Source organism: Pelodiscus sinensis, chromosome 15 (genome assembly GCF_052426305.1).
Source record: "Pelodiscus sinensis isolate ZL-2025 chromosome 15, ASM5242630v1, whole genome shotgun sequence".
NCBI classification, from domain to species: domain Eukaryota; kingdom Metazoa; phylum Chordata; order Testudines; family Trionychidae; genus Pelodiscus; species Pelodiscus sinensis.
The window spans coordinates 20,892,135-21,036,313 of record NC_143066.1 but is presented as its reverse complement, the minus strand read 5'-3'; positions in this window follow the sequence as shown (position 1 = coordinate 21,036,313).

The window sequence follows — 144,179 nt, the reverse complement described above, 5'->3', positions numbered from 1 at the left end:
TTAGCCATGGGACTCTATCTGTGGGTAGCTGGCAGCTGCCAAATTCTAGTATGGTCTGCTTCTGTGCTTACAGGGCCACGTTCTACAAAGCTGTGCTTGCCTGCTAACTTCTTTCCAGACAACCCATCTCAGGATCCTTCTCCCTAGACCATTCCCTGGCTCTTACACAGTCTCTCTTCAGCTCATTTCCCCAGATCACCGTAAGTCTGGTCTCTCCTTGAAACGAGCAAGTAATTCTTGTACAGTAGAGCCCCCTTTCCTAGTAAACCTTGTTGTAGGCTGTCATCCCATTCTGGAAAATGACAAGACTCAGATGGTCTCTGGTAAAAGGTCAGAATTTAGAGCAAGATTGGCTGAATCCAGACCTGACTTTAAAGGGAGAGCTCATCTTATTAAGATGCCTGTGCACTCCTCATTTTCTTCAAATTATGCCTTTTGATACGTTTAGGTAACCTAATTGCCAATGAGTTAATAAATGTACTTTGTGGCAAGTGAACATAAAAAGAGGAAAGAACAAAGCTGTAGCAAAATTCATTAAAAAGTTTGACTATGAAGAGTTTTCTGAAAGCTTTTCACAGCATTTGCCTAGCTCCCATATTGAAAGAGGATTGCAAATCATAAAGCGATGAAAGGAAAAAAAATACGGTTTTGCAGGATTTATTGAAATCAAACCCTTTTAATATATGTAAGAACTTGAGGCCTCCCCTTGAAGCAAAAGGCATTTTTAGGAAGTCACTGAAAGTTGTATATTCATTGGGAGTACAAGCTGTGGCTTATAAACAGTTACAGGCATGGAAGAAACTTAGTGAACTGAGATAGAAAGAGAAGGTCAAATATAGCAAAGGAAACTGTTTGTGATGATATGATCAAGCTGAGATAAGAGATCATGAATGGTCTGTGCACAGAAGAGGACAATTCCAGTTACTCTAAATGACAACAACTCAGGAAAGGTGCTTGGACGTATAAGAGAGCTATTTACTTGTAAAATGTCTGAGGGGAAAAAATTGGAGCTGTACAGGAAAAGAGGCAGTTATGCTAGAACATGTAAGTACAAAGTGACCTTAGGGAATAAAGATTAGATATTTAGTGGGAGGAGGAAACTGTGTCTATATCAAGGAATGACATACCTAGTTTAACAACCACAGCATAGACCTAGTGACAGGAAATAAGCCAGGTATGATAAATAAGATAGATGGGAAACATCCAAGGTTTAGTGATCAAGATAACATCAGCTGCAATATTTTCCTGAGGGTGTTATTTCAAAGCAAGCAATTTAAACAGGATTTTTTAACCAGGGTTTAAAGGAGTGTGAATTGAAGAAAACTGATTGGACTCAATTATTGTCTACAACACTTGGGAGTGTAAAAGTGGAAAGCATTTAAGTCATGGTTAAAGAGAATGTGCACTACCCTCAGCCCAGTAACATCAGCTGAGTAATTCCAAATAGGCCAAATCATGCAGCCATTCAGGCACAACTCAGGCTGAAATTGCTGGATTTGGGTTTCGGGTCCAGAGGAGTATGTACTAAGCATCACAAACCAGCATAGGCAGCAGTGATGAAATGAGCATTCCTGTGAAAAGATTAACTAAATTCATGCAGCGGAAGACATTGACTACTAGGCCAAGGTGAGATAAAATAGCAACCTCCTGAAGAAATGAGACATGAATATTAAATAGAGCATCCTGACTTTGGGCTAAATTTGAGTTTGTTTGTCTAAACTTATACCCTTTTCCTTGGGTAGAGACTGATTTACATTGACACCATCTGGCAGCATTAAAGAGCATTACATTCATGCCTATGTTAAGGCCCCTTTCACTGCCAGAACAATGCTCAGGTTGGTGGGATCCTGGCAAAATAATGATTCAGTCACTCCGTGACATCATCTACAATTTGCAAGATAACCCTGAGAAACTGAGCCTAATATCATCATTTGATTCAATTCCACAATATTATCAATGTGAAAACAGGGCAAGGCAAGGCCAGTCCTGAACCTTCATCCTTTTTTTAAATTTCAGTTTCCTTTCATACACTCTGGGGCTATGTCAGCTAAACACAAGTGTGAATGTATTTCTTTGTGCTGATGAGAAAGAATGCATTCTAAGTGGACATATAAGGGATCAGATCACCAGCTGGTATAAATCAATGTAGGTTTATTGACTTAATAGAAATGCTTCAATATGTTCCAAATATGATCCAAAGTTGCGTGTGTCATCAGGAAGGGTCTCATGGGTATTACGGGAAACATTATGTTAAACCAATGGGTTACTTCTTTAATCCGATACATTGCCATAATTTGGCTACAAAACGGGACGATCCTGGTGGAGCTGAAGTAGAATTAATGAAGCTTTCTGGCACAACTGCCAATATTTGAGTTTTTCTCAGGGAACCATAGAAACAAAGATGATGTGGATCGCAAGGAAGTTATGTACACATTATGGTAAATGTTCTGAAACTTTAAATTATAACGATCTTATTAGAGACTCAGAAACGACAGTATTTTCAGGCTGTTCTTAATGCTTTGCCCTCTTATCAGCCCAGAGGCCTGCTCAATACTTCCTTTGCCCCTTAGATAGCATCGTCACATGATGCTTCGTGACAATATGGAAATTCTAGAAAGACCAAGCAAACCCCATAACAAAGTGTGTATGTGGGGAAGGGAGAATACTGGAATTTTGGAGTTCAGAGATGCATCCTACAATCTATAGGTTTGTCCATTTCTACATCAGTTCTTGACAGGCCCAGGGAGCCACTCTTCTTAACACAATCTGTCTTCCACTACTTCTTATTTCTTAGAAGGAAATGTTGTAGCCCCCTACTGTGGCAAAGGGCAGCCCATAGGCCTACTAACTTCTCTGTGCCCATTAGGGATGTCTTATCTGTCTCCTGTGGGTTTTTTCTTAAAACATACTTATCCCATACCTGCTTGCTCTGTTCACCTAAGGAATACATGTAGCTCTGCTGACATGGCTCACTGGCTTGTAGGCAGCAGTAAGAGAGGATGAATGGCCCCTCTGACTCCAGCTTCAAGTGACCAAGGTTTTTTCAGTGATATGACAGGGTCGGGAGAAAAATCACATGAGGATTACCTGTTGTGTTCACTCCCTCTGGGGCATCTGGCATTGGCCACTTCCAGGAGACAGGATACTGGGCTTAATGGACTTTTGGTCTGACCCAGTATAGCTGTTCTTGTGATATGTTCTTATGTTCTTTTTAGAATTTGAGCCATGAGGCTCAATACCAATATCATACATTGTGGCTGCGTCTAGACTAGCCGCAAGTATTTGCGCAAGAACACTGACTTTGTACTGTACAAAATCAGTGGTTCTTGTACAAATACTCTGATGCTCACGCTCAGGGATAGGCCCTCTTGCGCAAGTATTATTGCACAAGAGGGCCAGTGTAGACAGACAAGTAAATTTCTTGTGCAAGAAAGCCCGATGGCTAAAATGGCCATTGGAGCTTTCTTGCGCAAGAGAGCATCTACACTGGGCACTGATGCTTTTACGTAAAAGCAAATCTTTTGCGCAAAGGCACATGCCAGTATAGATGCTCTCTTGAGCAAATACTTTTAACAGAAAAACTTTTCCATTAAAAGTATTTGCGCAAAATTATGCCAGTCTAGATGCAGCCTGTGTCTGCAAAACAAGATTAAAAGAAACAGAATATGTATGGAAAGTTGTATGTCTACCCTGGCAATTTGATAACAGTCTCCTTTGTAACCCTATTCCATCACTTGTACTTGGGCCACTCACTTTTTTTTTCTGGTAAGGTGGTCAAAAATAAATAAGAGAAACAAAAGCAGAATCTGGTTTCTAAGTACCATTCTATTTCTTTACCCAATACACAGAGAGTGAACAGATGTTGCTTTGCTTGAGGCACTAAAATGGTGTAGTCGGCAAGAGTAAGTCTCAGGTCCGACACTGGGTTCCCAAAGGACAAAGGATGCCACACAGGGATCTGTCAAGCACAAACAGTTTATTTCTTGACAGCTAACAGCTGTGCCCAATAGATGGAAGAACAATATAACAAAGAAGCAGCATGTCTTACGTCCCTTCCTGCAACCCTGGGACCCTGGGTAGGCTACGGACGAAGTAGGAGGTTGTCTCAGTTTCCGAGGTGCTGGTATCCAAAGCCCATCGGCGAAGTCCGATTTGCTAGGCTCTGAGGCAGCCTTAAATACAGTTTACCTGCCCTGTTTGGCAGTTTGGAAATTTCCAGGGCTTACTCATTAGTGCTGATGTAGAGCTTAGCTTTTAGTTATCGATCTGGTTCTGATCTGGTTCTTCTTGTCCTTTGGCCCTGTTTACGTGATCAGTACTTTAGGGTAAACAGAGTTGTCTATGCGTTCTTGTCCTTTAACCTTATCTTATACTTGTTCTTGCTATGCTGGCAACAATGCTTATCTTAAAGGGCGTATATTCCCAAAGACTTGCTTCTGGCTCATCAGATATAGGGGAAAGGGAAAGGGGGGAAGGAATGCAGGCCTCACTACCCCTAAACTATCACGTACAAAGTTCTTCTGCAATTGACCACTACAAATGGGATGCAGGAGATCTGTGTACAGTTCCCAGAATTTGACACAAATTTCGTCTCTGACCTTAGTTCTCCAGATTAAAATAATGATAATACTTAATTTCTCCTAACTGTTGTCCTTCTTACCTACCTAAAGCTTGTGAGGGCAGGGGCTGTCTCTTACTATGTTTTTGTACAGGAGTGGTTGATTTTTTTCTCAGGGTCCAAATTTCTTGGTCAAGGCATACAGCTGCTCCCCGAGTTACGAACAAGTTACAGACCAACACTTGGTCCATAACTCGAAGTGTTCATAACTCAGATCCCATAGAGTTACATGGCGACCATGCTGTTCATAAGCGTGGATCGCCGTTCGTGACTCGGATCTGCATTTACGACCACTTTGGTCATAAGTGCAGATGGTCGTAAGTGGAGGTGGTCGTAACTCAGGGCGTGGCTGTAGTCACAATCTAGACTCCAGAATAACAATGAAAACAACAGCAGTGACAATTATATTATGTAAACAAAAAGATTTTGTGGCCCAAGGAAGAACATCTGGCAATATGGATTTGGCCCCGGGCCTAGGACAATGGGGTCTTGAACATTTTTTGAGACTCTGGGGAACCAGTGTAATACAAGCATGGGCACATGACGTAATTCTGAACTGGGCACTATTAAAACACGAGTATACTTTACATCTTCCTGTATATCCAGTGGTCGATACTGCCATAGCACAATCACTGCATAGTGCCAATGGTTGGGTTTGTAATGGAACCTACTATACTATTAAAAAAGAATTGGGAGGTGAAGGATGAAAGTATAAATAGAAAAATCTCTGTAAAATTAAAATGGAATATAGGTGGAGTCAGCATCAGCAATAGAACTGAGTTTCAGAGTTAAGGCCACTTTTCTATAATCCTTCGGATGTGTTTCTTTTTGATAGCACACATGATAATGTAGGATGGACAGTAAGTTAACATTTTTTTTACAAATACCAATTCCAATCATATCCTGAACCAATGGAAAACTTATTGGCTTGCCTGCAGACTGTTTCAGTCTTCAATTGCACAAAGACCTGGGAATTGTCTATATGAGGGTAATTTGTTTTTGTCATGATGTAGTCGTGTAGAAATTGTATTCGTCCATCTGTTATTCAGCATCCTTCCTTTTCCTAAGGCACAGACATACTGCCTTTATTCTGGAAGGAATTTAGGATTCTAGGTTTACAAATGAGTCCATTGATCATAATGAAACATGGCAAAATATCAATAGTTCATGTGCTGAGCTATTACAATGATTCTCAGTGAATGGTTCCATAAACAGTAAAAGAAAATTCTGTTTCAACTTCTATTTGGAGTTTGATTGTCATCAGAATAACTTAATTATTTTCTAAATTTATTTTTCCTCTATTGGTAAAATACAGTTTAGTAATGTGTGGGGTCTGGTCATAAAGCTTTGGCTACATGAATAATCATTACTCGTGTAAGTAGATCCACTGCTTAATACATCTTCTTGACACATGGGAGTAATCTTTACTCTTGAAAGGTTTGAATGATCTGGTCTCAAATCATGTAAATTATAGGCTCTGGTGACCTCAAAGAAGGAGGATCCGTTTCTAGTGTCAATTGCCTATTAAGAGGTGAAATTTCTTCCTTATGCAGAGGGCACGTACAAGACCTATGCACCACTGCTTAGATCTCATGTTGGTTCTCTATCCAGGGATGAATTTCACTGTAACAAAGCCATTTTTTCATTTTCCAAGCCTGCAAAATCAGTTCATAACAATGTTGAGAAAGGAAGGAATGTAACACCTGAAAGGAACCACAGGCCAGATTCACTGAGGTCAAAATCCCTCTCCAATGAGATATTAAAAAAGGATTTGGCCTGATTTTCAGAAGTGTTCAGTGCCCAGGCCTCCCACTATAGGTGTTCAGCATCTTTGAAGCCACCAAGTTACGGGGGACTGATACTGCAGGAAACATGTGTAACATTTATCTAGAAGCCTTCAATGCAGGCACTGGCACAGTACACTCATAGTTACCAGTAATGATTTTAACCTCTTCTAGATGGGCCAGTCTTCCAAGTGGAGAGAGGTGATTTCAATTACATGCTAATTTATATCTGGGCCTCTCCTGTGAGCAGCTTGTGCCAAATTGAATATGGTGCTTTTGTGATATGGGATTACAGTTAAAAGAATTAAGGAGGAACTACCTAATTAATTTCAGTTAATTTTATTAAAAGACTTATGGCTCTATGAGAACTAGCCTCCCAGAGGTGAAAGAGTGCAGTAGTATTTCATTCACAAGCCCGGCCAGCCTCCATAATGCATCGTAATTAATAGAATTGTTGCCAATGCAGCAGATCTGTATTTGCATATCTAAATAGCACACATGGAAACCTCGCCCTCTCTTTTAGGGAAGAACTTCAGAGAAGACACTGCTATCTACTGAAAATGCTGTGAGCAGCCCAGTGTTTGCTGTGGGTGACTCGTCCTTCTGTATTAGATTGCTATTGTTTTGCTGTTACTTCTAGATTACTGTTTTCAGATATCGTTGTGATAGACACAAAATGGCAATCGCTCCAATTATAGTGAATAAGGAGGTAACATTCTGTGGCAAAGTGCCACTTATAACACCTTATAAGAGCTAAGACACAGTCCTGGTACAAAGCAGAGTGAAGAGGCTGTATGTGGACTGATTACCTGGAGGCATGGAGTGGTCTCAGCTTTCTTCTCCTAGCTGGGAGCACAACACTGAGTATCTGCATATCCTTTCCACGTATCAGACTTCAGCCCTGCCCAATACACAGTCACTACATGCAAGACTAAGCCCCAGAGATCATCTGCCTTCTCGCAGACCACTGACCCTTCCTGCATCCACACAGCCAGTGCCATGCCCTCAAAAATACCCTTTGAAGGTCTGCTCGTGAGATCTTTGTGATCCTACAACCCTGGATGGCTGTTTGGACCCTGACCTGCCCATGTAGTGAAAGTTTAGTGATTATGATCAGGTCATTATAGCTCTTACAAAAACCAATCGTGCCTACTAAAGGTATCTAAGTACTGGAACAAATTACATAGCAAGATTGTGGAATTGCTGTTCCTGGAGATTTCTAAGAATATGTTAGAAAAACACCTGTTAGGGATGGTGTAATATTTAGCCCTGCTACATAGAAGGAGAATGGACTAAATGATCCATCAAGATCCCTTCCACTCCTACATTTTTAGGATTCTATGCATCATCCCCAGGGCTCGTCGAACTGTGGCGAGCCCTGCTCGCCAGCCGCACTGTCCGGCGATCTGCGCACGCGCAGATTGCCCGAACCCGGCTCTTCAAGGTTACAATCTACTCGCCATGGGTGAGCAGATTGTATAATTTGTCAAGCCCTGATCATCCCTACCAACACTGATACACATACTTAACTTTAGATGTGGAAGAAGTTAAGTTATACATTGAAGACAACTAGACGATTCATAGTGTGCAAGATTAAGCATTTTCAGGGCCACCAACAGACTTGCCAGGCCTCTGTGCAAGATGCCCAGCTCTCTGCCCCAGAAGGAAAAAGGAATATAGTTGTAAAACAAAACATAGTAAACATATATAGATGAATATAAACATACCCACTCACGGCCTTCTACATTAAAATATGTATTATAAAACTAGTAAATTTTCTGTAATTAGTAACTGCATAGGAGCAATTGATTTCAAAATACCTGCAATTAACTAGCTTTCTATCAGCTAAAAAGCTGAATATACTCCAGTCATCTGAAGAAGTGGGTTGTGCCTAGTGATGTGAGGTGAGAATATTCTCTGGAGAATATTCTGAGAATTCTGAGAATATTCTCCAAAAGATTATTTCCCGAGAATTTTTGAGAATTTTCTAATTTTTCATTTCCTCTTGAAATAATATATTGTATTCAACTTTTAGAACACCCTGAATGTTAAAGAGCTTTCTTGATCATTCAAGACAGTTTGAGAACAGAATAGAATGTTCCAGAATGTTATGGAACTTTCTAGAACATTCATGAGTCAGGAATTCTGACTGTTATGGACCTTTCTGGAAGCATCAGAAAAAGTATATAAAGAGGCAATAACACATTTATTCTCGTTTGTGAAAGGTGTAATTGTGTTTTCATCAGTATGAAAAGAAGAACTAAGCCTAAAAGTGATGTGTGGGATTATTTCCTTCATAAAACAGTTAAAGAGAAATTGTTATATGAATATAAGTACTGCAAGGCTGAATACATCAGAAATGCGACAGAGATGAAAAAGCATATTTCCAATTGTTTGAAAACTCCTGCTTACATCAAGGAAAAGCCAACAAAATTCTCAGAGTCCAGAAACAGATCACCTTAACCATCAAGTATATCAACATCTATAGAACACTGTGATAGTGCTAGTGAATTTACATTACCACCTTCCACATCTAGTGCAGCCAAAGAGTGTCACTCTATAAGTCTCTACTTTGATTCTATGAATGAAACTGAAAACAAAGTTTTGGATGAATTTTTTGCATGAGCTATATTCTCATTGGCAGGGCTTGCCAAGCGGTGGCGAGCCCCGCTTGCCAGCTGTGTGGAAGCGCACGCTACACATGCGCAGACCTCACTGCGCATGTGCTGACTGAGTGTCAGCCGATGGTCAAGGCAGTGTGTGTGTGTGTGTGTGTGTGTGTGTGTGTGTGTTATACACCCGAGTCTTCATCTGCTAGGATCGAGATCCCTTCGTAGCGGGCAGCCTAGGGAAGGCTGACGGGTGCCCCCGAGAGTTTGCAGGGAGAGTGTGTCACATCCGAGTCTTTAACCGCTAGGACTGGGGTCCCTACGCAGCGGGCAGCCCAGAGAAGGCTGACGGATGTCCCAAGGGTGTGCAGGGAGAGCTTATTTCATCCGTGTCTTTAGCTGCTAGGACCGGGGTCCCTTCGCAGAGGGCAGCCTAGGGAAGGATGACGGATGCCCCAAAGGGTCTGTCCTGTGGAGGCGACAGGACCCAAACGCCCAGCTCTCCCTCACTGTGTCTGCCCTATGACTGGCTGGAGTTCTTTTAAATTGTGCTTGGTTCTGTTACAGCAACTGAAGGAGTCAGGTTAAAGCTTAAACAGTTACAGGTTTATTAAAGAAGCTTATAAATCATAGGGTTACAATGGCTATTGCTCTATTTCTTAACTGCTAGCAAATATAGATCTTAAAAATGGTCACAAAGAAAATTAAGATAGAAAATAGAAATAATGGTACCAAGTGACAGCTTAATCTTTAAAGAGCTCTAAGTCTATGTGAACACTTAAGAAAAGGACACATCCAGGTACAATTTTTACCCCCTTCTGTGCCTCTCGACTCCAGCGTATCAGGCCAGGGCTGGTCCCTCAATTCCTAGGAAAGACGAATATGAGGTGGGCGTCCCCATGGAGGCCAATCACCTAACCCAACCAGCAGATAGATGGTACACTGACACTCAGAGTAAATGTGCTGCTGGACCCATCTTTATACCCATAGAGGCCAATATCCTCTTTCTTATCTAAGATGCCAAATTGTGTTGGTCCTTCTTTGTGATGCCAGTTCTTACAAGGGAGTTTCAACTTAATTTACACTTGAAAGAGAGAGATAACTAAATTGTGAGTACTGGACATTCTTTACTGGGCAGGAGATTCCTCCCCCCCCCCCCCCCCCCGCAGATGGGTGTGTGATCGTATCATTAAGGGTTTCAGTCAAGGGCACTCTTTGGCAGCCTCTTGGTCAGCGATTAGCTCGATCACCCTCATATCTATGCTTACAGTTGTCCAGGGTCACTGTGAGCTAGCATATCTGGGCCTCCTGTCAAGGTTTCAAAGACTATGCTGATTTTACTGCTCTGTGTGTGCCCTGTGTGCTCCAGGCATCTCAGAGAGGCAAGCAAGATGAATGTTACAGAGGGGGTTCCTGTCTGGCTACACTGCACTGCACAGCCGCACCGGGCTAAAATCTACTTGCCACAGGAGAGTAGATTGCCTGATTTGTCGAGCCCTGCTCATTGGGATCGCCTCTTTCACTGATTGAAAACGAAGATTGCTTACTTACATGCAAAAATTAAGACCATCTTACAAGATGCCATCCAGGTACACGCTTTCTAACAAACTTTTGGAAGCTGAATATCAACGTGCCGATGCTCTTATAAAAACAAAAATTGCTGAAGACTCTTCTCTTGCAATGCAGTGTGATACTTGGAGCAACCGAAGAAATGAATCTGTTACAAATTTTATTATATCAACACCCCAACCAGTGTTTTACAAGATGGTGGCAACTGATGTTGAACGCCATACTGCTGAGTATATGGCATTCCATATGGAAGAAATAATAACAGAAATAGGCACTAAAAATTTGGTGCCATTGTCACTGATAATGCTGCAGTAATGGTGAAATCCTTATCAATGCTTAATGAAAAATACAGTCAAATTGCTATGTGCACTTGTGCTGCTCATACACTAAATTTATTAATTGGTGACATCAGTAACTTAAAATCTGTTCAAGAAACTGAAGCTACCAGTAAAACTATTGTGAAGGAAATTAACAAATCGCAAGTTTTACGAGCTCATTTTACTGCTTTTCAAAAAGAGAAAAATCAAACTTGTACACTTATATTGCCAGTTAAAACTAGGCGGGGTTCCATTTTATATTGTTTGAAAAGCTTATTGAAATAAAACAAAGTCTTAAAATGCCTTGCTGTCCATGAAGATTTAGGGTATGTCTACACAGAAAAGTTATTTTGAAATAACAGCGGTTATTTCGAAATAACTTTCCTAGCATCTACACAGCCAACCGCTATTTCGAAATAAATTTGAAATAGTGGAGCACTTATTTAAAATTTGGTAAACCTCATTCTACGAGGAATAACGCCAAATTCAAAATAGCGATTTCAAAATAAGTGCTGTGTAGATACTTATTTCAAAATAGGGGGCCTCCAGCCTTCCCAAGGTGCCCTGGTGGCCACTCCGGCCTCAACCAAGAACACTTCTCTCCTTCTCCCCCTCCCCAGAGCCCTTAAAGGGGTAGACTCTGGCCACAGTGCCTATGTCAGCTCCCAGCCTGCCAGCCCAGGGCCAGTAGTCACTGCCCCTGACTCAGTGGCCCCAAAACATGAGCCAGTAAGCCACTGGCAGCCAGCCATCCACCACTTCCCAGGAGCAGTCTGCCAGCTCCCAGCAGCCTGCTAGGCTACTTCCCAAAAGTCCACTTCCCAAAGAAGAAAAACAGGATGCAATGAAAAATTTTGAAAAAAGAAAAGATATGGCTCTAAAAGACATTCACTATGCTGCAAATATTCTAGATCCAAAATTCAATGGTGAGGACCTTACTGGAAATGAACAAATACAAGGAACTGAATTCATCAGTAAATTAGTCACAAGAATGTATAGCACTGATCACTCAGCAAAAGTCATTGCAGAGCTTGCAGAGTATTGTGCTAAAGAAGGATTTTTTGGAAAATCATATGTAAGAAAATCAGCTGGCTCAGTAGCTGCAGTAACATGGTGGGAAGGTATTTACTATGGATCAAAATTAGGGAAAGCAGTGATAAACACATTGAATGTGCTCCGTTGAAATCCCCAAGAGAAAAAGGGAAACAGAACCAGAGAAATGAGAAAGAAGAAATTGATGATGCTGAAGAGAAAGAAGAAAAAGGCGAAGAAGAGGATATGTAGGAGGAAGAAGAGAGAGAAATATATGGGTCAGATTCGGAAAGTGCAGATTCTGATTAGACTTATTCAATCCAGAAAGTTATAAATATTTGTATCCTGCAACAGAAGATTTGTAATAAAAGTTCTAGTAATTTAAACCTCTGTCTTTTTTTCTTTACTTTCCCGAATTTTCATTTTAACTGGAAACTTTCATGATTCTTGAAGTTTTATTAAAGACAGACATTATTATAAATATTAAAATTCTTTAAAAACTATTTAACAAGTATTTAAGACAAGTGTCTCAAAAATTCTCGCATTGGAGAATATTCTCAAGAACATTCTTGAGAATATTCTCTGAAAGTTTATTCTTGAGAATTTAACATCTCTAGTGTGCCTATGAAAGCTTAAGATATCATCTACGTGTTTTGTTAGTCTCTAAAGTGCAAGACTGTTAGTTGTTTGTTAAGTTTTTCCATAAGTTAAACAATGACAGAATTTCTTTAGTGCATATTCTGTAAAGTATATCTTACAGGGGCACCTAAAACTGAGTGAAAATGAAAACACAGAATGTGAAAGTTTCCTGGATTTTTAACTTGTTTTGAAATCCTTTATTAGAGATTTTCCAATTCCATGTGGTTTTATTTAACTCTCTAAGGGTATGTCTACACTACCCTGCTAGTTCGAACTAGCGGGGTAATGTAGGCATACCGCACTTGCAAATGAAGCCCGGGATTTGAATTTCCCGGGCTTCATTTGCATAAGCGGGGAGCCGCCATTTTTAAATCCCCGCTGCTTCGAATCCCGTGCAGCGCGGCTACACGGGGCTCGAACTAGGTAGTTCGGACTAGGGTGCCTATTCCGAACTACCGGTACACCTCATTTCACGAGGAGTAACGGTAGTTCGGAATAGGAACCTAGTCCGAACTACCTAGTTCGAGCCCCGTGTAGCCGCGCTGCACGGGGTTCGAAGCAGCGGGGATTTAAAAATGGCGGCTCCCCGCTTATGCAAATGAAGCCCGGGAAATTCAAATCCCGGGCTTCATTTGCAAGTACGGTATGCCTACATTACCCTCCTAGTTCGAACTAGGAGGGTAGTGTAGACATACCCTCAGCATGTGCGATAGCAGGGGTGGGCAATAATTTTTGACCGGGGGGGGCACTTCACAAATTTGTGAAGTAGCCCTGCACCACCCTGGAAGGGGCGGGGCCTCAGGCGAAAGGGGAGGGGCCAGGACACTTCCTGCTTCCCTGCCCACAGACCCTGATTGGTCTGAGGGTGGGTGAGCATGTGAAGTCTTTGCCCTCGCCATCCCCTCCCTCCAAACAGCTGGAAGTTCCCTCTAGGAGCCTGTGCCCCTGACAGTGAGAGGAGACTTTGCATACTCCCCTCTGCCCCCCGGCCAATCGGGTTGAAAGCGGGGGAGAGCACACGCAGTCTCCTCCTGCCCTGCCCTCATCCTGCAAGGAGCATGCAGCGCTTACAAGTACCATGTCCCTTGTTGTTGGGAGGCAACTTTGCACATTCCCCTGCCTCCAGGCCAATCAGAGCCTGGGGGAAGGGGAATCATGCGAAATATCCTCCCACCTTGCTCCTGTCCTGCAAGGACTATGTGGTGTGTACTCCCCCCCACTCCCAAGCCCTGATTGGCCTGCGGGGAGCATGAAGTCTCTCACACTCTGCCCTCAGGTGCATGGGGCTTAGAGTTAACCAGCAGGGTTGACTCTAAATGCTGCATACTTCCCAGTGTGTAGGCCTTGATTGGCCTGGGAGTGGGGGGGAGCAACAGGGCCTCCATGATCTGGATCAACCCACTTGGTGGGCTGTAACTGGCCCGCTGAAGCACTTTTGCCCACCCCTGTGCTATACAGTAGATGCATTAAGGAAATCCTGTACCCAGTTGAGGTCTGGTCTTATGTTTTCCTTCTCCTAAAAGATACTAGAATGGTAAATAAATAAAATTCAATGTAATTTCTTACTTCTTGTATGATTTCCAGCTAGGAAAGGGATTTACAGAAACAGAGAAGGAGAATCCCAGCTAGACCATCTGAATCTGTGAAGAATAAAAGGAAAGTTCTAAGCAGCATTATTTGATACTACAAGTTGAACCTCTCTACTCCGGCACTCCAAGGACCAGACCAGAGCATATGCTGAACCATGCGAGGTCAATATTGTCTTATAGCATTAGCACTGCTTACTGGAATCTTAGAAGACACTTAGGGGTAAATTAGAGCTAAATAACAGCACAGAACACTGAGAAGCAGGACTGGTGGCTGTAAACAAAGTTTATGGGACAGCAGGAAACTTGGCCTTGTGCAGTGAATATCTGGCTAACTAAAATCATGCCAGACCATGGCTGTTGCTGGACCAGAGAGTGCCAGACTAGAGAAGTTCAGCCTGTACCTGTGTAATTTCTGAAGAGGTAGCTGTTTGACCTCTGGGCTGCATAATATCAAAATAAAACTACAATTTTTTTGCTTTGGATTTTTAATAAGTAATTGCTAAATTTGCATCAGAATATTGTCCCTTATCAATTAGGGTATGTCTCCACAGCAAAGTTATTTTGAAATAACAGCCATTATTTCAAAATAACTTTCCTAGCATGTACACAAGCCAACTGCTATTTTGAAATTAATTCAAAAAAGCGGAGGGCTTATTTCGAAATTGGTAAACCTCATTCCATGAGGAATACTGCCAATTTTGAAACTGCTATTTCAAAATAAGCACTGTGTAGACACTTATTTCGAAATAGCGGGCCTCCAGACCTTCCCAGGGTGCCCTGCTGGCTGCCCTGGCCACAAGGTAACTTCTGACCTGATGCCCTGCCGGAACCAGTTCTGGCTGCTGGCATTAAATGCGATTCAGCGTCCAGTGTGGACGCGCTATTTCGAAATAGCAAAAAGCTATTTTGAAATGCATTTTGTGTGGAGATGCGTTATTTCAAAATAACATATTTTGAAATAACGCTGTAGTGTAGACATACCCTTAGGCTACGTCTAGACTGGCATGATTTTCTGGAAATGCTTTTAACGGAAAAGTTTTCCGTTAAAAGCATTTTTGGAAAAGCGCATCTAGATTGGCACAGACGCTTTTCCGCAAAAGCACTTTTTGCGGAAAAGCGTCCGTGCCAATCTAGACATGCTTTTCTGCAAAAAAGCCCTGATCGCCATTTTCACGATTGGGGCTTTTTTGCGGAAAACAAATCTCAGCTGTCTACACTGGCCCTTTTGCGCAAAAGTTTTGTGCAAAAGGGACTTTTGCCCGAACGGGAGCAGCATAGTATTTCCACAAAAAGCACTGATTTCTTACAGTGGGAAGTCAGTGCTTTTGCGGAAATTCAAGCGGCCAGTGTAGACAGCTGGCAAGTTTTTCCAGAAAAGCGGCTGATTTTCTGGAAAAACTGGCCAGTCTAGACCCAGCCTTAGATTGAATGTTAAAAAGAGCTCTCAAAGTTTCACAAAACTGAAATGTGTCTGCCTTTTACTCTGCATGAATAATAATGTCACATTTTAAAAATCAGTTGCACATACCATGTAGTTACAGATAAAAATGTCCACAGCTGAATGGTGATAAGGTTATAGCTCTGTTCCCTCAATTAAGATTTTTAATTTCTCCAAAAACATGTGCTGTATGTAAATTCAGGCCAATGGATTACTTGTGCTACATCTGTTATTTATAAAACTTACGCAGAAGAGACAGCAAAAAAGTCTTTTATTTTATTGTTGCTTTAAGCCTATTGTCATCTACAGAATGGCATTAGTTATCATGGTGGCTTTAAGCACTTAATGCAAAACCCATTTTTCTTTGTCAAATGCTTTATATGATGTGAGGAGATATTAGGTATACACAGAACTTTTCTTAGCAACTTGGCCGAGCATGTGTGTCTTTTTCCCATTCTCCCCCCTGGATTTATGTTATGAAAAGATACATATTTTGAAACAAATCTTTTTTTTGCACGTAAAAACAAAAAAAGTTAGAGACCAAAGAGGTTGAGAGGAAAATAGAACAGCCATAAATAATATGAATCCCAAAATATATTTAAAGGCCGGTCCACTGTTTGTTTCAGTTGTTATGATAAAACATAGTGAGATTATCAAGGAGCAGTATTTTGATGATTGTATGTGGCTTGAAGATAGGGGACAAAGCCATTTTTAGCTCTGTACAGTCCTTTAGTGGGCAACTTTAAAAATCCCTGTAAATGAAGGATGGTGTTACAAGGAGACATAAAAGATTTGGTGAGTTTCGCTCCCCCTTTTATTCAAGGAATTGATGAAGGTGGTGTACTAATATGCTGTCAAAGAGTTAACTCTGAGGGTATGTCTAGACTACATCCCTTTGGCGACAGAGGGATGTAAATTAGACATACTGACATTGCAAACGAAGCGGGGATTTAAATCTCCCGTGCTTCATTTGAATAAAAATGGCCACTGCATTTTGCCGAGTCAGCATTTTGTTGGTAAAAAGCGGCTGTCAAGATGGGAATCAGGCAACAAAGAAAGCCTTTGTCAGCTGATCCCTTATGCCTTGTTAAATGAGGCTTACAGGCTCGGCCAACGAAGGCTTTCTTTGTTCCCCAATCCTCATCTTGACAGCCTCTTTTTGCTGACAAACTGCTGACTTGGCAAAACGCGACAGCCATTTTTATTCAAATGAAATGTGGGAGATTTATATCCCCGCTTCATTTGCAATGTCGGTATGTCTAATTTACATCCTTCTGGTGACAGAGGGGTGTAGTCTAGACATACCTTAATTTCCATTCCCTTCAGTGGGGACTCTCAGGCTACGGCTACACTGCCAGGTTTTTTTGGAAGAAAATATGCAAATCGCGCTCACATTTGCATATCTTCTTCCAATTCTTTTTGCAGAAGAGGTTTTTCTGATATTGGGTCCAAATATCGGGAAAACCCCCTCTTTCACAAGACTCCTTATTCTTCGTAAATTGAGGTTTACAAGGTCTTACATCTAGGTGGGGCCAAATATCGTAAAAAACCTCTTCCACAAAAAGAATAGGAAGAAGATATGCAAATGCGAGTGTGATTTGCATATCTTCTTCCGAAAAAAAATGGCAGTGCAGCCGTAGCTCATTAGCAAGTACTATACCTGACAGCATTTGCAAGAGTGAATCAGGTGACATTGTAAATTAAGAATCAGGCAGCATTATCTCCTGTAAATGAACTTGTTTATCTTAGGCCATGTCTGCACTATGAGATAAGGTTCAATTTATTAAGGCTGACTTCTTAGGTTTTGTAAAATCGAAGGTGCATGTCCCCATTGTGTGCAAGAATTCTCTGTATTTCGAAGTAGCACATCCCTAGTAGTGTGGCTACCATTGACATTGTGAATGATGCACTGTGGGTAGTTATCCCACAGTGCCTGCACCCCTTTGCATTCTGGGTTATGCTCTCAGTGCATGCTGGGAGTAAAACTGTGCAGTGGGTGGCACTCGTTAGCATCCCTTTCACGGGTGGTAAGCCCAGCCCCGTTGGAGGCAGGGTGTTAAGCCTTCCAGGCCCCATCTGGGATGCTCCACCCCATAATTGTTACAGTTTGCCCAAAACACACTGAGCTCACAAGGTTTTTTTAGAATCTCTAATTTGAACTACCTACTCCGTGCCACGTGTAACCGCAGGCAAGGAGTTCAGACTAAGGGGGATTTAAAAATGGCGGTGCCTGGGAAGATGCAAATGAAACCCAGGATTTAAATCCCGGGCTTCATTTGCAACTCCGGTTGCACTCATTTGCCTACCTAGCTCGAACTAACGAGCTAGTGTAGACATACCCAGAGTTCTTAGGGGAGTAGCTGGACTTGATTTGGTGGCAGGCATGGGGAGGGATGGGCTAAGGGATGAGCCCGCAGGAAGGAGGGAGCCCAGGGATGGTGGTGGCAGAATCGGGTAGGGGCTTCCACAGCATCCATGTGTTCAGTACCCCCATTTGCTGAGAGAATGAAACGTTCCCTTCCTGTAGGAGTAGGTGAGTGAGAAGGGGTAGGAGGTCCAGGCATGGTGACAGAGCAGGGCAAGGGCTCATGTAGCGCCTATGTGTTCAGCACTTCCCTTTTCTGGGAGAGTGCAACTTTCTCTGCCTGCCCACCTCCTGCTGTTGGAAGGAAGAGGGAGGGGTCCTGGCATTGCAGCAGGGCAGGGAAAGGACTCAGGGGGCGCCCATGTGTTTGGCACCCCCTATTTGCTGGGAGAGTGCAACTGTCCTTTCCCACAGGAGCATGCAGATGAGAGGGGGAAAGGCATCCAGGCATGGTGACAGAAGGGCAGGAGCTCAAGCCATGTTCAATTGGGGATGTTCAAACAGAGGTTTACTGAAGAGGCATCAGCTAATGGCTTCCCCTGCTTCATCCATGTCACCATGCGAGTGATCAGTCTTCTCCATATCACATAGGGTGATAGGGAGCAGATGCTGACTGAATGAGGCCAGAGACCTTATGCTGCAATGCTTTGTGCTGCAATGATGCCAGACCACTTACTGCTGACTTGACATGGAAAGGATCCTACCGTGGAGGATAGAATAAGGCCGGTCTCCCCAGAAACCTTGTGAGAAGGATGAGAGCTCTATAGAGATGTGCAAGGAGGATTCCTGCTCCGTCCACAGACGTATTAACAAGCTATTCCAGGGAGCTCGTGCAGTGTAGGCACAGTGGTCACCACAGATCACACCCATCTTGCCCTTTTTTAGCAAAAAATATGAACCCACCAGAAGCGGGATCAGTGCCCGACTGTGAAACATCCTGGGAGGAGGGGATTTACTCCAAGGTTATAAAAAAGTTCTTGGCTGTGGGTGACATCATTTGGCATGCTTGCCTGCTGAGCTCTCTCCTTCTCCACGCTGCCCTCCACTCTGCTGCCCGAAGATGCCTGAGGAGTGTCTTGAGAGGAATCTCCAGACTGGCTAGGAAAATTAGTTGGGTTCACTTCAAAGATCTCATGCAGTTGCTCATAGAGGCAACATGTTTGTGGTGATGCTCCAAGACCTTCCATTTGCCTCCTTTGTCTTTTGGTACAACTGCCTCAGCTCCTTTATTTTCACTTAGGATCTACCCGGGATGCCCAGCAGTGCTTTCTCCTCCATGCCTGTTGTGATCTTAGCATTGGTATCAGTGATCAGTGTTTCTTTTGCTGGTGTATAGCTGTACAAGAACAGATTTCTATCCCCACACAGCAATGATGCTCAGGATCTCTTGCATGCTCTGCATTAAAAAAAAAAAGACTGTATAACAATAAGATCTACATTTATAAGTTGTGCTTTCATGATAAAGATATTGCACTATAGTACTTGTATGAAGTGAACTGAAAAATACTTTTTATTTCTCATTTTTACAAGGCAAATATTTGTAATAAAAAGTATAATATAAAATGAACAAGGTACATTTTGTATTCTGTGTTGTATAGTTTGGTCCTCCTTGATCCAGCACCCTCGACATCTGACCTGTCCCAAATGAAAGATTTTGCCAAACCAGGGGAAGACATTTCTGGCCCCTCTGCCACTGCCCCTCCTCCAAGCCCTGGTCCAGTGACCGGCCTCCCAGACCGGAGAGTCTTGGTGTAGAAAGTTTCAACTCATAATAGAAATAAATATATTTGAAAATGTAGATAAATATCCAAATATATTTAATAAATTTCAAATGGTATATTACTATTGTTTACTGTGAGTTAACTGTAATTAAATCGACAACCCTAATTAGAAGGCAAGGCATGATCCTTCCTTGTTGACATCAATTAGTATTTCTGTGAGAGCTGGCCAAATTCAAATCTAGTGTAAAGGATGCAAATCAGTCTGGGATAGAATAGTAGTAGAGTAGTTCTGGGACAGAATTTTCACCTATGCACTCTCTTGATTGCTTTTTAGAACATTTCATGAAACCTACATTTAATAAGAATTTCTTAATTTAATATCATAACTGTTCTAATATCGCTAACTGATGTGGTGTTTTATTTCTATGAATTAAGTTTCCTTGTGCATTTTAGCTCTTCTAAAAAATAATATGTCTGCACAGGGAACTAGCGTAATATTTGTAACAGTTCAAGCAGTATTTTACAAGGATAATGGTTTGTTATTTTTAAATACTCCAGAGGCAATGCAGCAATTTAAAAGCAAATGCAGAAGGCCTATAAACACTATATATTAATGGCTGTTTCATTTGCTGTGTAATATTTTAGCTGGTGATCTGCCAGATTCTTTGTCTCAAATTGCGCTAGAATTCGATTATTACAAAGAAGGCAGATTTCTATGGCCCACCATGCTTATTATCAGAAATAAAATGACAAATTAATAAGTGGTTTCACTGATATTACCATTCAGAATGGTTTAAACTATTCTGAAACTTTGGAAATGAGTTGGGGCCACCTTTCAAATTTTATATTCCTGCAGCAGAGGTTTTCAGAAAGTGAGTCTTTTCAATTATTCCGCATGATGTGCTGCATTCTGGTTTGCATCGTGTATGCCACATGATGATGCAATCTCTGCAGGGTCTCATGAGGACTTTCATGTTTTACAGGATGCTTTTTAATTTATTCTGAAATGGCTTCAGAACTCAGCACACAAACACAGCTTTCTGACTGGTTCTCACGGATGTCGAACAGATGTCAGCAGTGCCCAGAATGGCTTTTGCCTTATCAATTCCATTATGTAACAGAAATGGCACACTCCAGCCAGTGCATTTCTAAAGGCCTATTGCCAGAGAAGGGACAACTAGTTCCAGTAAATTAAGACTTGACATCCAAGCCCCTGCACCAAACAAACAAAACAAAACAAACAAACAAACACTTTCAGTTTAGATAAAATCCTCTCCATTTCTCTCACAATAAAAATTTTAAAAAATTATTTCTGAGTGGAACTAAATCTGAAATTTTTCAGAAGTCCATTTCTTGTCAGTTCCATAGCATAGACTTGAGGCTGGGTCTCCCACATCCCAGATAAGTACCCTGACCAGTGGGCTAAAGATCATAAAGATATGGAAAATGGTGGGAAGGCCAAAGAAGTAAAAATAGGTGGTACCCCCTAGGATGACATTTGCCATCTGTTTTGTGAATGACCAAGACTATTTACATGAAATTCATCAGCAGGAACAGTTTGGGATCAATCAAAATTGCATTTTTCAAGAATTAAATTATTTGAAAAATTTCACCCAACTCCACTCTCACAATGGCTGCGTCTAGATTGGCATGATTTTCCGGAAATACTTTTAACGGAAAAGTTTTCTGTTAAAAGCATTTTTGGAACAGAGCATCTAGATTGGCACGGACGCTTTTCCGCAAAAGCATTTTTTGCGGAAAAGCGTCCGTGCCAATCTAGACGCACTTTTCCGCAAAAAAGCCCCGATCGCCATTTTCGCGATTGGGGCTTTTTTGCGGAAAACAAATCTGAGCTGTCTACACTGGCCCTTTTGCGCAAAAGGGACTTTGCCTGAATGGGAGCAGAATAGTATTTCCACAAGAAGCACTGATTTCTTACAGTAGGAAGTCAGTGCTTTTGCAGAAATTCAAGCGGCCAGTGTAGACAGCTGGCAAGTTTTTCTGGAAAAGCGGCTGATTTTCCGGAAAAACTGGCCAGTCTAGACACAGCCAACTAGTTCACTCAACTTCCCCCTCTTGACAGTGCACACCCCATGCACTCTTTCACAGATCTCATTCTTCCTATTCTACTGTTCAGCTAAGCCAGTCTCTGACTGCCCCATTAAACTATTTATACTACTTAACACAATCTTTGGCTGCCTCTCCCTCTCCTAATTCTGTCTCCTCCCAATAGAAACTTGACTCCAGCCCATCTGTGTTGGGTCAGAGAAGCACGGCTCTGAATGATGAATTGATTTTTCTCCACTAAGCTGATAACAATTAAATTGATGAAGAAGAGCACAGCAATTGTGACTTCCAACTTCAAGGCCTGATCCAAAGCCCTTTGAAAGCAAAGCCTCCATCAACTCCAATGAACTGTGGATCAGCATCTTAGTGCAAATACAGATTCAAAGGGGCATTTGTCCTCACTTAGGCACTAGGTCAGTGAGGGTTTTGTTTTCACTTCTCACTTATGTGTGCCCCTGACTGATTTTTCTTTGGTCACTGGCCCCCGATTCAAAAGAGTTTATCTGCCCCTTCTCTATGTATTGTCTCAGGTAAAGTCCTTCATGGGCCAGGTATATTTTTAGCCTTGGTCCAGCAGTTCTTCCTCCTCCTCAGTTCAAATTCTTTTGTTTCCAGGTATTTTCAAGCATCTCTTTGGGTGGAGAGTCAGAGAAGCAGCAAACTGAAGGCCACAATTGTTTTCTTCCTCTGCCACATATAGGATTTCCATAAGGCAGGTATCCTTCGTTTGATTCCCCACACCTCACAGTAGAAAAGTTCAGCAGTCCAAGATGCTGATTAGTATCACATGACCAGGTCACCTGACTCTGCAGCTTTCCAGCATGCACAGAAAGGCCAAGCCTTTTCCCAGTCCACTGTCCTTGATGAAGGATCTTTAGCTCTGTTTGGCTTTTCCATTGTGGTACCTGAAGTGTCAGCAGTGGGAATCACTCTGAGGAGCATAGTTGAAATACAGATACATTAGTCAGTATTCCTAACTTCACATACAAAGATGATACATGTTTACAAATAGGATAATCATATGCAGTAAATCATAACCTTTCCAAGGAATTATCTTGCATTAAGTATCTCTCTGCTCATATCAGATCATAAGCATATTTTTCATAAAGAATATGGAAAATAATGTCACAACTCCCTCCTGTGCCTAAACTCCCTCCCAAAGCCTGTACTCATAACAACAGCCATACTGGGTCAGACCAAAGGTCCTTCTAGCCCAGTGTCCTGTATGCCAACAGTGGCTAATGCCAGGTGCTCCAGAGGGAGTGAACAGAACAGGGATTCTTCAAGCAATCCTTCTCCCATCATCCATTTCCAGTCTCTTAACCCTGTTAAAGTGCTAGTCTTCACAACTTGCTCTGGCAAGGAGTTCCATAGGCTGACCATGCGCTGTGTGAAGAAAAACTTCCTTTTGTATGTTTTAAACCTGCTACCTATTAATTTTATTTGGTGACCCTTAGTTCTTGTTATAACTTTTCCTTATTCATTTTTTCTCCACCAGTCATGATTTTATAGACCTCTATTATATCCCTCCTTAGTCTCTTCTTTTCTAAGCTGAAAAGTCCAACTCTTTTAAATCTTTTTTCATATGGGATCCGTTCCAGACCCCTAAATTTTTATTGCTCCTTTCTGAATCTTTTCCAATGCCAATATGTCTTTTTTGAGATGAGGCGATCTCATCTGTATGCAATATTCAAGATATGGGTGCACCATGGTTTTATATAGAGGTAATAAGATATTCTCTGTGGGTACGTCTACACTACAGCGCTAGTTCGAACTAACTTAGTTCGAATTAGTTAATTCGAACTAAGCTAGTTCGAACTAACGCATCTAGAACTAAAAACTAGTTCGAACTAGCGTTTTGCTAGTTCGAACTAGTAAGTCCACATTGAGTGGACTCTGAACAGGGCTTAAGGATGGCCGGAAGCAGTGCCGGCAGGGCATAAAAGGAGGAATTAGAGCATGGAGATGCTGTCTCAGGCTAGCCGAGGGCTGCGCTTAAAGGGTCCCGACCCCCACCCCGGACACACAGTTCTAAGGGGTGCCCCGCTTGCAAAGAAGTTCTGGCTTGGAGTGCCCTGAGTGCCCACACTGGGCACATCACACCACTCGGCCATCAGCCCGGCTGCACTTGCCGCAGGCTGCCATCTGGGGAGAGGGAGTAATTGGGGGGCTGCAGGAGAGCTTCCACCCCCAGAAGCCCGCAGAGCCAGCCCAGTCCTCCCCATCGGGGGCTCGTACCCCATTCCTCCCTCACCTCCTTCCACTTGCCCTTCCCTAGCCCCCCTTCTTATTGATGTACAAAATAAAGATAACGTTTCTTCCAACATTGACTCTGTCTTTATTGAACAAAACTGGGGGAGACTGGGAAAAGGAGGTGGGAGAGGGGAAGAGAAAGGCTGGGAGAGGGGAGGGCAACTAACATGATCAGGGGTTGGGAACAGGTCCCAGATGAAGAGAGGCTACAGAGACTGGGACTGTTCAGCTTAGAAAAGAGGAGACGGAGGGGGGACAGGATAGAGGTCTCTAAAAGCAGGGGTTGGGTGGAGAGGGTGCATTCAGAAAAGTTCTTCCTGAGTTCCCATAAAGAAGGACTAGAGGACACCAAAGGAAAGGACTGGGTAGCAGGCTTGAAACTAGTAAGAGAAAGTTGTTGTTGTTGACAAAGCAAATAGTTAACCTGTGGAACTCCTTGCTGCAGGAGGCTGTGAAGGCTAGAACTAGAACAGAGTTGAAAGGGAAGTGAGATAAAGTGATGGAGGTTGGGTCCATGGAGTCCTATTAGCCAGAGGGTAGGAGTGGTATCCCTGCCCAAAGTTTGTGGAAGGCTGGAGAGGGATGGCACGAGACAAATGGCTTGGTCATTGTCTTCGGTCCATCCCCTCCAGGGTCCCTAGGGTTGGCCGCTGTCGGCAGACAGGCTACTGGGCTAGATGGACCTTTGGTCTGACCCAGTACGGCCATTGTAAGCTCAGGGCTCAGTGTCGGGGGTCTCAGTGGACCCCCTTGATTTTCATGCACACCTGGTCCTGGGTGGCCAGGCTGGCAGCTCTCCTGCCCTAGACGGCCACTTTCCTGTGCCTAGTGCGGAGATCGTGGACGAGGTCCACGATGTCCGCACTAGCCCAGGAAGGTGCCCGCCTCTTGCGGTCCAGGGCAAGCTCCCGGGAGCCGCCAGCCTGGTCCCGGCAAGAGGGGGTGGGCTGGGGGGCATCGGGTGGGTGGCTCTGTGCCGTGCCAGGTGCAGGGTCTGCTAGCTGGGTGCTGGCAGGCTTGCACCTGGCACGGGCACCGTAGCCAGCCCGTGCCCCTTTAAGGGGTCCGGGGCCGGGAGGGGGGCATAGAGTTTCCCTGGTGTTGGCCAGAGTGGCCACCAGGGAAACCTGGGGAGGGCTAGCCTCCCACTAGTTCGAACTAAAGGGCTACACAGCCCTTAGTTCGAACTAGCTAGTTCGAACTAGGTGTTAGTCCTCGTAAAATGAGGTTTACCTAGTTCGAACTAAGCGCTCCGCTAGTTCGATTCAAATTCGAACTAGCGGAGCGCTAGTGTAGCGCATAGGAAAGTTAGTTCGAACTAACGTCCGTTAGTTCGAACTAACTTTCTAGTGTAGACATACCCTGTCTTACTCTCTATCCCTTTTTTAATGATTCCTTACATTGGGTTTGCTTTTTTGACTGCTGCTTCACATTGGGTGGATGTTTTCAGAGAACTATCCACAATGACTCCAAGATCTCTCTCTTGAGTACCTATAGCTAAATTAGTCCCCATCATATTGTATGTCTAGTTGGAATTATTTTTTCCCGAAAATTTATGTTCATCTATATGTCTGATGATTTTATTCTTACTATAGTTTCAACTAATTTGCCCAGTACTAAAGTTAGACTTATCAATCTGTAATTGCCAGGATCACCTCTAGAGCCCTTTTAAATATTTGTGTCACATTAGATATCTTCCAGTCATTAGGTACAGAAGCTGATTTAAAGGACAAGTTACAAATCACAGTTAATAGTTCCGCAATTTCACATTTGAGTTTTTTTTAGAACTCTTGGGTGGATGCCATCTGGTCCCAATGACTTGTTACTGTTAAGTTTATCAATTTGTTTATCAATATGAGTTTATCAATATGATAAGTTTATCAAAATGAATACAATTGGTTCCAAAACCTCATCTAATGACACTTCAATCTGGGACAATTCCTCAGATTTGTCACTTAAAAACAATGACTCAGTTTTGGGAATTTCCCCCAACATCCTCGCCATGAAGACCGAAGCAGTCCTAAGCCCCCCCTAGCAACCAATCTCCCATGCAAAGCTTGCACCTTGTCTCTGTCCCAGGCTCAGCCCAGAGCCTCTTCCCACACTCCAAACTGTTTGGCTATAGCCCAAAGCTCTCACCCACTCCCACACCCCAAACCTCTACCTTAGACTAGTGAAAGAGAGCAAGGGTGGAGAAAGAGTGAGCAGTGAAGGGAGGGAGGGCGGAGTGAGAAGGGCGGAACCTCAGAGGAGGCGTAGGGCAGGGGTGTTTGGGTTTGTATGATTAGACAGTTGGCAAGCCTATGTCTATTCCATTAGCCAATGCCTAGAGCATTGGTTCTGTATGTTTACATTTCCTGTTGTCTGTTCTATTTCATGATTTAAAACACTGTTAAACTGGATTAATAAAGTATATGCTTTCAGGCGGGTAAAATCTTAACAGCATAAAATGTAACAAATGATTATGTTTACTCTGTGGTAAGGTATTATGTGCTGTACACCCAGAAGAGGAATTTGAATTGACAGGTACTAAAATCAATGTAGATGGCAACAGCTTGAAAGAAGAGGAAAATCATCCCGAGATTTAGCTTCAAACCTTTCTGAAGCCACTTGATGACAGTTATGACTAAAAACAATTGTGTGAGATGCAAGCACTGAGGGAATAGCATTTAAATGGCAAAACAAATCACACTTTAGCCAACTTCCAAGCTCTCTGGAGAAACTAAACAAATAATATACCAACCACGTGCCCAAGTAAGGCAATAATAGACCCATTCTCATAGGATGTGATCTAGATCCATAATGCAGATCTGAGAATTGTCATCACAAACAATCCCTGTTAATAGCTAGGAAGAACGTAAGGATAGCATTACATACATTACCTCTGTGCTAGCCATGCATTAAAATGTACATCTATTATAGAAGGAAATGGAGCTTGTGTTTTGAGTATTAGCCACTAAGCTTCTACTGTACTAGAGAGATTTTTATGGTCACCCAAAGGTCACCATGCATTTGAGGCAGGCTTAGCATAGTTTATGCTGGTTCCCTGGCTATTGAAGGGAGAATAGTTTTGCCCTCCTAAGATACAAAGACCAGTATAATTACATTTATCACAACACAAGCTCTCACGTAGTGCTATAACCGCCAGCCTGGATAAAACTGTCTGCGAATGCTGTAATAAGTGTCGAGTAGGCCGCAGAGGAGTCCGTATGGCGGCCTGGCTCCCTTCTCTTGAGTTACTGCTGAGATTTGAAAAAAATATTTATGGCGCAGCTAAGTGTGAACTGCAAAGTAGATCTGCTGGAGTCATCTTAATACCAACTGGAAATGGTCTGTGATGTTATCAACAACCTAATCTAGTTAGGTACTTGAGATAGTTCATGAATCACACAAAATAATATAACCACAGCATTAAAACTGACCATTAAAGGCACTACTCCATTATGAGTCCAATTTCCTACTGGCATAACTTAATTTCTCCAGAGGTCTCAGGATACTCACCAGGGACATACATTTATTTGTACAGGCATATTTTTTGATGCAGGAATAACAGCACAGTGCCACTGTGGGGCGTGAGTGCAAAGCTTATGCAGTAAGTCTGGAAAGTATAGGAAAGAAGACAATTTGTTTCTTCAAGTCAATGGCACAGCCATGGGCACCCGCATAGCACCACAATATGCCAGCATCTTTGTGGCTGACCTTGAACAACGTTTTCTCAGCTCTCGCCCCCTAACACCCTTACTCTACCTACACTACATCGATGACATCATCATCATATGGACCCACGGGAAAGAGACTCTTGAAGAATTTCACAGGGATTTCAACAACTTCCACCCCACCATCAGCCTCAGCCTGGATCAGTCCACACGAGAGATCCACGTCCTTGACTCTACAGTACAATTAAATAATGGACAAATTTCCACCACCCTATGCCAGAAACCTACCAATTGCTACACTTACTTTCATGCCTCTAGCTTCCATTCCAGACACATTTCTCAATCTATTGTATACAGCCAAGCCCTAAGATACAACTGGATTTGTTCCAATCCCACAGACAGAGACAAACACCTACAGAATCTATATAGAGCATTCTTAAAACTGAAATACACACCCAGAGAAGTGAAAAAACAGATCAACGGAGCCAGAAAAGTACCCAGACATGAACTACTTCAAAACACGCCAAAAAAAGAAAACCACAGAATTCCACTTATCACCTACAGCCCACACTTTAAACCCCTCTAATGCATTATCAACCATCTACAACCAATCCTGGAAAATGACCCCTCACTCTCAGAGGTCTTTGGGGAAAGGACAATTCTAGCTTGCAGACAACCTCCTAACCTCAAACAAATTCTTTCCAGTAACTACACAATACACCTCTATCATAATCATCCAGGAACCTACCCCTGCAATCAGCCCTGGTGCCAACTCTGCCCACACATCTACACAAGCGATTTCATCACTGGACCCAACCACATCAGCCACCAAATCAGAGGCTCATTTAACTGCACATCCACTAATGTGATCTATGCCATCAAATGCCAGCAATGCCCCACCGCAATCAATGTATATTGGACAAATTGAACAGTCTCTATGGAAAAGAATTAATGGACACAAATCAGATATCCGAAAAGGCAACACACAAAAAACTGTTGGAGAACACTTTAATCTTCCCGAACACTCATTAATGGATCTCCAAGTCACCGTTTTGTTTCAGATCAATTCCACAACCCAAATACACAGAGAACGGTTGGAGCGTAACCTCATTCAGAAGTTTGCATACCATTCTTATGCAAATAGTATCAGATGGCTTGCAAATGATATCTCATGCAAATGATATCAGATGGCTCGCACATTATCTTCCACATCTTAGGGTATGTCTACACTGCCACCCTAGTTCGAAGTAACGTGGCTAATGTAGGCATTTGAAGTTGCAAATGAAGCCCGGGATTTAAATATCCTGGGCTTCATTTGCATCTTGCCGAGGCCGCCATTTTTAAATCCCCCTTAGTGCGGACTCCATACTCGCGGCTACACGTGGCACAGAGTAGGTAGTTCGAATTAGGCTCTCTAATTCGAACTACCTACTCCGTGCCGTGTGTAGCCACGGGCACGGAGTCCGCAATAAGGGGGATTTAAAAATGGCGGCGCCCGGCAAGATGCAAATGAAGCCCGGGATATTTAAATGCAACTTCAAATGCTTACATTAGCCACCTTAGGGTATGTCTACACTACAGAGTTAGTTCGAACTAACTTAGTTCGAATTAGTTATTTCGAACTAAGCTAATTCGAACTAACGCGTCTAGAACTAAAAACTAGTTCGAATTAGCGTTTTGCTAATTCAAACTAGCATGTCCACATTAAGTGGACCCTGAACAGGGCTTAAGGATGGCCGGAAGCAGTGCCGGCAGGGCATCACAGGAGGACTTAGAGAGTGGAGATGCTGTCTCAGGCTAGCCGAGGGCTGTGCTTAAAGGGTCCCGACCCCCACCCCGGACAGACAGTTCTCAGGGGTGCCCCGCTTGAAAACCAGTCCTGGCTTGGAGTGCCCGGAGTGCCCACACTGGGCACATCACACCACTCGGCCATCAGCCCGGCTGCACTTGCTGCAGGCTGCCATCTGGGGAGAGGGGGCAATTGGGGGGCTGCAGGAGAGCTTCCACCCCCAGAAGCCCACAGAGCCAGCCCAGTCCTCCCCATCGGGGGCTCGTACCCCATTCCTCCCTCACCTCCTTTCACTTACCCTTCCCTAGCCCCTTTTCTTGATGTACAAAATAAAGGATAATTGTGTTCAAAAATGGAATCTGTCTTTATTGAACAAAACTGGGGGAGACTGGGAAAAGGAGGTGGGAGAGGGGAAGAGAGAGGCTGGGAGAGGGGAGGGCAACTAAAATGATCAGGGGTTGGGAACAGGTCCCATATGAAGAGAAGCTAAAGAGACTGGGACTTTTCAGCTTAGAAAAGAGGAGACAGAGGGGAGACAGGATAGAGGTCTCTAAAAGCAGGATTTGGGTGGAGAGGGTGCATACAGAAAAGTTCTTCATTAGTTCCCATAAAGAAGGACTAGAGGACACCAAAGGAAAGGAATGGGTAGCAGGCTTCAAACTAGTAACAGAAAGTTGTTTTTCACAAAGCAAAGAGTCAACCTGTGGAACTCCTTGCTGCAGGAGGCTGTGAAGGCTAGAACTAGAACAGAGTTTAAAGGGAAGTGAGATCAAGTCATGGAGGTTGGGTCCATGGAGTGCTATTAGCCAGGGGGTAGGAGTGGTGTCCCTGGCCAAGGTTTGTGGAAGGCTGGAAAGGGATGGCACAAGACAAACGGCTTGGTCACTGTCTTCGGTCCATCCCCTCCAGGGTCCCTAGGGTTGGCCGCTGTCGGCAGACAGGCTACTGGGCTAGATGGACCTTTGGTCTGACCCAGGACGGCCATTGTAAGCTCAGGGCTCAGGGTCGGGGGTCTCAGTGGACCCCCTTGTTTTTCATGCACACCTGCTCCTGGGTGGCCAGGCTGGCAGCTCTCCTGCCCAAGACAGCCACTTTCCTGTGCCTAGTGCGGAGATCGTGGACAAGGTCCACGATGTCCGCACTAGCCCAGGCGGGTGCCCGCCTCTTGCGGTCCCGGGCAAGCTCCCGGGAGCCGCCAGCCTGGTCCCGGGAAGAGGGGGAGGGCTGGGGGGCATCGGGTGGGTGGCTCGATCTGTGCCAGGTGCAGGGTCTGCTGGCTTGGTGCTGGCAGGCTTGCACCTGGCACGGGCACCGTAGCCAGCCCATGCCCCTTTAAGGGGTCCGGGGTCGGGAGGGGGGCATAGAGTTTCCCTGGTGTTGGCCAGAGTGGCCACCAGGGAAACCTGGGGAGGGCTAGCCTCCCACTAGTTCGAATTAAGGGGCTACACACCCCTTAATTCGAACTAGTAAGTTCGAACTAGGCTTAATCCTCGTAAAATGAGGTTTTCCTAGTTCGAACTAAGCGCTCCGCTAGTTCGATTTAAATTCGAACTAGCGGAGCGCTAGTGTAGCGCCTATGAATGTTAGTTCGAACTAACGTCCGTTAGTTTGAACTAACATTGTAGTGTAAACATACCCTCACTTCGAACTAGGGTGGCAGTGTAGACATACCCTTAATGACTTAACTAAACAAATAAACAATGAAGGTGCTAATGGTTCTTGAAATCTGTGTAGAATCTGGTGTTGGTCATATTCCTTTCCAAGCACAAACTAATGGTTCTTATCAGCCTTTTGTAACTATTTAGTCTTTGAGATGCTACTAGACTAATTGTTGTTTTTTAAGTTTTTCCTGTTACAGACTCACTCAGCTATCCTTCTGAAGCTTATCTACTCACTGTCTTTTTTTCTTCTTCCCTTTCAATTTTTTTCCTTCCTCCCCCTCTCCTTTCCTTATTTATTATTGGATCTGTACTTCCAACATTCTGGTCATCTGAAGAAGTGGGTTGTGCCCACGAAAGCTCATGATACTATCGGGGGCTGTGTCTACATTGGCACCCCTTTCCGGAAAAGGGATGCTAATGAGACAAGTAGGAATAAGGGATCTTCCAGAAGAGGGTTTATTTTCCGGAAAATCGCGTCTAGACTGGCGCTTTTCTCCAGCATAACCCCGAGCCGGAAAAAAGCGGCAGCCATGTAAATGCAAATGCCGCGGGGGATATTTAAATCCCCCGCGGAATTTGCAATTCCGAAGTGTCTCATTAGCATCCCTTTTCCGGAAAGGGATGCCAATGGAGACACAGCCTACATGTTTTGTTAGTCTTTAAAGTGCTACCAGACTATTTGTTGTTTTTTTAAGTTTTTCCTGTTACAGACTAACTCGGCTACCTCTCTGACGCTTATGATAAATATGAACATTTATTTCTCCAAAGCTCCTCGTGACATTTAGGAAGCTTACTGTATTGTACAGAAGAGAAGGTACACTGGGAATATATATAGATGGAAAAAAGCAATGCTCGATTAACAGATATAAACAAAATATTCATGTTTTTAATCCCCTGTTTGCCCTCGCCCCCATAATTTAGGCATAGATTGTTTTCATCATCTTGTAAATCTTAAATCCCCACTGGGTCTAGTCGTCAGAAATCCCATTCTGAAGGCCGTGTCTCTCCCCAGCTATCTGCAGAAAGTGTATTTTTCATTACACAGCACTGTGGATTTGTAAGTGGGAAGGTCTGCAATTACACTGTAATGCTGAACAATGTTTAGTAATTAAGTGAAAAGACAATTTATTAGAGCCCTGTGTGTGCATATCTTGATACTTGGAAAATCAAACTGCAGTAGTTTAGCATTTTCTTCCTGAATAGTAATTCAGAAATGGGCCAAATCTCAGGGGCCTGATCTTCCTCCTGAAGCATATTAACACTAGTGTAACTTAACTAACATCAATGGCGTTGTTGCTGAATTATACCAGGGTAACCCAAAGGAGAATCAGGCCCCAAGAATATCATCCTAAATTTGCAGGTTGCCATGTCAAAGAAGATCTCCTGTATATTTACAATAAAGTTTCCTGTTACAGGTAACAACTGAGACTAGTGTGGGAAGATTCTTGAGAATACAGCACTGCAAACATCCCTGGAGACTTCTTATTTTAAAAAGTCACCCCAAATCCAAGGTTCTTACACAGAAAAAGCAACATTAAGGATGTAGAACCCAATCCTGCAAACCCTTACGAACATAATTATCCCATACCCAGTATAATGGATGGTGTATGTAAGTAAAGACTATTCATGTGAGTGTTTTCAGGATCAGGTCCCTTTCCTCAAAGAGAGAAACAATTCAGATTTTCATAGATATCTGGTTTGTCCTGTTCTTAAATTTGACAGCGGCGAGGCTGGGTTCTAGAACATCAGGTTCCGTCCTTTAACCTTTGCTCCTGTGAGCACTCCCAGTGAAATTCAGGGAAGTCCTTCCACAAGAATCCATGGAGTGAGCCAAGCTCCTCTTTGCCTAAGCAAATTAAAGGAACTATTAAGTCTTAGCCATACAGTGCACTGGCTGTTTACCTTTGGAGATCACTGTTCATATTCTGAGATAGGGGAAGTGGAAATGAGTCCAGAGGCTATCACTGCCCCACTGCACAATGCAACCTCTCTGACATTCTCAGCTACAGGATGGCCCTAGTCCAGAGTAGCATGAGTCAATTATTACCTTCCATTTAAGAAAAGATTTTTCCATTTCAGGGGAATAGTGATTTTTTGCCATTTAAATATTAAAGCAGGTGACTACCGCTAGGTATGTGGGGGGGTGTGGGTGGGAGGTGACAGAAGTGCTGGGCCTGGGGGGGGTGGGAGGCACTCCATGCTGCCAGAAGGGGTAGGGCCTCCGGTGAAAGAGGCGGGGCTGGAACTAGCCTCTCCTTGACAACCCTTCAAAACCACTCAGAGCACACCACTCTGGGCTCCAATCGGTAATTTAAAGGACTCCTTTGAATCACCAAGCCCACGGCTAGTTGCCTCTGTCAGTAGGCCAGGTGACTACTAAAGTTAAGACTGCACAACAGTTTCAGGTGCTCTTGGTTTAAAAATAAACAAAATGAACTATTGGCACAACGCAGCTGGAAATCAGGAGTTCTTTGCTCAGAATGGAGCAGATTCAGGTGTGTGACAGTGCCTGGGAACAATTTTCCACTTTGTCAGCTGGCATGATTCCTTTCTGAAATGGCTTCAGACATCAGAAGGCCAAACTCACTCCCAGAGTCCGCGGGCACAATTCTATCTAAGTCAACCAAGTAGCAGCAGAGAACTTGACCCATTTTTTGGTTTTGTTAGGACCATGATTGTACTTTAAAATAGCCTGATGTACTATAATTTTCATTCCTTGAGCTGGAGTTCATGCTTGGTCTCCATTTCAAATTGAACAGCAGAGGCAACTACTCCCTGTCAGTCAGTGTTTTGATGGGCAGAATTGGGTGTGGAAGCTTCCATTACTGCCTGCAATGTCTTTTCATTCTACAGTAGTTGCCTGCACTTTGCTTAACCTTACCTGGTGCTGGTTTGCTCTCATATTGCATATCAGTTAGTTTTGTTGTTATTTAACTAGTTTAATGATTCTTTAGCTCTGACTTTGCTTTTTATTGTTTAGATCAGATTCTTAATGATGCTGTAAAGGAATTATTTATATTAATAGAAAAAAATTAAGTAATTACATCACCATAACCCCACAATATTCCATTCAGGTTCCCAGTATAATTAGAAAAGATCAGAGTAATTCAAACAAGCACACAAGCTACTGACAAAAGATTTTTTAATTAATTATTTACCAGTCTGCAGAGTTTCAGTGCCACACAGAGTTAGCATAGCTTTCCAAATTAATTATTCAAATTTTTACAGTTCATCCAAGAACAATGCAACTAGAAGAGGCACAACACACAGCAGTTACTAACAAAGCAACCTTTTTTCATCCCAGGTCTCCATTTCTGACCTGGCTTAGAGGTGCCTTGCCAAATCTGATCCTAAGGTTCAGTCGATATATAAATTCAGACCAATTACAACATTCTAGCATCTCATCAGTGCCACACTTCCCCTGAATGTATAAGTAGCATTCAAGGCTCCACTTTCCCTCAGGCACTAGGAAATAGTCTCAGTAACATCAAGCAAACATGTCAGAAAAGGAACATAATCTGCCAAGTGGATCAGACAAGTAGTCCTTGTAAGGCAGTACTCTGTTTCCGAAAGTGGCCAGTTCAAGATTTAAGCCTTGGAGCGAGAGGGATTTTATCATTTCCCAAACTCGTGTGTGCAGGCCCACTGACAGGCAAGTCTCAGCCACCCTATGTGTGTGGTGAACATTTAATAATCAAATAATTCTGATAACTATATGAGAGTAGAATTCTTTTAAAATCCTTGCTAAGCCCTTGGCTTTTAGGTATATCATGAAGCAACTAGTTCAACTAATTGTGCATTGGGTGGACAATCACTTTTACCTAAGCTGCCATTTCTTTTTTTGGTCTGTAGTCATACTTCATTTGTCTAGAAAAGGTCTAACAAAGAACACCTCTGTGTTTGCCACAACACAAACTGCAGGAAGTGACAGCTGAGGCAACCACCAAAAAAAAAAAAAGTTTCCTAATGGATTATAAATAATAGAAAGAACATTCTTTGCTATGTAATTAATGGAAATTCACCATTTTTAAGCTTCCTGAAGGAAATTTTCCATGTCAAATCAATTTGCAGATGGGACCCAAGAGGCAGAGAAATCACAACTGCTTCAGTACGCTTCTTCATTAGATAGCTGCTGCAGGTTTAATTTTCAGTCACGTTCTTTGATGGCTTTGATCTTTGATGACAGTGTTAACTCTATTTGGTCCTTAGTACCACATTGATTTTAAGCAGTCTTTTGAGATACCCTCACTAATTATTTTTCTGCAAGTTTAATTAAATCTTTTCACACAGGAATAAGATTCTCTCCACCTCCAACCCCCTTTGGAATATCTGCTAAACATCAGAAGGCATGTAATCCGAGAAAAAGAAGGATGGATCATTATAGCTGGACAGACATGCACAGAAGGAAATAAAGCAGAATGCTGCTGCAAAGAACCAATTTCTGTGCAAGCAGAATGTCTACTAGCTTTCCTCATCATCCATTGTCCAACACATACAACAGATTCATGCCCATATGACAGCAAAAAGGGATTTTGAAAAATCTGGATTTGTTCTATTTTCAGTATAAACAGCTCCATATAAGATGTTTCCACTTGAATCAGACATTGCATTTACACATAACTGTTGCACTGTTAGAATTTTAGGTGTTTTTCATGATTTTGTATTAACATTTACACTCTGATGATTATAATGAATGTAAAAATACCTTAATTACATTTTGATATTTACAGAGTGACACAAAATTGCAGACTACTGTGCTGACATTTATTCATGAAAAAGGGGGAGCAATGTAAACAAGTGTTTCTTCACTGATATGTAGTCCTTTTTTCCCCTGCAGTTTATAGGTCTCGGGCTGTAACTAACATACATATTTTTCTTGTAGAGCCCTAGGAGTTTAGAAAGTTATATCACATAAGAGATCAGTTGTTCCCCAACTGCTGCCAGACATGCACTCTGGGTAGGGACAAATGTTTTTCATTTTTAGAGAGTCCTCCTCTATCCATTTATTCCTATCTAAACATTACATTTTTCTATTAGCAAAATGACTGAATTTTTCACCACTAGTTACTCACCCAGATCTAACTGGTAAATTGTGGTCTCAAAGATGCAAAATCTGCGTCCGGATATATTATTCATGCCTACACCATATGTATGGGAATATACACCCACATTTTCCATGCTGAATCAACTGATACCTGTTTAGAATTCCAGTTAGCATGCTCCTTCATGCAAAAGATGGGCAAAACATTCCCTAGGTCAGACATCTGTTTGCCAGCTAACGTGCTGTAATGTTAATGGTATAAAAATTGTGACATTCATACATAAATAGCCCATTTTTAAAGAACACATCAATATTGGTTTCAAAAAACACTATTATTTCTATAAATGCAGTTTAGGAGCAAAAGAAAACAGCCTGAAAGCCCACAGGTATAGATGAACACATGGATCAGACACAGATATCCTTTAGCAAGAAACGAATGGATGATGATAAAGTGAAGGTAGGAGACCTATTATTGAACTTTGATACTACTTGCCCCTATGCAAAAATCCTCTATAATTACAAAAATAATCTTTATTTGGGTTATTTTACGTCTAGTACAGGGCTGGGAAAAATATGGTCCAGACTCTTAGGCACATGCAGCTGCCGCATTTAACACAGTCCCTGCATTTCTCTGCTCTGCAGGAAGGGGAAGGCTTCTTGCGATCTCCTCGCCCCCAGCCCAATCCTCAGCTCCAATTGGCCAGAAACAACCAGCTAATAAGAACTGACCTCAGCTAATCTCTCAGCTCCTATTGGCTGGGAACAGCCAGCCAATCAGAGCTGAGAGATTGGCCTGAGAGACTGGGGCATCCGGAGTTGAGAGCCATGTGGAGGGAGCAACCTGTATTTTCAAGCGGGCTGGGGCTGCCGGCCAGGAGACACTTAGATAAACTCCTCCCAGCCAGAGCCTGACTCTGGCACCCCAACCCCTCTTGCAACCCAACTCCCTCCCCCAGATCACCATCCAAACACTCTTCACCCTCTGCCCCAGGTGACAACTCCCTCCCAGACCCTGAACCCCTTCATACACCTCTCCCCCAGGCCAGAATCCTCTCCTGCACCCGCACTCCATCCCTGGCCCTACACCCTAATCCCCTGACCCAGGTCACAACCCTCCTCCACCAAACACTCTCTGAGACCTCACACCGTCTCCTGAACACCAGTCCCTTACCCTGTGTGCCCTTCTGCACCCAACCTCCACCCTAAACCCTCCACCCCTCCTCCACAGAAAAGTGCGGCCCTTGACCACTTACCAAATTCTTGGAGTGGCCCCCCCAACAAAAATTATTGCCCACCCCTGGTCTAGTACATGTAATAAGGAGTGTATTCCTTGTATAGAATTCTATAGATGGTTAAAAATAATATGGTAAGAGAACTATAACTCATCAAGTTCTACCACACTCTACTGAATTTCTTTGTAACCTTGCAGTTTCTCCTGTATTAAATCTTATGCGGGTTTTCCATATGTGCAATGAACTTTCACCCTCCTCATCTTCAGTGTACAATCCTGTGCCCTTACAGTGTGCCCTTTTTAGCATTATGGCAAATCCCCAATGAACAGAGACTCCTTGCAGTTTGAATGCTACTGGACAAACTGAAATACACCTTCTTGAATCTCAAATCAGTCATCATATACTGAGCACAGATGCTCTTGTAGAGTATCAAGTGTTCAGGATATACTCATTCTTGCACCAAATGAAACTCCTTCTGTGGTGCAAAGTAGGCTTTAAAAACTTCAGGGAGGGATAATCCCTAGCTGTGCTGTACATAGAGTATCTAGAACAGTGAAGTGGCTGGGCCCCAACCTCACCTGAGGCTACAGTAATACAGAGAACTGACTGTGCGAGGGGAAACTGTTCAAAAAGCAACACTGAAATAAAACAACAAAAATAGAACTGGTGCTTTGCTATCTGGGGGCATGTCTACGAGGCGTACAGAAAGCCGGCGGCGCCGGCTTTATGCTAATGAAGCCCGGGAAATTCAAATCCCGGGCTTCATTAGCAAGTTCGGTATGCATACATTACCCCCCTAGTTCGAACTAGGGGGGTAGTGTAGACATAGCCTGGGAGAGGAATCTTTGGTGAAAGCTTGTAAATACTGTACATTTCCAGGCACATATGATCTTCAAGTGGATGTCTCGTAAGGAAAACTCAGGTAAATTGTATACTTAATTCTTTATTCCTTCAGCTTCTCATAATCTGTCTAGAGCAAGTTCTAGAACAGTGAACGACACAGAATAATCATCAAAATGAAGTTTGTTGCCAGCAAAGCTGATAGAGGGCCCAATCCTGTAATCCAGATAACATGCAACCTCTCCCCCCCCCCCCCCATTGAGGTCACTCATACGATTAAAATGCTTAAAATAAGCAAAAAACAGTTCCTATGGGGATTAGAGTGTTTCCTTTGGCACCAGACAAGCTTTATAAGTCTTCTGTCTTATACAACGTAAGTGCAGAAAGCCCTTTTTTCAATGGCATATTCTCAAGGGCTACGTCTAGACTGGCATGATTTTCCGGAAGTGCTTTTAACGGAAAAGTTTTCCGTTAAAAGATTTTTCGGAAAAGAGCATATAGATTGGCACAGACGTTTTTCCACAAAAGCACTTTTTGCGGAAAAGCGTCCGTGGCCAATGTAGACGCGCTTTTCCACAAAAAAGCCCCAATCGCCATTTTCGCAATCTGGGCTTTTTTGCGCAAAACAAATCTCAGCTGTCTACTCTGGCCCTTTTGCACAAATGTTTTGCACAAAAGGGACTTTTGCCTGAAAGGGAGCAGCATAGTATTTCCGCAAAAAGCACTGATTTCTTACAGTAGGAAGTGAGTGCTTTTGTGGAAATTCAAGCAGCCAGTGTAGACAGCTGGCAAGTTTTTCCGGAAAAGCAGCTGATTTTCCGGAAAAACTGGCCAGTCTAGACACAGCCAAGCATTATTGTAAATGGAATAAATGCTGTCTTCGGTACCTGTCCCTGACTTGTAGAAGACAATGGGATACTGCAGAAGCGACAAGGAGTCCTGTAGCACCTTATAGACTAACAGATGTATTGGAGCATAAGCTTTCATGGGCAAAGACCCACTTCATCAGATGCATGGGATACTGTTCAGAGATGCATGTGTAAGGCCTAGGAAATGGGCTTTACTTCAAAATTACTCCAGTTGAAGGGAAAACTGCACCAGCTCCTCTCCACAACCCCAAAGAAGAATACATTTCCAGAAAGCTGGGACTATCCCAGGTGCTTTAATCAGAGAGCTTTGAAACTAACCCAGCCCCAACTCACTAGTACAGTTTCCACCACATACCATAGTCATATTTTTACATGACTAATTTACAAAGAAACTTGTCATGGTAAAAGGATTTAATTAAACTTGGCATTTCAAGCGTAGAATATTTATGTTTGACACAGATTAAGTTCATCTCCTAGTGCCTTTGTAATGTATTTTGTTTCTGCAGGCAGAATACTGACCCTGCACTGACCTTAAAACACACAGAGGGATGAATCTAGTCCAGGGTGTTTACATCTGTAATTTTGGCAGGTTTTTCCAATCAAGAGCATTTTATGAATCCTCAGGCAGCCTCACCCTTGCAGAGTGTTTCTGTGTAACTAGGTTATTGGAAATATTGCTCAGGCCCTTTTAGCAATATTACAAGTTTTGTAGCTTTACACATTGGCAAGCATTAGTGAGTCAACATGGCTAAATGGAAGTGATATTTGCACCTGCCAGTCACACTTCTTATTAGAGCTGAAAGTCACATTGAAACTGCTAGAGGGTCAAAAGGGAGGAATGCAGACTAATTAGCACACAAGTTATCTGGTACAATTATTCAACATAAAAAATAACTGCAGAAGAAGAAATAGCACCAAACTCACATGCTAAAATATAGAACAAATCTTGTCACTGTAAAGCTTTAGGGACCCAATACAGCTGGAAATCTTATGTTTCTAGTCTCTCAAATTAAGATCTGTAAGCTTTATTAAAACAAACTGTTAAAAGAAAATAAAGTTATACCAAGTAAGCAGATTTAACTTATCTTGAAAGGAAAGGGGGAAAATATCTACCACAAAGACAGATTGATAGATTATTTTAGAGCCTGTTGAATGTTTAAGAAAATCCTCCATTTTGATCGAGGGGGAGAAAATATAGACCTTTGTGGAGATTTGATTAGTATGGATTTTCTTTCACAGCTTCAGTTCAAGTAGAGTGCATTCACCCTTATAGGATTTGCTTGCTGTTTTCTACTAAACTGAACCCAGCTCAATTTCAGACCTCATTGTTAGACAAGGTGAGACATTCTAAATAATATATTCAGCAACTTGTTAAATTCATCAGTAAGTTACAGCCACAGCGAGAGTAGAAACTTGTTCCAAGTTGGCTAAATTTATGTCTTAACTCTCAAAACATCTGCATTGTCTAGAGTTGAGCAGAAAGAGGATCACAGATACCTCTACTTTTTCCAGGATATGTGTAAAGAATACAAATTAAGGAGTATCTGAGATATCTGGGAATAAGTTTCAACGATTACTAGAGCTAACACTCATATAAATAGTCATTCAGCCACTCTTAGCTCTTTTCTCCAAATATTTTTAAGGCTAAAAAATGGTAGCATTTTTCATCTGTTCTCTACAATCTCACCTCTGCCAACATACCAATTAACAGGCTGGATTCTCTGCTCTGCCCATTTCTGCCATGCTCTGGCTTACTACAGACCAGCAAGGCCAGTTGTATTCACCTGGATCCAGAGCTTCCTCATAATCTTTTCAAATCTTGTGAGTTCAAGAAACACAGAGACCTTGACTCATATGAGCACCCCACATTGCACTGGGATTTGCCAGACCAAACATTTTGCCATGAAGTGCATTCTGCACCAATGAGAATAAGCAGGGCCTTATTAAGAGTTAAGAAAGCCTCCATTTGCAACTTAAATATGGATATTCTTAAAAGTGAGTATCCTTTACAAGGTGACCTTGCTATAGCAATTCAGCATGGAAACAGATAACGGTAGATTAAGGTGCACAGGTGTGAGCACATCGGGTTGCTCCAATTGTCACCAACTGGACAATTAAATGGTAACACCTAACACTTGTAGCTAGCATGCTCCCACAGTAGATCTCGGCAGAAAAGGGGAAATATCAGTGCTATCTTTCAGCCTCTGCTGCTGCACTGCAGAGATTTCAGGCTTCTAAGAAAGGAAAATCACAGAATTCCAGGAACCAGGCTACTTCTGAAAGTCATTGATCTACCTCAGTACAGGATTTTAAAGTACAAATCACGGCGGGAATTAAAATAACATCAATATGCAAAGCGGGGGTGCGGGGAGGAAGAGTCCCGAGGTTTAAGAATGCAGCTTGGTTTTTATACATTCTTACAGTTCCTCCAGATACTGCATGTCCCTAGAAAACATTTATCCCAGACTTAAGTCTCAGTTCTGGGCTGTGGTTAAGCTGTGTCATGGTCTAGGAAAGAGAGAGTTTCATGCCATCTTAGAACTTTGTCAGTTCAGGCGATGGCAGGAGCTGGATCAACTCCTAATGTAAACTAGAGCAGCCCTGGAGGTCGCTCATATTTACTTTCTAATTGTAATGGCTCTCAAGGCTCCGGCTGGGGTTTACTTCCTGGGGAACATCCCCAGCATTCTCCTGCAGCAGCCACATTACAAAGCCAAACTGAGGGCCGGTTGCCATTTTGGAAACTGAGTAGCCTGAAGGAACTGCCGGCGTCTACATGCAGCAGAGAAGCGGGATTCCGAAATAAACCCCTTAGTTCAAATTAACTGTTAAACCTCATTCCATGAGGATGAGGGGGCAAGGCCGGGGCAGCCAGCTTTCTGCTTGGCCTAGAGCACAGCACACCCCATCCTAGCCCTCAGAGTTGCACAGAGCGCATGGCCCAGGACTCCAGCTTCCATTAATGTGGCAGTGACCGGGAACCATGGGTTTCTTTGATTCACCGGGCCCTGCGGCAATTGCCACCTTTGGCCCTTCCCGCCACCCCCATACACCGTCAGTCTCAGATTAGCTTATTTCACAAACAAGGAAGCTAAAATACAGAGAACATAAGGTCCAAAAGAGCAATTTTTAAATACTTCCCTAATCCTAATTTTCAAGTGCTACTATTTTTGTGTGCTCTGCATTAGACAGCTAGGGCCTGGTTTGCAAAGGCTGCCCAGCTCCTGCTTAGATTTCTCTAAGCCAGCAAACCCAGTCTTTGGCTCCTGAGTTTGGGAAGAATGTGTTTCTGTCAGGAAAGCTCATCACACTGAAGATCAAGATGCACTGATGGGATGAGACATGAAATGAGAAGAAATAGAAGCAGTTCAAGAGTGTTTGTATTAGTGTCACAAGACTTTGAAATAAAGTAACTTCTCAGTTTCAGATTTGACTATGTCTCCACAGCAGGGCTAAAGTCGAATTAAGCCATGCAACTTCAGCTACGTCAATTGCGTGTCTTAAGTCAAAAGAGCTTAATTTAGGTTTTGGCTCTGTCTACACAACAGGAAGTTGAAGGATGACTTCCCTTGCTCTTCGTGAAATGAGGGTTACCATGAGTCGGAGAAAGAAGTCCTCCAAGTCAACATTATTTTGAAATAATGGCTTACTGGTAGACACGTGCTATGTTATTTTGAAATAATGTCAGTTATTCCAAAATAACGCTGCTGGGTAGACGTACCCAATGTGTTTTCATTCTCAGTCTCTCCCCACCTTTATGCTTTTCATCTAATGTTATATCTGTAACCATTTTTCTGCCTCCTTTAGCAATAGGTGGTTTCCTGGTCATCATATGTAACTAACAAAGAGCTGTTAAGTTGAAGTGTCAAGATCAGAGGAAAGTGAACAAATGTGAAGAATGAGAAAATGAGGAGACATTTGGCAGAGGGAGAAAAAAGAAACGGAAAAGAGCAGTCAATGGGCGCAATAATGCTGAAAAGTAAAATATGCATAAGTGTTTTGCTGGACTGGGGTCAGAGTGCTCAGCATTGCACAGAATCGAAGTCTTCAGTCATGAGCCAAAGCTCTTTGAAGTCAGTGGAAATCTATTAACATTAATTGGCTTAGGATCAGACCCTTAAATCACATGTAAACCATGCTATACCACAGCCAGTTACATAGAGATGGGACAGAATAAATCAAGTTTGATACGGTGAAGAGTTCCGTGCTCCTAATATCCATGTTTTGCTGTGTAGCAGCTAATACCCAAACCACCAGAAGTGTTGGATATTTTAACTATGTCTAAACTTTGTCATTAAGCCAACACGTCAAGAGCATTCACATTTTTGTTTCATTGCAAATATGTATAATCTTTGGTCCACTGAAGCGCTAAGAAAACTCATCAAAGCGTATAATTTAGAAAGAAGCAAATCTGCCCACCAGAACTGCTAATTTTCAGACAGTTTTGTGGAATTCTAGAATTAAAGACAAACACATCTTTCATACTGTCCAATTATATTGTTTACAAGTCTTCCTGCAGCCTTGTTGAAGCAGCAGCTAATGATCCTTCTCTTTTTAGTAATCTACTCCCTGATGCTTGAAGTATTTTTGCATTAAAAAAAGAGAGACTAGAATAACCTGAGGATCTTGAATGGGTGTGATAAAACACCAGGGGATGTGAAAACAAACCAATATGGCAATCACCTTCATCTGAGATAGAATATCTCGATTTCTGTTTAAAGAGCCTTGGCAATATAATCCTATGAACACAACTGTCCTCAAAAAAACACATTTAAGAGCATAATTCAGCTATTAATATTACTGCTTACTACTGTAGCATCTAAAGGTATCTTTAATCTGTAGCTCTTTCTTCTTAGCAAATTCCTGGAAATTAATGATGTGCCAATGATGAAATAATCACAAAAAATAACACCTTAAGGGTATGTCTACACTACAGCGCTAATTCGAACTAATTTAGTTTGAATTAGTTAATTCGAACTAAGCTAATTCGAACTAACTCATCTAGAACTAAAAACTAGTTCGAATTAGTGTTTTGCTAATTCGAACTAGTGTGTCCACACTGATTGGACGCAAGGGCGCATTTAAGGGCGGCTGAAACCGGTTCTGGCAGGGCATCAGGTCAGTAGTTGCTTTGTGTGGCTGCTGTCTGAGGCTATCTGAGGCTCGTACTTAAAGGGACCGCCCCGGACAGCCGGTTCTCAGCTTTTCCTGCTTGCTTGCCAACCTCGCCGAGGGACAGCAAAGCGTTCATCTCTGCGCCCGTGTGTGTCGGTGCTTCCCTTCGGGGACGCCGCTGCAGGTGGCAACATGGAGCCAGAGCTCGCCCTGCACCTTCTGGTGCACTTTCTGGACTTGCTGCTGCAAGCCTGCCAGCAATGGCTCGAGGCTGCCTGGCACCTCCTGGTGCACGTCAGCCCCCTGCCTCTCCACCTGGCCGCCCTGGGGGCCGTGGAGGAGCCGCGGTGGCGCCCCGGCACCAGCGTGCCCCACTGCATCTGGCGTCTGGACACCAGCAGCGACTGGTGGGACCGCATCGTCCTGGAGCGCTGGGAAGACCGACAGTGGACCCAGAACTTCAGAATGAGGAGGGACACCTCCCTGGAGCTCTGTGAGTGGCTCGCCCCTGCTCTGCGCAGAAGGGACACTCGCATGAGGCCCGCCATCCCCCTCCAGAAGCGGGTGGCCATCGCCCTCTGGAAGCTCTCCACACCGGACAGCTACCGATCCGTCGGGAACCAGTTCGGCGTGGGGAAGTCTCACTACACCTCCTCATATGCACCCATCCAGCTAATACATGAGGTCATCCACACATTGGAGGTTCTCGAGAATAAATATATTAGCAGATTGGGAAGTACTTTCAGATGTACTGTATAAGAACAAGCTATTATAATAATAATAATTGATAATATTCATTGGCTACGTCTACACTGGCCCCTTTTCCGGAAGGGGCATGTAAATTTCACGAGTCGTCGTAGGGAAATCCGCGGGGGATTTAAATATCCCCCGCGGCATTTAAATAAAAATGTCCACCGCTTTTTTCCGGCTTTTAAAAAAGCCGGAAAAGAGCGTCTAGACTGGCCCCGATCCTCCGGAAAGTAGGAATAAGACCCTCCGGAAAAGGGCCAGTCTAGACGCTCTTTTCCGGCTTTTTTAAAAGCCGGAAAAAAGCGGCGGACATTTTTATTTAAATGCCGCGGGGGATATTTAAATCCCCCGCGGATTTCCCTACGACGACTCGTGAAATTTACATGCCCCTTCCGGAAAAGGGGCCAGTGTAGACGTAGCCAATGGGTTTAGGGAATCCAAAGAGTCTCTTGAAAGAAAGAGTCCAAGGCAAAGTCTTTTCAGGACCACTATTTTCCCAAGAAGTTTTTTGGTATGGCATTCAGATCTGTTTGCATAAATATACTGCAGTGATGAATGCACTAGAAATACTTTTAAAGAGCTAGAGATTTCATTTTGTTTTTTTCCAAACTGCTAACTATAATATTGTATGAACTGAGACACTAAAAATATGGCAATCTGTGGAGCAGAATATATTTTATTCATAATCATGTGGCTAGATTATACAATCAGAATTAAAGATTTATAACAACAGACTAAGACAGCAACTGCTTTATCACCATATTCATGGTATTTCAATTTGAACCTCGGGGTATGCTGAACCGAGAGAAGCTTTATGTGAAATCAATGCACACTGTGTCCATGCAGCCTGTTTCACGTAGAAGTATGCAGGCTGGTCTGTGTTTTAATGGAAATGTCATCTACTGTAAGTAGCCAGCTGTGATACTATGGAAAGATGTGTTTAGATTGGGAATGCTAATAGTGTTATGATATTGCAAGGATTTTTGATGTGCCTGTAAACATAAAGCTTTTAATGGCCTGTGGAGAGCTTGTCTCATACAAATCAAGTTACAGTGTGGATTGATAGATAGTATAACACAGAGTTACATTTTAAAACAATAGCTAAAGAGCACTATTTGGATAGAATATTTTAATCTATTCTTTGAATCACCAGTGACCCTTGACTTAGAATTATAGAATCATAGAATGCTAGAACTGGAAGGGACTTTGAGAGGTCCCTTTGCCTTCACAGCAGGATCAAATATCATCTAGGCTATGTCTAGATTACATCCCTCTTTTGAAAGAAGGATGTAAATTAGACATACTGAACTGGGAAATGTAGCCGAGATTTGAATTTCCCACGATTCATTTGCATAATCACGTCACAGCATTTTTTTCGAAAAACGCTATCTTGAAAGTGAAACCGCGGTCTAGAGGTGGTTCTTTCTCAAAGAAAGCCTTTTTCAAAAGATGCTGTAAACCTCATTTTTTGAGGAGTACAGGATCTTTTGTTGCTCTTTTCTGCACCTTCTCCAATAGCTCCACATCTTTCTTGAAATGTGGTGCCCAGAACAGGACACACTACTCTAACTGAGGCCTAATCAGCGCAGTGTAGAGCTGAAGAATGACATCTGGGCTGTGTCTAGACTGGCCAGTTTTTCCAGAAAATCAGCTGCTTTTCCGGAAAAACGTGCCAGCTGTCTAGACTGGCCGCTTGAATTTCCGCAAAAGCACTGACTTCCTACTGTAAGAAATCAGTGCTTCTTGCAGAAATATTATGCTGCTCCCGTTCGGGCAAAAGTCCCTTTTGCGCAAAAGGGCCAGTGTAGACAGCTCAGATTTGTTTTCCGCAAAAAAGCCCAGATCGCGAAAATGGCTATCGGGGCTTTTTTGTGCAAAAGCACGTCTAGATTGGCCAAGGACGCTTTTGTGTCCGTGCCAATCTACACGCTCTTTTCCGAAAATGCTTTTAACAGAAAATCATGCCAGTCTAGACGTAGCCCTCATGTCTTGGTCACAGCACTCCTGTTATTGTATTCCAAAATCATGTTTGCTTTTTTTGCAAGTCTCACACTGTTGACTCTGTGACAGACCCCTCCCCCCCATTATGCTTTATGAAATGGACTCATGGACATGAATATACATAACTCACAGGTGCGTTGAGTGAATTATTTTGTGTAACCCATCAATCTTCATGTCATGATCCGCTGGTTCTGTTTATCTCACTTTGATATGCGTATCATTTTTTAGTGTAAAATTAGACATATGGAGTGGGGAATACTTTAGCAGGTTTTAAATCTCTTTTGTCCTGAAATCTGAGCAGCGGTTGGTAGGGAGTGGCCTCAATTTCTTAACAAAAAGAATAGCAAAGCAGAGGCCTAGGTTTTTTGTCTGGGCTGCACCTGAAGGAAGGAGCCTGAGACCCCCGGGGTGGGGGAGACAGCCCTGGTTTAGAGTGACAGCTGGAAAAGAGGTTTTAGGGTGAGTTTGAAGAGTTTGTATTGAGGTTTCAGTGTAGAATTAGCCAAGCGTTTTTGTTTCTTTTGATTTGTAACTTACTTTGCTCTGCCTGTTCTTGCTTATTACCACTTAAATCCTACCACTTCCACTTAATAAAATCATTTTTATTTTCTGTCAAACCCAGTGTAAATAATTGTTACTGAAGGGGGTGAGGGTGGGGGGCAGCCAGTGTGCACATTCCCCCTTTTATTGTTAAAAGTCGCTTAGCTAATTCTTTGGGGCTTGATCCCATCTGGGGAGTGCTACCTTGGGAGGCTGGGCCCTAAACTGCACTCTCCTTGGACCTGAAGAAGTTCAGTGTCTGTACTGCTTCTCGGTGGGGGCAGGGACCTCAGTTCGGGGCCTTGGCTGGGGGAGACCAGCAGAGCTGGCCCAGCAGGACCAGGCGGTGAGGAGCCTCAGGGAGCAGGAAGGCGAGTGGCAGTGGCTGTGTCAGCAACCCAGGAGGTACCCCCGAGGGGTCATCAGTGACTGCACCCTGTCGTAGACTCATATTCCATTTGTGGTCCACTCTGACCTCTAGATCCCTTTCTGCAGTACTCCTTCCTAGACAGTCGCTTCCCATACTGTAAGTGTGAAACTGATTGTTCCTTCCTAAATGGAATATTTTGCATTTCTCCTTATTAATCTTAATCCTATTTACCCCAGACTATTTCTCCAGTTTGTCTTGGCTCATTACAGTTTAGAATGAGAGGAAGGATGATTTGGGAATTAAGGCACTGACTGGGAATCAGGAGACCTGGATCAAATTCTCTGTGCTGCCACAGACTCCATGTGTGGCCTTGAACAAATCATTTAATCTTGCTAAATCTCAGTTCCCACTTATATAGTTCAGACCATGAGGTCTGCCAACGGGAGTGAGGGTATGTCTACACTACAGCGCTAATTCGAACTAACTTAGTTCAAATTAGTTAATTCGAACTAAGCTAATTCGAACTAACGCGTCTAGACCTAAAAACTAGTTCGAATTAGCGTTTTGCTAATTCGAACTAGCATGTCCACATTGAGTGGACTCTGAACAGGGCTTAAGGATGGCCGGAAGCAGTGCCGGCAGGACATAAGAGGAGGACTTAGAGCATGGAGATGCTGTCTCAGGCTAGCCGAGGGCTGCGCTTAAAGGGTCCCGACCCCCACCCCGGACAGACAGTTCTAAGAGGTGCCCCGCTTGAAAACCAGTCCTGGCTTGGATTGCCCGGAGTACCCACACTGGGCACATCACAGCACTCGGCCATCAGCCCGGCTGCACTTGCCGCAGGCTGCCATCTGGGGAGAGGGGACAATCGGGGGGCTGCAGGAGAGCTTCCACCCCCAGAAGCCCGCAGAGCCAGCCCAGTCCTCCCCATCGGGGGCTCGTACCCCATTCCTCCCTCACCTCCTTCCACTTACCCTTCCCTAGCCCCCCTTCTTATTGATGTACAAAATAAAGATAACGTTTCTTCCAACATTGACTCTGTCTTTATTGAACAAAACTGGGGGAGACTGGGAAAAGGAGGTGGGAGAGGGGAAGAGAAAGGCTGGGAGAGGGAAGGGCAACTAACATGATCAAGGGTTGGGAACAGGTCCCAGATGAAGAGAGGCTACAGAGACTGGGACTGTTCAGCTTAGAAAAGAGGAGACGGAGGGAAGACAGGATAGAGGTCTCTAAAAGCAGGGGTTGGGTGGAGAGGGTGCATTCAGAAAAGTTCTTCACGAGTTCCCATAAAGAAGGACTAGAGGACACCAAAGGAAAGGAATGGGTAGCAGGCTTGAAACTAGTAAGAGAAAGTTGTTCTTCTTGACAAAGCAAATAGTTAACCTGCGGAACTCCTTGCTGCAGGAGGCTGTGAAGGCTACAACTAGAACAGAGTTGAAAGGGAAGTGAGATCAAGTCATGGAGGTTGGGTCCATGGAGTAGTCTTAGCCAGGGGGTAGGAGTGGTGTCCCTGCCCAAGGTTTGTGGAAGGCTGGAGAGGGATGGCACGAGACAAATGGCTTGGTCACTGTCTTCGGTCCATTCCCTCCAGGGTCCCTAGGATTGGCCGCTGTCGGCAGACAGGCTACTGGGCTAGATGGACCTTTGGTCTGACCCAGGACGGCCATTGTAAGCTCAGGGCTCAGGGTCGGGGGTCTCAGTGGACCACCTTGATTTTCATGCACACCTGCTCCTGGGTGGCCAGGCTGGCAGCTCTCCTGCCCTAGACGGCCACTTTCCTGTCCCTAGTGCGGAGATCGTGGACGAGGTCCACGAGGTCCGCACTAGCCCAGGAAGGTGCCCGCCTCTTGCGGTCCAGGGCAAGCTCCCGGGAGCCGCCAGCCTGGTCCCGGGAAGAGGGGGTGGGCTGGGGGACATCGGGTGGGTGGCTCTGTGCCGTGCCAGGTGCAGGGTCTGCTGGCTGGTTGCTGGCAGGCTTGCACCTGACACGGGCACCGTAGCCAGCCCGTGCCCCTTTAAGGGGTCCGGGGCCGGGAGGGGGGCATAGAGTTTCCCTGGTGTTGGCCAGAGTGGCCACCAGGGAAACCTGGGGAGGGCTAGCCTCCCACTAGTTCGAATTAAGGGGCTACACACCCCTTAATTCGAACTAGTAAGTTCGAACTAGGCTTAATCCTCGTAAAATGAGGTTTTCCTAGTTCGAACTAAGCGCTCCGCTAGTTCGATTCAAATTCGAACTAGCGGAGCGCTAGTGTAGCGGCTATGAATGTTAGTTCGAACTAACATCCGTTAGTTCGAACTAACATTGTAGTGTAGACATACCCTGAGAGGGTAAAGGTGGTAGGCCCCATGGTCTGAACTATATAAGTGGGAACTGAGTTTTAGCAACCTGGAGTCCTTGGCCCTTTTTAGGGAGCATGGAGCCAGCCACTCCCATCTTGCTCAGAGGCCCAGCAAGTCTGTCAGTCCTCTTCCTTTCCTCCACCCCCATAGATAACAGTATTTCCTTCCTAATATCCTTTGTCATGTGCATCCAGACTGTGAGCTCTGCAGGGCACCGGGGCTACGTCTACATTGACAAGATTTTGCGCAAAAGCAGCTGCTTTTGCGCAAAATCTTGCCACCTGTCTACACTGGCCGTGAGTACTTGCGCAAGAACACTGACGTTCTAATGTATAAAATCAGGGCTTCTTGCGCAAATACTCTGACGCTCCCACTCAGGGATAAGTCCTCTTGCGCAACTGTTCTTGCGCAAGAGGCCAATGTAGACAGGCAACATCAATGTCTTGCGCAAGAAAGCCTGATGTTTAAAATGGCCATCGGAGCTTTCTTGCGCAAGAGAGCATCTACACTGGCATGGATGCTCTTGCGCAAAAGCACATCTTTTGCACGAAGTCACATGCCAGTGTAAGCGCTGAGGAGTCCTGTGGCACTCCTCGCCGCTTTTGCAGATTCAGACTAACACGGCTACCCCTCTGATACTTGATGCCAGTGTAGACGTTCTCTTGCTCAAATACTCTAACGCAAAAACTTTTGCTTTAAAGAGTATTTGCGCAAAATCTTGCCAATATAGACGTAGCCAGAGTGTATGCAGAGTGCCATGGTGCTGCCATAATACAATCAATCATCATAATTAATACAACAGGCAAAACACACATTTCCTGGCTTATTGTGAAAGACACAAGATGGATGGATAGGCACAATCAGTTAATTATTGAGTAAATTGTTGTAATTTACAACAACACATGACAACACATCCCGGCAACAGTGAAAGTCAAAGGCCATGGCTGTGCCCAAGCGGCCACCTTTAGAACTGGATGAATAATCAACTTTTCAGTAGAGGCCAGACCAAAACATAAGGGGAAATTGCTTCAGACTGAACTGCAAATTAAGAAAGAAGAGAAAAATAGTTTTAGGTCAAATTAATTTTTTCTGAGGGTAGTAAAATGTTTTAAATGTAAGAAAATGTTGGGAAATTCCCAAACCGTGTCCTACTGAAACAGTCAAAATGTTTTGTTTTGGAAATACTAAAGTGAACCATTTTAACATTTCACACTTTTTAAACCAAGCCCTATTAGGTTAACCTGACTCAACATGGATTGCCACTTGCAAATACCAGTTGCATGAAAAATATCACCCAGCCCTAGTCACCAGATGAAATCCAAGGTCTTTCAACCACTCAACATCTAACCAGCCTTCTTACATGTTGGGCTCAAAAGTAACCAAATCCTTCTGAGGCCAATTCAGGGTCTACTGCCCCAGGCAGACGATTAAATAAGAAAAGCCCTAGCACCCGAACAACAAAAACCACCCACACAGTGTCCAGACTAACACTGGGACTCCTTATTGGTTTTGCTGAAACAGACTAACATGGCTACTGCTGAAGCCTGAATGCTCAGGCTTTCCTTCAGATCCAAGCATTAATCACACAATTCTGTCTGACTTTCTTCACTTATTGTACTTCATTGCTTGGTGAACATTGGCACAGTTCTACTGTGTTCTCAGGATCTGGGGAGATTAAATACAAGAAAAAGTTAATGGTACGAAGCAGTAAAAGTTCAGATCTTTTGAATGGGATATTTATTTTTTTTAAACTTCTGGATGGTTATCTATAGCTGTAAAATATTTATAATAAATTTAAATTGTTATTGTTTTATTAACAGTGAGATTAAAACTGTGATTAATTGTGGCTTTTTAAAGCTGATGATTAGTTGCGATTATTTTTTTAATCGTTTGACAGCCCTATCTGATATATTAGCAGTACACAGCCCATGCTGGAGTACAAGTGTGATCTGTAAAGTCACAGATGTAAAAAAGAGCTGAAAATGGCTAAGAATTTAAAAAGTGGACAGCAACAGACTGAATCCCAGTGATGACTTAACTTGGAGATAGTCAAAAGCAAAAGAGCCCTTCCTCATTCCTGTAGCTATTTCCATAACATCACGTTGACTCAAGAGACACTATAGGCTCCAGAGTGATGGTTGGGGTTCTTGTGTGGCCAGTTGCATTGATTTGCGAGTGGGTTGTGTTGTGCTGGAGAGTGGTGTGGATTTCTAGGGGTGGCACATGGGGAGTGCTTGTTGTGCTGAGGGCCTCCATGTGCTAGATGCTATTGCGAGTGCTGCTTGTGGTATGTGAGTGGTTGTGTTGACTCATGTCTCAGGAGGAGTTCTGTTGGGACACGTGTATCGATTTATGCAGGGTGGCATTTGGGCCAGGTAGTCCAGTCTCTGTGCAATCACCCTCATGCAGTGGAACTGCTGCCTGCAAATTAGCTGTAGAGAAAGGGGGTGACTGACTGAGTTAGCTCTCATATCACAATGGCCTAGGACTCTTGGCATGGCACACATATGTGTCTTATCCCAGCTGTACACCACCGGGGTATAATTTATAATATCAAAATGGCTGAGAATTTAAAAATAGGACAGTATTAGACGGTGAAACCCAGTAATGATTCAACCTGGTAGTATTCTGAACCAAAAAAGCTTGGAGCTGCTTCCATCATTTCTCATTGTATGAGGATTACCAGTTAATTCGAGTTAAGGGGTTTTTCTCGGAGTACCACGTCTATACACGGCAAGTTAAATCGGGCTAGTCAATTTCCAAAATGACGACCAGCTGCGACTATGCTAATCAAGAGCGGGATATTTAAATCCCGTGCTTGATTTGCAACTTCGGTATGCTTCATTTGCCTCCCTACTTCGAAGTAGGGGGCAAGTGTAGATGTACCCTCACTGATTTAGACAGTTTAGATTTCAGAGGGACAGTCCAGGACTGACTGACTCAATCTAGTTACGGCATTGTGGCAGGATGAAGCCAGTGATTCCTGTAGAGTGCCAAGAGCTCTTTGCTGCCATTGAAGTCAATGCGTATCAAAGGATATCAGCACATCACAAAATCAGGCCCCTTGTTCACCATCTGCATTGAGTACAGTACAGTACTTCTCTTCATTTGGACAAAGACTAATAGTGTTAAACAAAAGAAATTCACTGTGCCAGTAGGATTACCGTACGTCTGTTTTTTCCCAGACATGTCCTCCTTTTCACTCCTTAAATCTCTGTCCAGTTGGGATTTTTAAATAGCTAAAAATGTCCGGGATTTTGCCCACCAAAGGGGATCAGGAAGGGCGTGGCGGCACGTGCCTGTCACTCAAATCGAATGTTCAGAGCCGTGCGCCTGGACCGTTAGCGGCCGCTCTGCGTAAGTGCCACAGCGCCTGGTGGGAAAAGCGCGTGGCCATGGTGGCAGTGGCTTCAGTGAGATCCAGGGCAGGTCCAATGTGGGGAGTGGGTTTGGCTCCTCCCACAGAGTCACCACATTACCCTCCGCCCCACTAGGTTATGTCCCCAGCTCTGCGGGAGGGGAGGGGCATTGGGTTAGAGCAGGGAGGCTGGGGATGCCTAGCTCTAGGGGAGGGGAAGGGCATAGGGCTGGAGGGTGCCTGGCCCTGGGGAAGGGGTGGGTGCATTGGGTTAGAGCAGCGGGCTGGAGGGTGGCTGGTTCTGGGGAGGGCAGAGGCACTGGATTAGAGCAGGGAACTGGGTATTAGAACTTCTGGCTTCTTTCCTTTCCTGTAGGTGGGCAGTGGGTCTCTTGCTTAGATATGGGGGTTTTACTCTCAGCTCTGTGAGGACTGTGGAGCGGGTGCTTGGTGAGGCAGGCAGGGGAAAGGAAGGGATTCTGGGAAGCAGGATTCCTGGGTTCCTTTTCTAGCCATTCCACTTCTCCCCTCAGTGCCTTTAACTTCATGCCCCAGGACAGGCCCCAGCAAGAAGCCTCCATGGCCCCCCACCCTCTCCTCCTGGCGCTGCAGCAGCCCAGGCTGCCAGCTGGTTGGCGACACTGCTGGAGCCTGCATTGCCATGTGTCTTGGGCCAGTGTGTCAGGGAAGCAGGAGCCAGGCATGCGTCATCCCCTCGCACCATGAGAGCCAGTGGAGGCAGCAGTATCCCCGGCAGAAGCAAGGCAATTGCCAGAACCCTGGCTCCCAAGCCCGGCCTTCTGTGCGAGTGGAGCAGCCGCTGCTGCAGCGACACTGACAGGCACCAGAGAAGCGGTGGCGAGAAGCCCAGCAGCAGCATCTGGTGTCCGAGTGGCCGTGGCTCTTGCGCTCGGGTCTCCACAGCGGACAGCAGCAGCAGCAGCAGCAGCAGCTGGGGCTTCCTGGTGAAGCCATCCAGTCCACTTCCTGGTGAAGCCATCCAGGTACACTGCAGCCCAGCTGCCGTGTGGAGGGTAGGGGAGCAGGGCTCAGCCAGCGAGCCCGGGGACCTGGTGTGTCTGTCAGTGCAATGTGGCAACAGGGTAAGAACAGCAGATTTAACAAGGTCAGTCAGTGAGGTTGTGATCCAGTATCTTTTCGGAGTGTGTGCCATACACTTTCTTATATTATATTATCACGTATACTCACTGTTATTTGTGGTATATAGTGTATCTATATCACACATTATTACAACGTGAGTTGGTAGATATTGATACAGACACACTCCCTCTCAGGGATGTCCTCTTTTTTGAAAGTTCAAATGTGGCAACCCGATCACTAGGTAGAATCCATGGATTCCTATACTACTATGTCTCTGTCTAGTTTATTTATTTGGGGATATGTTTAGCCATAATTAAATTATATTGATGCACCATTTACACAATGTTTTCATTAATTCGCCCATGGGAGCTGCCTGCAAACTCTCTCTTAAAACAATGCAAGAATTTTCATCAGACAATTGTATAGCCCCTTTTAATGGTAAAATAATGATTCTTTGATTCTTGTAGCTTCTATTTAAAATGGGATGGCTGGGATTTATTTTGGAAATTTCCTGAAATAGACTAAATTCTAATCTGTTGTTGTTGTGAATAGTTAATTCTCTATTATTGTGTATGTGTTTCTGATTGTATAATAATCAGGTAGTTTACAACCTTGATGACCAATTGGCGAAGCAGCAAGAGAATTCAACAGCAAGGTAGATTGCTAGGCTCAATCAAAAAATAATATAACAGATTTTGAATCTCTTTTTCAAAACAATGTAGCAAATATACATTTGCATCAAGGACTTACAGACTGAATACACCATTTTAAAATGTATGCTACAGTGTGATTAGAAATGTCCCATGAATGCCTGTATTAACTTGATGTATTTGGGCTACTGGGCTAGTTATAAGCTTGAAAATTTAGCATTTGACAAAAAGATAATGAGGATAATTCTAGAATTAAATTCATAATACGCTTGGTAGCCATCTGAAAAAAACCTTATAGTCAGTGTAAATCTGTTAATTTTTTGAAATTCATGAGTTCTCATTCTTTAAAAAAATCATATATGCAATTTTGTCAGTAAGCAATGAAAATTGAAAGTATTAATGACTGTGACATTGATGTCAAATCCCAAACTTCTATTGAAAATCCAAGGGAAATTTATTTTCAAGTACCATATAAAAGATTCTTCAATTCACTCATAGGAGTTTGCATCCAATTTATTATATATCCAAAAGAACTATATTACATGTGAGGGCTTTTTTCCCCCAACATAGTCCTGCACTATGATTTACCTTGTGCAGTAATCCCCCTACATCCATTCATTATCATTTTAAAGATGACTTCACCTAGTGGTTCCCGCTTCCTCTTTTCTCAATGTTCCACCTTATATTCCCAAATACCATTTTCTAGGAATAAACAGAAAACCTTTTGGAAATACATAACATGGGACATTGTTTAGGGATAGAGGAGTGTAGAGGGGCTGCGAATGAGGTGTTCTTCATCAGAGGGTTAAAGCTGATGGCATGTCTTGGAAGGGATATAAAATCTCAGGTGGTATGAATGGGAAACAAGGCCTTAGGCAGAGTCCCTTCAGAATGTCTAGTTCCTTTGGCACTGCTAATTCCTGGGCCAGATTTTTTAAGGTATTTAGGTACCTAAAGATTCAGATGGGTACCTTATGGGATTTTCAAAAATGCCATACCATAATACGAGTTACAGGCCTACTTGCTTTCAAAAATCCAATTAGGCACCTACCTGCGTCGTTAGACATCTAAATGCCTTTGAAAACTTTGCTTTTTAATACTTCTTCTGTGTCTGCCCAGCAAGTAACAGAGATACTTGCAGTTTTTTTCTCCCCCTGGGGGAGCCAGACAATGTCCTTTGCATACTTCTGTGAACTCACAGGCCATGGCCAAACAGTATTATGGATTTGCTTCAACACAGAGTCGATTAGGAATAGTTGCTTTTATTAATCTCACTATGTCACTACGTCACTACTATTACAGGTTTATTACTGCCAAATGGTTACCCAGCTACTGCGAAGTGACACATCAATAAGCAGAGCCAGAGCAATGCATAAAAGAATAACAGGCACTTGAAATGCTTACATTCCTTCAGTCTGTGGGGAGTTCCGTTCCTGTTACCTTGCACCAGGGTTGCAGTAGACGTGGCTCCAGCTAGGGGAATCCAGGGCACCCTCCGAGGTCTAGGTCCCTGGTGAGACTTACTGGGCACGGGACTCCCTACACTAGTTATATTTCAGTTGTTTACCGGGTGTGCGCACACTGGCTCAATGCCACTCTTATCACTCTTATTAGATGTGACCAATGTCAAACTTGTTTACCACTTAGTAGTTTCCCAGCTCAAGTGCATGGGTTAAAGCTGATAAGGGCCAGCTGCTGTTTGTGCTTGCAGGATCCCACGCTATGTACTCCAATGATTCCATCCTAACTAGCAGGCCCCACCTATTGGTTTTTATGTGACAACTTCCAAGTTGGTTTTCTGTTTGCTTGCTTGCTTGTTTGATACCCCTTATCCTGCAAATGATCATGCAAGTCTCTAGGCATATAACTGATTAATTTACTCACATAAACGTTATTTCAACATGCAATTTGAAAAGACTAGGTACCCCAGAACTTGCGTACCTAATGCTGAGCATACATCTAGGCATCTAAATTAGCTGTTCATTTAATACCATTTGGAAAAATTGGCCTGTGCTCTTAATTAACAAAAAAAGCTCATCATTATTTAGTGTTTGTATCTACCCAGGATAGTAATTACAGAATTGCATATTATGATCCTTCTTCTAGTAATTGTTTAAACTAGAAGCCATACAACCCTGAATGGTGCTACTTTTACAAAGTGCACTGAATCAAGCCATGCCTTAGCTTTATTACAGCACCTTAGCAATGCATCAATACAACTAAAACCAGGTTCAACGCTGACTCTCTTCCATGTCCAGTCTTCTATTCTTGTTTCAGTTCATGTCAACATAATAATAATAATAATAATCCCTGAAAATTACTTTGCACTGAACAACACACACCGTAAATAGTACTTCTCTTATTCCTAGTAAAGAGCAGCAAGGCGGAAAATTTACAATTTCCCACTTTGATCAAATATAAAGTAATTCAAAGCAAACAGGATAAATACAAGTTTAATCTTGGCACACATGTAAAATTGTTATATAAAAATGCAATACAACAATGTTTCAGTGAAGAGCCCTGATATTATTATTTAAGCTATTTTTCTCCTGCACATGTGTTTATTTAGTGGGCACAAGATATTGACCCAGTCCTATCAGCATCACTAGCAGACAGAGGCTCAGATTTTTCAATATATTGAAACATAGCTGCGCTCAGCATTGCAATCTCTAACTTATTTAGGAGCCTAATCTCATTTTTCAAAGGGATTTAGGCACTTCAAAGCCCGAGGTCAATGTTACTAGCAATGGAGTCAATGGGCCAGATCCTGTAGTATTGTATAGTTGTGGACTAACATGTTTTCTTTAAAAAAGAAGAGAAAAACCATGGCTTTTTGTAGTGGCCTTTAATTTTATGAACAGCATCTGCAATGAGCTGCTAATAATAATACAGCATGCCATCAGGGTTTTGCACCTATTTACATATAAATAGTTCTCATCAGAGCTGGCTACCAACAATGGTTAATTTAATTTATTGTCCTTTGGCAAGTGAATAGTCATTGGTTTCCTAGCACTTTTAACCTTGGCAAACCCTTGGGAAATAAAAATTAGATTGAGAGAAAATTACTAGTGGTGGAGAACAGTATAAAAGTGACAGTAGCATATATAAACCTCAGGCAGCAGTGGAATAAAGTGTCATATTATTGTATGCTGTCTTCTAAAGTTCAATATTGCTTTCTTGATTTACACTTCTGTAATTTTTTCTCAGTAATTTTTCTTGCTTTGGGGATCCTTGCACATAACTTTATGCTTTTTAGCTGGGAGGAAGGATTAACCTACTTAGCATGAAAATCTATCAGAATCCGTAAGAGCAAGAAAGCAATGTGCAACCAACAACAGCTAAACAAGGAGACAGTTACTGACCATTAGTGACTGAACACTACAATGAGAATATTTGCTCACCGCTCCTACATTGCTTGCATGGTAATATACGAGAAGAGCTGGATCACAGATTCTGAAGCCCTAGGAGAAAACTCTATGCCCAGAGCCATGCCTTTACTTTTGGCTGTCTTCTGGCTTTCACGTCAAATGCAAAAATTATCATTAACACTGGTGTGTCAATGCAGTGAAGTCAAAAGTTTGGATAATTTAGATAATAAAGATCATGAATTTAATAATAAAGACTGACATCTTCAGGTTGCTGGGTATGCTAATAATTTGATAGGCTTAGTAAAATACAAAGATGTAATTTTTTCATAGTTCAATGTGATTCTTTGTCACAAAACAGGAAAGATAATAAAAGTCACAGGAGTATGTCCATTGAGCCAGAGATGAGTCATGTAGTGAGCTCAGGGGAAAGGTTTGCCATTGGAGAAGGAAGAACAGGCTTGTTTGTGGAAGAGTAGCAAGGAGATCTGGGTTCAATTCCCCACTCAGTATATTTATTTATTTTAACGACTTGCACTGATGGAAAATTTAGGAATCCCAGTCACGGATCAGTATCCCATTATGCTACTTATTCAACACACATGAAGAGAGAGATAGTTGTCACAGACTCCTATTTGACCTTCGGCAAGTCATTTAATCTCTGGGTCTCAGTTCCCTGATGATACTCATTCCTTTCTCCCACCTCATGTTTGCCTCATCCTTTTAGACTGTAAGCTCTATCTGTTACTAGGGGCACGTTTACACAGCAGGGCAAAAATCAAATTAAGCTACGCAGCCTTATCAATTGCGTAGCTAAAGTTGAAATAGCTTAAGCCGGGCTTTTGGCACTGTCTACACAACTTGAAGTTGAAAGAAGAAGCCTCTTCCTTCGACTTCCCTTACTCCTTGTAAAATAAGGGTTACAGGAGTCAGAGTAAGAAGTTCTCCAGCTCAACATTATTTTGAAATAATGGCTTGCAGAGTAGTCACACTATTTGTTATTTTGGAATAACTTCAGTTATTCCAAAATAATGCTGCTGTGTAGACATAGCCTAAGTGTTTGTGCAATGCCTAGCACAAGAGGGCTCCAATTTTGGATGGAGCTTTTAGACACTGCTATCCCCCCAAAAATGATGATGATGTCAATAGGCCAAAATGTGGCCCTATACGTTCACCACTAAGTCGCAACTGTACTGTTGTCAAATTCTGTTCATAGAGAGTGAAACAGCCTGAGGTGAACAGCCCAACACGATACCTATGGACCTCAGTTTTCAAATAGATTAATTCTGTCCACTGGTGAGTTATGGGATAGGGGAAGATTATAGTCTCTCTCTCTCTCTCTCTCTCCTTTGATATATAGTGTTCATTTCTAGAGGCATTTCTTACTGCTTTCATGTGCAAGGTGTTTCCTAAACCATTCCCAGCCCCTCTAGCCCTCTCCAATATTATTCTTACTCGTCTGTTTTTTGTAGTTAATGCTTAAGTTGGATCAGCTCCTCTGTCTTCCACATATCATATCATATTTCATTATTAGAGTTTGTCTCATTTCCCCAGCTGGTATCTGTGGAGGAGAAATTGTCCTGGACAATTCTTCCAACATTAGTTTTGCACATAAAACTTATTGGGTTACCTGCAGTATTTGGCATGACATAAAATCCAAGTAGGCGTTTTTTGCAATTGTTCTAAAGTCCAATTATTACATGAATTGATCTGCTGAAGTTGCCTTCTTATAATGACAAAGCAGCTACAGATACATAGAAGTGAACTGTTCTAAAAATCCAGGTTGTAAAATGAAGAATTCGGTAATGTAAAGATGTGATATCCCTAAATCCAGCTACATACACAAAACATTATCACTTTATGTGGTTCTTTGTAACATGCTGTCCTAGTATTTTTGAAGAGATATAAAAAAAAAATCCTCAGCCTAAGTTTACTTTCTTCTGAGTTGCTCCACCAAGACAAGGGGGACTTTAAACCGCCTGGAATTAAGAGATGTGGAGTTTTCAGCTTCAATGAGTGTGAATTGGCTGAAAATTCCAAACACGGAGACATCAATACTAAAAATGAAAGGAGAAACCTCAGTTGGGGTGAGATATTTGTCTCTCTTCCTGAGGAATACGATTCCATTTTGTCAAGGAAGTCCATAGCCTAGAGATATTTCCAGCTCCTCAATTGCTTCTGGATTTTCAATTAGTATTGGTAGCTAAAATCTTCTTTTCTATCTGCATTTGTACACCTATACATGACATAGTTCTTGCCACTGTAACTCATGCCTACACATAGGAAATTATTTCAAAATAAGCAAAATTGAAATAATATCTCTGGGTATGTCTACACTTGCCCCCTAGTTCGAACTAGGGAGGCAAATGAAGCATACCGAAGTTCCTAATGAAGCGTGGGATTTAAATATCCTACACTTGATTACCATATTCACGTCCAGTCACCATTTTAAAATGCTGGTAGCCCGAATTAACTCGCCGCGTGTAGACGCGGTAGTCCGATCCAAAATCCTTCCCTCAAATTAACTGTTAATCCTCATTGCATGAGGAGTAACAGTTAATTCGAGGGAAGGTTTTTGGATCAGACTACCACATCTATAAGAGGAGAGCTAATTCGGGCTACCGGCATTTTAAAATAGCGACCAGCCACAAATATGCTAATCAAGCACAGGATGTTTAAATCCTGCGCTTCATTAGCAACTTCGGTATGCTTCATTTGCCTCCCTAGTTCGAACTAGGGGGCAAGTATAGACATACCTTTTGGATTTAACAAAATCAAAATAGCGTGTTCCCATTACGGGGAAGCATTGAAATTAGTGAGAATTATTTAGAAATAGCACATCCACACTGATTGGAACCTGCCTCAGACTTAGAGCCCTGGGAAGAACTCTGGGGAGGGCACCAGGAGGGCAGAGACTTCCTGTGGCTGCTTGGTCAGGCAAGCCGCGACGTGTGTTTTCAGGGGCTCCTCTCTACAGCCACATCTCACATGTCACTCCTCCACTGTCTCCCCCCTGTGGGATGCCAAATGGTGCAGTATGCTCTGATTGACCTTGCAGATGCCACAGCACTCAAAGCATGGAGCCAGAGCTGCTGCAAAGCAGTGCCAGGCACACAGGCCTTGTGCTGTGCCTCATGGAACAGTTGATCCAGACTGCCCACATGCTGCTCTAGCAGGACAAAGACCAGCCTGGACTGCAGGCCCTGATCATCCAGGTCATCCACATTCCTCCTGTTACAGCACATGCCCCTCAATCGCCTGGACACTACGGAATGCCGCTTCTGGTAGAGGGAGACAAGCTCGGACTGGTGGGACCACATTGTCCTGCAGCTGTGGGATGAACCAGCAGTGGCTGTAGAACTCCTACATGTGGAAGGCTACCTTCCTCAAGCTCTGTGAGTGGCTCGCCCCTGCCCTCAGGTGACAGGACACCTGCATAAGACCCACCATCCCCCTACAGAAGCATGTCATTATCCCCCTCTGGAAGCCATGCTGGACAGCTATTGTTCCATCAGGAACCAGTTCGGCGTAGGGAAATCCACAGTTGGGGCCAAGCTCCTGCAGGTAGCCAAGGCCATCAACCAGGTGCTGCTATGGAGGGTCATCACTCTGGGCAACGTGGACCCCATCATGAATGGCTTTGCTGCCATGGGCTTCCCCAGCTGTGGTGGCCATAGACAGCATGCACATCTCCTTCCTGGCCCCTGACCACGATGGCTCAGACTACATAAACAGGAAGGGGGACTTTCCAATGGTGCTGCAGGCCCTCGTGGATCATAAGGGATGCTTCACTGACATCAACATTGGATGGTCAGGGAAGGCACACGATGCCCGCATCTTCCAGAAGTCATGACTGCTCCAAAAGATACACGAAAGCACTTTTCCCCCCAGTTGTACCATCAGAACTGGGGAGGTGGAAATGCCCATCTGCATCCTGGGCGACACAGCCTACCTCTTGCTACCCTGGCTAATGAAGCCGAACATGGACAGCCTAGACCCCACCAAGGAGTACTTATATATGGTTGTGACTATTTTCTTCCACTATTTGATCTGAGGAAGTGGGTCTGGCCCACGAAAGCTCATCACCTAATAAACCATCTTGTTAGTCTTTAAAGTGCTACATTGTCCTGCATTTTGCTTCAATTCCACAGTGAGCATGTGCCACATGGTGGTAGAGTGTGCGTTTGGTCATTTAAAGGGGAGGTTCTGTAGTCTCCACACCTGTCTGGACCTCAGTGAGCGCAACATCCCCTTTGTGGTGGTGGCCTACTGTGAGACTTTTCTACCAGGGCGGGGGGGCAGAGGCTGAAAGGCTGGCCAGAGCATACGAGCAGCTGGACACCAGCGCCATATGGAGAGCACATCAAGGGGCTGTGCTCATCAGGGAGGTCTTGAGGAGAGTTTTATCCAAAGCCTGCTGCAAGACTCTCCCCCGTGCCTCTCCACAAGGGGCTCCTGCATTCCTTCTGTGTGCCTTTCCTCCCCTCCCCCCTTCCCCTTCCCACCCTTCCCACCTTCTCCCCTCGACTGCAGAGCAAAGTTTGTTTGTGACTGTTTATTGGGGGGATGTACAACAGGGGAGGAACTAGGGGAAAGATCCTGGAATGGGGGAGGAGGAGAGAGAAGGATTCAGGGATGATGCTGGGACTGGCACCTGACTTGGGTACCTCGGTGGGTCCCACTGCCTCATGTTCTGGGGCTCTGGTGATCCCTGGTAGGGGTAGGAGGGGAAACCATGGGGTACGGAGAGATGGCTGGTGGCCCACTCCATGCATGACCCCATGCGCTCAATCTCCTCCTCCACAACCCCACCCTCATGGAGGCTGACACTGGCCAGACTCCATGATGACAGTGGGGAGGTGACCAGCCCCCCTCCCAGGATGGCATCCACCTGTTCGAAGTAGCAGCATGTGTGTGATGCCATCCCAGAGCATCTGCTCTGCTCCCTGGCCAAGTGGTAGGCCTGGCAGAGCTTCTTCACCTTCATGCAGACCTGGTCAAGGGTCTGGTTGTGGTCTTTGTTGGCAAGGCTGGCGGTGGTCTGATCATAGACATCCACATTCCTCTTCCTGGTGTGGAGATCCTGGAGGTTGGTCTCCTCCCTCCCCAGACCTTGATGAGGTCGAGGAGCTCCACACGCTGTAGCTTTCCTGTATCCTTGGCTAGCGGCAGTCAAGGGAGCAGCAGAAGTGCTTACGGCTGTAGGAGACTCTGAGGGAGCATTGGGGTCTGTCATGGCTCCTTCGGATCCTGCTGTGTGGCATGGAGCTGGCAAAGTTGGCCATATGGCATAAGCCCTTCTCCAGCCCCCTGGAGTTTTAAGCTCTGCAGGAGAAGGGGAGCAGTGGAGATGGCAGATGTGGCCAGAGCAGACAGAAGTGCAGATGTGAGAGGCCTCTGGAGGCCAATTATTTTGAATTGGGAGCACTGTATTGTCCACACTAACACTATGCTGAAATAACAATTTTGAAATAAGCATTATTCCCCGAGGAAAGCAGGAGCACAGATTTCGAAATAACCAGCCCCTTATTTCGAAATAATGGGCTTAGTCCGCTTATTATTTTGAAATAAGGAGGGTTATTTTGAAATAATGCCCTAGTGTAGACCAGGGCCTTGTGAACTCTTACCAAAACACATAGTTCCCCAAGAGACAGTTTGGACATTTTTGCTACTGGAGAGTATAACCACCTACATCCCTAGTAGAATCTGCCAGAAAGAATATTCAGCACCTCTTCTGTGATGGTGCTTATTTTGCTTATTTATATCCTGGAAGAGCGCATACTGTATGCACTGAAAAGGCAAATGCAAAAGAACAGTTCAACCACATAAATGTGTGAATGACCTTTTGTATCAGCCAGTCAGCTCTTTGGTTGGGCCTGAAAATGGCAAGATTTGAAATAATTCAAGAGACCCATGGTTCCTCCCCCACCAATTCCTCTGCAACCTTATCCAAAAAGGGAAGAATATGTATATTGCATTCCATGTACATCTCCAGATAATGTAATCAAACCTTGTCTTGCATGTCACAAGGTTGCATATCTTAATCTGACAGGGCCACCATTGCTGTTTATCTCAGGTCAATTACAGGTGCAAATTTATAACCAGCACTGCAAATAATGATGGATAACACTATGCAAATGTCCATGTCTCAATGAAGCTATTTTACTACAATGCCCCATGTTCTTTGATAAAAATACTCAGACATTTATTTTGCCAAGGTTGAAACAGTTACCATATACTGGAGATTGATACACCACCATCATTGCTTATTAAATAAGTAAATTTCTCAAGGAGAACATGAGACAACACCGTCAGAACAAGGTAAGCGGTAAATATTTTCACTGCCTTCTGTGTAAGGTTGTGTGCATTTCCCTGGCCTCTGAGGTGGTAAAGTTTGCGGTTGACACTAAACTGTTTAAGATAGTCAAGACAGAAGCAGACTGTGAAGAACTTAAAAAAGATCTCACCAAACTGAGTGATTGGGCAACAAAATGGGAAATGAAATTTAATGTGGATAAGTGTAAAGTAACACACATTGGAAAAAATAACCCCAACTATACGTACAGTATGATGTGGGCTAATTTGGCTACGACAAATCAGGAAAGAGATCTTGGAGTTATCATGGATAGTTCTCTGAAAACTTCCACACAGTGTGCAGCGGCGGTCAAAAAGGCAAATAGGATGTTGGGAATTATTAAGAAAGGGATAGAGAATAAGACACAGAATATCTTACTGCCCCTGTATAAAACTATGGTACACTCTCATCTTGAATACTGTGTACAGATGTGGTCTCCTCACCTCAAAAAAGATATTTTGGCCTTGGAAAGGGTTCAGAAAAGGGCAACTAAAATCATTAGGGGGTTGGAATGGGTCCCATATGAAGAAAGGCTAAAGTGACTTTTCAGTTTAGAAAAGAGGAGACTGAGGGGGGATATGATAGAGGTATATAAAATCATGAGTGGTGTGGAGAGGGTGAATAAAGAAAAGTTATTTATTAGTTCCCATAATAGAAGAACTAGAGGACACCAAATGAAGTTAATGGGTAGCAGGTTTAAAACTAATAAAAGTAAGTTCTTCTTCACACAGCTCATAGTCAACCTGTGGAACTCCTTGCCAGAGGAGGCTGTGAAGACTAGGACTATAACAGTTTAAAGAGAAGCTGGATAATTCCATTAAAGTCTATTAGCCAGGGGATAGAAATGGTGTCCCTGGCTTCTGTTTGTCAGAAGCTGGCGATGGATGGCATGAGGCAAATCACTTGATCATTGTCTTTGGTCCAACCCCTCTAGTGCACCTAGTGCTGGCCACTGTCAGCAGACAGGCTACTGGACTATATGGACCTTTGGTCTGACCCAGTACAGCCATTCTTATGTTCTTATGTTAATAGGTATGTGTCAACTTCGGGGGTGTTAAAAATCACCTTTATTGGGTGTAGGATGCTTTCTGGGAAGGACTCTCCATTGTGCTGTCAGGGTTTGCACTATTCTGAAGTTCTCGGTATAACCTCAGTGTGTCACAGTTTATGGTAGGAGCACCCGGTTAAAGACACAATTTCCATATGATTGGCTGATAAAAAAACAAAAACATATAATATATATGTCCACATTTTTCAAAGTGTTTTTAGTGATTTTCAGTGCTCAGCTTGAGACACCAAGAAGAAGAAATTTGATTTTCAGAAAGTGATGAACAATTATCCTCCAAAATTCAAGCCCTTTCAAGGTACGCTTCAGAAGGATAGCTGAGTTAGTCAAAAGTAACGTTAGTTCGAACCAAGGGGTTTGGTTCGAACGAACGTGTCCTGGCGCGCACTTTCACTTTCGAAACAGCTGTTGAGCAGAGTAACGCGCCGGCGAGATCATGCTAATGAAGTGAGGGATATTTAAATCCCCGCTTCATTAGCAATTTCGGTCGCCTACATTTGCATCCCTAGTTAGAACTAGGGTGTAACTGTAGAAGTACCCCAATAGGTTTCTGTGTGTTGCCTTGTAGGGTATCTGACTTGTGTCCATTAATTCTTTCCCATAGAGATTGTGTTGTTTCAAGCCAATTCCACAAGCCCAATTCACAGGGAATTGTTGGAATTTAACTTCATTTACAAGTTTGGGAGCCATCACAAAGGCATGAATAAAGACATCACCTGACTAGCACACTACCTTCCACATCCTAATAACTTAACCAACCAAATAATGGGTACTTAAGAACAATTTGCAGCTTCTCTACCTGCTTCATGTAACATGAACATTCTAATTCACTATTTTTTCCCCTTCTTCCTCCCCCCACCCCCACAACCCCTATTTATTTTGGAACTGGACTTTTAATACTCCACTCATCTGAAGAAGTTGCTTGTACCCATGAAAGCTCATGATAGACAACCACCTAACCTCAGGAAGATTCTTACTAACAGCCACAGGACAGACCACATTAATACCAACCCTGGAACTTTCCTTTGCAACAAACCCCGTTGCCAACTTTGTCCACATATTTACTCTGGTGACACCATCACTGGACCTAACCATGTCAGTTATATGATCAAGAACACATATTCCTGTTCATCCAGAAATATAATTTATGCCATCATGTGCCAACAGTGTCCTTCTGCTATGCATATTGGACAGACTTCTCAGACACTTCGCCAAAGAATTAATGCCCACAAATCAGACATCAGACATCTTCACAAGGAAAAACCAGTTGCTTTTCATTTCAACCTACCTGGATATAGTATTAATGACCTTACTACATGCATCTTACTTCAAAGAGACTTTAACACCAGATTACAGAGGGAAACTTCAGAACTTTCTTTCATGTTTAAATTTGACACTTTACAAATGGGCCTTAACAAAGATGCTAATTACCTTAACCATTACAAAGATAGCTTCCCCACTTATCACCCCTGATTAGCCATTCATTGACTCATAAATAGCTATTCCCTCCTTCCCTCTCCCTCACCATCACTTAAAGTGGTATCTGCACCATACCATGTTGAGGGAAGACAATCTCCCGCTGACAGAGCTTCCATCTCTTGTTCAAGTGGAGTAATTATGCTCATGGTAGAGCATGTCTGGTGCAGGTGCACCAATGTAGTGCAGTTGTGTAGACTCACTGTTTTGTGCTTGGATGGAAGTGGCACTGCATGCCTTACAGCTACAATAATGTGTCCTGTTTGTGTTTCTGCTACAGATAGTTTTTATTCTATATCAGTTGATTTACTTGCAATACCCTGGGTGCATCCCTCTTACTGAATCAGGCTTACGCCTAGTGCATTGCTTAATGATCCTCATTCCTAGGCTTAGTTGTGGGCAGGGCCGGCTCGAGCCATTCCTGCACCCTGGGCAGCAGGTGCATGACACATGCGTGGCTCCGACCCCGGGCGCATGGCGCATGCACGGCCCTGCCCCCTGGTGTGCTGCACACCTTACAGCTGCAATCAGGCACATGGTGCCTGATTGCAGCTGTAAGGGATGCCGCACAGCCCCCAGCCCCGGACGTGTAGCGCCTGATGGCAGCTCTAAGAGGTGCCTTGTGGCTGGGCGTGAAGCACCCCTTACAGCTGCCATCAGGCGCCTTCCATAGGTTGGCGTCCTGGGCAGCTGCCCGGCTAGCCCGCCTCTTAATCCGGCCCTGGTTGTGGGCCTGCAACTGTGACGTTTGACACAACTGGCAGAATTCTAAAGTGTGCACAGGACTACTCCATCCTAAACAGAGATTTGTTTGCTACATTAAATATGCAATTTGTCAATGGGGGCAATTCTTCTACCCCACATTGCACAACTACCCCCAAACTCCACTCTTCCTGCTTAAGGAGGACTAAAAAGAGGAGCCTCGTGGCTGTGCATCTGGATCTATTCACACAAATTATACTTCGACCTAATGGAACACCTGTACGACAGAAGCTGTGCTATCTAGCGTTCTCAGTCATGGAGGCTGTATCACAAGAGTTATAAATAGCTGATACAGAATGATATTACTGAAGAGATTGTATAGTGGTGACAAAGAAGAAAAGTGTCTTTTGTCTTTGTGTAGGCAAAAAGGAGCTCAACATAGCCCTTGTGATTGACAGCCATCCGCTTCCACATATAGAAGAAATGTTTGCGGAATTTCACAGCACAAAGATATTTCCAACTCTTGATCTACAGAACACACAGCACTAATTTATACGACAGGAGGACAGCAGCGATCTCACAGCGTTTATTATGCATGATGGACTATTCTGCTTTAAATGTGTGCCATACAGACAAGCACCAACTCCCAGCGCTTCCCAAAAATGATGTCAGCAATTCTAAAGAACCAGTCTGGAGTCAGAGTAACAGAGATCTACAGGACCTGTACTGGGAACTGGAAATAGATGCTTGAGTTGAAAACCATGCGTTATTTGCTAGTTACATGACAAGATTGTGATGGGGTGAACTATGCCGCTATTTTAGCCTGGTCCTCTTTAAGCTTGCCATTGATTTTATAGGTCCATTTGACAACACAATGAGTGACTGTTGTTATGCAACTACCCTACACAACTGCGTCATTAAGGTTACGGCTACACTGCAGCACTGTTTTGGGATACTGGAAGTATCCCGACCAGAGCTGGCTTTAGGAAGTGCAGGGCCCAATTCGAACAATTTCGATGGGGCCCCACAGCAATTTTGGTTGAGCAAAAAAAAACATGGCACAAAAAATCCCCTGCCAACACACACACACACACACACACACCTCCCACGGTGCAAGAAAACCCTGAGCTAAACTCTCACCTCCTGTGGAGCAGGCAGCCAATACACTTCTCCTCCAGGGCCAGCAGGGGTGGCAGATTTGTATAATTTTTGGTGGTGCCCCATTAGCCACACCCCCTGACCCCTGTTAACCACACCCAACCCCCATTAGCCACAATCCCTGACTCCTGTTAACCACGCCCCGACCCCCATTAGCCACACCCCGCTGATCCCCGTTAACCAGGCCTCTGGAGGTAACACGCTCAGGGCAAGATGGACACATGACCAGAAGTAAAAGGTGCCATGTCACCCCTCTCGAAGGACTTTTCCCACTATCCTCCTACCAATAGGGATTAATTTGGCCCCCACCAAACCCCCCTCATGCAACTATCCTGCAATTGCATGAACCCAATGTGTGTGACATTTACTCAGGGGCAGAGAGGCTGGGGGACATGTTCCCTCAAAGGCTATGTCTACACTCGTGGCTTCTTGCGCAAGAACCCACAGAGCAGCCACACTGCCCGCCTGCTCTTGCGCAAGGAAATTTACAGTATGGCATGGTAAGAGAGGGTGTCTTGCACAAGACCTATGCTCTTTTCTAACAGGTGTAAGCTCTCTTGCGCAAGAGATGGCAGTGTGGATGGTTGGCAGGGATTTATTGCACAAGAAACTCCTATGGTTAAAATGGCCATCGGAGCTTTCTTGTGCAAGAGAGTGTCCACACTGCCATGGATGCCCTTGTGCAAAAGCACAGCTCGCACATGGCAGTGTGGACGTGTTCTTGCACAAGACTTCTTGCACAAGAACCCTTGCGCAAGATGTTCTTGCGCAAGAAGCCACCAGTGTAGACATAGCCTAAGAGTTTCCTCCCATGAGCAGAATGGATTTTGTGTTGTGCACCTGAACTGAGTTCATGTGGCTTGTTTGGCTGTGCCACTGTGGCACCCAAGTTATTAATAAATATTTTACAAACCTTTACCTTTTCTCTCTGCTGCCATGTCTCCTCCCCTTGCTCCATCAGCTCCCCTGGTGCCTGCTGCCTCCCAACTCCTCACCCTCCTCTGCTATCCTGACTCCTGCCCTTCTCACTGCCCTCAGCCCTCCTGCGACCTGCCCCCCTCCACCAGCCCTTCTCTCCCCCCTGTGCCCACTCCTCCAGTAGCCCCACTCTGATCATGTGAGCTACCTCTCCTCATCCCCTCTTCTAACACCTCCCTCTACACACCTGCCCTGCCTCTCTCCTCTGGTGCTGGTCCCTCTCCTGCAGGTGTCTGCCCTTCTGCTTCACCCCAGAATCCTCTGGCACCTGCACCTTTCCTTAGCCCTGTACCCTCCTGGTGCCTCCCGCTTCCCTTACTGCCCCTGCGCCCTTTGCCCTCTTTTTCCCTGATGCCCACCCCCTCACCAGTCTCTGCTCCTGTTCCCCTCCTGCCCCTCTGTGCCCTCACACATGACTTGCTCCATCCCCACCTTTCTCATGCCCACTCCTTCTTTCAAGCCTTCTCCCAGCACTTCCCCCTCCCCCCTCTAGCCCCCAATGCCCTTCCCCTCTCTTCTCCTCTCCTCTCCCAGCATCACCCTGTCCCGCCTCCCACTGACACTTCCCCTCCTGCCCTTTTCCTCATTGTCTGCACTTGGCCCCCTGGAATTTGTTTCTCCTGCACCCCTTGGTGCCTTCTCCTTTCTTCCCCCTCCTCCTCCACACAAGCCCCTTCCTCTCCTACTCCTTCACCCTTCCCCCTCCACATAAGCCCCTTCCTCTCCTACCCCTTCTCCCTAGTTTCCCCCCTCCCCCTCCGCACAAGCCCCTTCCTCTCCCAACCCTTCCCCCTAGTTTTCCCCCATCCTTACTTTCTGCCTTCCACTTTGGAGAGCCGGAGTCTGCACTCAGGCCCCGAACTCCAAACCCGGAGCTAGGCTGAGCGGCGCAACCCAGCGCCAAGCAGTTTTAAAGTCCCGGGTCATGACGTCACATCATACCTGGGTGTCTCCCCGCTCACCTGGGAATGCCGCACATGGCAGCAGCAGCAGCCGGCAATGTGGAGCTGCACTGAGAGCTGCGCACAGCAGGGACGGGATGAGGCCAAGGGGCATGCTCTGGGGCCGAGGGGGGAGGACGCGCAGGTGGGCCGGCAGGTGGGGTCTTGGCACCACTCCAGGCAGAGCCGGGGGGAGAGACCCAGCTCCAAATATTTCTGGAGCAAGGCCCTCGGCTCTGAATATTAGCTCACCGCCCATGCTGCCCGGCACATTTCCAGATTCAGGGTGCGGGGCCCCTTTAGGTGCGAGGCCCGATTCGGGGGAATCGGGTGAATCAGCCTAAGGCCGTCCCTGATCCTGACACAGCTATTCCGTGTCTTTTGAGCATGCCCATTATTTCAAATATAATGGGCTCGCTATTCTGACGTCCTTGTAAACCTCATTCCACAAGGCGTAAGGGATCTTTCAGAATAGCGGGTTCTGCAATTTTCCAGTGCAATCCAGCTACACAATGGTGCCGCTTGGAAGTATCCCTTCCTCTCCCCCCACTTGCTGCTTCTTCCTGAGGCAGCAAGGTGGGAGGGAAGCAACTATTCAACTAGCCTGTCAACTATCTGATAAGCATTTGCCCACACTTTTGGGGCAGCGTCCTCTCCCAGGAACAATGTGGTGAAGTGCAGAAGTGTCTGCCGCTCACACACACCTTCCCCTCTACACCCTCCTCCCCTCTCCCAGCAGGCAGGGATACAAGTTCTATCCCTGCAGGATGCTGCCACTGCCGGACCCAGCAGGAACATGGCATGGAGGGAAGCCCAGCTGTCCCGTGGCCCTTCACCTGCCTGCATGATCCTGGTCTGGCTGGCACCTTCACATACTTGCTTGTGCCCAGGACTTGGGAGAGTAGTGAGGCTCCCCACCCACAGGGACATCTGGGCCCCTACGGGAAAGGGCCCACTGGCTAAAGCATACATGGCCTTGCTCCAAGCACATCACCTTCATCTGAGCCGAGAACTGTCACTCTTGGCTCAGAGATGAGGGCTGGGCTTCACGCACAGTGTCCCCTGGGACATCTCTCTGTTATCCACAGCTGAACCAGCCATGAGAGGGGGGTGATCGATACCAAGTGGGGCAGCCTCATGAACCTGAGGGACCTACAAGCACAGGAGACCATGAATGAGTTCCAGAGGGAGCACCTCACAGCACTCCGAACCCTGGAGCTGACTGCAGGAAGACACCTGGTGGGAGATGCTGGAGCAGGGCTGCACCATGGGGACGGCAGTTCAATCCCAGGTCACCAACATGCCTGCTCCCTCTCCTGTTCCTCCCACTTCTCCCTCAACCCCCTCACCCAGTGGCTGCCAAGGCCCCTGCACCCTGCAGGGGACGGTAGAGGGGGGAAGGGAGGGGTGTGGAAGGAAAGGCAGAGAGGGATGATGCTCAGGTCCCTAGTGGAGAGGACCAGGGGAGAGTGTCACTTGGGTCCTTGTGAGAAACTCTCCCTCAGGGGCTCCCAGATGCGCTTGGCCCCTAGATGGGCTGACAGATGGCAGCCATGCATGGCTACTCAAAGGCCCCACCAACGCAGTCAGCCTCTGCCCCTCATCCTGGAAGGAATGCCTCCCCCTTCCTCTCACAAATATTGTGAAGCACACAACTTGCGGCCACCACGTGTGGGATATTCCACTCCCCAACATCCAGCTGGGTGAGGAGACATCAAAACCACGCCTTCAGACACCCAAAGGCACCTTGTGGCAAGCTTCCACAAGGTGATGGCAACCTGCTTCTGGAGAAGGATGGTGGGTCTCGTATGTGTTCCCCATTGCCTGAGGGTAGGGGCGAACACCTCACAGAGCTCCAGAAAGGTCTCCTTCATCATCCAGAAGTTCTGGAGCCACTGCTGGTTGGCCCATGGCTCCATGATGAGCCACTCCCACCAGTCAGTGCTGCAGTCCAGATGCCAGAAGCAGCAGTGCACGGTGCGCAGGGAAGGGCGGGTGGGATCGAGCAGCATGAGCTGCACCCACAGACAGCCTGGGAGGGTCTCCAAAATGATCAGAGGGCTGGGTTCCTGCAGGGTCTGGGAGGCAGCCAGCAGAAACTGCTGCATGAGGTGTCCAGAGGCAGCTCCATCTCCATAGGTGGATTGCTGAGGTGTCCGCAAGGGCACCACAGCAGGCTGAGGAATGGGTTTGCTGTCCTTCGAGGAGGTAGGCAAAGGAAAAAAGGCTGAGACACTGCTGTAGAGGGGGTTCCCTTTAAGCAAGAGCCTCAGATAGCCTCAGGTAGCAGCTACGGGGAGTGAGTGCTATCCTGATGCCCTGCCTGAAGTGGTTCTGGATGGCCTTAAATGCAATTTAGTGTCCAATCAGTGTGGATGTTCTATTTTGAAATAGCTCAGCACTATTTTGATAACCATTTGGTATGTAGACACACGATTTCAAAATAAGCTATTTCAGAATATTTCTTCTGAAATAGCTTATTCCAAAACAAATGTGCCGTGTAGACGCAGCCCAAAAGGCCCAAAGAGGTGTTTATATCACAGGTCACTTCTGCGACAGTGGTCAAGTTCTTGTTGACAGTCTTTAGTAGAGAAGGAAATCCAAAAGAATTGGTGATGGACAATGGACTGTAATTTACGTCACTGGAATTTGAAACTTTTCTTATAGACAGGAACATTAGATATGGAAGATCATGCATGTATTAACTGGAGGGTAATGAGGAAATTTAAATTAGTCAATGTAAATTTGAAAGACAGTCTGGAAACACTATGCTGGAAAGAAAAGCAGAGACTACCTTTAGCTAGGCTACACCTAGACGGCAGCGCTTTTCCGGGATACCTCTTGTGTCCCAGAAAAGCTATGCAGTGTCCAAGGAATGCGTCCACTTTTTCAGAAAAAAAATTCGGAAAAGCGGATGTGTTCTTTCACCATCCCTCTAAACCTCGTTCTATGAGTCATAAGGGATTTGTCAAAAGAACAGTTTTTTCTGGAATTTGGTGCCATGTAGATGCACCAAATTTCAAAAAAGCCTCTTTCAAAAGAAAAGCAGAATGAGATATGCTAACTGCAGTTTGCAATTTGTGTATCTTTTTCCAAATTTTCTTTGTCGTGTAGACATAGCCTAAGATTTCTTACAAGTCTACAGGACTACACCCCATGCCACAATCTAAAGGGGATCTGCTGAATTATTGCATGGATGAGAAAGGCATATCGTATACATTAAACATTACTGAATTATGAAGACCTATATCCAATAACTCTGAACAGCTGGATGTAAGACAAACAGTTCAACACAAACAGAAAAAATATGACATATACAGACATGTACAGAAAATTGTGAGGCCAAGGAACCAAAATTTGAAATGGTGTCATTTTTAAGAGTATGATAACCCGGCTTCTTACCAAGAAGAGAACACGGGTTCACATATCCACTGCAAATTGTTTTCAAAAAAGGGCCATATTCTTAAACGTTGTCAGATGGGCCAGGTATAGAAGGCTGTTCATCTTTTATCTGTTTACCAAGGAAGAAGCAGAGATGTCCACTGTCACTGTATGATAACCAATGGGACATAAGGCCTGGCAATTATGCTCTTAAAGCCAGACTACCACCTATGGGGACTAGACACTTACATAATTATTAAAGGAAAAGGAATGAGTTTTCAATTCTAACTAGAATTATTATTGTTGTTACATAGCCATTTTTTTAGTTGTTTATTTTCTAATGACTTAATTTGTGTTTAATTTAGTAGCAAATTATTGCATTATTATTACTGTGAGGTTGGATTTGTTCTTAATACAGGAAAAATGTTATGTTGCTAAATCCAGAACTGAATGATGGGAGTTGTAGTCTACTGCTGATCATCTCATAGCGGCATTACTATGTGGTTCCACCAGTTTGTGTTTGTTTCACAGCAGCAGAACTGGCGTTCCATGGTGTTAAGAGGATCGAATGTCAGCAGCATCTGCCAATTGCTCACCTCAAGTGCTTCACAGAAGGGTCTGTTCATGGCCTTCCGAGATTCTTTCTCATTCCAGCAGGCCCTGGTTGGGCTTTGGACATACTGTAGCATAAGGCACAAGATGTTTACTGTGATTGCCACAGTACTTTGTTTCTGAACAGGTTCCATGCTTACCCTGCTATGGCCTCTGCACAGATAACCAGTGGGAAAAAAGAGCTTGAAAAGATTGTTTGCCATTGCTTTCAAATGAGGCTACGTAGCAGTTCTGTAGAAAAGGACCTGGGGGTTACAGTGGATGAGAAGCTGGATATGAGTCAACAGTGTGCCCTTGTAACCAAGAAGGCTAATGGCATATAAGGTTGCATTAAGAGGAGCATTGCCAGTCCATCTAAAGATGTGATTATTCCTCTTTACTCGGCTCTGGTGAGGCCACATCTGGAGTATTGTGTCCAGTTCTGGGCCCCCAATTACAGGAAGGATGTGAATGCATTGGAGAGGGTCCCGCGGAGGGCAACCAAAAAGATTAGGGGGCTGGAGCATATGACTTATGAAGAGAGGCTGAGGGAATTGGGTCTATTTAGTCTGCAGAAGCGAAGAGTGAGGGGGGATTTGATAGCAGCCTTCAACTTCCTGAAGGGAGGTTCCAAAGAGGCTGGAGAAAGGCTGTTCACAGTAGTGATGGATGGCAGGACAAGGAACAATGGTCTCAAGTTGCAGTGGGAAAGGTCCAGGTAGGATATTAGGAAAAATTATTTCACTAGGGAGGTGGTGAAGCACTGGAATGGGTAGGAAGAGTGGAGTCTCCATCCCTAGAGTTGTTTAAGTCTCAGCTTGACAAAGCTCTGGCTGGGTTGATTTAATTGGGATTGGTCCTGCCTTGGGCAGGAGGCTGGACTTGATGACCTTCTAAGGTCTCTTCCAGCTCTATGATTCTATGAGGAGGGAGGGAAGAGATGAGTGCATTATGGGATGCTGACAACATGTACCCAAAACTACATGTTTTGGTCCCAAAATGCAAAGGGGCAGCAGGAACTGTGGGATTGCAACCACAGTGCATTGCTGTCAAAGTTGACAGTAGCCACCCTGCTGTGGACACACTATTGTACACAATGGCTGTGACGAGACTGGCATGATTTTGCGGAAGTACTTTTAACGGAAAAGTTTTTCCGTTAAAAGTATTTCCGCAAAAGTGCGTCTAGATTGGCACGGATGCTTTTGCGCAAAAAGTGCTTTTTGCACAAAAGCATCCGTGGCCAGTCTAGACGCGATTTTGCACAAGAAAGCCCCGATTGTCATTTTAGCCATCGGGGCTCTTTTGCGCAAAACAGTTCTTCCCTGTCTACACTGGCCCTCTTGCACAAATATTCTTGCGCAAGAGGACTTTCTCCCAAGCAGGAGCATGGAACTATTTGCACAAGAAGCACTGATTTTGTACATTACAAAGTCAGTGCTCTTGAGCAAATTCAAGTGGCCAGTGTAGACATCTGGCAAGTTTTTGTGCAAAAGCAGTTGCTTTTGTGCAAAATCTTGCCAGTCTAGACGCACCAATGGGTATATGCACCTTTGACTTTACAAAATCAGGTGCGAAAAAAATCAACCTTAATAAATTCAACCTCATCTTGTACTGTAGACATAGCAAATAGCTCTGTTGCACATCCTGAAACAAGAAGTTGAACTTATGACATTGTTGCTGAAATGACCGATAATGACAGTATAAGATAGATGGGAAAGAAAACAAGGGAGAGATTGAGAGAAGAAGCCAAGCACACATGGCTCTCTGGAAGGCAGAACAAAAAGGATAAAATCATTAACTGCATTTTCATGACAGTACAATAACGAGCTCTTATTGATTATTTGCTGCTCATTAGATGGGCAAAGAGTTCAATGTTTGAAATAATTCTTGAAGGTTTATTATTGGTGGGGGTTTATTAGAATGGTTTCAATGTAGGTTCTCCGACCTGCTTCACATTTCTTTTCTTTTTCAGATTTCCATCTTTTCCTTTAAAAGGTACACAACAGCCCAAGTTTGCTTTTCAGAGCAGAAGAACTCATTCACCCTCAGAGCAAGGAGTGGGGAGGAAAAGAAGATTATGGTTAGACTGTTTGTTTGCAGCAAAAGGCAAACCTATTCGCAGCATTAATGCAGAGAGATGAGAGGTATTAAAAAGGCACCCAGTATTGATTGACAGACTTGCCATAATTATGTGGTAGTACAAGCTGATTCAGCTCGCTGTGCTTTCAGACAGTCTGGGTGATCTCTCTTCCCCAGCTCACAAAAAGGTTTGGCCATAAGAATATTGACCGACAGCTTCATTTTAATAATCTGCTATGGAGCACTGGGACTATTCTGTACATCACTTGACTTTTTGTGGGCTTTGGATCAGGCTATTAGCTTCCAGTTGTGAGCAAGATTATCAAAGGGAAGTTAGGTGCTTAGCTCTCATTGGAAATGAATGGGACTTGGGATACCTGTGAAAATCTTTCCCTACATTATTCACAAAAGAATTACATTAAAGGAATATTAAGGGGACAAAGTCAAACAGAAATTAGGAAATGCCAGAATTAAGGTTGCAAGTGCAATGAGCCTCTGTCTCAGATGTCTCTCTCTTTCCTCCCCTTTCTCCGGCACTGCCTCCCAGATCCACTCTCCTCATCTACCCAAATAGTCTCCAGTCCTCAGGTTTTTTATTCCAGTCCCAATGCTCCTTTCCTGCATGTCCTAGTTTTAACCTTCTGGATTCCCCAGTCCAAGTCTCCCTCCCTCCCAGTCAGTCTTCTTGCCCAGCTGTTCTCGCTCCCCCACTCCTTGTCCCCAGTATCCTTCTCTAGCTGCTCCAGGTCACACTCAGGGAAGCTGGCAGACTTTTGCCAGGCCTGTATAAGGTATATGTGTGGGGGGAGGAGGAGGCAGCTCTGGGTCCTCAGGGGGGAGGGAAAGGGGTGGGGACTAGCCTTCCCTTGTCCAGGGTTCCAGCAGTGATTTAAAGGGCCCTGGGCTCTGGCCGCAGCTGTTTCTGTTCTAGCAAAGGCCAGGAACCCTGGGCCCTTTTAAATCAGTGGGCGCTGGAACAGCTGCCTCCTTTGCCCCCAGCCATCAGCTGCCCTGGTCCTACTGCTCCTTAGCTCCCTAGTAGTCCCATTTTCCCAGTTCACTTCCTCTGAACTCTGTCCTCCCGCCTTGTCCCCCATCCCTACAGGCTCCCTCTCCAGCCTTCTTATCCACTCTCATCTACACAACCCCTAAATCATAGAATCACAGAGCTGGAAGAGACCCACGAGGTCATCCAGTCCAGTCCCCTGCCCAAGGCAGGACCAATTCTAACTAAATCAACCCAGCCAGGGCTTTGTCAAGCCGAGACTTAAAAACCTCTAGGGATGGAGATTCCACCATCTCCCTAAGTAACCCATTCCAGTGCTTCACCACCCTCCTAGTGAAATTGCTTTTTCTAATAGCTAACCTAGACCTCCCCCACTGTAACTTGAGACCATTGCTCCTTGTTCTGCATCTGTCACTACTGAGAACAGCCTCTCTCCATCCTCTTCGGAACCTCCCTTCAGGAAGTTGAAGGCTGCTATCAAATCCCCCCTCACTCTGCTCTTTTGCAGACTAAACAAACCCAAGTCCCTCAGGGTATAGCTACACTAACCCCCTAGTTCGAACTAGGGTGGCTAATGTAGGCATTCAAACTTGCAAATGAAGCCCGGGATTTAAATATCCCGGGCTTCATTTGCATGTTCCCAGGCGGGCGCCATTTTTAAATCCCCTTAGTTTGAACTGATTGCCCGCTGCTACACACGGCAGTCAGAAGTTAATCCGAACTAAGTCTTTAGTTTGGATTAATTGTTACTCCTCCTGCAATGAGGGATAACAGTTAATCCGAACTAAGGATTTAGTTCGGATTAACTTCTGACGGCCGCGTGTAGCCGTGGGCAGTCAGTTTGAACTAAGGGGATTTTAAAATGGTACCCGCCTGGGAACATGCAAATGAAGCCCGGGATATTTAAATCCCGGGCTTCATTTGCAAGTTTGAATGCCTACATTAGCCTCCTTAGTTTGAACTAGGGGGCTACAGTAGACATACCCTCAGTCTCTCCTCATTGTTCTAAACTCTTTGCTTAGCCACCTCAGATATCACCCTCCCACACTGCATTACTAATGGCGAGATAAAGATCCGTTATTACCCCTTTGGTTTCAAATAACCTCAATAGAGAGCTTCTTCTCTGAACCTAGCTAGGGCTTGTTTGTAGTAGTACCTCAGCCTCAGTGACTTTTTCATTAGTCCTCCAGAAAAGAGGGAGGGGAAGAGAGAGCCCTTTTCAGAGATGGTGGCATCTGATTGCTCCTTTTCCTTCTGATGATAGAATCAACCAGGCACTGCTAGTGCCACTCCTTCTTCCTCCTCATTTCAACCTTTACAGTTGCATTTTAATTACATTCTTCATTTTGTTTTCCCTTAGAGATGAAAAGGTTTACTCCCTTGTACTAAAGTTCTGCTCGAGAGATTTAATATGCACTGCCTCTAAAAGGATCATTAATAGGCCCAGAATAAGCTGGAGTTCTATTAAAAATTCCCATCAGTGAGTGCTATTTTATAAGCTACTATGGTTACTTTTTTGACATGATGGTATTTAGAAAAGAGGCTGAGAAAATAAAGCATGCGGGGGAGGGGAAAGAGAGAAAAACAGAGTACAAAGCTTATCAGGTGAATTTGTTAATTATGCTTAGAAATTCTTAGTCCCCTAAGATGCTGTTGACAATAACAAGCTTTCTAAATTATCAATGTGTAATTTTTTAAAATGGTGATTACTGTTCTAGGTTGCTCCTTTTCCTTTATTAGGTTTGTTCTTCTTTGCCGCTTTACATAACTGGAGGAATATTAGGCATTCTTAATTTTTGAACACTCTTGTCGCTTTTTATTGAATGCCTTATGAGATTATTCCAATGAACACCAATAGTGAGGTGCCTGGAATTGTGTGGATTGACAATGATAGTCACTTCTTGCTTCTTCAAAGTGCTGAGAAAACAAAAATATAGTTCTGCTCAGCAAAACACTGGGTGCAGGAAATGAGATGTAGGAGCACCTCAAGAAATCTCATTCCCTGCTATTTCACAGTACTAGTTTTAAAAGTGAAATGGGGAAAAGGAAAAGGACTAGGATGTTGGGGGGAGAATATACTCATGAAATTTGCAGGTGGCTCCAAGCTACAAAGGGTTGCAAACATTTTGAAGGACAGGATTTGAATTGAAAAAGTCTTAATAAATTGGAGAATTGTCTGAAATCAACCAAATAAAATTCAATAAAAACAAATTCAAAGGACCTTACTTCGAACAATGCACGAATATAAAATGAGGAAAAGCAGTTAGGCAGTAGGAGTATATCTACACAGGAATGCTATTTCGGGATAACTTCTGTTATCCTAAAATAGTGTTCTGCACATCTTAAGAGCACTCCTGTTATTTCAAAATAATGGGCTTCTTATTCCGGCTTCGTTGCACAAAGATTAAGGAAGATGGTGGAATAATGATTTCTTTCAAAATTAGAGCTGTGTAGACAGTGCTAAATTTCTAAATTTCAAAATAAGCTACACAATTTGCATAGCTCAAATTGTGTAGCTTATTTCGAGGTACATGCTACTGTGTAGATGTACTCTAGGACTGCAGAAAAGGATCTGGGGACATTAGTGGATCACAGTTTGAAAATGGGTCAACAATCCAAATTAGAAGTCCTACATGATGGGTGTCATATGGCAGCAGCAACAATGAACGTCAAGCAGAATTTATCATACTAGGACATTAGGGGAGACATAACACTGGTCTGATCATAATTCCATTGTTCCTATCTTATCCCTAGGTACTGCACAACACTTGATATTGAAAAGCCTGAGAGCACAAAACTGGTACGAAAGTGTGATTGACAACCAGAAACACCAGGGAGGAAGTTGCTGTGAATGACCACCTCCTGTGTCAACAGCGGATGATGTACTCAAATGCAAGGCAGTGGGGGATAACCAATACATGTAACTGAACAGACTGTGACACATGCTTTAGAGAATGGGTCCCAGGAGCACTCTGGCCCCAATCCTGCAAACACACAATGTGATTATTTTTATGTATGGGAATTCAATGGGACCACTGACGTACACAAAATCATCAGCCTTTGCAAGATCATGGCCTTAGGTTCTATTTTCTCTCTTTACCAACATAAGCCATTAATGTAATGGTCTATCTAGACTTAGAATTGCAAGACTAATAAATGGAACTTGAAATGCCAAGTTAGAGATTAATGGATTTGTATGATACAGTAGTAGGAGAAACAGTGCTGTAAGATATTGTTATTTACACATTCCCATTCCCATAGATACTGACATTATTCTTTAATTTCCCCTATTGGTTTTTCACTGTGTTGATTTATACGCCATGTCAATGTCAGTAAAATTATTTGATAATAAGAAAGCATAATTAAAAACAACCAATCTCCAGTGAAGTGCTCATAATGCTATTTATTGTTGTGGCTCATTTGCTTCTCCTTGTTTATCTGTGAAGTGCCAATAACATGTTCATATTGCATGCAGCCAGCCTGCTCATTCTTATACAGCCTGATCGTCCTCTGATCGACACCAGGAAGTGAACCCAAGAGGCACAAAGCTTGTTTTTCTAACTTTCTAGTCTGCATTCGCTTCTCATGAGAAGACTCCAGCAAGTCAGTGCATACATAACTGAAGAAAACATATAGAATCATAGATCTGCAAGACAAAAATAAGCAACTGGGAATCGATAGTCAGAATAAACCAAATTCAGCAATTGCATCATTCCACTGAAGCATTTCAAGTAGCACCGGGATCAAATTGAGACCTCTCATACCTAAGTGAGATTCCCACCGATTTCATTAGAAGCTGCATGTGTATACCTGACAGAAGACTCTGGCCTGCTCTCTTACCAAGTGCACATTTCTGTCCATAGGCTTGATCCTGCACACTTTTGTGCAACACTTACAAAACATTCTCATCTGCTTATTTAGTTTCCATTAATAAAAAATGCAAGGGAGCTAATTGTGATTCTCTGGCCTCCAACCATACTAAAAAAGTGTTTTGTGACTGTGCAAGTAATGATTGTTTTAAACGGGGCAGGGGAAAGGAGGGTGTATTAGAAATTGTATCTTGGGATGGTTACTAATATGATTTGCTAAAGAAATATTCCAAGGGTCCCAGCACACTGAGGGAGTCCACTCCCCTCTAGACACTACAGTAACTCCTCATTAACATTGTCCCAGTTAACGTTGTTTCATTGCATATCTATTAGAGCACATTCTTGTTTAAAGTTGCACAATGGTCCCTTATATCGCTGTTTGGACGACTGCTTTGTCCATGACATGCAGGATTTTCTGGAAAAGCAGCTTGTCTTTACGAGGGTTTTGAACCAGGGTGGTCTGATGGCCCCCTGTGAGCTCCCTGTAAGTATGCCACTGGGCAGCTGCAGTTCAGCTACTCTGCCCCCCACCACGATGCTGCTTCTGCCCTCTTCTTCATAGCTGCTCCTGGGAGCCTACTACTTGCTGTGGAGAGGCTGAGAAAAGGGGAAGAGGGATGCTGATGTCAGGATGTCCCTCCTATGTCTCCCCAAGCTCCCCACTCCATACCCCATTTCTGTAGGGAAGCGTGTGCAGCCGCTGCCATGCAACTATTGTGCTTTCTCCATCCTGCCTCAGTCCATGCTGCCTCTACAGTATGAGGCTACATTAACAACATGTTAACCCTTAAGGGCTCATTCCACACTCTGACTCCACCACCTCAACCAAGCTTAACAATCATCATTGCTTTCTACACTACTGAAGTGTTTAAAATGGATACTGCATATGTATATGCAGCCTATTGTTTGCTGAAAAAAAAATCCCGCAGGGTATGTCTACACTACCCCGCTAGTTCGAACTAGCGGGGTAGTGTAGACATACCCTGGAATGTACGCCATCACTCCCGCATTTTCATTAATTCTTATGGGGAAAACAGGATTTGATTAATGTCCTTTCGCTTAAAGTAGCATTTTTCAGGAACACAACTACAACATTAAGTGAGTTACTGGAGTTCATAGTTCACTAGCACACATACTTTGGAATAGAAATTCATCTAAGACACTCAGATCTGGAAACTACTAGGCATGGAAGTCATTGCTAGATTTCTCCGTCCCCACTCCTCCCCTGGTGATAGTTATAGAAAAGTCAGAAAATAAAATTGCCCATGTGCTATGAATGAATTCTAATTGCTCTGCCACAATTCTTCACTAAAGGAAACAGTTTCCAGGTTTGCAGACCATAAGATACCTTGGGGCCATATTGTGCCATTGATTCACAGGCAGAACTCCCAGATGAAATCCATGGTACAATGTGGTCCCAGATTTTTTACTATTCAGGTTAGTATTCAGCCTTATAGCACAGCTGCGATCTAATAAAATTTTCCCTAACTCAACCCAGCTCCCCCCCCCCCCCCCCCGCCATTACGCCATGACTGCGACAGCTCTGTTAAAATGCAGAAAGGAAGCCACAGATTTAGTATGCTGAAATAGTGCTCCGTGAGAGCAACCCTAAAAGGATCTTATAACTAGAGCCCTGCAAATCCACTGATATCCGCTTTATAGCTGCATCTGTGAATGTGGATCTGGGGCTCGTTTTTACAGATGCGGAGGTGGATACACAAGGCTCTGTTTATAATTGTGATATTTGCACGGAGAAAAGTTTACTTTCATGTTCGGGGCCTCAGTGCTCTGTCTGGTCCTAAATCAACCTGATCTCCTCCCCTGCTCCCTTGTCTGTCCAACCCCTGGATGCCATCAGTTGGGCCAGTTATTGGGAGGAAGTGTGGAATAGGCAATGGGACCACACTTGGAGCTATGGAGTTGCTGGGTATGTAAGGAGGGATGGAGGGGGTAGGGAGGTACTGGATGGTTTTTCTGTTCAAAGGAAAGAATGGGAGAAACCAATGGTATGCCCTGGCCAAGGCTGTAATACAAGGGGAGACTTTTTTTCCCCCTAGAGCCTTGAGTTATTACTACTACCTACAGAATTCTGTCAACATGTACCATATGGAACTGAAGCAATAATACCATGCCACAGGTTTGGCAGCATTGCCTAAAAACCATACCAGAGGCTGGACTAACAGTATATTGCTTCACTGTGAGGGTATTTTGCTTCATTATTACTCTAGGCTTGGTTAACTATCCTGTGAGCACTCTGCCGCTGAATCTCTTTTGGGGGAAGAAAGGCAAACATCTCAGCATCACCTCCAAATCTGACCATGTTGGCCAGCTTAGGAAGAGTCACTTCACCTCAAAGAGCTAACACACATTTGATGGTTTTGTCTGCTAGTCTCTGAAATTGCTATTTTTGTGGCAGTGAACAGAAGTCATTGTGCATGTGCACTGAGTGAAACTGAAACCTGTTCTACTGCAGACTGCTGCCAAGACTTGGCATGAAATATTAAAAAGAAGCCTGCATGCCTGGAGTCTTTACTGGGTCACCTTAGAATTCAGCTAGCCTGCAATCCTCTCCTGAGGGTGTAATTAAATAAGGGCAAAATGGTATGAACCTGCTAATGGCTTCTCATCGTCCAAAAGGAACTAGCTGAATTACCCTGGGATGCCTGTTCTGATTAAGAATAGCACTTGCTTGACTAAGGTACTTCAATCGGCAATGAGGCTCACAGTATATAAGCAGTGGAACTGAACAGCATTAAAGAAAAACCGTCCCAGAATATGCTTTTGCAAAACAGAATGCACTAAGGTTTAAAAGAAACATATCACAGACTATACAGTCATGTTCTCTTTAGAATAATTTGGTCTATATTCTGCTTTCATGTGTGCTAGTATAATGGAGTCGCAAAGAATTACATCACTGCAGCAGATCTCAGGAATCTGGTTTGTAGAGGTGAAAACGGTTGCTTATGGGCTTATGCTTTTTCTGGGGGAAGATTATTGCACATCTGCCTACTGGAGGGTTTTTAGCCCTTCTTTCTAAAGTGTCTGGTGCTGATGAATGCTATATTGTAGACAGGAATTGACAGATTGGATCAGATCCATTGTCCATCTCGTCCAGTATCTTATGTTCTAGTTGTCTGTGTGGTGCAAGCAAAAGCAGACAAAAGCTGTGCTGACAAAACACACACACATATAAAAAACCCTATGAAAAATAAATTGCAAGGTTTCAATGGCCCCCTTTTTCAGATGTAATTATCTTCAAAGTAATTATCTCTGGAGGAAGATAACTCTGCTCTTCCATTACATTACACCAGCGTTGTTTTCCCTTTCAGAAGCAGACAAAGCAGGACTAAATCTTAATACAAAGTAGCATGTTTAGCAAGTGAAAAAACACTTGTTCCATTATAAAAGAGCAGCTTAATTTTTGCTGAGGGACAGGAATTGAGAAAGAATGAGTAATGGCCATAGTTTTTTCATTTGGAGAACAGAGTTTCTTTGGGTGGTTGTTAGCACTTAAATGGCAAAAATTATTAGTAGAGCAGGATGCCTTTCCAACCTACATACATTAGGAAAATGTGTGGAATTACATGCAAAAGTTCTGATGATTTATCTCTACCATCCACCGCTATTTATATGTTCAGGACGATACAGCCAAGTCACAGAACCCTCAGCCTTAGAAGACAGGCAACAGATCAAAGCTGTGGGATAAATACAAAGTTATTCCTTTATAAACACAAAATAAACCCAGCCACCTAGCTCTCTAGCCATTACTGGAGGACAAAGCATTGTAGGTGTTGCAGCAGAGGTGGGCACGGTTGGCTGATTTGAAAGGAAAAGAACAGCAGCCTCTCAGACCAGAGGAGGGAAGAGATTCCTGTGACGGAGCACCAGGGCTCTGCGCTGGCACCCCGCCAGCCTCCCAGCTACCGGGGAGGGACGGGACGTGCTGCAAGGGCCCAGCCAGGAAGCTGAGCATGGCGGTGCACCGGGGCTCCGCGTTTAAACCCCGCCGGTCTCCCAACAACCAAGAGGGGGCAGGGCTGCGCCGCAAGAGCCCGACCGGGGAGTCAGGAAGGACACCGCGGCTGTGAGTGTGGGGGTGCCGGGTGATGACATCACCCAGCACGCCCCGCAGGACGCCAGGGAGCGGGGCAGGAATGTTTGGGGGGTGGCAACGCCGGGCGGCATTGTGCTGCCACCTTTAAAAGCCAGCTGGAGGGCAGAGGGAGAGGAGGAGAACCAGGGCAGCCAGAGGCGGAAGGCACCGGGGAACAGGGGTCTCACACCCTAGCGCCGAGAGTGCTGACGGAGGGTAGGAAGTGGCCCAGGGCAGGGCAATGGGAGCCCGTGGGTCGACGTGTAACGGGCAGTCACCCCGCCGACCATAAGAGAGAGAGTGCGGCTGTTCTCTTCCCTTCAGGGCCCTGGGCCGGGACCCGGTCGTGAGGGTGGGCCCGGGTCTCCCCACCTTCCACCTCGCGGAGTGGTACGCAGAGCGGGCATTCAAAAGCACACAACTTGTAAAACAAAACCCTTGACAGGGATTGGGGGGAGGGGTGCACTCATTAAAAGTGGTGTAGCAGTCAGCCGACTGCGGACTGTCTCTTATTAGGAGAGGGGGATTAGGAAGCGCGGGGGACACGTGCACTTACATTTCCATATATAAGGGGTAGTACGGCTGAGGAAGCAATGGGAGTTGTGGGAGAAATGGGCAGCCCTGGGGCTGGCATAGTTGGGTTGAGGACAACATAGTTGGCAGAGAGAGAAAAGAATAATCAAACAGGCGATAACCAGACCTGGATGAAGAGTTTAGTTCTTAAAGGTATTGAAGAGGAAGAAGCGGCAAATTTGGGGCATTTTCTGAATATCCTGGAGACAAAATACGGACAAATCTAAGGTGATCCTCTTGGTTGTGGACATGAGCAATGGAGAAGATGGCATTTAAACCAAATAACTTTTTGAAACATTATTTACTTTTCCGGTTCTGTGCTGGTTTGTTTATACACTGTCAACATGGAGAATTAACATACAATTGTCAATTTCACTTTTGTTTCCAGGCAGTTTCACTTTCAAGTTCACCTGCATCAGTCCAAGGCTGTGATATTTGAGGGAGGGAATGTTTGTCAGTGAAAATGTAAATAATGGAAACATTTAATGATATTTGGTTAGTAAAATCCTGTTTTTGTTGGGGCTGTTTCTTGATGAAATACTAACATTTTGAGTCTGAACTCTCTGTAAATATGCATCAGAGCTTGCTACCTCTCCTCACCAGCAGCAACACTAGAGAATCCTGTCCTGATATTTGACACAGATTTTACAGATATAATACACCGAGTAGAGACGTGAGGGGAATGGTATTGATGCAGAAAGCAATGCAGAAGAGACTAGCTTCCTGGCAGCTAACCCAACACTCTATTCTCTCTGCCGTGTGAATTTGTAGCTGCTAGGTAAGGGTTAGATATATAAATATTTGTTTAGCTAGAAGCAGCTAGTTGTCATGGGAAAGCTATCGTATGGAAAAATACATACAGAAAAATACATTGAGTCTGAGTTTTATCATACAGATGTAAATCAGCACAAATTCCACTGACGCAGACCTTGGTCTGATCAAAACTGGTGTAACGCAGGATCTTTGCATCTATTAATTCATTAAAGATGGTTCAGCTGAAAAAAAATTGACACATTTATGTATACAAATTTTTGCAAAGATTTTCCCTTTTATTTTGACCAGCTCTAACAGTCACATCTGCTTTTATTACTCAGTAACACCAAGGCTGTGTCTAGACTGCAGGGTTTTTTCGAAAAAAACTTCACCTTCGTCTAGACTACAGCCATGTTCTTTCGACGGTGGTATTCCTCATTTCACGAGGAAGAATGCCTTTTTTCAAAAGTGCTCTTTCGAAAAAAGGCGTTCTTGAATGCAAACAGGGCTTTTTCGAAAGAGAGACTGCCTGGGTGCTCTCTTTCGAAAAAGCGGTTTGCTTTTTCGAAAGTACTGCTTGCAGTCTAGATGCTCTTTTTCAAAAGAGGCAGTCTAGACGTAGCCCAAGAGAGTAACTCCTAACTTCCCCAGTGTGAAAGAGAGCAGAATCAGACCTGGTATTATTTACTATTGGTATTCCATTGCAAGCCTCTAGAGCAGTGATGGCCAACTGCAGCCTGCGGGCTACACGTGGCTTGTCAGGATAAGCTAGTGGTGCGCTGTCAGATAGGTTGTTTACCTTTGCTTCTGCAGGTATGGCCATCTGCAGCCCCCTTTTGACATTGGCTTGCCAATGGGAGCTATGGGAAGTGGCGTGAGCATCTGGGATTTGCTGGCTGCCTCTTCCCACAGTTCTGGAAGGGTATGTCTACTGACATTTTTCCAAAAAACCCTTCATGTATGTCCACACTGCAATTGCGTTCAAACAAATTGAAAGAACAGAGGGGGTTTTCTGACATTGATAAACCTCTTTCTACAAGGAAGAAGACTTTTTCTGAAAGAGCTCTTTAGCAAAAAGGCGTGTGTCAACGGGGAAGAGGGAGTTCTTTCGAAAGAAGAGGAAAGAGGAAAAAGCACAGGTGCCCTGGTGGCCACTCCACCCGTAGTAATCACAGCTTAAATGCAAGATAGAGTCCATTCAGTATAGATGCTCTCTTTCGAAAAAGCAGATCGCTTTTTTGATGCGCTTTGGCAATGTGGACGCTCTCTTTTGGAAGAAGTTTTTTCAGACGATCTCTTCCAGAAAAGCTTCTTCTGAAAGAAGCCTACAGTCTAGACATAGTGGAAGACTGAATCATGGCCAAGGGGAGCTGCAGTCAGCTATACACACACATGCAAGTTAAACTGTCCTGTGGACCACCAGCAGCTTACCTGGATGGGTTGCAGATTGCCCACCACTGTCTGGAGGCTCCAAACCTGCTCAGGATTTAATTGTGGTAGTCACCGTGCATAGTAAGAGAGTCTCTGTTCCCAAAAGTGGAAAGGCATGATCCAACTAGATCAGCAAGCATTTCTCTATTACTAGTAAAATATTAATTTTAGGGGAGGTTTTAGCCCTTTTGGGGGTAGGAGGAAGACAGTTAGAAAGACGGGCTATTTGTAAAACTAAGATTTAAGCAGGATTTGATTTTGAACCTACAACTTCAGAGGTTTGATTCAAACCCATCCCTAGATACCAGAGTTGCAATAGTAATAATGCTGGTATCCAGCCATGAATGATAATGCATTTTCTATAGAGTTGGAGTTTGGGGGCATGTCACAGAATTCTCTAAAGCATCTTCTTTGCTCTGGGGAACCCTGCTACTATTTAGCACTTATACTATACGGACTATGATTTGAGGATTTCCACCTACCTTAACAAACATTAATTTCACCTAATGCCATACCGGTGAGGGAGGCAGTAACCTAATTTTATAGGTGAGGTTACATGGACTTGTCCAAGTTAATTTATGTACTTTCTGCTGCCCTTGTTCACCTTGAGTAGAATCTTACTCCTCCAATACTCCTATAGAAATCAATTGGAGTCATTGAAGAATGTGCAGAATGTGAAAAGGGGTGGCAGAATCAGGGCCACAGCAAGTCAAAGGCAGATTTCTGGGCATGGATTCCAGAGAGTTCTGATGCTCCTCTCCCTTATGCCAGTTTCACACTGAGCTTAATGGAGCAACTTCTAATCTGCCCTGGAGTACCTCAGAAAGGAGTCAGAATCAAGCCCCTAGTCACCTCTAATCATTCAAGACCCAATTCTTCCCACATTGCCACTGGTGTAAATCAGGAATAACTTAGTTGAGGACAATGGATGTATACCAATGTAAAACAGATATAACCTGAAGCCTTCTTTTTCTTACCAGTAAATTTCTGAGGGAGGCAAAATAAGCTAGAAAGCTCAAACAGAATGTACAGATATTGTGGTATCTAAATATTGTAAGCCCTGTGTGCAGATATGATACATGGCTACAGGACCGCTGTCCTTGCTGTTGTGTGTCAGCATCATTTATCATCAGTGTCACTGGCAGAACGCCAGCCTTCCCTCAGGACCTTTTAATACTGCATTAAAGGCTCATGAAACAGTTTTTCTACCCCACAAAACTTTGGAAATGTCATTAGACCTCAGGAAATTGTATCAGTCTGAGATGCCACCAGAGGCCTGTTTGGGAAATTTGAGCTGCACAAAGCCACCTAGCCCCACAGATATGAAAATTTCTCAATGTCATCCCTCTGCTGAGCCCAGCGTAACTTACAGAAATGCATAGGCCCAGCTGGATGTGAGATGGAGAAGGAAGAGCTCCCCGCACACTGCAGCCCAAAAAGAAAATGTGTCCTGCAAGAGGCTTACATCTTCCATGTCGATGCTGTCTTGGTCTGCAACTACCCCGGCTGCTCCCTTGATGGCATAATCATTTTGAAGCTGAGCATCTGTAATGACCCTCCATGTGGGTAACCAGCAGGGTTTGAATCTTGGTCTTTAAGCACTAAGACACAAGCCACTACTTCATGACCTAAAGGGGCAATTCTATTAAGTGGGTTCCAATAGTAGGCTCTTATCTTCTGTGGTTGAGGTACTAGAGGGGAGGCATGACCCATGCTTCGTAGCATGTTACACATATGGGTCCAAGAAAGCACATCCTCACTTGGTTTTTTTGCAGCAATTCCACAAAAAAGCAAACAATGTGAGAGCAAAAGATGGCATCAGTACAGCTCAAAATGTGCTGTACACACAGGGTCCCAAATTGGAAAGAATTCTCATGGGTATATGGTACAAGTTCTGCATGCGCTGGGTTTGTTGTCTCCCCTTAAAAAGTAGTCATTTGAAGAAGTCATAGACTGCTTAAATTTTTAAAGCCATCTACAGCCGAGTTTGTCATCCGTGGCTTTTTTATCTTTGCATATCCCTAACATTAATAAGCTCTTCTCCTACCAAAGAAACAAGAATGGGATTTGCTTCAATGAAGACAGGGGAAATTCAATACCTTTAATTTAGCTAGTGAAAACTCCTACTTAAATCTCTTCTATCTCTAAACTCTGTCAGTGTAATCTCATTGGGGACCACAGCTCTTCTACACCAAGTATCATCCCCTTCTTCTTCAAGTCTCTTTTGAAACCACTCCTGGCACTGAGAATGTGCACACGCACCACTGTAACGTCTCTGTTCATGACTTCAGTTTATAAACACTTCAGGCCAGGGATTCTATTTGCTTGCTTAGCATAATGCACATACTACAGAGTGTCATATGCAGTTCTATCACAGCAATGCCAATAATACCCTCTGAAACCCTGCTAGTTAGTTTGCTACGTGCATTATTGGACAGTTCAGATGGATGTCTCTTCTCCTATCAGACACATGTGGTTTTCTCAAGACTGTTAATGGAGAAGTTTGGAAAGAAAGTGAATGTTAATTGCCTGCTCAGAGTCAAATAGACTTCACCATTTACTTTTAAAATTTTTAACTGCCTGACTTGACATTAATGTGAATTAACCAGCATCCCCCCCGCTACCCACTGCCATTAATGCCAATGCAGTGTGCACTATAATTATGATGTATTATATTACTGGCAGCTCATCTCCATATAATTCACCTTTTTCCCTAAATTGGTATGATAGTAGGATCACACATTCCCTAATTAACACCTTTCTGTGGTTACTAACGAGTGTGTTGATGTTACTCCTTCAGGCTGCTTCTCATATAATAAATTCTTGTGGGTATAACAGACTCCAAACGTCCACTTTAATTAAGAGACAGATGTCATTGACTCACTTTCATTTAACTCTTAACATGCATTGTTCTCAGGATGTCAGCAGGGGTTGGTTGGGAGGGTGGGGCTGAGAGAAAATGCTTCATCCTTTGACTGTTTCTCCATTATACATGTCACATAAACCAGAAAGGACCCTGGAGGAACACATAGTGGTTTGGAAAGGGAAACAGGAAGCAGAACTAGGAATAGTGCTGGTTGGGAGAAAAACAGCCTTGGAATTTCTGAGAGAAGAAGTGGGCTAAGAAAGTGGCTGGTGATTTATAGAGATCATAGGAAAAAATAACTGATCCTTTCAACAGTATATATGAGTCTTGCCTACAGTTCTTTCACAGAGCCACAGGTAGCCAGAGTTGACCAGCTGTTCTCACTGGATATTTTGGGGGAGGGGAAGGGCCTCAGCTGCAGCCCATTGAAGCCAATGGAAAGACTCCAGCTGACACTGATGGTCTTCAAATTATGTTCCTGTTTCTGAAGCTATTGCATGTTGAACATGCTGATTCAGAAAAAAACCCTAACAGCACAGATAAGTTTTATACAGAATAGAAGCATGTCTGCCAAAGGGAACATTTCAGCACTTTACTATGATGGGCTTTTTTAATTGCAAAGCAAAAACTAAACTAACCTTTCAGGAGGCTAGAGAGTTGGCAATCAAGGGTGTTTTATTGTATTGCTTTAACGTTGCAAAGATATTTCCAGCAGAGGAAAGTTTTGTATAAAGCATCTGTATTATCCCTTATACAGGGCATGGATATTTTTATGTGTTCATTTCAAAATAAATCATTGTGCAACATGCATAAACTTCATATGAGCAGATTTATTCATTTAACAGACCATATAACCACATTTCTCCTGTTAGTACACAGCTGTCATAGGCTTATTTTATAAGCCTATCAGGAAAGTAATTTTTTTTCTTAAATGTTAAGCTGGAAGGTAGAACATAGAGTTTAAATTACAAAGGCTCAATTTATAGTTTGCTTGTTTTTTAAAAGCAATTTCTGCGCAAGAATTTTTGACAAATAAGGATGTTTTAAAATACTGGCTCATGTCAGGCCTGATCAGCTCATGTAAATCTGCATCATACTACTGCAGACTGCGGTGCTATGTCACTGTACAGCAGCTGAGGATCTGGTTTTCAGGTGGCATTGAACAGCAATCCTTGCATTGCCAAGGCTTGGGTTTTCTTACTTAACATTTCTCCAGTGACAGAAACAGTCAGTTTAAGTCTTTTCCCTGTAGTCGGATCTTGTTCACATTGGTATTGATTCATGGATCCCAGCTCTCCTCAGCCCTGCACCTTGTGTCATTATTTAGACCTTTGTAAGATAAGTGCAAAGCAGCGTGAAGTACTAGCAGTTTACACCCACTGTGCAGTTTAAATGATGGTACAAGATTGAAGACAGGTCCATGGTATGTGGTCATAAGGTCAGGAAACTGAATGTTACTTGCAGTCCCTTTGACACTTGCAGGTTTGTTTCAGAAGGGTTGATTGGGGGGAAAATCAACACGGTGCAAATGAAGAAGTGATTGGTACCCATATTGATCCTTCATTGTTCCATACAAAGATTGGATTTCACTCTCCCCGTCAGCAGCAGATCATCCCTCTTCCCAGATACCAGGGCTCAGCACATGACTAGAGCAATGTACCTAAAGTCCCTCTATCTTCACACCCAACTTGAATGCTCATTGATTTCCCCAGCAGCATGGAATTGCAGGTTCAACGTCTCTAGCACCACTGGACGGCCATGCTTAATCAAAGCCTCCAAATTACAGAAAGTGGGTGAGAAGACCAGGTGAGTAATTTCTTCAATATTATCAGAAGTATAAATAATAGGGGGAATTAATGATATGGAGAGAAGCAAGCATTGCCCATTTAGGAAAAGCACAGTATTCTGTAAGCTGCTCAAATATAATCTTCATTTCTTCTTCAAAGCATGAGTCTTTCGCAAGTCTTTCTTTTCTCCAATAGCTAGGCCCTTTATAATTGTACCATAGCACATGGACATTTTTAGTCTTCTAGCAAATGAAAGGCATCACAGGATTCAATGTTTTTTTTTCCTTCCTTGTCCCTGTGCTTAATATATGGTTGTTGTACTCTTACATGTCAGAGGTTAATGTCTTCAGCAAGATAAATATGTCAGGATAAACACCAGATTTCTAATGCTGCTACCTCCACATAATTGTTCACTTTAACAACTACAAGCAAAAGGCTGACACACTGACTTCAGAAGCTGACCCCATTTTCCACAGAGGATATGCTAATATCTTGCTTATTTACTCTTCTTTTATTAGGCCATTTATTTCCTTATGCCAAGTTCTCTCTGTAATTTGTGATTATTAAATCATCACCCAGTCAAACAACTAAAGGGTGCTAATATGGATTTTCTCCACACAGAGTAGCCATTCCCAGCTGGAAAGCAGAAAACCAGTGTAGAGAGTGAAAAGACACCATCTCAAAAGGGGTGCTGTATTTGACAGCAACCAAGAGAGGAAAACAGGTGAGGGCTAATGAAACAGGAATTCCTAAATATTGTTTCCAGACAAACACACCTTGTAATGCTTTATACTGATTATTTCAGACATTCTATCCGGTAAAACACTATTATTGCCATCATTTTGTATTCCACAAAGTCTGCACTTACTTCACTCTACGATTTTCTATTTCGTAGGTTATCTAGTCAGGTAAACTGGGGCTATATTTTCTCAACTGAGCAGCCTGGAAAGCGATGCTTTATAAACACTTGATCAGATTAGAGCTTTTCCAAGGAAGAAACACGTGATTAATTACTCCCATTGTGGCTACTGCATGCGAGGCTGTAATCACCGAACTACACACTGTCAACTGAACACTCAGGTTTACTCACTATTCATGTAATGCTAGTGAAAGATGCCAGACTGTCATTCCCAAAGGAACACTGCCCTGCTTAGGTACCTCAACAACTACCTACAGGGGCAGCTGGAAAAAGAGAAAATGCCTCCATGCACGTTCGGTTCTAGTCCACTCTGCTGAGATCACAAACAAGAATGCTAATTGGTGCCAACAGGCTCTCAAGACGTCTGTAGCTGAGTTCTAAGAACTGGATGAAACCACCCACTCACCATGCTCAGGCTACCTGTAATCTTATTTTTCAAAATTACTCTCTGGCTCACTGCCAGAGAGCCTGAATTTACACACGAGAATAGCATTCTGCTTGCCTTGAAGTCAATAGGACTCTGTGTATGAGAGTCATGTGAGCAGGATTTCACCCTGTGTCTGCATCATCCTCAACCAGTTATGTTGACCAATACCTTACAATAAACAGTGAATAATACTAGGAAATTACATGTGTTTCTGATCAGTGTTTGCAAATCTAAACCAATGGAACTTATCTGATTGGCTTTAGAAGAACACTATAGCCAGATCTCTTTCAAAAAGACTAGTAAAAATGTTTTGTTTTCCTCTAGAACCATCAATCCATGCAAACCATCACATTAATGACTTAATAACCTCTCTTCTTTCCCCCTTCCTTCTGGTCCTGTCCCTCCCAATTCATGTATGTCATCCGCTGTTTCAGGACTGCTATCCTCCATGACCCCACTCTCAGGGCTGGACTGAGCCATTCTGGCACCCTGGGCAGACAGTTTAATTGTGCCTCGGGTTGGGGGAGGGCGCATGCGTGGCCCCGCCCTTGCCCAGTGCGTGGGGGAAGGCGTGCGGAGCTGGCGGCAGCAGGACGCACGTGCCCGGCCCAGCTACCACCGCTGGAGCACAGCCCGGGGCCACCTGGGGTGGGCCAAGCCTGACCGTGCAGGGCCTTGCAGCTATGAGGGGAAAGGCGCTGCTGGCCAGTGCTACGGGGGTTAACGCTGCCCCCGCCCCAGGCGGCCGCTGCAGAGTGGCCGCTGGGAGCTGCTGCAGCCCGTGATCCAGGAGCTGGGCGCGCGGTGCCTGATGGCAGCTATAAGGGGCGCTACGCACCCTTTACAGCAACTATCAGGCACCCCCCACAGGTTGGCACCCCGGGCAACTGCCCAGCTAGCCAATGCCTTAATCCGGCCCTGCCCACGCTAACCTGTTATAGCTCTGTTGTGTGCTGTGCAGTTTAAACCTGTTGCAAAATTACATAATTCCGTAGGAGTCCTATGAATCATGTGATATTTGGAAACATGAGCCAGATGCCAATCATCCGCCTTTTTGTATTTTTCATTGCCGGACACTCCCTTTTGCTGAGAACAGCAATCCACGGCCAGCGGGAGCTGCAATTGCCCATACCTGAGGCCATGCAGGTAAATATAGTGGCGACGTCCCGTCAGGAGCTAACCCCAGTGAACCAGAGCCATGTTATTGCCTACCCCACCCTAGCCACTGACGTAGGTGACCATGACAAAGTTAGGGGTCAATGCCGCCAGGAATCCTGGGCCCAGCCTTGTTGGGGTTATGAGGACTCTGCCATGCAGGAGAGTGGAAGAGGAACCCTCCAGGACAGGGAGGCCTCTGGATAAAGGAAGTGGTAGCAGGGACTCAGATCCTTTTGCTAGCTCGTTTCACCGGGGTAGTGTAGAAGCCAGGAGAGCTCCTCACATGAGCAGGATCATTCCCCTGCTTACTTGTGCATACGTGCTTCTTGCACCATTACCTCATATCGGGACAACCATAATGTGGGCACTTACACGCACGTGCGTCACTTGTCAGAAATATCTGCGAATGATACCAGAGATACTACAGACTAGGATGTCTGGGATCTTTTCCAGTAAAGTAACCCATCCGGGGTCAAGTCCATGTCGGCAAAGCCAGGCTCATGTCCCTGGCAGTCAGGCTGTATCTCACAGATTGTCATTAAGGTTCTCTCTTAGCCAGTGTTTGCACGGAAAGGGACTGTCCTTGCCTGCGGTGGTGTTTGCTCCTCTCTCTGCATATCACAGCATTAAACCATTCCTTCCGGGCATGACTTCTACTCCTGCCTCAAAGTTACTTCTGATGAGCAGATTTTTTTTCCTTGGGACTGTACCAAACAGCATAGGTTTTTCCTTTTAAAATCCCATGGTGATGACACATTGGCATTCCCCTCCCCCCTCAGCCCCCCAAGACATTAATCTCCTTCCCCCTGAAAGTTATTCACTTTAAGCACTGTCCTAACATTCATTCTTGTCCCCGCTGCTGGTCCCCTCAGCCTGCCAGCCTATCCTCTGATTCCACCCTAGAGAGTGGCTCCCGGTGATGGCAAACAAAGAAAGCAACTGAGAGGGTTAGACCATCACACCTGGGCTTAAACAGTAAGTAATAGTGACTGTGAACTTAAACAGAAAAGATTCTGTGGCCTGAGTTGCAGGGGGTTGTGTAAATCCTTTGGATTACACAAGATCCTGGTTAAACTCATTTGCTGCTCAGGAATTTTCCAACAGTTTTCATCCTTTGCTAGGTTGATAATCTCTAAATCCTTTCCCTGAGATCAAAGTCTTTTGGGATACAGACGCTGAAAGATTTAGAAGCCCTACAATCCCCAGGGACTTCACAGTGAAAACAGGCTTCAGTAAAGTAGTCTTAATTGTCACCATAAATCAACATTATATAATATCTCAGTCTCATCTGCAACAGAAAGATTTTGTCAATGGGAATTACTGATTTGCAGGCCCTGTCCATTGCTTTACACAGTTTATAATTTTTATAAGACAGGGAGATTTTCTCCAGAGATTCCCCAGGAATAAATACACTAGTTAATTGAGAAAAAAATGGTGATGGCTGCTCTTTCATAAGAAACTTCTGGGATTTGAGTGGAGCTTCTTAGTAGAAAATTGTATTCCCATTACCAGAGAGAGAGAGAGAGAGAGAGAGAGAGAGAGAGAGAGAGAGAGAGAGGCAGGCAAACACATTTCTAAGGTTCATATGTTTTACTTTTTTTAAGAAAACGAAAAGATCTTTCTTGTACCTCTTTACCTTCAGAGCAGGACTTTGGAGCAGGACTCCAAATCTCACTGAAGTCACCTGGAACCAATGGCAAGATTATTACTATTTCACTGGTGTTCTAGAAACATTTATCCTTACTATATAAACTTATGCAGAGAATGCAAGAACCAACACCACAAAAAGAAATCTACATGCATACGGTACTTCTGCACTAACAAAGGGTACGTCTACACTACAGCGCTAGTTCGAACTAACTTAGTTCGAATTAGTTAATTCGAACTAAGCTAATTCGAACTAACGGGTCTAGAACTAAAAACTAGTTCGAATTAGCGTTTTGCTAATTCGAACTAGCAAGTCCACATTGAGTGGACTCTGAACAGGGCTTAAGGATGGCCGGAAGCAGTGCTGGCAGGGCATAAAAGGAGGACTTAGAGCATGGAGATGCTGTCTCAGGCTAGCCGAGGGCTGCGCTTAAAGGGTCCCGACCCCCACCCCGGACACACAGTTCTAAGGGGTGCCCCACTTGCAAAGAAGTTCTGGCTTGGAGTGCCCGGAGTACCCACACTGGGCACATCACACCACTCGGCCATCAGCCCGGCTGCACTTGCCGCAGGCTGCCATCTGGGGAGAGGAGGTAATTGGGGGGCTGCAGGAGAGCTTCCACCCCCAGAAGCCCGCAGAGCCAGCCCAGTCGTCCCCATCGGGGGCTCGTACCCCATTCCTCCCTCACCTCCTTCCACTTACCCTTCCCTAGCCCCCCTTCTTATTGATGTACAAAATAAAGATAACGTTTCTTCCAACATTGACTCTGTCTTTATTGAAAAAAACTGGGGGAGACTGGGAAAGGAGGTGGGAGAGGGGAAGAGAAAGGCTGAGAGAAGGGAGGGCAACTAACATGATCAGGGGTTGGGAACAGGTCCCAGATGAAGAAAGGCTACAGAGACTGGGACTGTTCAGCTTAGAAAAGAGGAGACGGAGGGGGGACAGGATAGAGGTCTCTAAAAGCAGGGGTTGGGTGGAGAGGGTGCATTCAGAAAAGTTCTTCCTGAGTTCCCATGAAGAAGGACTAGAGGACACCAAAGGAAAGGAATGGGTAGCAGGCTTCAAACTAGTAAGAGAAAGTTGTTCTTCACAAAGCAAATAGTTAACTTGTGGAACTCCTTGCTGCAGAAGGCTGTGAAGGCTACAACTAGAACACAGTTTAAAGGGAAGTAAGATCAAGTCATGGAGGCTGGGTCCATGGAGTAGTCTTAGCCAGGGGGTAGGAGTGGTGTCCCTGCCCAAAGTTTGTGGAAGGCTGGAGAGGGATGGCACGAGACAAATGGCTTGGTCACTGTCTTCGGTCCATCCCCTCCAGGGTCCCTAGGGTTGGCCGCTGTCGGCAGACAGGCTACTGGGCTAGATGGACCTTTGGTCTGACCCAGGACGGCCATTGTAAGCTCAGGGCTCAGGGTCGGGGGTCTCAGTGGACCCCCTTGATTTTCATGCACACCTGCTCCTGGGTGGCCAGGCTGGCAGCTCTCCTGGCCTAGCCGGCCACTTTCCTGTGCCTAGTGCGGAGATCGTGGACGAGGTCCACGATGTCCGCACTAGCCCAGGAAGATGCCCGCCTCTTGCGGTCCAGGGCAAGCTCCCGGGAGCCGCCAGCCTGGTCCCGGCAAGAGGGGGTGGGCTGGGGGGCATCGGGTGGGTGGCTCTGTGCCGTGCCAGGTGCAGGGTCTGCTAGCTGGGTGCTGGCAGGCTTGCACCTGGCACGGGCACCGTAGCCAGCCCGTGCCCCTTTAAGGGGTCTGGGGCCGGGAGGGGGGCATAGAGTTTCCCTGGTGTTGGCCAGAGTGGCCACCAGGGAAACCTGGGGAGGGCTAGCCTCCCACTAGTTCGAACTAAAGGGCTACACAGCCCTTAGTTCGAACTAGCTAGTTCGAACTAGGCGTTAGTCCTCGTAAAATGAGGTTTACCTAGTTCGAACTAAGCGCTCCGTTAGTTCGAATTAAGTTCGAACTAACGGAGCGCTAGTGTAGCGCCTAGGAAAGTTAGTTCGAACTAACGTCCGTTAGTTCGAACTAACTTTGTAGTGTAGACATACCCAAAGTCTTCAAGCACAGTCTCCAATATCTTCTAGCGACTAATTCTCCTATTTGGTTTTTCCTCAGCACTGATATGGCACTATTATGCTACCTTTAAATTTCAGAATTTTGTGGGCCACAGAAAAACCTGGGGAAATTCTGGAAGATCTGTAGAAGAGAGTTATCTGAGGAGGTTCATATACTGTCTGGATTGAGAGAGACAGATCTGTGCAAAACAGGAGCTATGTCTTCACTGCAAAAAGAAATTGTGTTTTTTGCATGTAAATATTTTACTCATTGTAATAGCCTAGAAGAGACAAGATACAGGCAGGTTTTACCTCACTGTAGCTAAGCATGATCAACCCATTACCCAAACCCCAGGGTCAGGCCTACTGATGGGAGGAGACAAAGGGAAGAATTGTCCAGGGGACCAAGGGATTTAAAAAGGCCTGGGGGTCCCTGACTGCCTCTGCCAGCAGCTCAGCAGAGCAAAAGCACTCTTCCTGCTCACCCTCCCTCCATGCTGCTCCTGGAAGCAGCACCCTGCAGCCTCTTGGAGGGGGGGCAGAAGGTCTTTGTGCACTGTCCCCACCCTGAGCGACAACACTGGATTTCCCATTGGCCACTGGTGCTGCTGACAGAGGGAAGTGCTGTGCCAGGCCCCTTTGGGAGCTGCCTGAGGTAACCATCACCCCCCTCTCTGCATCCTACAACCTGACTCCCTACTCCAGCCCAGAGCCCACCTCCCCTCCCATACCATAACCCCCTGGCCCAGCCTGGTGAAAGTGAGTGAGAGTGAGGGAGAGCTAGCAACAGAGAGTGGGGGAGGGAGTAAGGAGGGGGTGGAACCTCGGAGATAAGGCATGACAGGGGTTTGGCCTCATGAAAGGGTCAGGGTAAGGGCTGGGGCAGAGGTCTTTGGGTTTGCATGATTAAACAGTTGGGGTGGGCACATGGAAGCCCTGGGCCTGCAAGAAGAATGCACCCAGCAGTGTGGCCAGTGTAGCCAGCAGATCACAAGCCACTAATCAGCACAAGCAGGCACTGCCCAAATGTCAGGCGGGCTTCAAATGGTTTTAGAGGTTCTGGAGCATCAGAGTTTACATTCAGATCTGGATCCAAACTTTTCCAAAGTTCAAGCGATGTGTGTGCACATGTTTGTTTTTGACACTTTCCATATGTGCTTAATGCCTCTGGAGGTCCCTTCCAGTTGTAGTATTCTACAATTCTATGAATTCCTCTAATACTCAGGACAACCCTGAATCCATTAATAGTGGGGAATGCTGAAAAGTCTCTTTGATGAGCATCTCTAAGGGTGTGTCTAGACTACATGCCTCCTTCGACGGAGGCATGTAGATTAGCCAGATCGGAAGAGGGAAATGAAGCCGCGATTAAAATAATCGCGGCTTCATTTAAATTTAAATGGCTGCCCCGATCTGCCGATCAGCTGTTTGTCGGCAGATCGGGGGAGTCTGGACGCGATGCCCCGACAAAGAAGCCTTTCTTCATCGACACAGGTAAGCCTGGTTTCACGAGGCTTACCTGTGTCGATGAAGAAAGGCTTCTTTGTCGGGGCATCGCGTCCAGACTCCCCCGATCTGCCGACAAACAGCTGATCGGCAGATCGGGGCAGCCATTTAAATTTAAATGAAGCCGCGATTATTTTAATCGTGGCTTCATTTCCCTCTTCCGATCTGGCTAATCTACATGCCTCCGTCGAAGGAGGCATGTAGTCTAGACACACCCTAAGGTGTCTCAGAACTACTCATTGCTTTTATAAGATTTAATAACATTTCAGATCCTGTGCTCCTTTATGTCAAGGGAAGTTAGGCTGAGTTGTGTTCCCACAGCAGTTAATTGGCCAACTGATGATGTATTAGTTCCCTTTTTGTTTTTTCCAAATATATCCACTTTAAAATTTCACATTCTTGCAGTGGACGTTGAGAGTTTTTCAAGTGCATAACTGCAAACAGAGGGAACAAAACTGATCCACCTACTGTGAGGCCATTGTACTTTTCAGAGGAAAGCACTCTATGGCTGTGTCTAGACTGCATCCCTTTTCCGTAAAAGGGATGCAAATTAGACATATCGCAAATGCAAATGAAGCGGGGATTTAAATCTCCCCCGCTTCATTAGCATAAAAATGGCTGCCGCTTTTTTCTGGCTCGGAGCTTTGCCGGAAAAAAGCGCCAGTCTAGACGCGGATCTTTCAGAAAATAAAGCCTTTTCCGAAAGATCCCTTATCCCTCATTTTAAGGGATATTGAGCCCTGTGTAGACAAATTGTAAAGCTTTATAGTTATCTGCCTTTTTAAAGTAATGGGTACCAAGTTCTAATGATAGGCTTGATTCTGGTCAGGTGCTGTGCAGATACAAGAAGGATGGAAGGCATTTTTCACTTTCCCCATCTTTTTCCATCAGTTGTGCTATGTTCACTCTTTGGTCTTTTGCTGAAATATAGTGAGAATCAGCATTGCTACCAAGATTAGAAAAGAAAGGAGCCTCATTCCTGGCCCTGTATATTTTTTTCCTCCCCAGCATGCTTTTCTGACAGGGCCTTGTAGGTTCCGAGGTCAGAAGTGACCACGATGATCATCCTGTCTGATCTCCTGTACAACACAGCCCCAAACACATTCCCCAATTCCTAGAGCAGATTTTTTAAAAAAAATCTAACCTGGATTTAAAAATTGACAGTGATTGAGAATCCACCACATCCCTTGGTAAATTGATCCAATGGGTCAATTACCCTCTCTGTGAAAAATGTGCACCTTAGTTCTGATTAGCTTGGGTCATGTTTTACCTTTCTCTGCTAGACTGACGAGCCCATTATCCAATGCTTAATTCTCCATATGGAGACTTATAGAATGTGATCAAGGCACCCCTCAACCTTTTCTAGGTTAAATTAAAGAGATTGAGCTCCTTGAGTCTATTGCTATAAGGCATGTTTCCTGCTCCTTTAGTCATTCTAGTTTACAATATTCCCACAGGCCATCCTGTTGCACCTCACTGCTTATTCAGGTAGATATAGAAATCTCTGAATCAAATTAGGCTAATTATTGCACTATTCCCCTGTTGTGAACTACAGCAAAAAATACATGAAAATTCAGTTTTGCTTCACCACTTTTAAAGGTTGATTTACATGGACACACTTCACTGCATTATCTTACTAGGGCCTAAGGAGATTTTCCAAGACACAACAGGAGGACAATTCTCATTGAGTTTCAATGGGAGTAGGATACCTAATTTTCTTCGTGCCTTTGAAAATCTACCCCTCAATTTTTAAATGTGGTGCCTTCACGTGTGGCACTTGTACCAATTTAGAAGGTTCTTTACCACCCAAAGTAAGGTAGCTGAGTATTTCTTGTATTAAATTATAGCATGGATAGTGCATTATTTTTAGAAGCCAAGTTTAATATCAGGGACTATTCATTTGTAATACATTCTCCCAGTAAAGCCTGACATTTTCATCCAAGCATGATCACCAAAAATGTTGTAGCATATCACGAACTGTAACTGCTATACCCAGTTATTTACACCTACTTTTTTTTGTCTCAATTCTCCTTTCATTTATAGTGCTGAAGTTCTAATGACTTCACAGGTGTTTCTATTAGTTTACAACAGAATAAGTTATTTCAGAATCAGGCCTTAACCTTGCATTATTTCCAAATCTCCCCTAGAATTGAGGCTTTAGTGAACAAAGAATGCGTTTTTAGTCCCATAATGACATCTCAGGAATAAAATAGATGTTTTAAAAAGATAAAACTACACATGACAGAGAAACTGTGTACTCACAAATCTGTGATACCTAAATAAATAATAACTTACTATATCATTTTTCACAGACAGGTTTAAAAATTTGTTATTACCCAAATGACAATAGACTTCTATGAATCTATATGTGTAATTAAGGATCACTTCTATCAGTTATGGATTTGCAAATCAGCCCCCAGATGATAAGACAAGAAATTATTTTAATAAGTTACCATGTTACTGAGGCCAACATTTCTCCACTAATGTTGTCGAATTTCTGAACAAGCAATACCAATGCCCCCAATGCTGCACAAAAATACTCAGATATTTCCCCTAAATACTGGTACAATCCTCCAGTCATCCTAACTCCTTTGAGTAGCTTTTGCTCACATCAACCCAGATAATTGTCCAGCTTTCAAACGAGGAAGAAAAGGAAGAAAATGGATAATGTATAGGTGGGAATCATAGAATCATAGAATCATAGGACTGGAAGGGACCTCAAGAGGTCATCGAGTCCAGCCCCCCGCCCTCAAGGCAGGACCAAGCTCCACCTACACCATCCCTGACAGATGTCTATCTAACCTGTTCTTAAATATCTCCAGAGAGGGAGATTCCACCACCTCTCTTGGCAATTTATTCCAATATTTGACCACCCTGACAGTTAGGAATATTTTCCTAATGTCCAATCTAAACCTCCCCTGCTGCACTTTAAGCCCATTACTCCTTGTCCTGTCCTCAGAAACCAAGAGGAACAAATTTTCGCCTTCCTACTTGTGACACCCTTTTAGATATTTGAAAACCGCTATCATGTCCCCCCTTAATCTTCTTTTTTCCAAATTAAACAAGCCCAGTTCATGAAGCCTGGCTTCATAGGTCATGTTCTCTAGACCTTTAATCATTCTTGTCGCTCTTCTCTGTACCCTTTCCAATTTCTCCACATCTTTCTTGAAATGTGGCGCCCAGAACTGGACACAGTACTCCAGCTGAGGCCTAACTAGTGCAGAGTAGAGCGGCAGAATGACTTCACGAGTTTTGCTTACAACACACCTGTTGATACAACCTAGAATCATATTTGCTTTTTTTGCAACAGCATCACACTGTTGACTCATATTCAACTTGTGGTCCACTATGACCCCTAGATCCCTTTCCGCCATGCTCCTTCCTAGACAGTCGCTTCCCATCTTGTATGTATGGAACTGATTGTTCCTTCCTAAGTGGAGCACTTTGCATTTCTCTTTATTAAACCTCATCCTGTTTACCTCTGACCATTTCTCTAACTTGCTAAGGTCATTTTGAATTATGTCCCTATCCTCCAAAGAAGTCGCAACCCCACCCAGTTTGGTATCATCTGCAAACTTAATAAGCGTACTCTCTATCCCAATATCTACATCATTGATGAAGATATTGAACAGTACGGGTCCCAAAACAGACCCTTGAGGAACTCCACTTGTTATCCCTTTCCAGCAGGATTTAGAACCGTTAACAACCACGCTCTGACTACGGTTATCCAGCCAATTATGCACCCACCTTATCATGGCCCTATCTAAGTTATATTTGCCTAGTTTATCAATAAGAATATCATGTGAGACCGTATCAAATGCCTTACTAAAGTCTAGGTATATGACATCCACCGCTTCTCCCTTATCCACAAGGCTCGTTATCTTTTCAAAGAAAGCTATCAGATTAGTTTGGCATGACTTGTTCTTCACAAACCCATGCTGGCTATTCCCTATCACTTTCTTACTTTCCAAGTGTTTGCATATGATTTCCTTAATTACCTGCTCCATTATCTTCCCTGGGACAGACGTTAAACTGACCGGTCTATAGTTTCCTGGGTTGTTCTTATTCCCCTTTTTATAGATGGGCACAATATTTGCCCTTTTCCAGTCTTCTGGAATCTCCCCTGTCTGCCATGATTTTTCAAAGATCATAGCTAAAGGCTCAGATACCTCCTCTATCAGCTCCTTGAGTATCCTGGGATGCATTTCATCAGGACCTGGTGACTTGCTGACATCTAACTTTCCTAAGTGATTTTTAACTTGTTCTTTGTGTATCCTATCTTCTAAACTTACCCTCTCTCTGCTTGTATTCACTACGTTAGGCACACCTCCAGACTTTTCGGTGAAGACCGAAACAAAGAAGTCATTGGGCATCTCCGCCATTTCCAAGTTTCCTGTTACTGCTTCTCCCTCCTCACTAAGCAGTGGGCCTACCCTGTCCTTGGTCTTCCTCTTGCTTTTAATGTATTTATAAAAGGTCTTCTTTTTTCCCTTTATGCCTGTAGCTAGTTTGATCTCATTTTGTGCCTTTGCCTTTCTAATCTTGCCCCTGCATTCCCGTGTTGCTTGCCTATATTCATCCTTTGTTAGTTGTCCTAGTTTCCATTTTTTATATGACTCCTTTTTTATTTTGAGATCGTGCAAGATCTCCTTGTTAAGCCAAGCTGGTCTTTTGCCATATTTTCTATCTTTCCTACACAGCGGAATTGTTTGCTTTTGGGCCCTTAACAACGTCCCTTTGAAATACTTCCAACTCTCCTCAGTTGTTTTTCCCTTCAGTCTTGCTTCCCATGGGACCTTACCTACAAGTTCTCTGAGCTTATCAAAATCTGCCTTCCTGAAATCCATTACCTCAATTGTGCTGGTCTCCCTTCTACCTTTCCTTAAGATCATGAACTCTATTATTTCGTGATCACTGTCCCCTATACTGTCTTCCACTTTCAAGTTCTCAACTAGTTCCTCCCTATTTGTTAAAACCAAATCCAGAACAGCTTCTCCTCTGGTAGCTTTTTCAACCTTCTGAAACAGAAAGTTGTCTCCAATGCAGTCCAGAAACTTATTGGATAGCCTGTGCCTCGCTGTGTTAGTTTCCCAACATATGTCTGGATAGTTGAAGTCCCCCATCACCACCAAATCTTGGGCTTTGGATAGTTTTGTTAATTGTTTAAAAAAGGCCTCATCCACCTCTTCCACCTGACTAGGTGGCCTGTAGTAGACTCCTAGCATGATATCACCCTCGTTTTTTACCCCTTTTAGCTTAACCCAGAGACTCTCTACACAGCTATCTCCTACGTTCATCTCCACTTCAGTCCAAGTGTGTACATTTTTAATGTACAAGGCAACCCCTCCTCCCTTTTTTCCCTGTCTGTCCTTCCTGAGCAAGCCGTACCCTTCCATACCAACATTCCAATCATGCGTCCCATCCCACCAGGTTTCTGTAATACCAATGATATCATAGTTGTATTTATTGGTTAGCAATTCCAGTTCTTCCTGCTTATTACCCATACTTCTCGCATTTGTATATAGGCATCTAAGATACTGATTTGATCTTGCCTCCCTGTTGTGCCCTGACCCTCCTTTCTCCTTGCCATTATAGGCCGTAGTCCCCCCCATTTCCAACCCATCTCCCAGTCCCGCACATGCAGCACTTACCTGTGGGCTTTGCTCACCTGCCCCCGACAAACCTAGTTTAAAGCCCTTCTCACAAGGTTAGCCAGTCTGTGTCCAAACAAGGCCTTCCCGCTCCTGGAAAGGTGAACTCCATCTCTGCCAAGCAGTCCTTCCTGGAAGGAAGAGTGAGTTAATCACACAGCAGATAGATTAATAAATGGAACCCTTCAATGTTGTTCTTACTTACTCGTATCTGATGCTACAGTAATTCCAAATATACTGGAAAATTGGAAGTCCCTCAAAAAGGAGTTCTCTAACGTTTTTATAATGTGAATGACATCTTAAATAGGAAAACGTCTTGCAAGCCACCTTCCTGCCTGTTCAGCTAATACAGCAATGGAAATTTAACATTAGAAAAGGATCACACATATTTTGAGCTATCATCCACAGAAATTTAATAGGAGGAAATGAGGGATCCAGTACCCCACCAGCCAGCTCTCTGATTACCACTGCAAAGCACTGGGACCTAATTGTTATAGACCACTTTGGATACCTCTGCTTTTAAAAGCTAGGAGGCAAGCAATGACATGCTAATAAAAGTAGTAAAAAATCTTGAGACGGTGCAATATCTGTACATGAAATTTTAGAAATGCTCCCCCCCATTTAATATTCTGGAGAGTTAAGACGTTTTCTAATCTGGATATTTTAAACATGAGGAACAAGTTAACTTTTTTGCCCTTTTCTATTATGCATAGCTTCTCTACCTTGTTCAGTGGCAGTAATCCTTTGCATACTTTATAGTATTCTTCACCTGTGTTAAAACTGAGAAGTAAAATGAGCCAAATGAGCTAATGTATGTCAGAGTAGTTCTCAAGTGGAAGTGAAACTTAAAATCTGAAAGTAAACGTTCAATGTTATAGCAGTGAGCAACTCCCTAACAAAATGAGGTTATTTTTTAAAATTTTTGTAAGGATATGAAGCAATTTTGGGGGAACAATATATTCCTCTCCTTGCTGCAAAAGCAAAGTGTAAATTCATTTCCACACCAGATATCCACAGTAGACAATCTCCACACAGCATCAAAGTGCCTCTCAGACCTTGTGTGTTTGCAAAAAAGAGGAACTAAGTAAATTCAGTCAAGAATGTAAAGTAGTAACAGAAGTAGGTATGTTACAAAGTCATCAGCTGTTATTGTTTTAGGGAGGCTGGGAGAGATATTTTAGAGCTTTTTCAGAAAGAAACTGACATTCATATTTGATTGGAATGGAAATATACCTGTATATAATACTATTTAAAATCCACATGTATTATTCCCACTTGGCTATTATTGCTCTTTCCATCCATAGATCACCAAGCAGTTTACAAATGTCATTATTCCTATTTTGTGGATGGGAGACTGCTGTGCAATGAGTTGATATGATTTGCCCAAAGTCACACTACAGCCTAGTGGCAAAATGGTAACAGAAGCCAACTTTCCTAAGTCCCAATCCAACAACCTAACATGAAACAGTCAAACTCTGCTCATTAACATTCCATGCACAAGCTTTTGAACTGAATTTTTACTCCAATTACTTTTGCCAAAGGTATAAATTGGTGGGGCACTGAGCTCCAATTTTACTCTCTGAATCTTGCAAGGTCGGGAACTATAACTGTGTTTTCCTGCTTTGCACTGAAGTCAATGATTTTTCTGAGACTGAATATAGCGAGAGGAGGGCCGAGTAACATGCAATCAGATCTCATTACTAGAGTTGAAGAACTGCTCAGCTCTAAGGGTGTGTCTAGACCAGGGCTCGACAATCTTTGTAATCTACTCTCCTATGGTGAGTAGATTACGTCTCGGAAGAGCCGGATCCGGGTGATCTGTGCATGAGCAGAATGCTGGACAGTGCAGCTGGCAAGCGGGGCTCATCGTGGCTCAGTGAGCCCTGGTCTAGACTATAGGGTTTTTTCGAAAAAAGTGGCCTTTTTTCGGAAAAACTTCCACTGCGTCTAGACTGCCGCCACGTTCTTTTGAAATTAAATCGAAAGAATGTGACTTTTTTTCAACTGCGGTAAATCTCATTTTACAAGGAAGAACACCTTTTTTCGGAAGTTCTCTTTCAGAAAAAGGTGTTCTTAAATGCAAACAGTGCTTTTTAGAAAAAGAGCATCCAGACTGCATAGGTGCTCTCTTTTGAAAAAGCGGCTTCCTCTTTCGAAAGAAGTGGTGGCAGTCTAGACACCTTCTTTCGAAAGAGTCTTGTAGTCTAGACGTAGACTAAATGAGCAATCTCTAGTTTCACTGGCTAATGGATAATATGGGTGCTTAACTTCTCAGGCTCATACTCTTTGACCCTGCTCCTACAAGATTCTAACCTCCTTCTGAAACATGTTACGTTCCCCCAGCTCTCATTAAGATAATGATAGGAGTAATCAGACTGAAATCTAGGCTAATCTTAGTAAGTGTTATTAGACTGGACCATTATCCACAGAGAAAGACTTTTACCAACTGACAGTCCATACTCTTCCATTAATAGGTCAGCATTAAAGAAACTGAAATCTATGGCTTAACAACAGAGGTGAATAGTGTGGTGAACTCTAGGTGTGTGGTGGTTTAGACAGCTATTCTTTAGCATTAATGTATTTTAAATAGCTTGGAGAGGGTGATACAAGCACAAAGAATGTAAATATTGAAAATTGGATGTAGACTATTATTCTACAATCCTCATCTATACACAGTGGCTGTGTCTACACTGGGCCACTTATTCGGGAAAATCAGCCGCTTTTCCAGAATAAGCTGCGAGCTGTCTACACTGGCCCTTGAATTTCTGGAAAAGCAACGATGCTCTACTGTACAAAATCAGCCGCTATTCCGGAAAAACTATTCTGCTCCCACTCGGGCATAAGTCCTTATTCCGGAACACTGTTTCGGAAAAGGGCCAGTGTAGACAGCCCAGTAATCTTTTCCGGAAAAAAGCCCCGATCGCAAAAATGGCGATCGGGGCTCTTTTCTGGAAAAGCGCGTCTACATTGGCCACAGACGCTTTTCCGGAAAAGGGGCTTTTCCAGAAAAGCAGCCTGCCAATGTAGACGCTCCTTTTCCGGAAAAACTGAAAACGGAATAGTATTCCGTTTTAAGCATTTCCGGAAATTCATGCCAGTGTAGACACAGCCAGTAAGTAATTGCCCCATAATAAAAATTCAATTTGGAAGCAATTTTACTTTCCATCTAAAATACAGACAAAACGTGTTTTAGGTTAGTCAGTTTTCAGGAATGAGACTTCCTGCCATTTATGCTGGGAAATGAAGACATGAATACACACTTTAGCAGAAAAGGACAGCTAGTTCTTGCAGTGTAAAAGCTGGTGTCATGCAAAATAGCACAGTATAAACTATATGAATGATAGCTGTAAACTGACAAGTCATCCATCTTTGACAAAGTTTACTTCTTACAAAAGAGGTCCATCTCTCTTTGATCCACTCCTTGAAAAACATGTATTTGTAAGATATTTACAAAGAGCTAGTTGAAAAAAAAAAGATGTTGAAAAAGCAGACAAATGCTTTCCCATCAAAAGAACAAATACTGACCAGCTGAAATTGCTGGACCAAACAACCCCAACATGCAGCCAGTGGCTGCTGGGGATTCGTGGCCAGTGGTGGCTGGGGATCGCCAGGACTGGGAATGCCACTGGAGTTGCTTCTCCCCCCCCCCAAAATTATCTAAAAGGGTATTGCAAGGAGGAGGGAGAAAATTGTTCTCCTTGGCCTCTGAAGATAGGACAAGAAGTAATGGGCTTAAATTGAGGCAGAGGAGATTTAGGTTGGACATTAGAAAAAACTTCCTGTCAGGGTGGTTATACACTGGAATAAATTGCCTAAGGAGGTTGTGGAATCCCTACCACTGGAGATATTTAAGAGCACGTTAGATAGACACCTGTCAGGAATGATCTACATGGAGCTTAATCTTGTTGTGAGGGCAGGGGACTGGACTTGATGACCTCTCAAGGTCTGTTCCAGTTCTAGTGTTCTACATTTCTATGTCCGGCTGGGCTGGCAGCAATAGGGCTGTTGGCAGCTGTGAGCCACAGTCCAGAGATCCGTGACAGAGCCACCAGCAGAGAGAGGCAGCATGCTGCGAGGCTGGTAGCAGAGGACCTCCCTTGCTCCAGCAAAGTCCCTCAGGGTATGTCTACACTACCCTCCTAGTTCAAACTAGGAGGGTAATGTATGCATACCGCACTTGCTAATGAAGCCCGGGATTTGAATTTCCCAGGCTTCATTAGCATAAGTGGGGAGCCGCCATTTTTAAATCCCCGCTGCTTCGAACCCCGTGCAGCGCAGCTACACGGGGCTCGAACTAGGTAGTTCGGACTAGGGTGCCTATTCCGAACTACCGGTACACCTCGTTTCACGAGGAGTAACGGTAGTTCGGAATAGGAACCTAGTCCGAACTACCTAGTTCGAGCCCCGTGTAGCCGCGCTGCACGGGGTTCGAAGCAGCGGGGATTTAAAAATGGCAGCTCCCTGCTTATGCTAATGAAGCCCGGGAAATTCAAATCCCGGGCTTCATTAGCAAGTGCGGTATGCATACATTACCCCGCTAGTTCGAACTAGCGGGGTAGTGTAGACATACCCTCATTTGGGGCTGGTCAGGTCCTGAGGGTGCAGGACCAGGAAGGTCTAGCCTGCATTTGAAATGGGAAAAAGTAACCCCCTAGCCAGCATAGCATAGCTAGCACACCTTTTGCCACTATAGCTTATGTTATTCAGAGAAGTGGTATAACTATGTGGTACCAGGAAAAAAAACTCCTTTTGCTGGAATTTTCAGTAGGAGGGGCTTTGAACCTATGGCTATACAGGCAAAGCGTTTAGAGTAGAGTAGTTCTTACCAACATCATTCATGGCTCTGTAGCCACATACCCATATAAGAACAACTGAACTTCAAAAGAGGCATCTGGGAAACCCAATGGCTATGTCTAGACTGGCATGAATTTCCGAAAATGCTTTTAACGGAAAAGTTTTCCGTTAAAAGCATTTTCGGAAAAGCACGTCTAGATTGGCAGGATGCTTTTCCGCAAAAGCACTTTTTGCGGAAAAGCGTCCATGGCCGATCTAGACACGGTTTTCCGCAAAAAAACCCCGATCGCCATTTTCGCGATTGGGGCTTTTTTTCAGAAAACACTACTATGCTGTCTACACTGGCCCTTTCAGGTAAAAGTCTTTTGGAAAAAGACTTTTGCCTGAACGGGAGCAGCATAGTATTTACGGAAAAGAACTGATGATTTTACATTAGATCGTCAGTGCTTTTCCGGAAATTCAAGCGGCCAGTGTAGACAGCTGGCAAGTTTTTCCGCAAAATCAGATGATTTTGTGGAAAAACTTGCCAGTCTAGACACAGCCAATAGGTGGCAACTTCATTATTTCCAGTAATTGCTTCTGTTCCATGCCTATCCATACATGTAAGTTAGTTTCTTCCACAAAAAGGCCATTAGTTACCAGAAGCCATAATAAGACATAGAAGGCATGAAAAAAAGCCACTAACTTCATCTATTCTCTCATTGTAGGGGTTGTCTGTATAGGAAAATCAATCTGGAATAAGGTACATTTATTTAAATAAATCATTTAAATTTGATTTATTTCATGTGTGGATGCATTATTTCAGAAAACAAGTGTCCCCACATAGAGTTAATCAAAAATAACTTCCCATGTATACTAGCCCTCAGCCTGCTGTATAATTTGTGAGGCTTTTTAATATTAAAGTATTAATATTAATGCTCTATTGTTTTGGAGAGTGAATGACAACATCAGTAATTGTGGTTTGTGTTTAGTCAGAGGCTGTGGTCTTCCATAAATAAATAATACAGAGATAGTGATCTGTAGCAGCACCATTGTATCTATCATAGAACACAGTGCATAGAAAAGCCGCTGGGAGTCACCTTTGCAAGCATGTTTCAAAATTGTCCTTGATGGGTTATGAGTAGGCCCTACCGAATTCATAGCCATGAAAAATGTGTCCGTGAAACCTGGTCTCCTCATGGTTTCTCCTCCTGGGGAATCTGGTTTTTTGTTTGTTTGCTTTTACTCTATGCTCTGCTGATTTCACAGGGGGCACCTTTTGAGAAACATTGAAGTTCCTGAGCCATTAGGGAGTTGCAGGAGGTCACCAGGTTATTTTCTGGGGGGTTGTGATATTGCCACCCCGACTTCTGCACTGCCTTCAGAAATGGGAGGGAGGGGTTGGAAAGTGGTGGCTGTTGGTTGGTTTCTCAGCTCTGAAGGCAGCACCCTGCCAGCTGCAGTGCAGAAATAAGGATGGCAATGCCACATCACACCACCCTTACTTCTTTGTTGCTGCCTTCAGAGCTGGGTAGCTGGAAAGTGGCAGCTGCTGTCTGAGGGCCCAGTGCTGTAGAGCAGCTCAGAAGTAAAGGTTGCAGTACCGCAAGGCCCCTTCCCCGCACCATACAATAACCTGGCAAATCCTTTTGGGGTCAGGAGTCCTGCAATTACAACACCAAGACATTTCAGATTTAAATAGCTAAAATCATGAAATTTACCATTTTTAAAATCCTATGATTGTGAAATTGACCAAAATGGACTGTGAATGTAGCAGAGCATTTTTATGAGTACTCTGCATAGTACCCTGAAATGCTTTTGATTTCTGATCAATTTTATAGAGAAATATACAAATATGGAGAAACATCCATTTCCCACATTCTGAACACGGCAGTATATCCCCAACCCATGTCCTCCCTTTCAGAAAAAGAAAAATTTCAATTTCTAAAATGAAATTCCACAGGTCACTTCAGATGACACTTCAGATACTATTATTTAGTTTGTGGTACTGCCCAAAACCCTAGTCAAGATCCTGGCATCAATTTGCTGGGAGTTTGGCAAACCTAATTCCTGTCCAAACAAGCATTCTTTATTCCAGTGTGCTCACTCCTTTCTCCTCATATGCTTTAGAAGCCTCACATCACTATCTATGGGTATGTCTACACTACTGCACTATTTCGAATTAACTTATTTCGAATTAGTTAATTCGAAATAAGCTAAATCAAAATAATGCATCTAGACACAAAATCTAATTCGAAATAGCGTTATGCTGATTGGATTCTGATTGGATGCTGGATTGCATTTAAGGGCAGCTGAAACCGGCATCAGGTCAGTAGTTGCTTTGTGTGGCTGCTGTCTGAGGCTATCTGAGGCTCGTGCTTAAAGGGACCCCCCTGGACAGCCGGTTCTCAGCTTTCCCACTTGCTTGCCGACCTTGCTGAGGGACAGCAAAGTGTTTTCCTCTCTCTCCTTTGGGATACCGCAGCACTCGGCACCATGGAGCCAAAGCTGCCCCTCGGCACTCTGGTGCTCATGTTGAACGTCTTGCTGCAATCCTGCTGCAAACCTGCTGCATGCCAGCCCCCTGCTCCTCCTGGGGATCCTGGAGGAGCAGCACCCGGACGCCAGCGTACCCTGCCACATCTAGCATCTGGACGCCAGCAGCGACTGGTGGGACTGCATCGTCCTGGAGCGCTGGGGACCTAGAACTTCAGGATAAAGAAGGACACTTTCTTGGAGCTCTGCGAGTGGCTCGCCCTGCTCTGCGGTGATGGGACACACGCATGAGGCCCGCCATCCCCCTCCAGAAGCAGCTGGCCATCGTCCTCTGGAAGCTCTCCACGCCGGAGAGCTACCGATCCATGGGGAACCAGTTTGACATGGGGAGATCCACCGTCAGAGTGGTGCTCATTCAGGTACGGCACTCACCGGCCACTGGGCTGAAAGGCGGGGCACAAACACTCCCAGCCACCCAGGCACCCCAGTGACCCTCAGTTTTGTTTGTCTCTCTGCAGGCGGTCAAGGCCATCAACAGGGTGCTGCTCTGCAGAGTCGTCCACCTCACTTCACTGACCTGGATGCGGTTATCTAGGGGTTCGGCACCCTGGGCTTCCCCAACTCCGGTGGAGGGGGGGGAATCAATGGGACGCACATCCCCATCCGTGCCCCGAACCACCAGGCCTCCCTCTACATCAACAGGAAGGGGTACTTCTCCATGATCCTGCAAGCCGTGTCTGACCACCAGGGCCAGTTCACGGACATCAGTGTGGGCTGGTCCGGCAAGGCACACGACGCGCAGGTGTACCGCAACTCCTCTGTGTGCCAGAGGCTTCACGCCGGGACTTTATTCCCTGACCATCACATCGGTCGGGGATGTGGACATGCCAGTGTGCCTGCTGGGGGATGCAGCCTGCTCCTGGCTGCGCATGTGGCATCTGATGGCCAGGCTGGCAGCCATGCGGCTGTAGACGACCGCACTCCTGCACCTAGTGCGGAGATCATTGGCATTGGAGGCCTCCCCCCAAACCTCAACGAGGCCCATGATCTCCGCTGCCTTTTGCAGCCCCTGGAAGGCTCCTAGGAGCCGCCAGCCTGGTACTGGGGAGCGGTGGAGGGCTGGGTGGCAGTGGGTGGTTCGCTCATCCTGTGCCAGGTGCACGGTCTACTGGCTGGGTGCTGGCAGGCTTGCAACTGGTACAGGCACTGTGGCCAGAGTCTGCCCCTTTAAGGGCTCTGAGGCTGTGGGGGAGCAGATTAGTTTTCCTGGTTGTGCCCAGACTGGACACCAGGGCTCCCTGGGAAGGGTGGGAGGCCCCCTAATTCAAAATAACTGTCTACACAGCACTTATTTCGCATTAGCTATTTCGATTTTGGTGTTATTCCTCGTGGAATGAGGTTTACCAAATTCGAAATAAGGGCTCCACTATTTAGAATTTATTTCGAAATAGCAGTTTGCCTGTGTAGACGCTATTAAAGTTCATTCGAAATAGCAGCTGTTATTTCAAATTAACTTTGTAATGTAGACATACTATCTGTTTCACATATCCATCGAAGGAGCAGTGGTTCATAGTAGAGGTGTGAGGTACTGTGTACACAAGAACACGGTGAAACATTGTGCAGAGAATGCATGCAAATTGAATACAATTTTAATGATGTCACTGCTGCAGAACCATCAAGTTAGATCTATCTAACAACATGAAATAAAGTGAAAGAGAGGAAGGTATAACATTCATACCCAGCAGCATTGTGCTTAGAGTCATGCCTCCTGCACAAACACTCTACCTCATTTTAATTCTGCAATCAAGAGAGCTGGAACACTAGAAGTGTACTCAGTGCAGAAGACTATACATTTTGCTTTAGTTTACTTAATGCTCCCCCCCTCCAGACACACATAATCCTTCACGAGAACAAAATGAACTTGACATGCATTGCGCTCTAAGACTTTACAGGATGTAGACCTAGACGTGGATGCTACAGACACTTACAATTGGTGTCTGACTATAGGGTGGGTTACTTGAGAATACAGGAAACGGCTTTGTGTGCGGAGGAAAGGGGTATTAAATTATTTGTGGATGTGGAAATGAATTGTCAAGGAAGGAGTTTAGAAAGTATAACATTGTAATAGATATTTACAGCTTGACTGGACAAAGCATCAGATGATATACCAGAGATAGGAAACAATGCTACTCTGGAAAGGAATGAGCTGTATGAATTGACAGATCTTTGGGGCTATGCTAGCCTGCATGTTTTGAAGTTCAACATCACAAGCCCTTTAAAAAAATCTCAGTCCCAAACAAGTTAAATCCCACAGTAAAACTCTTTTCCAAGGAGATATACAGGAATTGTGGGCACTGTCTGCAGTGGTGCCGCCATTTTGCACAAGTAGCATTTCAGCTGCTCTCTGCTAAGCCCCTCTCTGTAGCAGCAAGAGAAATGAAAAATTGTTCAATTGGTAAATTCAGTGGGATAGAGTCTGCTCTCAGGGTCACAAGTTTAACTCCACATGAACTTCCCTGAAGGCTCTAATGAGGTTTTGCTAGAGTACCTTGGGATCACACTCTGGCCTAATACCTCCAGTGGTCTCAAGGTGAGATCCGTCACATCTAATGGCCAGATATGACACTTTTATTGCGTAAATATGCAGCGATGTCTAACAAGAGAATCAAATGGATGGAGTTACAATCCCTTGGTGAAGGACATGGTTCTCATGTCAGGATAAGCAGAGACATTTCTCAAGAAGGGCACCGAAGTGCAAAGAGCCCTTACACTTCACCACAAGCTGTAAAAGGCTATATTCCGCACTTGTTAGTGGCTTCTACCCTCTCTGAATCCTGCTTTTCACAGTTTTGTATTATGCTTCTGTGTTTTCTTCACTTCACTAACTGTCGAAAGCTCTGTTTAATAAATCCAACATTACTATTTTCACTAAATTACCTCTATTCTGGAATCTACTCTTCAGCCACTCATGTAGGCCAAATTTGACTGTGCTTCCATAGAACTCACATTGATTTCATTCTTTCCCCTCTTACAGCCCTGGAACGATAGGGGCTGCAACTTTGTCTGGCCAGGGCCCAATCCAGTTCTTCTGGTGTGAATAGTAGAGTGTTCCCTGCTTATTACAAAGTCAGTGGAATTGATGTATGCTGCTTTCTCCCTCTTCTCTGTGCAGACCCCAGCAGGGGGAAGCAGGCCTAGACAGGTGGGACATGTCAGAGGCATGATTAGAATGCATTGAGCTCTGGCGATTGGCTTCTCATAGAACTTAGGAAGCTGTGGGCAGCCAGAGCAAGATTTAGGGCACTCGTGAGGTTGTTCTGACTTACAACAGGGACCAGTCAGACCTCATGAGAAATCTGGCTCCAATGAGAAATCTGTAAGTACAAAAAGTGGTTTTAGTTACCTCTGCTCCACCCCTTTTATTCCGACACCAAGCACAAAAAGAGAGCTATTGAAATACGAAGCACTGGCGTGCAGGTCACATTCTAGCCCCTGGCCTTTATAATTGGGAACGCTGGACACATTGGATAGGAGCCATAAGTCCTTCTAGGGCCAGATTCTAATCTCCTGAACACAAGAATAAATGCAGAGCAATCCTATTGACTGCTGTGGAGTTAGAGTACGTGCTGAGCATACCAAAAATGGGAGTCTGGTTCCTACAGCTTGTTATTCACTTTTATGTCACTGTAGCAAAGACTAGAATTGGAGGAAATAATTGATGTGATGCTTGTGCTGTATGTTTAGGAATGGGTAATTGGTTTTATAGCTTTTTATGAAGTCTCATTTATAATAGAGCCAACTGCTTTATCAGCCATCACTTTGTCAAGTGTTTCCTTGATGCTGTTCACTTCCTCTTGATCCCTGTCTTGGTCAGCTCTCAGAAGACACGCTCCTGTGTCATAAATCCTTCTCCAATGCCATTTTCCTCAAAATCCAGCACTGTCTCTATTTATTCAAGGAGAGTCCTAAGTCTCATAAACAATAATTCCTCATGTATTTCCTCACTTTGGGTTAGTATTATTATTATTCATTTCTCATCTCTGGAGAACTTCAGCCTTTGATCTTAACCTTTTATAAACTTACATGTAATGCTGAGTTTTGAATTCCTTAAATATACAGTATCCACCATACGCCACATAGCACTTACTGCATGTGATCTGGGCAAGCTCCCTGGACACACTGCTAGTGCACCTCATATCTTGCATTAGGCCTCTTAACTGAGTTTTAAATCTCTGAGAAGAGGCAGACAGCTGCACCATGGTATGCAGTAATCTTGGCGTTCACTGTCTATTCAGGAACACCCCAGACTGCAGATCTCGCTTCACTTTTGTGAAATCGAATGTAGATTTTAACTCATGCCTCCAGGTCCCTTGTGTTCCACTTACAGCTCCCATATGTTCCACCTACTTCACCACTATTTTTAATAGGGTACATTCATCTTATCCAAACAGCTTCATAGAACTGTTGAGATAAGGGTTCCTTTTCTACAGGAGAATGGTAGGAAAAGCTCCAGCTATTAATGTGATGGAAGAGGTGCTAGAAACTACAGCGAATAACAGAAACCCATATAAGAGATCTGCAGTGTTCTTACTCCAAGTTTATGCAACTGGGAGATGGGAAAAAAAAATTCATGGTCGTTATTTCAGGCATTCAAATATCTTTTATCAGATGTTGTGGCCCCATTTCCCATGTTTCTATTTCACCTCCTTATGACTTTTAGTATCACTCTCTATGGAAGAATATTCAGCTATCTCAAGTCTATTACACCTAATCTTTCCAGATAATATTAAATTGTAAGAATTTTATAGTAATTTGGGTGGAAAATACTAGTTCTCTTAGCAATCTAAACATATATAATGATTATAAGTCATCAGAATTATCTTCCTAATATATCTAACCATTCTTCAGCTTGCTGGGAGTATTTTAAATGAATTAAAATACAGGACTATGTAGCACTTTAAATGAATTGACCATTTTGGAGACCCAAGTCCTCACTTTATCTTCTGGAATAGTAAGCTCATCACCTAATAAGCCATCTTGTTAGTCTTTAAAGTGCTACATAGTTCTGTCTTTTGTTTTATCTTCTGGGTGAATGATCTCTAGACATGCAACAGAAGTTCAGTCTCCATGCCCATGTTAATCTGCCCTTACTCAAACTGCCTACGATGGTGGTAGCTGGGGTTTTTATATGAAATTGGTTTATCAGACTTGTCGGAATTAACCTCAAACTACTCAATCATCCTGCGGTCCACCCTTATTTTCTTAGTTAACAACAGTAATCATTTCTAATTCTAATCAAGTTGGCTCCTTTTTCTACAGCATAATGATCTTTGGAAAATGAGTGCTTTATGTCATTCAATTACATCTACTCTGTTATTTCTGATTCGTTTAAAAGAGTGATCAGATCTTAGTTTATACTTGCTCTCTGGCTGGCAAAACTTTTTAATTTAAATTTGAAAACTGGTAATAATTGGAGACTACTAAACTAACGCCTGACAAACCGTAGTTCAGTTTGGTTTTGATTAGGGACAAGTGAATTCTTTTTGCCTAATTTTGGCATTATGGGTCACATGTCCCACTGCAAGGAAAGGTTATTGGTTTCAAGGTCCACTAAGTCTGTAAAAACAGCAATCAGGTATAATGTTAAAGAAAAACAAGCAGTTGAAAATGGAGCAGAGAAGGGGAAGGGAAGGGGAAATGAAAAAAAAATCAGCATCAAGAAAGGGAGCTTTTTTCATCATTTATTGTTACAGATCAGCGATAGGCAACCACGACTAGTAAGTGGGCCACATGAGTGGCCCTCCTTCATCTCAGTGGACCACAAGATTGAAATCGGTCCTGTGCTCTAACCATGACTCCAAGGGTAAGATTAAATGCATTAATACACATCATGTTGACTATTTCAGAGCAAGTAGAACTGCTTTAATCATTCATCCATTGACAGAACTGTCATCAACTTCAAATAATATAAAAGAAATATTTATATTTACCTTAAAATAAAATCCCTGTCCAGTCTCTTCCCCACCTCCTCTCCCAGGTTAAGTCTAGACTTCAAACCTCTTTCGAAAGATACTTTTGAAAAAGCCCCTTTCGAAAAAGAGCGTCTAGACTACAACCAATACTTTCAAAAAAGCAAGCCGCTTTTTCAAAAGAGAGCACCTAGGCAGTCTGGATGCTCTCTTTCGAAAAAGCTCAGTTTGCATTCCATAGTGCCTTTCTTTCAAAAGAGTACTTTCGAAAAAAGGCGTTCTTCCTTGTAAAATGAGGCTTTTCGCAGTCGAAAAAACTGCCACGTTCTTTCGATTTACTTTTGAAAGAACGCGGCAGCAGTCTAGATGCAGGGGAAGTTTTTTCAAACAAAGGCCACTTTTTTTTTAAAAAACCCTGTAGTCTAGACACCCCCCTGAGCGCATCCTGTCCCTACTCCTCCCAACTCTCTCCCAGCACTTTCGGAGTGCCATGAATTGTTTAATTTGTGCCCCGTCCCTTTTCCCCTCCCTCCCAGAGCTTGAACGTCTTGAATCACCTGACTCACAATGCTCTGAAAGTGCTGGGAGGGAGGGGGAGGAGACAGTAAGTACTGGGGATATTGGTGTTTACCTGACTAACCATTTAACCAATAAGCTGATGCTTATCGTTTAATGGTATCGGTTACGCTTAGCTGGCTTCTGGGGAGGCGACTCTGCTGCAGAAAGACAGCGGAACTTCCTCTCTGGGAGCTAGGCGGGCTAGGGCTGCTGGGTTCCCTCCTAGGGAGAAGGCTTCTCTCACCTCCCCGGGGAGCCTGGCAGGCAGGAGCTGCCCTCTCCACTCCTGGGGAGGTGACTTTGCTATCATCAGCAGCCCCTCTCCCGAGGAGGCTTTGTTGCGGGCTCTGCAGTATAAAGCTTAGCTTTATACTACAGAGCCAGAAGCATGTTTAACCTCTGAGGGTACATCTAGACTACAGGCCTTTGTCGACAGAAGTTTTGTTGACAGATACTTTCAACAAAGCTTCTGTCGACAAAGAGCGTCTAGACTACATCCAGTTCTGTTGACAAAGCAAGCCGCTTTGTCGACATGACAGTGTGGACGCAAAGGACAGTGTAGATGCAAAAACGCCTTCTGTCAACAGAACTCTGTCGACAAAAGGCGTTATTCCTCGTAGAATGAGATTTACCGCCGTCGACAAAACTGCTGACATTATGTCAACAGAACTCAGCAGCAATGTAGACGCAGGTATAGTTTTGTTGACAAAAGTCCACTTTTGTAGACAAAACCCTGTAGTCTAGACACACTCTATGATTTTTTGTGGCTACATGGTTACCATATTAAATGCTTTTAAACATCCCTAGTAAGCACGGGACCCCAGTGCTAGAGAGATGTGAAGAAAAGGGTTTAGAAAGGGGGTGCACAGAGAACCCCTATGGGCCGCAGGTGGCCCACCACTGTTACAGACTTTTTGGAATCCACTGAACTAGAGACAGGCCCAAATCAAACTATTGATCCCAACACATCCAGGCTGAGAAGATTTAGCAATGTCTCAGTTGGGATCCCCATAAAAAATTTCCAAACTGCCTCTTCCAACTTTGTGAATCCAGGAAGCCTTGAAATTTGGGAAGAACGGTTTGAAATCTGGTTTCTAATTGTGCCTCGTGAGATTAAACATGAAATGTACTACAGTTCAGTGTGGAAAATGGTGAGCTGCTTGTAGTGCTGACAATAATGATTGGATGGGTGCTATTAAACTGCAATGCCTTTGTTTTCTGCATCCTTTCTTTTTAAATTTCGAAGAATTTGCTTTGGTGCAGACAGAGGCTTTTTTTATTTTCAAAATGATTGCAACTTGTTATAAATGACAGACATATAGATGCTCTTGAACACTATTTTGCTTCTCCCTTGTTGGTGCTTAATCGAAAATAAATAGCTCAGGTCTGATTATTCTTTGTGTGTAAAATAGTATCACAGCATTTGATGAGGATAACCCTGAACTGGGGCATCCACTCCTTTTTATACAGGGACGGCTCTACAATTATTGCTAGATTCTGCTGGAGAGCACTGGTGCTGATGCCAGGTCTCAGTTTTACAAGGAGTCGCATAATGATCGGTGTTTCATTTGCAGACCCAGATCCTGCAATCATGAGAATTTCCTAGTTTGAAGGGTACATTTCTAGCCCTCGTGGGTGTGGAAAAAAGGTGGAGCAATGTGACCGAGGTACACCCTAAAAATCCAAAAAAATAAAAGGCAAATAAGGTGAACTTATAATTTATGAATAACATTTTAAATCTCACAATGTGAAGAGGCTGGACTCAGTTTCTAATGCTGTGGGTTGCCATTACTGATACTTAACTTTTAAAACTTAAGATCACCCTGCACAGAACCTTTGCTTAGAAGTTCATATGTTTTATCCCTGGTAAGAAGAGGGCAAAGGCTCTATTTAGCAGAGAAGGTGACTGAAAATAAATCTCAGAATTTTCTGAACTTAAGACTCAGACACCCCTTCACTTCCTTTCTGCCTTTAAAGCTAACGCCAGGCTTCCTTTGATGTTTTGACAAAGGTTAGCTCCTGTACAAATTAGCCGCTCCACTGAAGCTGTCTGAACAATTGCTATAGTCCTGTTAAGGACTGTCTGAAACGGCTGCTTATTGCAGCTGCCTTTAAGGTGCCTGCTGTGGGTTCTCTGTCTCTAGCTACAGCCTTACTACTCCCTGACCTTTATTCTGCTCAGAGCCTTTAGATTTCCCTTCACTTCCATTGTCATTCTTCTCTCCTTGGTAGGCTCTTTTGCTTTCACTTCCATTTCTTAAGCTTGCTATCATCATTTGCATGTGTGTGTGGGAACAGACCAGAGTTCTCTTACCAGTCCCCAAAGGAAATAACCTTTTTTAAATCCCAGGCCTTAATACTGCTCTGAATTCAGCTTAAGTAAATTTCTTATGGTGCCTGTGACTGCAAATGAAAATTGAAATGCCATTTCCTGTTGTGGGGATGAAATTTGCTAGCAGATAAATTCTCAAAGGTCCTTTCATTCATGAGACCAGAGCTGTCCCATCTGTAGGATGGTTTGGCTGCCATAGCTGTCCTATGGATAGAAGAACCAGGTGATTCTGGGGGCCTGGTGCAGAGCTGCAGCAGGTGTTGCACCTTTCCCCCCCACACTCACTGGGGAGGCAGGAGCTGGAGCCGCCTGGCAGACGGCTCCATGCTGCCACCCTCTCCCAGCCCCTGTGCTCACTTCCCAGCAGTGGTGGGAAGCAGAACGCCCTGACCTTCTTCCCACCAATATGGAGAAGCTGGGCACAGAAGGCCAGGAGGGCAGCAAGGCAGGGTGGGGTGGAGCATGCTGCCAGGTTGCCAGCTCCCACCACCCACATGGGTGCTGCTGCCCTGCACCATGCCCCCATAATCTCCTGAGCCACATAGCTCCAGGGAGCGGACAAGAGGGCAGAGCTGGGACAGGGCTTGGGAAAGGGATGAAGTGAGGGAGGAGAGGTTTCCCCAGACTCTGCCCCTGGGACACTGGGGGTGGGGGCTGCCCCAGATGCTGTGCCTGCCTCAGGATGGCCCTGGCTGAGACCACTTCATTATATGCCTATCAGATTTCATTACTTTATGTTTAACTCCCAACCCAAAACATCTCCTTTCAGTTACTTCTACCCTAACAAAAATAATGGAATGCCTTAACAAAAGTCAGCAGTCTCTCCTGAAAATCACTACACTATCATTGTAGTAGAAAGTAGCAATCTTTATACTCACACTCATTTTTCCTGTCATCTTAATGATGGGTGTGATCAGGGGCGGATGAGAGTGCCGCGGGGCCCAGGGCAGCGCCACGGGGCCCCAGGCAACGAAATGTCACGGATCCCCTCCTTTGACATGGCGCATGCGCCGTGGCGCCACGGCACATGCGCAGGGGCCTCGGAAAGCGGGGCCCGGGGCACCCGCCCCGCTCGCCCTGCCCTAAATCCGCCGCTGGGTGTGATTCTTGGAAATACAGACCAGAAAGCCTCATTTCATTATCAGGTGTATTGGCTGAGGGAGTTACCAAAGGCAGGAGGATAAAACAGCGAGGTGAACAGGATACAAAAAAAGGACAAACCAGTGTAACTTCTGAATTAAGGAAAACTGAACTTCTCCACCTATCAGTCTTTGAGTAAGTCAATATTAGGCTGTTACAAAGCTTTTCACAAAAGTCCTCACAGGGTCTATTAAGAAAACTAAATCATCATAGTATGAGAGGTCAAGTTCCATCATGGCTTAGAAACTAAGGGTATGTCTACACTACCCTCCTAGTTCGAACTAGGAGGGTAATGTATGCATACCGCACTTGCTAATGAAGCCCGGGATTTGAATTTCCCGGGCTTCATTAGCATAAGCGGGGAGCCGCCATTTTTAAATCCCCGCTGCTTCGAACCCCGTGTAGCGCGGCTACACGGGGCTCGAACTAGGTAGTTCGGACTAGGGTCCTATTCCGAACTACCGTTACTCCTCGTGAAACGAGGTGTACCGGTAGTTCGGAATAGGCACCCTAGTCCGAACTACCTAGTTCGAGCCCCGTGTAGCCGCGCTACACGGGGTTCGAAGCAGCGGGGATTTAAAAATGGCGGCTCCCCGCTTATGCTAATGAAGCCCGGGAAATTCAAATCCCGGGCTTCATTAGCAAGTGCGGTATGCATACATTACCCCGCTAGTTCGAACTAGCGGGGTAGTGTAGACATACCCCCTGAGACAAAAAATAAGAATTGGAATAAATGGTCAGTTTTCAGCAAGGCAAAAGATTAACAGTGGGGAGCCGATAGTTTCTATTGGTGGTCTCATGAGGTATGTCTAGACTACATCCCTCTGTTGGCTGAGGGATGCAGATTAGGCTGGGCAAAATTGCTAATGAAGCAGGGATTTAAATATCCCACACTTCATTAGCATAAAAATGGCTGCTGCTTTTTTCCAGCACTGTGCTCTTTTGGAGAAAAGCGGCAGTCTAGAGGCTGTTCTATCGTGAAAGAAAGCAAGGTATACAGGAACTATCGGAAAAGGCAGTCTAGACATACCCCTGGGCTGTGTCTAGACTGGCCAGTATTTCCAGAAAAACAGCCGCTTTTCCGGAAAAACTTGCCAGCTGTCTACACTGGCCACTTGAATTTCCGCAAAAGCACTGACTTCCTACTGTAAGAAATCAGTGCTTCTTGCGGAAATACTATTCTGCTCCTGTTCAGGCAAAAGTCCCTTTTGCGCAAAGCTTTTGCGCAAAAGGGCCAGTGTAGACAGCTCAGATTTGTTTTCCGCAAAAAAGCCCCGATCGCGAAAGTGGCGATCAGGGCTTTTTTGCGGAAAAGCGCGTCTAGATTGGCACGGACGCTTTTCCGCAAAAAGTGCTTTTGCGGAAAAGCGTCCGTGCCAATCTAGACGCTCTGTTCCGAAAATGCTTTTAACAGAAAACTTTTCCATCAATAGCATTTCCGGAAAATCATGCCAATCTAGACGCAGCCCATGGTGTTTAACAGATCATCAATGAATGTATTGAAGAGGGCGAGTGTTGTGATGTCAATGTTTGCAGAGAGGGTTAAGTTATGTAGGACAATCAAGTCTAGATAAAAGACTGAGGGTATGTCTACACTACCCCGCTAGTTCGAACTCCTCATTCCACGAGGAGTAATGGTAGTTCGGACTAGGAAGCCTAGTCTGAACTACCTAGTTCGTGCCGCGTGTAGCCGCGCGGCACAGGGTTCGAACGAGCAGGGATTTAAAAATGGCGGCGCCCAGTTTATGCAAATGAAGCCCGGGAAATTCAAATCCCGGGCTTCATTTGCAAGTGCGGTATGCCTACATTATCCCGCTAGTTCGAACTAGCGGGGTAGTGTAGACATACCCAGAGAGACTTCAATAAACAAAGCCTGGTTAATGGTGATAATGATAGCAATGAAGTTCTTTGTAAGTGGTTGGTAATACATATTAGAAGGGATAATAATTGCTCATGCACATTTCTAGGTTCTAAATTATATGACTACCCAACAGAAAGGCCTAGATGTCGTTGTATATGATCTATGAAAACTGCTCAATGTGCAGCAATGGTCAAAACAGCAATCAAGATGGTGCAATGCACAAGGAACAGGGGAGACAATAATACTAAAAAATACTACAATGACATCATAGTAATCTATAGGGTGCCTTTGATCCCTGGAATATTGTGAGAATTCTCACCATCCAATCTCAAATATAGATCACAGACATAGAAGAGGTTCAGATGGCAAACATTACTCTAAATGAAGAGAGAATGAGAAAACTGGGAATATTTAGTTTAAGAAGACATGACTAAAAAGGGCCATGATAAAGGTATACAAAATAATAAATCACATGGCAAAAGCAGAAAAGGTGTTCCTCTTCATCTGTTCTTGAAAGCACAAGACAACATCCAATGAAATGAATTAGCAACACACGTAGAACTTGGGGAAAAAACATTGTAATATGACAACATATCAGGTAGTCTAAGAATTTAGCAGAATTCATAAAGAATTAGACATTTATATGGATAAAGAAAACTTCCACGGCTCCATTATACCGGATAAAAATAGGGACTTTGTTTTTCTAAAAGGCAAACATAGCTTTTGCATACCTCAGTCTGGACAATCAAATAAATATGTTGGCTAAATTTATTAATGGCATTACAATAGCTTAATACCAACTGTGCTGAAACGTCTGTTGATTTTTATTGCATGTGAAATGAAAAAACAAAACAACACAACACAACACACCATTAATATAGACTAGCAAGTAAACAGCATCTCTGACAGCAGGGGCTGATAGACTTGTTGGGCCCCTGGACACAGTGGGGAAGGGGCAGAAGGGGTCGTGCTCCCAGAAGGAGTGGGACTGCCTAACCTCAGTGCTGCCCAGAGCGCACTGTACTACCTCTGGCCCAGGCAGCCCTCAGAGCTGCCGAGAGCATGCCATTTGGTGCTCCAGCAGTGATTTAAAGGGCCTGGGGCTCCAGCCACCACAGCTGCAACATGGTGGCCGTGGCTGGGGGCTCACAGCCCTTTTGAACGGTTGGATCCAGGGACAATTGCCCCCTTTGACTTGCTGTCGGCAGGCCTGATCTCAGAAGAAGTTTAAATTATGGACTTGTTTCCAAATTAGTGTCCAGGTCTATATGTGATGCAAGCAGCTGCAACACCACAGAAGTCAATTGAGTTCAACTGGCTTACACCAAGTCAGCACTTGTTTCATTTGGACTTCATAGAAAGAGGATGCTTATGATTCCAGGATGTGTCCTCTCAATACAATTTGGCATGTATTTTAGGAATGCTCGAGAAAGTGTGACCTTCAAAATATTCAGGTAATTGGACTTGCATCTGCCAGGTTTTCAGATCCCAACAGCAACTTCCTTTTAATTGCACTGAGGCCCCTTTTGCCATTCCAAAGCCCAAAGAGGTGTGATTGTGCAGTAACCTGAAGGCAGCAGATGTTGATTTATCTTGCTGGGCGCCCCCTCCCCCTACATTCTACCCTGTTTAAAAACAGGACATGATTTCTCTCAGATTATGTAGGTTTCATCTAAACCAGGGGTCTCCAAACTTTTCAGCCCGAGGGCCGCATTAACTATCAAACAGCAGTTCGGGGGCTGACTACACACTTGAGGTCCAAATAAAAAACAATCAAAACATGGATGTTGTTTTTAATTATTTATTTAATATTATTTTATTCAGTTATTATTTAATAACACATTGATACACTACACATGAACACCTGTATTAGTGTGAATGGTGAAATTGTTTCCTGGATGCCAAAATAGCAGACATTTCTGGCTTTAGATTTGTTGTCCCTAACATCAACAGTGACCTGAGATTATCATCGGACAAGTTTGTTCTCAAATTGTTCTTCACGTATTTCATTCTTGAAAATGTTTGTTCACACAGGTATGTTGTTCCAAAGATTGAAAGGTACCTTGATGCAAAAGTTTTGACATTAGGAAAGTCTTCCTTGGGCAAAAACTGGTAAAAACCCACCAGTCCTATTTTGAACTTGTCCCTAAGGAGGTCATTTGCTTGCAACTCAATGACTTCCAGCTGCAGTTCATCTGGGCAACTGGCCACATCTGCTTCAAATGGGTTTTGAAACAATCTCCGTAATTTTTTTTCCGTAGACAAAAAGATCTCCACGGGCCGGATGAGAGGGCCTCGCGGGCCACATCCGGCCCGCAGGCCGTAGTTTGGAGACCCCTGATCTAAACGATTCTGTGTGATTTGGAACACAGCTTCCTCTAACTTCTTGCGTGACAAGAAAGCTAGTTAAGAATCCTAGGCTACGTCTAGACTGGCATGATTTTCCGGAAATGCTTTTAACGGAAAAGTTTTCCATTAAAAGCATTTTCGGAAAAGCGCGTCTAGATTGGCACAGACGCTTTTCCGCAAAAGCACTTTTTGCGGAAAAGCATCCCTGGCCAATCTAGACGCGCTTTTGCACAAAAAAGCCCTGATGGCCATTTTCATTATCGGGGCTTTTTTGTGGAAAACAAATCTGAGCTGTCTACACTGGCCCTTTTGCGCAAAAGTTTTGCGCAAAAGGGACTTTTGCCCGAACGGGAGCAACACAGTATTTCCGCAAAAAGCACTGATTTCTTACAGTAGGAAGTCAGTGCTTTTGCGGAAATTCAAGCGGCCAGTGTAGACAGCTGGCAAGTTTTTCCGGAAAAGTGGCTGATTTTCCAGAAAAACTGGCCAGTCTAGACACAGCCCTACTGTATGGAATATGCCACTTCTCTCTGCAATTTGTTCAGAACCAGAACGCACTGCCATGATAGCCTCATTCATTATGACTCAAGTTCTGTCTCTGTTGCCTCTGCAGGAGGAGGCAGGAGGAAGCCAGCAAACATGAGGAGCTGGCTTGAAAGCCAGCTTCCCATGTGTACTGGCTCCCACTGAGTCAACTGACCCTCCCGCACACACTGCTGCATCACATATCTGTATCAGAGGCAGCAGCGTGGGCAGGCAGGCTGGAGCAGGCTCCCCATGAGCATTGGCTTCTGCGGAGCCACTTCCCCACCTCCCCCCTGCACTGCTGCCTCTGATACAGAGGCAGCAGAATAGGGAGGAGGGAGGGTTGGGGAGCAGGCAGGCGCTGGTACCCACGGGAAGCTGGCTTTCAGGTTGGCTCCCTATATGTACTGGGTGTGCCCCCCGCTTCCCGCTGCTGCCTTTCTATGAGAGGAACTGGCCTGCATGTAAAAATGTAACAGCTAAAAAATTCAGCAGTTACATGTTTACCAAAAAACATGTGTGTGAACATCTCTAAATGGGATGGTAACGATGAAAATGTCAGCAATGTTTCAGTAATATATGCTCTGACACTTTTGTACTTTTATGTATGATTTTGTCAGCAAGTTGTTTTTAAGTGAGGTGAAATCTGGGGTACACAAGATAAATCAAACTCCTGAAATGGGTACAGCAGTCTGGAAAGTTTGGGAACCACTGTGCTAGGGAAATCCTCTAGGGTGGGAGCGGGAAAAAGAGACACTTCTCACCCAATGCTCTAACAATTTCTGCATTGTTTCTGTGGCTGCATACAGTGGGAGGAAAAAGAGGACAAAGTAGAAATCCAACCTGCACCCCCAATGCCAGATCTCTGCTGCTCAGGAACTACCAAAGGACTGTGTTTCAGCACTGCAATAAAGCTCTTGGCATCTGCAGAAGAGGAGCTAGTTTTCCACCTAAAAACAAAATTACATTTTGCCCTCTATAAAAATTGAGCTTGCAGCATGACTGGCTGTTATTCCTTATAGTTCTGGTTGGTGCAGGAATGGAAAGGAGGGGCCAAGCCAGCTTGCAATCCCTTGTAAGCAAAAATCCTGCAGAGCCAGAATACCATGGGAAAAATTGATAGGATAGGGCTTTGTCTCTAGTGAAACATATTCAGGGAATTATGAAGCAGTAGAAGAAACTGATCAATTGCATGTTTTGCCCTTAAAAACATTAGGTGATCATTCTGTTCGTGGGGTGTAAATATTTATGAACTTGTCTTAATTGCAAGCACATCTAAACTGATAATTTGCAGTTATACACATAGGCTACGTTCACGCTACGAGTTTTCTCGGCAAAACATATGCAAATGAGTCGTGATCTCATTTGCTTATTTCTGCTGACCCGTTTTTGCACTGGTGTTTTTGTGCAAAAACAAGCAGAGTGGATATTTTCTTTTTGCGCAAAAACCACTTTTTCCACAAGATCTTTATGCCCCCAAAAGGAGGTATACTGCTCTTGTGGAAAAAGGGTGCCTATTCCGAACTACCGGTACACCTCGTTTCACGAGGAGTAACGGTAGTTCGGAATAGGAACCTAGTCCGAACTACCTAGTTCGAGCCCCGTGTAGCCGCGCTGCACGGGGTTCGAAGCAGCGGGGATTTAAAAATGGCGGCTCCCCGCTTATGCTAATGAAGCCCGGGAAATTCAAATCCCGGGCTTCATTAGCAAGTGCGGTATGCATACATTACCCCGCTAGTTCGAACTAGCGGGGTAGTGTAGACATACCCTAACAGATTTTAAAGAGAAGCTAGATAATTTCATGGAAGTTACGTCCATAAAAGGCTATTAGCCAGGGGATAAAATGGTGTTCTTGGCCTCTGTTTGTCAGAGGCTGGAGAGGGATGGCAGGAGACCAATCGCTTGATCATTGTCTTCGGTCCACCCTCTCTGGGGCACTTGGTGCTGGCCACTGTCGGCAGACAGGATACTGGGCTAGATGGACCTTTGGTCTGACCCAGTACAGCCGTTCTTATGTTCTTATGGATGGACCGTTGGTCTGACCCAGTATGGCCGTTCTTATGTTAATAAAAAATCCTCCAAGTTATCTGACAAATGATCTATCTGGGTATCGTCTAACATTAAAGTATAATACATTCCTCCATCTTACTTAAAGGCACTGAACAAGGATTCTGAATAGTACTATATATTACACTTCTGAATTAACAAAATAAATGTATGTTGGCATTTAAAAACAAAAATACAATTCAGCCCTAGAACAAACTGGAGAAACATTTGAGAAAGACAAAGGAAGTATGATCTTGTTGATTGTGTTCAGATTATAAACACTTCTGAGCAGAGATCATTTCATACTATGTGTTTGTATACGTCGGATCCGCAGTTACGAACGGGGCTTGTCTCGCCCCGGAGGACGGGAGCGGCGGGACGCCCAGATGCGCCGCGGTCCGCCGCCCCCGTCTTCCGGGGCGAGAAAAGCTGCTCCCCGTCTCCCTGGTCTGCAGGGAGACGGGGAGCAAAGCCTTGGAGCGCGCCCGCAGCGGGACAGCCCGGGCGCACTTGAGCTGTCCCCCTGCGGGCGTGCTCCGCAGCTTTGCTCCCCGTCTCCCTGGTCAGCAGACCAGGGAGACGGAGCAAAGCCGTGGAGGACTTGGGCGGTCCTGCCACCCCCGTCTCCCTGGTCTTCTGGGGGGGGGGGGGTGCAGCTAGTGCCCCCCCCTCCCAGCAGAACAGGCTTTTCTTGCCTACCCCTGGGGTAGAGCAGCTGGGGGCTGCCGGGTTGGTCCCGCAGCACCACTCCGGACCAACCCGGCAGCACCCCAGCTGCTCTGCCCCAGGCGTCCTGATTCAGCCGCTGCTGGTCAGTTTCAGCAGCGGCTGAATCAGGACGCCTGGGGCAGAGCAGCTGCGGTGCTGCTGGGTTGCTCCAGTAGCGCCGAGGAGCTGCGCTACTGGAGCAACCTAGCAGCACCCCAGTTGCTCTGCCCCAGGCGTCCCCAAGTCAGCCGCTGCTGAAACTGACCAGCGCTGACTACAGGAAGCCCGAGGCAGAGTTGCTCTGCCCCAGGGTTCCTGGAATCAGCTGCTGATCAGTTTCAGCAGCAGCTGACTTGGGGACGCCTGGGGTTCTTAAGTTGAATCTGTATGTAAGTCAGAACTGGCGTCCAGATTCAGCCGCGGTTGAAACTGATCAGTTTCAGCAGCGGCTGACACCAGTTCCGACTTACATACAGATTCAACTTAAGAACAAACCTACAGTCCCTATCTTGTACGTAACCCGGGGACTGCCTGTAGTACCTAACACAATGAGGCCATATTCTCAGTAGATATCTCCAGGTGCTTTTTGTATTTAATAAATAATATTTAATAATAAACAGAATTGTGATTAAGCTGTGTTCAGAGAGAAATGTGGCTTTCAATTCATTCCCTTCAATATCAAACATTACTGTTCCTATTCACGTCAAGATATTTTATTCATATGGGAGTTTAGACTTATAATTTAATCATATGATGATTTTTTCTGCCACTTAAGATAATATAATTTTAGATTCAAGTTTAAACAGCTTCATGATGTGTTTATATTCACTGTCAATGAACAATTTAACTTATGCACTATTTATTTTTATCTGTCTTGTGTAATGATGGCAGGTGAAAGGGATAAAAATTGTTCTCACATTAATTATAAATACCCCGTTACAAAGGCAGACAGTGTCTTTAGATTACAAGGTCCTTAGATCTCTCCAGGCCTATAATCTAGAAATTCTAACTTTCTTTATGCCATTTCAAACCTTAGAAAACTAATCTTTCCCACTTTTCTTCTGTTATGTACCCTACAATCACTCAAATAAAATTGTTTTCTTTTATTTTCTTCTTCATCACTTACTCTACTTGGTTGGTTCCATTGAACTTAGATCCATGACGAGGACATATTATCTAACCTTACAAGGCCAATTTTCTCAAGGTCCTTTCCCTTTTGGAAAGGCAAATCCTTGCTTAGCCATTCTTCATTTTGACCAGCTTAAATACGGGTATAATACAAAAATAATAAAATATGTCTCAACCGATGTGTGAAGCAAATACTCTGAAAGCATTTAATCCCTTCTGTTATACATCTAACATATCATGTTTGTGATTTCATTAGTTTCCTCCAAGCTGTCAAGGCTGAAGTTCAATCAGCATAACTAAGGGAAATGTATGCTCAAGAATGGCGGCATTAGCAAGGTTTTATATACGTAAATAAATGTATGTCTTTGATAGGAATGATGGTAGAGGTTACACTGTTAATACTTGAGAGAGATGTCTCCTAAGTCCTTTTGTAGTTTCATTTAAAGACATAACAATAAAGGATATTTGTAAGAAACAGATGATCCATTTGTGAATATGTGTTCAGCCATTTAAATTCCAATGTGCTTTGGGTCCATCTAAAAGAAAATATTGCTCTGATCCATACTGTCCTAAGTCTTACAATGTTAGGTAAAATCCTTTGCAGCTACTTTTATGTCCATCCTAACAAAGGCAGTATGTGCTGCTGATAATTTTTCATCTACAGAATATTTTTTATCATATATCAGAAGGGCTGCATGGGCCATACCTGCCCGAGCATGTCACCCTACAGAGGAGTATTGTTTCTTAGAGTCATAAGACATCATCTATGGCCTTAGTTTGGATTAACTTTAAACTGCCGCATGTAGCCGCGGGCAGTTCGTTCGAACTAAGGGGGATTTAAAAATGGCGGCCGGACAGGAACATGCAAATAAAACCTGGGATATTTAAATCCCGGGCTTCATTTGCAACTCTGGTTGCCTGATTTGCCTACCTAGCTCGAATTAACGAGCTAGTGTAGACATACCCTAAGATAGAGCATTTGGGGGGAGTGAATTTTTGTTGCTGTTGTTGCTTTGTTCAATGTTATGCATTAGATAGGATCAGAACTTTTGGTTTCATTTAGTTGTCCTCAAAATCAACATGTATTGCAATTTGATTTTTTTTCTGATATTTATGGTGCATCTTGGTGCTTTGAAGATTTCACTTAAAAAACTCCCAAGTCAGCCAACATAGCTTTGCAAGCTGTTTACATAATTGATTACATGATCTACTCCTCATCTTAGTTAAATTCAAAGGCCTGGCCCTCGGACAATTTTATTTAGAGATGTGCCAGAGTGGAGCTAGGCACCTCTTCCAATGGCAACAGAACACACCTTTGCAGTAACTAAGGGCATGTCTACACAGCACCATTATTGCAAAATAACAAAGTGAGCATCTACACAGCAAGCCCATTATTTTGAAATCATGGGCATCTTATTCCGAATGCTGTAACTCATTTTCCAAAATAGCTATTTCCAAATAGGGTGTGTGTAGACAGCACAGTTGTGGTTATTTCACAATAAGTGGCTTCCAGGGCTTCCCACAGGTGCCCTGCTGGTCATTCTGTCCACACTCATGAGAACTCTATAGTTCCCCTTCCCTCACTGGTTTTAAAGGTGCAGCCTCAAGGGATATAGTGTGTGTGACACACGACAGGCCCCTCTCCCACAGACCGGCCGGTATTACGACTAGCTCCACCACATTCTGGAAGGGGGGGTCAGTCCCTTCCCCCCACTGGTTGTGGACTCTGGGCAGGAGACACCCATTGTCACCCTCCCAGAGGGCAGGCCTGCAGTGGAGGGAGGGGAAGAGGAGCAGGAGGAGGAGCAGGCCACAGGGTCCACAATGCCTGCCAGCTAGGATCTCACCCTGTCCCTAGAGCTGGTACCACCCTCCCAGGATGTTGCCCAGGGATCGGATGAAGCTGGGGAAGGCCCATCAGACAAACTCCCAGACACACCCAGGAGGAGGTGGTGAGCTATGAGGGTCTGCGCACTACTCACTTGGCCTTTTTGGCCCGGGCATTGCACAGTAGCCTGTGCATGTGTGTCCAGAGCACTCAGCCCTAGGAGGCTGCCTTAGAGGACCCTTGTGCTCCTGTTCACAGGGATCCGGCACAGGCCTGCCTTAGTCCTGACCCCCTGTGGTGGGACACCCTCCAACCACAAGCCACCACAGAGGAGGCTGAGGGTCCCGGACACACACACACACACAGCAGTGCTGCACATGACACATGGTCAGGCCTGTAGTCTCGGGGCAGCGAGGCAGAGGACACCGAGCCCCTGCTAGTGAAGCCTGCTGCGAGGGAAAGGAAGTGGAGGGGACTCTAGTAGCACCCTCTCCAGCAAGCGGCATCTGCCACTCACACACACCTCCCCCAACGCCCTCCCCCCTTCTCCTGAAGCAGGCAGGGATACAAGTCCTCTCCCTGTGGGATGCCGCCACTGCCAGTCCTGCCCCATTGCCCCCCTTCCATCTGTAAGCTCCCAGCCTGGCCAGCACCTTCCCATACTCACTTGCTCCCAGGACATGAGGGTAGTAAGGCTCCCCCAGGGACATCTGTGCCCCTGAAGGAAGGGACCCACAGGCTAGGCCACCGACGGCCTTGCTCCAAGCACATCGCTTTCATCTGACTTTTCAGTGTCGCCTCAGAGATGAAGGCTGGGTTTCATGCACTGTCTTCTGGGATGACTGCCTTTCTCTTTGTTCACCACAGTAGAACCAGCTGTGAGTGAGGCACCTGCAACACCTCCCATGCCAGTCTCCCGACCCAGTGGGAGCCACCACTGCAGATAAGCCCACATCGCTGTCCTGTGTGCCCTGCAGATGTCTGTGGAGGTGGACATGGAGCTGTACCACACTCTGCACACAAGGCAGCGGGACCACCCAAGGCAGGCACCACTCCAAGCCCAATCCCTGAGCCTCTCCTCCTCATTCTCCCCCATCCTTCCCCCTTCTTCCCACTCCCAGGCTCTTTCCCCAGTTACATTTACCCCAATTAAACCAAAATTAGAGTTTCTTGTTTCAGAAACAAAAGGTCTGCATTACAGTATCAACAGGAGAAGGGAAAGTGGAGGGAGAAGGAAGGAGGAAGAAGGGAGGGCAGGGGAAGGAAGGGATATGGGAGGAAAGGCAAAGAGGGGCAATGCACAGGCCCCTTCTGGGGAGGTCCAGGGGAGAGTGTCACTGGTGTACTTGTGTGAAACTCTCCCTCAGGACCTCTCAGATACACACAGCCCTCTGATGGGCCTGCCGGGTGGCAGCCATGCACAGCTGTTCAAAGGTCTGTCCTCCACCCTCCACTCTGGCAGGAACATCTCCCCCTTGTTCTCACATATATTGTGCAGGACACAACAGGCCGCCACCACGTGGGGGAGGTTTCACTTCCTGAGCTTGAGGCAGGTGAGGAGGCAGCAGAACTTCCCTTTCAGACAGCTAAGGTGTCCTCCATGACCATGCAGGCCCTGCTGAGCCTGCTCAGTGCGTGCTATTTCAAAATAAGCATGCAGTGTAGACGTACCCCAAAAGCATTTAACCTGCATAGTTGCTGTTGTATCTCACTTCTTTGACTCCCAGTGGACACTCAGGTAGTTGCAGCCATCAAAAGCACCACTTCTATCTTCAGTAAGTAAGAAGGCTTCATCTATTCTACTCAAATGACAAACTGACTACAGGATTTCATGCCTGAGCAGCCTGTCCTACTCAAGTATGGACTCACACACTTCAGGGAACCTCTGCAGCAGCCTGTTTCCTGACTAAGGAAGAATGAAGAATTTATTCCACCAGAGCTCGATTGCTTATTCCGCTGCTCTGTTTATTCCCCATTTTAAATCAAGGTTTTGTACTGGTCTGCAAAACCTTGTGTGAGGTAGGACCAAGGGTTTCCTGTCCTGACACCGACCAGAGCAATTAACAGAACCAAAGTATTAATTCCAGGAAGCCAGATGAAAAAATCCCTCAATAGTTGGCCAAGTCTATGTAACAGTTTTCCCTTGCTATTTTGATATCACACTGCAAAACTCACTTCTTCCCGCAAACTAGTATTAAGGTAGTTGAAAATTTAGCATGTGAATAGTTAACTCCAACAGCAGAAGACATCCCACTAGGGTAGTGGTGCTGTCTTTTTAGTTTTTATATCATGCACGTACTGTACCTACACACCATTGCATTATGTATTTCAATGCCACCAAGGACGGATGAAAATCGTATACTATGAAACACTATGCATATGTGCCAACAAAAGAAATTGAAAATTCAGATAAAAAGTAAACAGAAGACAAACTACATAATGTAACAATATGTCCTCTGTTTTCCCCTTAGTATCTGGGGCATCTAAGAAAGAAATGGGGAAGAAACATGGCAAAACAACTCTACAGTACAATATTAGCTATCCATATGTTAGAAGAGACAGGGTATGTCTACACTACCCCGCTAGTTCGAACTAGCGGGGTAATGTATGCATACCACACTTGCTAATGAAGCCCGGGATTTGAATTTCCCGGGCTTCATTAGCATAAGCGGGGAGCCGCCATTTTTAAATCCCCGCTGCTTCGAACCCCGTGCAGCGCGGCTACACGGGGCTCGAACTAGGTAGTTCGGACTAGGTGCCTATTCCGAACTACCGTTACTCCTCGTGAAACGAGGTGTACCGGTAGTTCGGAATAGGCACCCTAGTCCGAACTACCTAGTTCGAGCCCCATGTAGCCGCGCTGCACGGGGTTCGAAGCAGCGGGGATTTAAAAATGGCGGCTCCCCGCTTATGCTAATGAAGCCCGGGAAATTCAAATCCCGGGCTTCATTAGCAAGTGCGGTATGCATACATTCCCCTCCTAGTTCGAACTAGGAGGGTAGTATAGACATACCCACAGTGACTAAGTTTAGCTAAATTAAGACATTTTCAATATGGGAAAAAGATTGTTTTAAATCAAAGAGCTTTGGACAACTGAGTTTTAACTAATAGAAGTTTCTCTGTATATTTAAAGGTGCTTATTATTAATAAGCACATAAAATTAAAATTTGCTTATTATTAATAAACAAATAAAATATTATTATTAAAGGAAAGCACGGTATTTTAGGATTTAATGATAAAAAATGAGATTTGTCCTCCCAAGTCATATATTTAACAAGTGCTAAAACTGAAGCTTTAACATGTAGAGGTAAGTGATATAGCAGCTACCTTATGTTAAAACTACCACTGGTTATCTTCACCAGGATTTTAGTTTGTATATATTAACACTTTTTTTCCTAGTGAAGACAAGGCCTTGGGTGCCTTTGAAATTGCACCTTAAATTCTTTTAATTTCACAGAAGCAGTATTTCAGTTTGATGTGATCAGAGCAAAGGAATTAATTCTCTAGGGGTATGTCTACATTTGCACCCTAGTTTGAACTAGGGATGTGAAAGTGCACGCCGGGATGCGTTAGTTCGAACCAACCCCCTTGGTTCAAACTAATGTTATTCCTCAAAAAATGGAGTATTAAACAGTGTCACGAGGCCTCCCCATTGGTGCGCCTCTGGCGGCGTCAGTCAAATGATTATTGCCCCCCCTTGGGCGGGGTGAGGGGTCTGGGCCCACCCTCGCTCTGGACCCCGACCCAGGGCCCTAACACCAGGAGCTCAGCTCCCAATGGTAGCAGGTGGGGGTTTACCCCTAAACACGCCTGCTCACAGGCTCCGCGACCCTCCCTGGGTCTGTCTCACCCCACCGGTGAGTTTCCTCTCCATGTCCCTGACCCTAGGCGTGGGCCAAGCGTCAACCGCTGACGCTCCCTGCTTGGCCAGCACCCTCCCCCTGCTACCAGTTACCTCCGCCATCCCCCAGGCGAGCTCCTTCTCTTCTCTCCCCCCGTTTGGCCTTCTTATTCCCCCGCCCTGTCGGCCTCTTCCCCCTCCGCTTCCGGGTGCCCCACCCTGCTCTTCCCCGTCACACTGGTGACGTCAGAGGGCGTCCCTGGCGCGCCTTGATGATGCACCCCTTCCCCAACCTCCGGGTGTGCCGGCGCAGCTGGGGCTAATCCGGCCGCCCCCCCGCTGGCGCCCGTGCCTCCCGGCATTTGCGGGTAACGGGGTTGCTCCACCCCGTCACAATCAGATTTTAAAAATGGAGCATCAATCAGATGTAAAAAATGAGGAGTAACGTTAGTTCGAACCAAGGAGTTTGGTTTGAACTAATGTGTCCCAGCGCGCACTTTCACTTTCGAAACAGCTGGCATTCGTAGTAACGCGCTGGCGAGATCATGCTAATGAAGCACGGGATATTTAAATCCTCACTTCATTGACTATTTTGAATGCCTGCATTTGCATCCCTAGTTCGAACTAGGGTGCAAGTGTAGACATACCCTAGGAAACTGTTCTATGCAAGGCCCAAACTGCAATCACTTCATTTATAAGCGTAGCTCAAGGGGAAATCTTCTGTGAGTGAAATAACCATATTTTGGCATTAAAGAATATGGAACAAAGTGGTTTTTATTTAGATGCAAAGAGAATGACTGAAATTAGAAAAGAAAAGCTGTTTTCTTATGATGATTCCAACATGATACACAACAGTATATTTGACCTCTAGGTAAGACCTTTCAGTTTACTTAAACACTGCCACAAATAATCTTAGGTTATTTCCACAAGGTAGACTAAAGCTCCTTAGAGCTGCTTGCAACACTGTTTCCCAATCAAAAATCCCACCTTTCTGCTGTGACTCATCTTTATCCCATTTAAGATGGCAGTCAGGGTGTGTCACATGAATCAGAATCAATCAGATGTAAAATTTATGAACTTCCCTGGGCCTTGGTAAACAACAATTGGATCAATTAAAAAGCAATGGACTCTCAGAAAGCGGCACACAGCTCCAAGCAGTAATCTAATTAAAAATGCATAGTGAGTTCAGCAATGATGAGAATATTAATGGAATGTGTCACACCTCAAATTATACCCTTACAACTCTCATGGGGCCTTTAAAGTCTCTCATGACGCGTATCCTGATTGTGAAGAGTTGCTACTTCAAAATATTAATGGATCAGCATACCTGGGATCACTTAGCACATGAGCCTCCACCTGTGATTTATGGTACCTGTTACGGTAGAAATTCCTTTCCAAGTTCCTTTTTGTAACCTTGACATTGGTCAATCAGTAATTTTCCTATTCTGGCATTTATTTTCCAAATAGTAGAGACTTTCTTATCTCTTTGGATAGAATCAGCCTCTATTTCCTTAATATTAACAGCCAAGTCAGCTCATGTCAACAACATAGTAAAGATCTAGTAGAAAAAGACTGGATATTCAAATGAGCTAAGGAAATTAGGTGCCTGTTTCCAATGGGATCACTGATGTATAAGCACCTCATATGCAGCACTGTATGAAGTTAAAGATGCCTTTCTGAGCTCTCTTTGAATTTAGATCAACTGTGCCAAAGAAGGGCTAATGGCCAAATCAACTTTCTAGACAGTCCAGTCCCAGGAGGGCCTTGGACTAAGGCAGTGTTTCTCAATCTTTTTTTTATAAAGTACCCCTTTTTAAAAAAAAAATTATAAGTACCCCCAGTACCTACAGTTTTCAGACACACCATTTTTTTTTCCACCATTGCAACACATTTTGTTTAAACAACTTAATTGTAGCCAGGCGGGCAATGAAATTTTTGGGTGTAAAAAGTACAAAAATAATAAAGCACCATTAAACTTAAAACAAAAATTCAGTTTTCTCCAAATTTCAGTTGTGCTGACGTACCCCCCACAAGACTTCTCTCAAGTACTCCTGAGGGTATTCGTACCACTGGTTGAGAAACACTGGACTAGTAGATTCTGAGGTGTAAAGTAAAGAAAAAGGCTGAAGGAGAAAAATGAGCTAGAGTGTTATAGGTAGCTGGGCTTGACTAAAACTGATGAGAAACCAGAGAGAGAGAGAGGGAGAGGGAGATGGAGAGTGTGATGGGGCGCCCGCACCCCGCACTCTGGACCGGCCCCAGGAGGCCCGGGCCCCCCTTCCCCCTCCTCCGAGAGTGACGGAGAGGAGAACAAGGACTACGTTAGGGACACGATCCCATCGCCACAACTGCTTACCTTTGGGGAGTGATGCGTGCGGACCGTCTCAGAGAGAAAGAGAGAGATGTGGAGGCACACTAAAGACACGTACTTTTTAGGAAAGTGCAGTCAAGCCCTTCCTGAGTTTTCTGCTGGCTCAGCAGAGAGTCAACAATACACACAGGGATCTGAAACCGGTCAAAAGACCAGAGTGGGAGTAAAGGAATGATCTTCACTATGGCAAAATGCTACTAACAAAGACACCATTGAGATACTTATCAGTGATCTATGAAGAGGGTGAAAAGGGGGCCTGCAAAATTTTCAAGGACACAAAATTAGTTTAGTGAAGAGCACACTGTGAGGGACTCACATACCTAAGAAATCTGAGGTGATTGGATAGCACAGTGGCAGACTGGAAATATGCCTACACTTTTAACAGTGACAGTAATTAACCCATGGGACAATTTACTAAGGGTTAATAGTAGATTCTCCACTGACCATTTTTAAATCAAGTCTGGCTGTTTTTTTAAAAGTTCTGCTCTAGGACATATTTTGGGGACGTTCCACAGCTTGGTGTTATACAGGAGGGCGGACTAGATGATCATAGTGGCCCTTCTAGTCTTGGAATGTCTTTAGTACAGCTTTCTGTTTGTACAGGCGAGCACTGAATAATTACAAATGCCCTGATCATTTAAAAAGAGAAGCCTCCAGCTAGTAAAAAAAATACATCAGCAGATGTTCCTGCTCCGCATGCAGCTCGATGTAGCAAAAAAAATCTTAAATTCACCAGTAAATCTCTCCACAGATCCAGCAGTTGGGCAGATTGCTTTGAAGGAAGCCAACCCCACTAATATCATGCTATTGAAAGAATGTTTCAAGTGTCAAACCAGCTAGCAAGAGGCAAAGTACAGTCATTGTGTCTCCTCTTTCACCTCAGACTCTCTCCTTCACTCTCTCAAGGCCAAATTCCACAGCCCTTAGTCAAGTAAGATGTTCCCCCTCCCATCCTATCCATTTCTGTAAGAGTGTGAACCATGGGATTTAACCCTAATTAGCAATAAGACTGATTTCTATCCATCTCCTGCTTTTGGGAGCCAACACAAACAAGCATCTATCAAGGCGACTGTATTAGATAGGGTACTGGACTAGACCACTTTTGGGCCAGACACCGGGAGAACATAGGAACTTCCTGGCCAGAGATATAGTTAAGAACTCACAGTTGTGCAGTGCTGGCACCTTGGTGGTTGTATACACAGAGGTCCAAACAGTTCTAACCTGTCTCCTCTAAGAGTACGTCTAGATTACCGGGTTTTGTTGACAGAAGTTTTGTCGACAGTATCTGTCGACAAAACTTCTGTCGACATAGAGCGTCTAGACACATTCAGTTCTGTCGACAAAGCAAGCTGCTTTGTCAACAAAACCCTGTAGTCTAGACGCAACCCTACAGGCAATAACACCTTCTGTCGACAGAACTCTGTTGACAAAAGGTGTTATGCCTCGTAAAATGAGGTTTACCAGCGTCGACAAAACTGCTGAGTTCTGTCGACATTATGTCGACAGAACTCAGCGGTAGTGTAGACACAGGTATAGTTTTGTCGACAAAAGTCCACTTTTGTCGACAAAACTCAGTAGTCTAGACATACCCTAAGAGAAGGTGCTGCCAGAACTTGGCTTTAAGAAGGAAGATTTTTTAAGACAGGGAAATTTTACTTACTGTGAGATACTAAAGACCTCTCCTCAAATATCCCTCAGTCTCTTCTAAAGATGGTCTGTAAAACAGGGTTTCGAAGAAATTCATTGTCAGAAAACCCTGTGAAGAATCTTGCTATCTCCCCACATCACAGATGGGAAATGTTTGGTGACTGGACTGAGGCTGCAGAGAGGAGCAGTAGCAGAGCCAGAACCAAAACAAAGTATTTTGCTCCTAGTTCTGTACTTATATCACACTGAATCAAATGTGTTGCCCCTTAGTTAAGGCTAAAGGCCGTACTGGCTGTTCAGCAGAGCAGCTCTTCTCTAGCCTGCAGCCCAGTCAGAAGATTTGTAGCAGGTGACAATGAAATCTCTGCATGTTCCCCATCCTTTTGTCATAGCCTTGGATTGCTCGGGGGTCCCCCATGTGTGAATATTGCAAACCCCAGAGACCAACTCTGGCAGATGCAGAAGAGCTGTGACCAACATATCACTTTCTGGAGAAACCATCCTGCTACACTGCCCATCCCAGTAACTGGTTCACATTCCCAAGGCCGGCCCCTCAACATTAGGGGCTAGAAACTCGTTTGTCCTTAATGGAAGCTGAGATTAGCTTGACATTTAAAGAAAGGAGACCCATGGCCAACTCTGGTAGTAGAGCAGTTTCTGAGGAGCGCTGCGGGTTGCACAACTCTAATCACATCCTCTTCCTCTGGTATTTCCATTGTGATGACACCCCTCCTAGGCCTCCCCAAATGCAATTAAGGCAAGAAGTATGAAACATCTCCAAATACGCTTGGAATGTGCTTTCCGCGTCATATACAGTCCACAGACCAGACAAGCTGCTGGTCTGATTTGAACGTCCACATAAAGCGTTGGTTCAGGCTGAACTGCTCTTCTGCTGGAAATTGGTAATTTTCTTGCCTTTTTCCACAAAACTGGCCTCAAGTCAGCACTTGAGTGTGGCAGCCCCAGCTATGGAGATAAGGCTATTTAGTTCCAAGCTAATCGCTTAAGATTAATGAGACAGGCCCAGGACATTTCAGAATGGATTAAAAATGTTCTTCGGTGTCTTCCTCTGCCATCCATTTCCATCTTGTCCAGCCCAGAGATATATGGACATCAAGGGACTCCAAGAGAAAACTTAAAAATGAACATGAAAACCACCACCTGACTCTATGGTGTCAAGCAGGGCTACTCAATGTGTGGCCTCTTTGTTTGCAGCCTGCAGTGCAGTTTGGGCTTACAAGGGGCTCAACACGTGGCCCATGGGTGGGATCTTTGAACATGGCCTCCACTGGGAACAAGCTCGACAACCACGAGTCAATATAATGGTCTTCTGTTGACATGCATGACAAGTAGTTAAATTCCTGGACTGTCACCGCTCATGTAAAGTCCTGTCATATGGGTGGAAATTGGGTAAATATTGCATTTTACTAATATCAGCAGAACTGACTTAAATGGAGCCTGTGTGTT